Genomic DNA, 123485 nt, shown 5'->3' with positions numbered 1-123485 from the left:
TTTCACTTTCACTGTCAATATACTCGTTTATTTATTTATTCGGTTTTTTTGTAAATCTTTGTTATTTTTTTTTATTTTTTACACTCGTATTTATTATCATTATTAGTAGTCTGCACTGTTATTGTTATTTTTTTTTTATCTCTTCCTTGTATTCCGGCTAATAGTGACACTATATTGTCTGAAATAGTTTTATTTGATTAATCAGTAATAACTGTTTTAAACTAAGTTAAAAATACAAAAAAGAATAACAGTTTATAAAGTCTAGATTTGAGACAACTTACAAAATTTTTTATTCACAATTATCTGTCACAAGTTATTATATTGAACCTTCTTAATACTTATCATTAGTTATTACTTTTTTTATTCACGAAATCGATTGGTACAACAAGTGCCTACAAAGATTATAATATTTTATTACTTCTCATTTTTTTTATCTGATGTAACGTACGATATGCAACAGAAATCATACTGACTCTTCCTGGTAACAGCGAGGCTACTTTAGCTTAATAAAAATAATATGTTATTAACAATTTATTATTAACTATTTTAATGACATGTATCATGAAAAAAAAATAAATAAATAAATAATAACAGTGACTGATGATAAAAAATTATATAACTTATTAAATTTTATTATTTGTCTCAGATCTGGACTTTTATAATTCTTATCATCATTTATTATTTTATTACTCTTTAAAATAAGTTTTGCTTAGGATTATATTAGTTTTGAAGATTAAGCGATACTTTATTACAAGCGATACAGCCACACATACAAATTGCAAAGATATGAAAAAATAGTACTATATATATAAGTTTCAAGTCACAGTAGCGCATACATTAGCTAAGATAACAAATATCGACACATACAAAATCTAACTATGACCTAACTCAAAAGTATTTTTATAATTAAATTTGACTAAAAAATAATGAAACAGAAGTTACTATGACCATATACTATAGACATTGAACATACACATGCAAAAAATGCCGTTTCTTCTACTAATCTCGTAAAGTTTATAATATGGAGTATTCTTGCGATATTCATCAACATTTTTGTATAGTCTTTAAAATTAAAAATCTTCAATATTATAGATAGTAGACCTACGTAGATAAGTGGTCACAGCAAGTTTAGTGGTTAATTGATATTATTGATAAAATTTGCTAAATTTCAGAAAATTCACAAAAATTACAATTTTTTTTGTTAACTTTATAAATCTCTTGATTTTTTTGTGCTAATATACTTAGACCACATCCGCTGGGTAATGTACCTTTAAAAATACTTTGTTTCAACGGAATTTGTCATAAATTATAATTTAATCATTATAGGTAAAAACTGCAGATATACCCAACAATGTATTTTGTAGCTTGTAAAAGAAAATTTCAAGGTTCCCTGTACAGTAGTTTCGATAAAATGTCCTGTAGAAATAATTCGTACATAGAGAATAAAACTTTTAGTACCATAAAAAACATACTAACGTACTGCACTGCATTACATAAAATTCAGTTGATGAATAGGCAATGATTTAAAATAACGTCAATTAAAAATAATGCAGATATTTATCCTTTCTGGTACTTATTAAACGTTGGAATCATCATACTGGTGCTGTAATTGATATAGTAGAACCAAGTTCGATAAGGTTACACTTATTATCTGTAAAAAAATTATTGATGATTATAGTTACTTTTGTAAAAAATATTTTACTTGCATGCATTAATTACTTTATATTTTACAATGCAATACATTTCAGAAAATTAACTAAAACACTCACTGATACGAACAGTGATCTTTTTAATGGAAAAACCTTCAATGCTTGAAATTGAAGAGCTGTAGTCTTGCAATGATGCGAAAATAGTAAGAGCTAAAAAGCAATTTTTGCATTCATTTTTTAAAACTGTCCTACTAGTATCAGTGTTAGTTTTAAATCTTACTTGATATGTAATACTGTTGCTCTTCTCACTATCGTTATGTATCATGCAACGGATCAGTACAGAGTTAACTTTTTGAGCCTGTATCATTAAAAAAAATTTTTAAATAAAGTTTAAAAAACAAAACAAAAATTATAAATAACCTATATATTTTATTACCTGTTTATCTGCTGATCGAACAGAATCAACTAATAATAAAACTATGATTAAGGTATCGATGATTAAAAGTATTAAGGATATAAATCTAGGAAAACTCTTATTTAGAATATTGTCTGTATTCATAACCTTTTGGCAGTATCGCAAAAGAAACGTAAAATACGCAACGATGCAACAAAATATTGTCGAGGAGTAAAAATTTGATATATCTTGAGATATTTCAGTCAATGTCACGAACATTTTCCGCAATTTTACAATGGCCAGTAATTTTTCTTGTACTTTGATACGATCAAAACCAATACACGCCACATTAGAAGATTTTTCGAACGTATGTTTTAAATCATCACAAATTATTTTAAACAAAACTTTAATTAGGATGGTAAAAAATATATATTGAATAACTATGGTATCTGCGATCATTAGCTGAATCAATTTTATTGGATATTTTATTTGCGTCCATGCTTTGTGGTTATATGCAAATACACAAATAAGTGCGACCACATTAAGTATATAATTAAAAAGAATTATAGCGAAATATTTTGTTATTTCTCGAAACATCAATTTATCATGATTTTTATTTTTTTTCCATCTTTCTACTGACTCTTTTACGGAATTAAATTTGTTGAACATAGCTATTGCTGTTTTCTGTTTGACTATAGATTGAATCAAGATAAAATCCACTGCGATAAAAAAAAGTATATTATAAGTATGTGCCAAAGCTTTATAAAGTAGATTTTTAGTAATAATACTTTTTTTTGGAAAATTAAGTTGATAAAAATATTGATTTATAATTAAGATTGTCAATAAACAAATATTGTACGCTATTCCAGTGAATGAATAATCAAATGACCAACGATTTAAATTTATATTTCTCGTTGGGACCTCTTTGAAATTCATAGTAAGGCAACCAAGCACTCGATTGTAGAAGTAAAATAATTTTATAAGTGTTATATTTCTCATTTTGTTACTTGATATCGATTTATCAAACATCTTAGCAACATACGTTTTTTGCTGAAAAATAAAAGAAACCTTTTAGTTTTTTAACTAATATTTGATTAAACTGTTATTTACAGTAATTCATAGAGGAATATAATGTTTATGAAATATAAATATTTTACCAATAATAATAGTGTTCACTCCAACAAAAATTAGCAAACAGTATAATATAAACTTTAAATTTAATATTAAACTATTGTATACTTTTCGTAAACATCCAACTTCCTTGAAGATTCAAAGCTGATTGATCATATGGTAGTAGTACAAAAGAAAGACAACTGTCCACTGTATTTCTTTTTTTTAACAAAGAAATTTATTAACTTGTGGTGCCGATGTGTTTCCATGCATACAATCTTTACCATCATGTCAACAATTAATAATATAAATAATGCACATTTTCATTATTACACAGTATTCAATGTATGAGTTCGTTATGTGCTCCAAAAGCCAAATACAAGACAAATAATAAAAAGGACATATATACATATATAAATATATTTAGGTTCCTTCAGTCAAACTCCGTCAAAGAACTTAGAAGTACAGTTGGAAGTAGAAGATACCGATCTTGTAATCACTTATTGTCACTCACTTGAATTGTATACTAAACTATTTCATGTGTATCTTATTGTCAACGAGAGTAATGAAGGTTTATTGGAAAAAAATTCAAGGATTTCTATTTTTATTTAATCTACTTGTATGTTAGATTCCTTCCATCTGGTCAAATCGTTATTACTATTTTTATGATCATGGACATTTTCATTTTTAACAATATCTATAAAGAATTAATTCAATAAAATAGTTTAAACGTTTATTTTTAAAATAATTTTTTCTCCCACGATAAATATTAAATGTTATTTTTGTTAATTTTATTTACCAGTAGGAGAAAGTGATGAGGAGAAATTCTTGTTCAAACAATTGTTATTTATTTTTTATTCTTCCTTTTTTATAATTATTGTTAATACTCATAATAAAAATCCGTTTTGTTCCCCACTTATTTAATGTTGACAAAATTTTTTACTTATATAATGCACAGAAATCGAAAACATTTAAAGAAAGTAAAGTAACGATAATATGATAATACGAATGTAACATAATATTTTTTTATTCATATTTTTTTCCCTAAAGAGTTAAAAAGGGACTCAATTAACAGTGGACAATATTTCAAAACGAGCCATGCACCCACATACTTTGTACATAAAATTATAATTACACAAAAAGAATTTCTTCAAAATTTTTAGAAAGTACACAAAAAATTTTTTATTTTTCTATACCATATAGATTTATTATTTTGTACGCAAAAATTGTAATGCAATACATTTGTTGATTTTTTTTTTGATTATTAATAATCTATTAAAACACTCATTATTTCGACCTTACACTCATAGCTCCATTAAGCTGACAACACGACCCACTTTATTTTTAATACATTATTATAATTCGCAGAATTTAACTATTTTTAAATTTTGTCTTTTCTTTTTTATTTCTAGATTAAGTTTTTTTTTTTCTTCGTTTACATTTTTAGGTATTTTCGAATTTTTCATCATCCAGTCTAATACTTACCCCTGTACAGATCGGTCTTAACTTGCTACTAATTGAGGTCTAAAGTGCTTGGCTATTTTTCAATTTTCTCGTTCAGATTTTTATTCTTCGTTGCATCACGGTAACCATGCGTTCAGATTTTAAAAGGTTAATAAACTTGCGTACAAATTTAAATTAGTAAGTATTTGTGAAGTTGTAACTAGCATTTAATTTAAATTTACATCACTATCTTGTACCTCATTACAAACGATACGACAAAATACATGAAAATTCAGGAAGGAAATGAAGTAATGTGAGGAAGTTTGTTAAAGCGATCGATTAAAATACGATTAAACTAAAAACGGATAAAAAGTAAGAGGCAATGTTAGTAACCAAGAAAATATTTTTTCATAAATAAATGTAACAATTGTAAAATTGTTTTACTTTATTTTATATTTCATTTTATACAATAAAAATATTAGGAAATCAACATTACATGACACGTGCAAAATTAAAACTCATTTAGTTTTTTTTGGTGAAACACATTTTTCCAAAGTTTAAAAAACCTACATCAGCAACTAGAGGTATTACCATTCGTATAAACCCAAAAAATGCCACTATTTGAATTTAATTTCAAGAAAAAGTAAAAAATTTCAAAAATTGAATTACAAACACTTAAACTCTTTTCGTGACGCACCTCCTTACCAGCTTCTTAATCCTACGTAACACCTTATAATGTTTTTTCGTTATAATACACGCAACACACATACACGATAATGTGCAATTAGAAATACTTTATTTTAACGTAATTTGTTTATTCATTTACATTATATAAAAGCTGCAAGGGAAAAATCACTTAAAATTCATCCCACAAACTTTCTAAAGGATTTTTTAAAAACCGAGAGTCATCCCTAAAATAGTTTCTACATAATATCCTGCAAAATTTTTGAATACATAAAAAAATTAAACTCAACTTTTACAATATGACAATGATACTGACGTACTTCACTTTTTAACTTAAAGTTTAGTTGATAAATTGGCAATTAATTGACACAGCTTCAGTTCTCTGTAATGCAAAAATTAATCCAATCTGGTAATTGTTAGAACGTAGAATTAATGATGATATTTCTGGTATTGTTGCAATACAACCAAGTACGATGCAGTTATACTTATCAACTAGAAAATATAATTCTTGAATTTAGTTGATTTCGTAAAAAATACTTGTCATCAAGAACATACATCTAAGAAAATCCACACAAAAAATTCCGTTACTGTCCCCCATTTTAACAAAAAAATTTTTTTTTGAGGCACACCCTTAAAAAGCTGCTTATTTTACTCGTAATTCCATGTACTTACTATGATAAAAAAATTTTAAACATGGGTTTCATTGAGGGTGACATCCTTTTTCCGCAATTTCCATGTTAAAATTATATCTATACACATCGTCTATATGAAAAATGAGACCAGTTTCAAGGGTGAGCCACAAAAAAAATTTTTTTATTAAAATCGATTAAAACAGGATATTTTTTGTGGATTTTTTAATACATTAATTACTTTTGACTTCACAATGTGATACATTTAAAAAAGTTGACAGATAATACTTACCGATACAAACAATTTTCTTTTCAATGAAAAAACTTTTAAAGCTTGAAATTTAATGTCTGTAGTCTTGCAATGATGTGAAAAAAGCAAGAGCTGAAAAGAAAAATTTTCATTCTAGTTTTAAAATTTCTCATTAGTAAGTATTACTCCTAGCTTAAAATCTTACTTGACATGTTATACTTTTACTCCTCTCACTATCCTTATGTATCATGCAACGAATCAATCTCGAGTTAACTTTTTGAGCCTGTGTAATTAAAAAAATTTTAAATTGAGTTTTATTCACGAAAATACAAGTGTTAAATATGTAACGTTATACCTGTGTAACTGCCGAACGAGCAGAATCAACTAGTAGTAAGACCATTATTAAGGTATTGATTATCAAAATTATTATGTAGATGAATCTTGGAGCACTACTAATTGGAATAATAAACGTATCTACAACTTTTTGACAGTAACGTAAAAGATACGTAAAATACGCAACGATGCAAGAAAATATCAATGTGGAGTAAAAATCTGATATATCTTGAGATATTTCAGTTAATGACATAAACTTTTTTCTTAAATTTAGTATGGCTAATAATTTTTCTTGTTCTCTGATCCGATCGATACCAATACATGACACGCTAGTCGATTCTTCAAAAAAATCATTTAAATAATGACAAATTATTTTGAATAAAACTTTAATAATTACAGTAAAAAATATATATTGCATTACTATGGCATCTACAATCATTAAATGAATCATTTTTATTGCAAATTTGATTCGCTTTCTTGTTTCGCCATGATATGCAAGTATGCAAACAAGTGCCACCATGTTCAATATATACTTAAGAAGAATTATAGCAACGTATTTTTTTATTTCTTTAAGTATCAATTCATCATAATGTGTATTTTTTTTAAATTCTTTTACTGACTCTGTAATAAAATTGCATTTCTTAAAAATTTCTATTGCAGTTTTTTGTTTAGCTATGGTTAGAATTAAGATAAAATTAACTGCCATGAAAAAAATTATGTTATAAATATAAGCCCAAATTTTAATTACAAAATGATTATTTACAACATGTTTTTTTAGAAAATTTTTTAAGTAAAAATTTTGAATTGAAATTAAGATTGCTAATAAACAAATATTGTAGGCTATCCCTGTATATGAATAATTAAATAACCAATGACTCAAATTGCTACTTCTAATTTCTTTAAAATTTATAGTTAGACATCCAAGCACTCGATTATAAAAGTAAAATAATTTAATAAATGTTACTGTTTTTGCTTTATTATTTGATTTTAACTCATCAATCATGATAACAACAGAATTTTCAAGCTGAAAAAAGAGATAATTTTTTTTTTTACCAATTATAATTTTTATAAAATATAAATATTTTACCAATGAGAATAATTACTTCAACAAAGATTGACGGACTGTGTAATAAGAACTGTAATTCAATATTAAAGCATCGTCTGTCCATTGAAGTCCAAACCGCTTGAAGTCACACAGCTGATTGATCATGGAAAAATGGTACCAGAGAAAGATGGAAGTTTTTCGATATCCAAGGGAATTTCCTAAATTAAGGCACAGAAATGGTTCTATAAAAAGAATCTTCACCATTTTTTATTAGTACACAGCAAAAAATTTATAGGCTTGTCATGTGCTCCCAAGAATTGAATATAAAACAAATAATATGAAGCAGATATCTATAGATTCTGTAAATTAAATCCCCTCCAAAGATGAGTTACAAGTAGAAGATACCGATCTCCTCGTCACTTATGGTCACTCCTTTGAATTGTATACTAAACTATTCTACATGTATCTTGTTGTCAACTAGAGTAATGAAGGTTTGTTGGAAATAAATTCAAGGCTCGCTATTTTTATTTTTACCCTACTAGTATGTTATATTATACCACGATAAACTATTGTAAAAACAGTTCAATAGTATATTTTTTTGGCGTTTATTTTACTACATATGTATACATTTTTTTCTTTTGCATGGAGAGAAAATAAAAATTTATTAAAAGAAACGTAATGTAATAATAAAATAACAGCAGTGATGCGATAATATAATATTTTATTTACATTTATTTCAGACCAAAAAAAAAACTTGATATACAATGGACAGTATGTGAACAATGAGCAACGCGTACTCATACAGTGCATATAATAAATAATTTACAAAATCATCTTCCTCTTTTTTCCACATACCAATACACTTTTTAAATGTAAAATTTTGTAGACGCAAACAGTGAATATATTCTTTTCCGCCCTCGGGTCGTTTTGGGAGGCTGGTACTTCCTCGGGCAAAAAAGCAGTTTTCCGATACTCGTTCGAAAAGTCTCCTTTACGAACCTCGTTACGGACCTCGCCTTCGGTTCGGGCCGCAAACCTCTCGATTCGCAAACAAAGACTTTTCAAACTCGTAGGAAAACTACCATTTCTGCCTATTGGGTGCAAAGTGAGGGCCGAAAGTACTTTTCGTGCTTGCGTCATGGACCCAAAGTGGTACTTTTCTGCCCTAGGGCGCAAAGTAATCACAATACTTTGAACGTATAAATTTATTTTTTTGTCATGTAGAAACAGTAAAATAAATAAAATGAGTGTCAATAGCTTTTTTCCTAACAACGTGTAGCCAGTAGGTGTTTTCCGTATTATTTTTTGTGTAGAAACTCGAATTTCCCACATTGAATTTATGACAAGTGTGCGGAAATAGTAGTTTTCCTACGAGTTTGAAAAGTCTTTGTTTGCGAACCGAGAGGTTTGCGGCCCGAGCCGAAGGCGAGGGACGTAACGAGGTTCGTAAAGGAGAATTTTCGAACGAGTTCCGGAAAACTGCTTTTTCGCCCGAGGAAGTACCAGCCTCCTAAAACCACCCGAGGGCGGAAAATATTATTTTCTTACCTCGGGCGTTTTTGAGAGGCTGGTGTGCCCTCGGTAGGAAAAATAGCATTCGCCACATAAGCGCTATCGCTCCGTGGCTACCTTACGTCCCTCGGGCCCTGTCCCTTGGGCCGCAAAATAGCCCCGGAGACGATGGCACTCATCCGACGAAAACTACCATTTTACGAGTGTGACAGAGGATTTAAGATACACCGAAAAAAAAATTTTTTTTTATTATTACAACAATTTTAAACAAGCAATAACCAGTGAATTATTAATACACATGAAAAAAAAAAAAAAAATGAAATCTAATGAAAATAACCTATGTGGTCTGTCTTTTTATTTTTTAAACTGTGGTAATTTAAATCAGTTTATTTTTTATGTAATGTAATCCAACAGCTAAACTAGCAGATTTGCCAACGCATCCAAGTGAAATATACCAGTTTTAGTTATTCAAAACAATATGATAATCGTCTAAAATTTATAATTCGAACTATCTAATAATTTCCAAAAAAAAAAATTTTAATTTTGATCAAATTGGTTTTTATTCATAGTTTTTTAAAAATGAAAGTGTTTTTTTTTTAAGAACGATAATTTCATTTGTTTTGTAGTTGGGGGCTTGTTTAGTAAAAAAATTCCATGATCGAGTACTACCATGCGTGGAAAAGAAAATCTTAAAACAGTTCTTAATAAATAGATTATTAATTTGTAAAAAAATGACAATTTATTTATAATAAGTAAACGCTGCAAGAAAAAGACACTCAATTTATTCAAAAATATCTTTTAAAATCACTAAAAAAATGGAAGGGTTATCTACACTAGTTTCGACAGAATTTCTAACAAAATTTGAAACAACTTTAATTCGAAGTAATGCAGACATGAACTCTATCTTGTAATTGTTATAATGTAGGATTATTGCCACTGCTGTAATTTGATCAGTACAACCAAGTACGATGCAGTAGCACTTATGATCTGCAAATTATGATTGACGATTATAGTTGAATTTGTGAAGAATACTTTCCTTGTATACTTAAATTACTTTGGATTTACGATTTAATACATATTCAAAAATTAAAACAAAAATACTTACCGATACAAATAATGATCTTTTTAATGAAAAAAGTTTTAAAGCTTGAAATTTAAGATCAGTAGTCTTGCAATGATGTGAAAAAAGTAAGAGCTGAAAAGGAAAATATTTATACTAGCTTCAAAATTTTCTTACTGGTGTCTTTCTTAACTTTAAGTCTTACTTGATATGTTATACTTTTGCTCTTCTCACAATCGTTGTGTATCATGCAACGGATCAATACAGAGTTAACTTTTTGAGCCTGTGTAATTTAGAAAAATTTTGAAGTAAAGCTTTCGATATGAAAATAATAGTTTTAAATGAGTAATGTTATACCTGTGAAACTGCCGAACGAGCAGAGTCAACTAATAATAAGGCCATAATCAAGATACTGATTATTGAAAACGTTATAAAAATTAATTTTGTAGCACAACTATTTGTACTATTAAACGTATCTATAACCTTTTGGCAGTATCGCAAAAGAAACGTGAAATACGCAACAATACAATAAAATATTAATGTGGAGTAGAAATTTGATATATCTTGGGATATTGTAGTTAATGACATAAACATTTTCCGCAATTTTACAATGGCCAGTAATTTTTCTTGTACTTTGATACGATCAAAACCAATACACGCCACATAAGAAGATTTTTCGAACATATGTTTTAAATCATCACAAACTATTTTGAATAAAACTTTAATTAATACAGTAAAAAATATATATTGAAGCACTATGGCATCTACGATGATAAAATGAATCATTTTTGTTTGATATTTTATTTGCTGCCTTACGTCGTAATGATGTATAAATCCACCAATAAGTGCAATTTCGTTTATTATATCCTTAAGGAGAATAATAGAAATGTATTTTGTTATTTTTTTAAATATTAATTGATCAAATGAATTTTTTTTTACATTTAATACAGACTTTTTCACGGAACTCAATTTCTTGAAAATATCTATTGCTGTATTTTGTTTGTATATACTTTGAATTAAGATAAAATTGACTACCCCAAAAAGAAGCATATTGTAAAAATAGGCCCAAACTTTAATGAATATATTTAAATTTTTAATCTTTAATTTTTGAGTTAAAAAATTCTGTAGATAAAAATATTGAACTGAAATCAGGATTGCTAATAAACAAATGTTGTAGGCCACTCCCGTGTATGAATAACTATATGACCAGCGATTGAAATTGGTATTTTCTATCGGGATCTCTTTGAAATTCATAGTCAGGCAACCAAGCACTCGATGGTAGAAGTAAAATAATTTTATAAGTGTTAACTTTTTTGTTATATTTCTTGACATTAATTTATCGAACATTGTAACAGTTGAAATTCAAAGCTGAAAAAAAGAAACATTTTTTATTTAAATTAAATATTTGTATAATCCATGGGTAGAAGGTATTCGTAAAAAAATGGTTCTTATAAATCATAAATAGTTTACCGATGAGAATATTTACTGCAATAAAGATTGTCTAACTATGTTATAAGAACTTTAATTTAATGTTAAACTATTACATACTTTCTACAACAGTCCAAACTACTTGAAGTTCCAAAGTCTATTGGTTATGGAAGAAAAATAGTACCAGAGAAAGATAGATATCCATTAATTTTATTTCTTTCTTCAATAAAGAAATGTCCTTAGTAGAGGCGCAAATGTGCTTTTGTAAGAATCATGTCTACCATCAAGTAAGTAGTAACAAAATTTTTTCATATTAGTATAGAGCAATATATGTACAAAATGTATGAGCTTGTCATGTGCTCTCAAGAACCACGTAAAAAACAAATCATATGAAGCAGATATCTATAGATTCTGTAAATTAAATCCCCTCCAAAGATGAGTTACAAGTAGGAGATACCGATCTCCTCGTCACTTATGGTCACTCCTTTGAATTGTATACTAAACTATTCTACATGTATCTTGTTTTCAACTAGAGTAATGAAGGTTTGTTGGAAATAAATTCAAGGCTCGCTATTTTTATTTTTACCCTACTAGTATGTTATATTATACCACGATAAACTATTGTAAAAACAGTTCAATAGTATATTTTTTTGGCGTTTATTTTACTACATATGTATACATTTTTTTCTTTTGCATGGAGAGGAAATAAAAATTTATTAAAAGAAACGTAATGTAATAATAAAATAACAGCAGTGATGCGATAATATAATATTTTATTTACATTTATTTCAGACCAAAAAAAAAACTTGATATACAATGGACAGTATGTGAACAATGAGCAACGCGTACTCATACAGTGCATATAATAAATAATTTACAAAATCATCTTCCCCTTTTTTCCACATACCAATACACTTTTTAAATTTATAATTTCGTAGATGCAAACAGTGATTGTATTTTTTTGTTTTCTGTTTTTTAATATTTTGGAAAAACTCATTACAGTAGCTCAGCTGAGACGACAAGTTTTATTTTGAATACAACATCGAAATTTCTAAGACTCGACTTTTCTTTCAAATTTTTTACATTTTTACGATTTATAAATCATGATTTATATAAACATTCATCAAACACAGTTTAAGTCATTTTTATACCTTTGGTCATGCACAATTATTTACTAAATATTGCGCTACCTATCCTTCATCTGAATTTTCTCATGAATTATTAAAACCCTTTCTTATGAATTGGTAATCAATACATAAAAATAAAAATATATAAAAATTTAAATTTTATTTCAAGAAGAACCTCGAAAAGATCTTGTTGAATCCATCCGTAAGTTTCACTTACATTTCGGGCTTGAAATTAAATGAAATACCGTACTCGTTTAGTATCAAATGGCCATGATCGAGTACTGCCGTGAATGAAAAAGAAAGTCAACTCTCACAGCATGTTTGCACAGTTTTTTTTAAATTTGGGTAACGGTCCAACATTATTGAAGTTTTTAATACTTAAATTACATGCATGCAATTCAACAATACTTAACTGTTCTTAATGAATAGATTACTAATTTGTAATAGAATGACAATTTATTTAAAATAAGTAAACGCTGATAGAAAAAAACACTCAAAATTTATCCAAAAATATCTCTTAAAATCACTAAATAATGAAAGGGTTATCTACACTAGATTCAACAGAATTTCCAGCAAAATTTTTTTATACACAAAGAAATAAATTTTTAAAATTATGAGGAAAATGCTAACAAACTACGCTGTATCAAGTAAAATTTTAATCTTAAGTATACTACTATTTGAAACAACTTTAATTCGAAGTAATGCAGACATGAACTCTACCTTGTAATTATTATAACATAGGATTATTGCCATTGCTGTAATTTGACCAGTACAACCAAGTACGATGCAGTAGCACTTATGATCTGCAAATTATGATTGACGATTATAGTTGAATTTGTGAAGAATACTTTCCTTGTATACTTAAATTACTTTGGATTTACGATTTAATACATATTCAAAAATTAAAACAAAAATACTTACCGATACAAATAATGATCTTTTTAATGAAAAAACTTTTAAAGCTTGAAATTTAAGATCAGTAGTCTTGCAATGATGTGAAAAAAGTAAGAGCTGAAAAGGAAAATATTTATACTAGCTTCAAAATTTTCTTACTGATGTCTTTCTAAACTTTAAATCTTACTTGATATGTTATACTTTTGCTCTTCTCACAATCGTTGTGTATCATGCAACGGATCAATACAGAGTTAACTTTTTGAGCCTGTGTAATTTAGTAAAATTTTGAAGTAAAGCTTTCGATATGAAAATAATAGTTTTAAATGAGTAATGTTATACCTGTGAAACTGCCGAACGAGCAGAGTCAACTAGTACTAAAACCGTAATTAAGGTATTGATAATTGAAAACATTAAAAAGATGAATTTTGCAGCATAACCATTTGTATTAATAAACGTATCTATAACCTTTTGGCAGTATCGCAAAAGAAACGTGAAATACGCAACAATACAATAAAATAATAATGTGGAGTAAAAATTTGATATATCTTGGGATATTGTAGTTAATGACATAAACATTTTCCGCAATTTTACAATGGCCAGTAATTTTTCTTGTACTTTGATACGATCAAAACCAATACACGCCACATTAGAAGATTTTTCGAACAAATGTTTTAAATCATCACAAACTATTTTGAATAAAACTTTAATTAATACAGTAAAAAACATAAATTGAAGCACTATGGCATCTACGATGATTAAATGAATCATTTTTGTTTGATATTTTATTTGATGCTTTACGTCGTAATGATGTATAAATCCACCAATAAGTGCAATTTCGTTTATTATATACTTAAGAAGAATAATGGAAATGTATTTTGTTATTTTTTTAAATATTAATTGATCAAATGAATTTTTTTTTACAATTAATACAGACTTTTTTACGGAACTGAATTTCTTGAAAATATCTATTGCCGTTCTTTGTTTAGACATAGTTTGAACTAAGATAAAATTGACTGCCCCAAAAAAAAGCATATTGTAAATATATGCCCAAACTTGAATAACTATATTTAAATTTTGAGTATTCACTTTTTTAGGCATAAAATTTTGTAGGTAAAAATATTGAATTGAAATTAGGATTGCTAATAAACAAATGTTGTAGGCTACTCCCGTGTATGAATAACTAAATGACCAGCGATTGAAATTGGTATTTTCTATCGGGATCTCTTTGAAATTCATAGTTAGGCAACCAAGCACTCGATTGTAGAAGTAAAATAATTTTATAAGTGTTAACTTTTTCGTTATATTTCTTAACATTAATTTATCGAACATTGTAGCAGTAGAAATTCAAAGCTGAAAAAAAAGAAACATCAAATTAAATATTTGTATAAACTATTAAAAGCAGGGATTCGTAGAAGAGCATAGTTTTTATGAATATATAAATATTTTACCAATGCGAATGTTTGATCCAACAAAGATGGATGGTCTATGTAATAAGAACTTGAATATTAAACTATTGTATACTTTCTATAAAAGTCCAAACTGTTTGAAGTCACAAAGCTGATTGATCATGAAAAAATGGTACCAGAGAAAGATAGATGTATAATGATTTTCTTATTACTTTTTTCAATAAAGAAATGTCCTTAGTTGAGGTGCAAATATGTTTTCGTAAAAATAATGTTTCTCATCAAGTCAGTAGTAATAAAAATGTTTTTTTCTTTTTTATTGTATTAGTACATAGCAGTATATGTACAAAATGTATGAGCTTGTCATGAGCATATTACATAAAGCGCATATTTAGGTTTTATTATTAAAACTTTATCGAAAACAATTTACAATCAAAAGATATTGATCTCGTGATCACTTATTGTCACTCTTGCGAGTTGTATATTAAATTATTTCATGGATCTTGATATCAACGGTCGTAGTAAAAGTTTGTTGAAATTATTGTCCAAATAATTATTTTTTGTTACTTATTCTTTTGTTGTTCTAACTGTTGTATATCATGACATAAAGATTTGTTTGATACCTATCTTATTACATTTTAATAAATTAAAAAATATTGAAAGTATGGTAACTTCAATGTATGGTAACAAATTGACACAGAATTTAACAAGTACAAATGTCATCAAAGGTCCCTAAAAATGGCCAAATTGTTAATACAGGTTTTTCGCGTCTAAAAGAAAACCGAAGAAAGTGTTTTGCCATTTTGAGCCATTTTTTCGAAATTCAATAACTCGTGTTCCGTACAGTATTAAGAGTTGAAATTATAACACAAGGTAGATATTCTGCTTAACATATTTAAACCCAACGTGGCTCATTTGTTTGTATTGAAATTGCACATTTTTTACATACAAAACCTTTTTAAGTGCGATTTTTCAGTTTTCTTCTAGACGCAAAAAACCTGTATTGGCCATTTTTGCAATTTTTTTATTTTTTTTAATCTGTTATATTTTCTATACTTTGTATGTTACATTTCTTACAGTATTATCTTATTTTTATTTTTTAAATACCATTAAAATACTGAAATATTCTCTATTTTATTGCGTCATTTCGTAGATGCTAACAGTAATACTGTTCTCTTGTTTTCATTTTTCAACACATTCAAAATAGTCATTATTTCGAACTTACTAAGTATTGTTGCCTCGCTGAGCTAAAATCACGTCTTATATTTTTTACGCTAATAAGTTTCCAAGACTTAACTTTTTCTTTAGTTTTTCATAGCTCTTCTGTTTTTTAGTTAATCTTATAAGTATATATATACGAATTATACCATATACATGACACTGACTTGTGGTGTGAGTGTTTAGAATAAAAAAAATTGACGTGAGTCGTTGGAAAAAAATTAATTTGTGTCTAAAAACAGAAATCACTAGAATTAATCAAGGGTAATCATGTGATTAATAAATCATCTGACAAAAAAAATTTTTTGAAACAATAGGCGATTCTTTGAAGACGCTTAGTCTTAAACTTAATCAACTTAAATAAAATAAATTTTTTTTCATTTAGCCATGTTACCATGTGAAAGCTCGTTACTGTTTTATTACAGATTTTACTGAGCTTCAATACTCATAAATAAAACTTGATTATTGACAGATTTTGCAAAACAGTGATTTGTATTTCTAAATTAACTTATGTTTGTGAGTAACTAAATAGCATTTGTAAAGATGGTAAAAAAGTAATCTTTTCAACAAGTAAATTATATTTTAATCTTTTTTTTCTTTATTGTATTTTTTTGTATTTCCTTTACATATGATGTGAAAGTCAACGTTCATCAACTTATATAAATCAGACTACTGAATTATTATTCCGAAATAAGCAAAACCAAAATCAGTGGAAACATTCATATACGTCTCACAAAATAGTTTTTTTAATTACAATAAATTAAATTTCCATTTTTCAAAGAAAACAAATTTTTTTATAACATCTAATTGGTTTTGTAATATATGCATAAATAAATAAAATTCAATAGGGCAAAACCGTAATTAAATTTATCCATACTTTTTTCCACTTATTTTTAATCCATTCAAATATTGGCATAAAATGTTAAACAATACCTACTTGAGTATATAAATAACAGGAATAATAATTTTAAAAAACCTTTAAATATCATGAAATTAACACTTCTACGAGAAAAAAAATAACAAACCAACAATTAAAAACATCTCAAAAAATCGAAAAATTAAAAATGAAAAAAAAAATTTTTTTCTTTCATTAACTGTAAAGAAGTAATTTTTAAAGATCTCCAAAAGTTACCATTATTTTAAATCTTAAAAAATTAATGCATAATTTTTCCATAGTTATCTATTAAAAAAAATTCAATCATTAAAAGATAAATAAAATAAATACATAATAATATTATGAAATTAACGTTATTGTCGCATATAATTGACACATTATACATTATTTTCTTATAACTTATACTTGTTTACATAATGATTACATAAAAGGCGGAAAAGTATTTCCAAGGCTCCTAAATCTAAATTGGCAGTGACCCAAGCTGAAATGGTTGTATCTGAAATCGATGAACCTGCAAAAAACAATTAATAAACGCCATTAACTCCTCGACCTTCATTTTCAACTAAAATTACAATTTTTTTACAAGTAGGTTATTGCAAAAATTACCTCTGTGGATTATGTTTGTTCCTTCGATGTTTTCGAACCAACGTAAACGTTTTGATAATCTCCTCTTCGTAAACTGGATTATCCGACGTAAGGATATAGAAAATATCGAATAGAAAGTCATGGGACCAATAGCTAAACGCTTCGTTAAGTGCATGATGTTTTTTTTAACATGAAAAATTCAACGTCGTTAACTGAAACTACTTTTTTAAATTTCGAATAGTCTACTTTCATTAAGTAAAAACATAATTGATATGAAATAAGATGCCAATTAAATCATCACAACCATCGTAAATTATGGTACACTAATTATGGTATACATTGATTTTTACTATTATAATAATGACACTAATATATTGCCGTGTTTTGTATAAAATCCATAATACAAATAGAAAATCATTTAAATGTCAACCGTAATTATTATGAAGTCTTTTATCATATCATCAATGATACAATCTCTGATATTGATAAATTATAACCAAATATGATGCAGTTGCACTTATCATCTGAAAAATATAATACATTAGATTATAATTGATTTTGTAACGAATAATTTTTTTGCACACTTTGATTAATTAGATCTTTACAATGTAATAGATTTTAGAAAATTAAAAAAAAATACTCACTGATACGAATAACGATCTATTTATCGGAAAAACCTTCAACGCTTGAAATTGGAGATCTGTAGTCTTGCAATGATGTGAAAAAAGTAAGAGCTGAAAAGCAATATTTTTATTCTAATTTTACAATTTTCTTACTAGTGTCAGAGTTAGCTTTAAGGTGGTTCTTCACCTAACCCATTTACTTAAACTTACAGGGAAACTTGAAGAGATTGTTATTAAAGTTATAAGGCATCTTCTCTTAAAATTTTAAGTCCCTTTATCAGGCAAATTTTTGAAAACAAGTCAGTCAAAAAATGCACTTTTAACATGTGTTCTTAAGTAGGTTACTTTTCCATACTACGATATCATGTAATATCTCGTAAAGTAGACTTAAGATCGTAATAGAAAAAGTTTGTAGTGAAAGAAGAACTTTTCAGCTTTCTAATAACATAATAAAAGTTTGGGCTGATCAGGGAATTAGTATACGATATTTAATCGTAAACGAAATGTCTGCCGTGTAAACTGCGGCAACGTCTGCTTGAGCAGGAGCGTACATGCCATTTTCAGAACCTTGCATCAAAAAAAAATTTTTTTATAACTCTTACTCTGACTATATTAGCTTGTTTATTTGTACGTAAATGCAATGATATTATAGTCAAGTGCCAGTAAAACATATTTTATGTTGCAAATAATAAGCTAATCGAAAATTAGAAAACCACAGGGTCCCGTGTCGCTTTGATACGGCACCATCGTGAAGAACCACCTTAAACCTTACTTGATATGTTATACTTTCGTTCTTCTCGCGTATGTGAGTATCGTTATGTATCATGCAACGGATTAATCGAGAGTTAACCTTCTGACTCTGAGTAGTTTTAAAAAATGTTGGAATTATGTTTTAGTAATAAAAATATAATTTTTAAATAAGTAATTTATTACCTGTTTAATTGCTGAATAAGCAGAGTCAGTCAATAGTAAGATCATAATTATTATATCAATTATTAAAAACGGTACCGAAATTATAGTTGAAGCATTATTATTCTCATGGAGAAAAATATTAATAAAAACTTGACAATGGCGTAAAAGAGACGCAAGATACGCAAAAATGCAAAAAAATATCGATGTAGAGTACAAATCAGATACATCTTGAGATATCGTAGTCAATGACATGAAAATTTTCCGCAATTTTACTATTGCCAGCAATTTTTCTTGTTCTTTGACACGATCGATACCAATACATGACACGCTAGTCGATTCTTCAAAAAAATTTTTTAAACAATGAAGAATCATTTTAAATAAAATTGCAATCAAGATAGTAAAAAATAAATATTGTATCACTATCGCATCTATTATTATAAGATGAATAAGTTTCGTTGAGAACATTATTCGCGTCATTGAATCGGTATGATACAGGAAAAGATAAATCGCTACGACCATGTATACAATGTACTTGAAAAGTATAAAATAAATATATTTCATAGCATCCTGTGATATCCATTTATCATTGTTTAAGATTTTTTTTAGTTCTCCTACTGACTCCTTTACGGAATTGAATTTTTTGAAGACAGCTACGGCTGTTTTTTGTCTAATTGCAGTTTGAATTAAAATTAAATCGATAGCCACGAAAAAAACTGAATTATAAATGTGTGAAGAACACGTAGTTATGGGATTGTTATTGAAAACAAACGGTTTTGAAAAATTTTGTAAATAAAAAATTTGAATTTGGATTAAGAATGTTAGTAAAAAAATATTATAGACTATTCCAGTGCATGAATAACTAAACGACCAGCGATTAAAACTATTATTTCTTAACGGAATCTCTTTAAAACTCATAGTTATAGATCCAAGCATTCGATTATAAATGTAAAACAGTTTCATTAACGATAATTCATTTGTTTGAATTATCGACAGTAATCCCTCGAACATCTCCACAGTTAAAACTTCGACCTAAAAAAAGATAACTGATAAAATTTACAAAACAAATTTAATATGTTAACTTAAATACGTTGAAAAAAAAAAAATTTTATATACAATATAAATATTCTACCTGAAAAAAAAAATTCCAATAAAAAATTTGAGAAATTATGTACTTTTAAGTTAAAACAAAATTTAAGTATTCAATTGTGGTTAACTATTTTTTGTTACGTTTCTACTCTTTTGAAGTTTTAAGGCTGACTGATTATAAAAAAGGTCTACCCAAGAAAGTCCCTTCATTTTCTAATAACATTAGTTGAAGGCATGACTTGCATCCTGGCCTAGCAATGCCGTATACCCTTTACTATCATGAAAACAGTAAATAGTATTGAAAAATAACCCCTCTTTTTTTCTCTATCTCTGTCTCTGGCAATATATTTCTTAACCCTTTATATGCTCCAGCAACAAGACAATTATATGCACATACACATGCGTACTCTGTACGCTATTCATGTATTAAGCACGTACTTTATAGGCTCTGTTGTAATGGAAAAATGCTTCAGTGAAGAGTCCAACGTAGAAGATACTAATCTTGAGATCTTTCAAGTTGTCACTCCTATGAAATTGTATGCTAAATTGTTTTACGAAATACCTTGCTGCTTCTTAACATTAAAACGATGGGTGACTTTACGGAAAAGTTATTAATATTCTCATTTTTAATTCATTGGTACATTCAACCCGTTTCACGTGATCTCATTTTTTTTACTGTTTTCGTGATTATTGTGATTATTATTATTATTTGATTATTTATATGGAATCAATAAAAAAGTACAATCTTACGTTTAGAGAAATTTAAATGAAGTGAAAATTTTTTCTGGGAAAAAATACCTTGATGTCCAGCTTGATAGCTGAAAGCGCTGGACTAATCCGTATGAAATTAAAAATATAAATAAAAAAAAAAAAATCTTGTCTGTAGTAGAAAATTTTTTCTTCCATAGTCAAAGTTATTTATGTGTTATTTAAATTAATTTAAAGTATTACTTATAGCAAGAGACAACGGAATATCCAAATTTTTTTTTTTTGTATGTTGGCATGACACATAGTTTAGTATTATAGATAACTATAAAATTACTGAAAACAATAATTACATAAGTCATGTCTAATACTTCTAATGTTAAAAATACTTTAGGTATAAATATCACATGTAAAACTTCGAACTCTGTATGTAGAGTGTGTAGAATGTCAATTTTGTGAAAAACATAAATGCCGTGATGACGCAATTGATGGATTCTACTGATTAACTTAAAATTAAACAATAAGTTTTTTTCAACAAACGAATTTTCAAGTTCCAAGAATCAAAAAAAAAGAATGTGTAGTAAAATAAAAATAATTTTTCCATTTCATAGAATTTATTTTATTAAAGACAGAAACATGTATGATTGTAGGTATTTTACAATGTAAAAATCCATATTTAGAGTCGTGATCGATCCATTATAAATTAATCATCTGATTATTATTTTAACATGTCACTATTAAAATATGATTTCTGGAATTGGAATAAAATAATAAAATATGTTGCAGTGAAACTTATTATCTGGAAACGTAAAATGATGATTAATTATTTTAAAAACATTACGTTTATTTTTTGGATGTGATAATTTTTATAAATTCATGAAAATATACTTACAGACACGAATAATGATCTTTTGAGTGGAAAAACATTTAAGGCTTGAAATTGGATATCTGTCGTCTTGCAATGGTGCGAAAATAGTAAGAGCTAAAATGATTTTTTTTTTCTTCATTTTTATTTGACAAGTTTTTAGTAATAAAATTATCAGTTTTGAATCTTACTTGATATGTAATGTTATCGAATTTCATGTTATCGTTATACATCATGCATTGGATCAAGACAGAGTTTGTCTTTTGAGTCTGAATAGAACACAAGTGTTACAAAACTTTAACTATGGATATGAAAATTTTCAATTCATAATGTATTACCTGTTTATTTGCTGATTCAGCGGACTCAGTTAATAATAATATCATGACCAAGATATCAATGATTGCTATTATACCTACTATTGAATTTGAAACCATAGTATAATCATTTTCACGAATAAACAATTGTATAATCTCTTGACAGCTACGTAAAATGGTTGCTACGTACGCAACGATGCACAGAAATATCGACGTAGAGTACAAATCTGATATATCTTTAGATATTTCAATCAATGGTACAAACAATTTTCGTAGTTTTAATGTGATTGCATATTTTTCGCGTTTACTAACGAGGTTGTAATCAATGCTTGCCATATTAATACAATTTTCAAAAACGTTTTTTAAATAATGACAAATAACTTTGAATAGAATTCTTATTGAGATGGACAAAAATATATATTGAAATACTACTGAAGTCATTATCATTAGATGAATTTGTTTACTTAAAATTGGCATTGATTTCTTTATATTACCAGTGTAAAAGATGTATAAAATTGTTAAAACCGTGTTAAAAATATATTTCCAAAACATAAAATAAACATATTTTGTCATTTCTTGGGAACTCGATTTATCATGATATACAATGTTTTTTAATCCTTCCACTGACTCTTTTACGAAATTTAATTTTTTTAAAATAGCTATAAACATTTTTTGTTTAACAGCAGTTTGAATCACGATAAAATTAGTTGCAAAAAAAATTACTGCGTTATAAATGTACGCGTATGATTGGTAAACTGGATTTTTAGTTTCAATGAACAATTCCATAAAATCCCGTATGTAAAAATATTGAAATATAAGTAAAAATACAAGTAAACAAATATTATAGATTATTCCTGTATAAGAATATTTAAAAGTCCGTCGTTTGAAGTTATTATTTCTAATGGAACTCTCTTTAAAATTAAAAGTTACGGATCCAAGCATTCGATTATAGAAGTAAAATAGTTTTATAAACGATAATTTTTTCATGAATGTTAATTTTTTTGATCTCCTTTTCAATAATTTATTGATCATTGTAACTATACAAGCTCCGAGCTAAAGAAAAAAAAATTTTTTTTTTATATAGTAATAAAACTAAATAGAATTTTGAAAATACAAAAAATTTTGTATTAGTATCAATTCGATATGATTTTGCAGAATAAGATAACTTTTTATGAAATATAATTACATAAAAATAATTATTACTCCATTTTACCACGAAAGTTAAACAATTTTGTTAACTTATAAAATGAATGAATGAAATATTACACCAGTGTTTATTTTACGCTGTGGTCTTTCTTTCTCAAAGTTTCAAGGCTGACTGGTTATCAAAAGCATTCCTAAAAATCGACAAGAGTCTATGCATTTTTTCCAGTTATTTGATCCAACAAAGAAATGTACTGGAAGTTTTTGTAGTGGTTTTATACGTATGTACCCTGTGCCATCAAGTAAATAATGAACTGTCCTGAAGTACTGTCCATATCAATTGTTTTACTACACAATTATTTCCTCACATGATACATAAACAAGATACGAAACAAATTAAGTGAACTATGTATTATTTAGACTTCATTGGTAAAACCGAAAGGGGAAACAAGTTACGAGTATAGAAGATACTGATCTTGTAATCCCTCATTATTGTCACATTTGTGAAATGGTGTACCAAATCACTTTTATTGAACCGTACGATAGATGGCTGTAGAAAAAATGATAAGGATTAATATTTTTGTTTTTAATTACTGATACGTTTGACTTATTCAACGTAGTTACATTATTTTTGTTATTTGTATTATGTTCATTATTATATTATTCATGACATCACGCCTCAAGATAGAATGGAAAATGCATTTGGTATGTATTTGAACGAGACGAATTAAATGTAATCATCATAGTTTTTATTATCATTATTGTTATTCTTATTATCATAATTATTGGTTTTCTTGAATTACTATCAATGTACAGTTGATGTTTTTTTGTTGATTATTTCATGACCTACAGTTAAGTGAATTTTCAGTTGGTTTACAATTTTTTTCTCACTGGAATAAAATTGTCAGAATAGCTATTGAGTTGCAGTAAGTGCAAATACGCTTGTACGTACGAAAAAGTTCTTAGTCTTACAATTGACCACACGTGTCTATCGCAGACAGATGAGAACTATCGTTTCAAAGTAAAAAATAGACTAAACAAAAATTAAAAAAAAATTTGATTAGGCATTGACAAGTAAAAAACTAAGTAACTCTACTTTCAATAGCGTCTATCATCAAGTCCAATTCCTCCAAATTGAGTTCTAATCCAAGAACTTGCTCCTTTTGCTTGTCTTTCAAAATCAAATCTAGCTGTAAAAGTGGTTCTCTAATCGATGCCATCTTACTTGATCCCATCACGTACTGTAAAGTAGAACAGAGTACAAGAATACTGTAGTAATGTAATAGTAATCAACGATTAAAGTTCGTAGTTATTCAAAGATATAGAGCCACCTTTAATCTCCAATCAAAATCAGACAATGTTGGCCCTTGTCTACTCAAATAATCATTTAACAATGCATCCGTCAACTGACTTTTTCGAACTCTCAAACAAGCTAAAATTACGTTCTGTACATTTTTTGGAAGTTGAGTGTACTCGGGAGGCATCTATGAGAATGTAGAAAGTTTGTATGAAATTTATTGCAAATGAAAACTAAGAATATTTAACGCACTTTTTCATCTTCAATGTACAAACAGCTTGGGTTGTGAAATAGCTTTAATAAAAGTCTGTAAAGAGTATTAAATTGTTCTTTGGTCCAATCAATACTGGTAAACTGACGAAATTCTGGTCCCTTTAGAGTGCACGATTCATCGATGCATAAATGCACAAACTGGGTGAAAAAAATTTTTTTTAAGTAACAACTGTGCTACTTATGTGCAACTTTTAAGAACTTAATTTTAGCCATACCTTGGTAAGTTCGTCTTGTTTATCTTCGTTAAACAGATTACACGTTACAACTGGATTACTTTCCATTTTGTTAAAATTATTCAGTTATGGTATAGTTATCATAACCTTCTAGATGACAAAAAACATAACTTTACACAATTCCACGTCAAATGATCAAATTAATTAACACATAAGTCTTAACATAAACGTATTTTTTTTAAACTGTCGTTCTACATAATTAACTTATTACTTAAAAATAAGACAAATAAACAAATATAATCAATCAAGTATAGTTTTTGAGTGTTTTTTTATTAGTGAAAAAGTTAACATGAAATGTACCTAATTGTTAAACATAATTTTTTTCCACTATAATTAAGTAAGTTTGAATTTAGACGACGATAGAACAAGAAGTAAACAAAGTTCCATTAATCTCTCTTTCAGCAGCTTATAGGTACTAGCTAGCAGAAGACGCTAAATGAATATAAAGCAAACAAGCATCAGTATAAGATTAAGTTGGGTGTTTTAAAAAATAAGTTAAAATTATTTGAAAATATTATATTTCATTCAAACATTGATCTTGAACGTTGCATCAAAAAAAGTGTAACATTTTTTAATATTTTTCTGACATACTCTTGCATATGCAATACTAATGAAAATATTGTCATGTTTGCTTTTAAAAAATGTTTAAAAACTCTGAACTTAGTTATTAACACGATAAATTATATTTGTGGCATTGATTTACAAACTAATCTAATATTGTAATGAAGAAATTCACTTTTAAGTTAAGAATTGAAACTTTATGCTCGAGACGATAACTTTTTACATATATTTTTCCAAAACAACACCTCTTTTTTAAGAGACTTATTTCTATTCAATAATAACTTGTAGTTTTTAATAAAATCATTCTCATCTACCTGTGTAGAATTATCCACAACAGTGATATATTTAAGTTCGGGAGATTCTTCAGTGAAACAGTTATCTATTGTCTCATCGTGACATAAGTCATTGTCATCTGACACAACAAAACTTAACTCGTCATTTTCACACTCTAGTACCTCGAAGGACATAGAGCTTCCAGTTAAACTATTTTCCCCTGTTTCGGATTTTAAATTATCTCTGTTCATATGTATGCGGTTATGGGACGTTGTGTCAGCAAATTCTTCTTCTTTTTGTTCTTGTATGGGTTCTTCATGAAGATCTTCTGACACGAACACAGGCATAGGTTGAAAAAATAAATTTTTTTCATCCGATTTACTTGATACTTCTTCAAATTCCAAATTATCATCGCTCAAATTCGTACAGTCACTAGACATTTTTTCGTCTATAAGTTTTTTAAACCGATTTCTTAGTTGCAATGGTGTGGATGATGGAAAAGAAGCCTCTGTCAAATACAAAGTCGGTATAGCTAGAAACAAAATTTTTTTTAATTCAAACTGTTATTTACAACTACAGCATTAAACAACATCTCTAGACAAGCCTACCAGTTGGTCTTAAGTGCTTTGTACGAATATAATAGGCGTCCTTTTTGTAATCGTTTTTTGTAAAATGAATTGAACAAACGTGACAGGAATTAGGATTCCATTCCCCACCTCTTCTACACTTCTGGATCCAAATGTTTCTGATATACTGATTTTTAGGAAATTGATGGTACTTCACATCCATTCCCGCCTGTTTTGTTTTTACAAGGCTATTGTTACAAACAGCTACCGCACATCTTGTTCCAGGCATTGCAACAAACACGGCTTTAACAGCTCTTATGTACTGAAAAATATCAATGTTTTACACAATTAAAAAAATGATCATGCGCAATGACATGTAGAAGTGTAAAAATCTATTTACATTAAATTTTAGGACATAAATTGATGTAAACTTGCTCTGTAACAAGTATACGGGATTATCTAGACGAAATTATGTAAAGTGGTATTTTTTGGTTATAATTTGTAGGCTATATAGGTATATATACGTACAAAGGCTCAGTCACTGAGCCTCAGTGTTTATAAACAAACAGTTACACGGTGACAATGTACCTATATGTAGTACACAGACAGGCCTCTGAGCTCGGAGCGCTCCGAAAACTCCGAGGTGGATTGTGGATAAATTAACAAATCTAAGGTAGCCGGTTTTGCACAAACAAACAATTTATTACAATTGTTCTCAACGTGAATGTCACATTGCTCATATTTACCAAATTATATGGTATAAACACCTAAAACACCCGGCACGACGATATCGAGAAGGTGCGTTCGTGTATTCCAATTCCAAATGTTCCGACTGCAAGGTGAAGTAGGTTTGTTCGGGGCGTCCGAGGCTAAGAGATTTTTGGCACCCTTAGTTATTTAGAAATACTCTATGTTCATTTATCGCCTATTTTAGCTTTTTTAAGTTTTATCTTGGAGGTAAGAATCTTGTATCGCTGTAATTTTATTTATTTTAGTGTTTTTTTCCGCTCGGAACCAGCACCGTCTACTTAGCAAACACATTTTTTCAAGATTTCTTGTAGAAGTCTTGTAGACATAGAGGTATAAGAATAGAGGAGAAAAGGGGGCGTGATATGCGACAGCAGAATTCGCTACGTAACGAGGCATCTGTCTTTGTCTGGCAGTTATGTTATTGGTCGAGTCATACATGAGATTGAATCAACTGTAGGATTCAGGACGAAGAAGTAGCCAATGACGTGGCTTTGGTAACAAGGACAGATGCCCCGTTACACTTAGTTATGCTGTCGCTGCCGCTAATGGGCTAGTATAGCGCTTTTCCCCTCTATTCTTATACCTCTATGCTTGTAGACTTCGAATGCATAGACACAAGAAATGTAGACTGCTCGTTTTTATGTTATGTACGGCAAAGCACGAGTAGAAAGAGACACAAAATCGAACGGAGGTATCTGTCTCTCTTGCACATTGCCAAAGGTAGGGGTCAGTAACTCTGTAAACTATACCCTATGAAAAATATCAGCACTGAAATCAGTCGTTCACTATACATCGTTGATTCTGCGTTTATTCCATGTTGAATCAATGCTGAACGTTTGTTGAAAACAATAATAGCAATTAACTTCAAAACAGTGCATTTTTCATGTTAGCGTTGCAGTTTGCAACTAAAATAGATTATTTTGAAGCTTACAACCTGTTACAACAACGTTCCCCAGTTGATAATAAGTCAACGTTGATTCAACGATGAATCAGTATTGATTCAACATGGAATAAACGCAGAATCAAAGAAGTAATTTACGACTGATTTCAGCGTTGATTCATGACTGATATTTTGGATAGGGTGAGGCCAGCTGATGCAACCTCCCCACCGTAGACAACGTGAGAGAGAGAGAGAGAGAGAGAGAGAGAGAGAGACAGATATACACGTTCGATATTGTGTCTCTCTCTACTTGTAATTCAGCGCCGTTCGTAAGAACGAGCAGTATTTTCTTTTTATATGTCTATGTTCGAATTTCCTCCTGGAAGATATCTTTAGGGAATTTTTGGGGTGAAATTCCCCTACGAATATCGATCTGATATAGATAGATATAGATATAGACATTAGAATTTTACAAGATACCTACGAGAAATCTTTCTTGTATAGAATATCCATACTTTTGGTGATCAATTTTTAGATAGAAAATAGATTGTAAACTTGCCGCAACATCATTACTAACGTTAAATTATAGTTATCTATCTGTTTGTTAAGTTGCGGCTGGTTTATAATTTAATTAATGGCTCTACTGTAAGTAGTAATAAATATTTGGATCAGCGCCATCTAGCGTTGCGGATTTCTGAACTAAAAAGTGGCCCTAAACTTTTCAGCCAGAGCTTTAGCGCGTAGAGCCATTTAGTCACTTGTAAACCAGCCGCAACTTATGTTGTAGCTATAAAATAAAAAAATAACAATATATGTGTTTTTGGCGGCAAGTTAACAATATATTTTCTATTAAGAAATTGACCTCCTATGTATTTATACTTTTGAAGATAAATTTTCGAGTAAAAGATAGATTGTTAACTTGCCGCCAAAAACACATATATCGTTATTTTTTCATTTTATAGCTAAAAAATGAGTTGCGGCTGGTTTATAACTGACTAAATGGCTCTACGCGCTAAAGCTCTGGCTGAAAAGTTTAGGGACACTTTTCGGTTCAGAAATCTGAAACGCTAGATGGCGCTGATCCAAATAATTATTACTACTTACAGTAGAGCCATTTATTCAATTATAAACCAGCCGCAACTAAACTGACAGAGAGATATTAATAAGTTTACATGATTGATGCTATTTGCGGTAAGTTTACAATTTATCTTTTACCCGACAAACGAGCACCAAAAGTATAGATAATTTACTTATATATCCTTATATGGTTTAATAAAATTGACCATACTTACTGTACAGTCAAAAACGTCAGAGACTCTCGGAGACACTCGGAGAAGACCACTAAGTTGCAAGAACAGTTCATTCTATTCTCCTACCTCCGAGGGCTCCGAGTTTCACCGAGAATGGGCTTGAAGTGGCCAGTATAGGCAGTATAGCAGTATACCTCTATGGTCGTGACCGGGGCACCGGGCTTTCGTAGTTAGGTTAGTTGGTATGCTGTCACATGCACATTAGGTTAGTCTACTATTTAGTTTTGGTCAGTTTGATGGTGTCATCGATAGCGGAAACTGCGTACAATGTTATGTGCATTTTTTTATAATAAATACTTTAAACTTGTCCATCTAAGTAAACACTCGAAAGATCTATAGAGCAACTTGTTACTACGCGTAGGCAAAGTGCATAGTCAATTTTCCAAACAAAAAAAAAGTATAACTTACGATTTCCTAAGTGATGAGGTTGTAAGTTTTCCTCGAGTAAAAACATCATTTGTACTTTCTGTTTTCAACTAAAATGTAAAAATATACCTAGTGATTTTAAAGCAATGTAACTAAATACAAAAGAAAAAAATTAAGCGGAATAGCAAAAAAATAAGCTTAGATCGTCCGTATCAGTGATATTTCCCTACTTGTTTGCGGGAAATCCTTTTTGTTCCACAACTTCAATTGGTAAGTTGAATCTCGCGAGTTATCGTAAAATAAATCTTACTACCCTAATTTTTGTAAAACAAAAATAAATCACGAAAAAACGATTGTAAAAAATTGAAAAATCCCTCAGGGTTATCATTCATCATGCACTTGGAAGTTCATATTATGATATTAATTGTTGCTACTTCAACTATTATTTTCAGCGAAAGACATTTTTTTATCGTGAACGACAATGTCAAGTGATGATGAAGACGGTCAATTGCTCGAAGAGCTTCAGGCATTGAAGCAAGCAATAGAACACAAAAGAAATCTAAGCAAAACTCAATCTGATGCAAGTAATGTGGTTTCAGATGAAAATCTATCATTCAAAACTGAGACTAATTTTACCAAGAATCAAGAACAAAGTAACTTTGACGACAATGAACATATACTAGAAAAAACGAATGACAATTTGAGTGGAAAAAATTACAATGATTACAGTTGCGAAAATTTACAAGATTTATTGGAACTCAATAAAAAATTGTTGGATGCCGTGTTAAATGCTCGTGAAGAAATGCAGGCAGTGCTCGATGAGTGCATTAGAAAAAAACAGGCGCTTGCTGATGAAATTGCTAAATTGTCATCCTCCAAGAGGACCAAAATTATTAGCTTCAATGCTGGTATGCCCTATTTCAAAGATAAAAATCATTACACAGCCAAAATGAACGAAGACACTGCAACTAAAATAAAAAATGGTGAGCTGCGTTTGGCTCAGCTACAAAGAATCCAACGGTGGAATCAGGATGACAAGAGTAGTTTGTTGAAAGCCATAAGGCACGAGGTTTCATTGACTCTATCGAAAAAAAATGATTCGGATGAGAGTTACATTGATAACGCAATAAAAAAGTCAAGTCAACTACCGCAAGATGTCAAAAAGGCTATTGGACCCCTGGGTGCAATGAAATTCGACTGGCTAAAAATAGCCAACAGCATGCCGGAAAATAAGCACAGCGCAGAGGAGTGCGAAGTCATGTGGAATGTTTTTCTACACCCTGATATCAATAAACAAAAGTGGACCCCTCAGGAGGACAAAAAATTGAATCAAATAGTAGCAAAATTTAATTTTGAAAATTGGAATGCCATTGCCAAATCTTTGAGAACCAAACGTAGTGGTTACCAATGTTTTATTAGGTTTAACACAAACAATTGGAAAAACCTAATGAAGGGTCAGTCGTGGACGCCGTTTGATGATAGAACACTTTGCCATTTAGTATCAAAGTTGAGGGTTGGCGATTACATTCCATGGGGATACATTGCCGGCTGTATGAACAGTTGGACAAAGCAACAGGTAAAGGAATCTATCACGTTGTCATCGATCAAAAGAAGCTTCTGTGTAACGATGTTTTCCTATGTTTTCAGGTCTACTTTCGTTGGACGTACAGCCTAGCGCCGCATCTAAAGAAAGGCAGGTTCTCACCCGCTGAGGACAAAAAACTGCTGGAGGCAGTGGAAAAGTATGGTTTCAACTTCAGTAAAATATCCGGTCTTGTGCTGACCAACAGAACGCATGTTCAGCTGAAGGAGCACTATCAAACGCTGTGCGCAAAATCCAAAACTGACCACGTCAGAAAAGTTTGGACGTACGATGACGACACACAGCTGCTCGATCTTTACGAGAAGCACGGCGCCAAATGGGCAAAGATCGTAGAAGACATTCCAGGCGTCTCTAGAGTCCAGGCAAGACAGCGTTACAATTGTCTCATGCGTTACGTCAAGAAGGGCATTACTCTGAATAACATCGACAGAGGAGCTGTCGCTACCCAGCCGGCCCACACGACCGTCACCTACACTACCAACACACCCTGGTCAAGAGAGAATAAAGAAATCCACGTCAACCACTTGAAAAACGACGATCAGCTAGTCAGATACTTCAAAAGGGAAGCGGCTAACCAGGAGAAGAAGTCAAAAACGTACTTGCCCGAAAAATTGGCGATAGACACCCATCAATTGTACCGCACTCTCGTCAAGTTAAACGTGGACACCAATCTGCCCGAATACATCGAAGACAGCAGCGAGCTCACTGAGAAGTACCTCGAGTTGCTGACATCGCTACAAGATTACACGGATAGTCGTCAAAGGAATCTCGGCGCTGAGATCGAGAGGGTCAGACTGAGGATGTTTGGACCCCAAAAACCACTTAGCGAAAATGAGCGATTCATACCCCCTTTGCCGTTTAACTTTTGCCTCCCCAGGAAGTTTGTTTGGAAAAAAAATGCCAAAGATAACGATCTAACGATCAACAATCAAACCCATCAAATCGAAGTTACCATGGAGTTACATCCAAGTAAAGATGTGTGGGACTATTTGGGAGAAGATCTGGAGATGCAGTTCGAAAAAGTTAAGAAGATGATGGTTGCGCCAATCAAGTCCTCGCCAAAGGTTTATTTGCTGAAGTGCAAGCCCTTTGCGACATCCCACTCTTTCCGTGAAAGCTTCCGAATGAAGTACGATTGGAAGCAAAATAAACTAGTCCCATCTCAGTGGAGTGATTTGATGCCAGACAAAATGCCAGAGCCAGAAATCGTTCCTGAAGACTGTGTTCCTCTGGCGTTGTTAGAACCCAGCCGTCAGACGTTGGAGACATACCAGGAAGTTATATTCGCCTCTTCGCGATTTTCCGCGGTATCAGAGAGCACCAGCGATCCGAGAGTTAGTCTGTCGTCGCGAGGTCAACACGCTCTGATTGTCTTTAAAAGACGTTTTCAGCAGCTGTTTCGTATGCCAATTGGTCTATCGAGAATCATACCACCGGACATCGTGGATGAGAGTTCATTTTTGCCAGCGATAGAGAAACTTAAGAAAAAAAGTGATAAGAAAAAAAGAGTTCCAAAGAAAAGATTAAAGGGTCTTGTGCAGCAGTGTCCGAATGATGAATAACGACCCTACTAGACTGCTGTCAACTTCACAACTTTCTGTCAAAGTAGATATGATTGTCACGAGTTAAATCAAATCATCTACTACATTACTAGTTCAAGTGGGTTGTTTTTTTAATTATTTAGAAATTGTAAAACTAAGTAATATTGATGTTATTATAAGTAAATTACTAATGTAAAAACGTTCTACGCGTCAAGTAAGTTATTAAATTTTTTATATTTTTATAATAAATAAAATCGCAGTTTTATTTACGATAACACCATTACCCACGTTTAATAACTTATGACAAACTATAAGGTTTTTAAAAACTCTAGACTTACTTTTTTTTATCTTTAAGAAATTTATTCAACATGTCTCTAAATGCATTATGTACGATTTGTTGGTATATTGCTTCTTTAAATGAAAGATACATACAAGTGTATAAATCTTGAACATTATATTACAAAAAGAAAACTTACATGTTCAACGCAGTACAATTTGGTCAAGAAGTTTTTTTTCCAAGAAACAATCTAGTCATCAAGTTTGTACTTTATTATGACTTAATTTCTCTTAACATATTACTCAGATATAAGATTCAACTTTGCCTTAGTATATGAATTATTGTGCTTCCTATAATACAACATGAACAGTTTACACTGACAAAATAAATGTTTGTTTTTTTTTTTCGCAAACTAGACTTTCAATAGTTAGAATTCCAAAAGTTTTACGCTGAAAAATGTTTTAAATGCTTGATTTTTGTATAAAAATTCCAACTACTGCACAATTGGGATTAAAAAAAAAAAAAACTTATAAAAATACAACATCATTCAAAGAGAGCACTAACACAAAAAATTATTTATCATAAGAGTACGTTCTACGATATACATATAAATCACACATTGTAATCGAGTCTTTAAATGCATATTATAAACAGATGCTTAAATATATATTTTCTATACACACAAATGCTGAAAAAAAAAGAGTATACAAAACAAAATTTAATTGGTTGAGTAGCAACACTTTGAGTTTTCTTAAAAACAATGCACATTTTTACAGTTTAAATGAATAAAGTTCCTGTTGTTTCTCTATAAACTTGAATAAGTAGTTATTCTTCCTTCAATAATAAAGATTGACTAAGGTTCGTTAATTGCTTCAATCTTTGTTTCCAAAATTAATATCCACTGGCTACACACGACGACTATTAGTGAAGCATCGTGAGACACCCATGACTTTTCTCTCTAGCTCGATCAATCACACCAAATCAAATAGTTTTCTAAAAAAAAAAAAAAAAATCTGACAGGTCGATGTGAGCCAGATCACTTTTCACACGTCTCGACAGTTAGACGGTCATGATGATGGCACAGCCAGCAGTAAACATGCCCCATAGCAGTAGTGTCGCCTCGAACTTGCGTACGACGGACCTTAAAGTGTCAAGGGCATTTTTCAAGACGGTATTTGTTACTTTGGGTGCAGGCTTGTCTTGAATAATCTTCATTTTTTGCAAATACTCGATTAGCGGTGGATGGTCCTTGCTGAATATCGGGAAGTACTCGCTTGCTCGTTCTCTCGTCCACCAAGCTTGCTCGCTTTGCCTGTTAAGACAAAATAGTTGTAAGAAATACAATTTTCGACAAGATATTTCTCAGAAAAATACTAAATGTACTACATTTTGAATGATAGGGCTGAAGTTCAATAAACTACGTTATGTTCTAAGATACTGGATACAATTATTACTCGTGTGTAAACTGTACATAGAATACTCATATGTTACTTTATGTGTCAATGCTATGCAACTTACTTAGCATAATTTTGCAATTAATTACAAGAACTATTTTGAATTTAAATTGTATACCTAAGGCACAGTAGCCACGATATCAAAGAAGTCAGGGCTCTATAACGTTTGTTAAAATATTTTTTAATAAGTCACATTGTGAAGAAAAGAACAAATTTGTTTCTGTCTACATCGACTTTGGAGTAATACTTTTATACGCAAAAAAGTATGAGTGATGTTCAAGGTCGATGTAGACAAAACAAATAAGTATACACACCACAGGAGTAAGTAAAGAAAGTTTTGCTCCTTAGGTGTGTAACCATTATACATACGAATTTGTAAATTAGTTCACTCTATTCAAGACTTACTTGTTTTTCTCTGGAGTGTAGTGGTAGTTGAACAGACTAGCTCTAACATATTTCGGCGGACTGTGTTTAAATGGATTTTCAACCTCGTTGAGTAAAGCCATAACTTCGGGCTGGGCGTTCAAAATCCTATAGGCTAGTGACATTAGCCAAGGATTTTGATGATAATTACCAAGGGCTGCAAACCACATTTGCCAATCGAGACGCGGTTGATGTGGCGCTGAAAAAAAAAAAAAAAAAATGATGGAAAATTTAATAATATTGACTGCGATTTGAAATCAACAAGTATGATAAATGAGACCTACCAACAAAAGGAAGTGAATTATTTCCATTTCCAGGTTTGTACAAGAATTGATACTCTTTCCATGGTCCCTCGATGCTATTGCTACCTTCAATGATTATTTCTGGTCTACCATTAACTCCCGTCATTTTACGGAACAATCCATAACTGTTGACGACATGGAACGGCTCCATTTTTTTGTACTGCGTTTTTAGTTGAATTGGAAGAGTAGAGTTGAGTTTTGGGTATAAAGAAGTCGTGTATGGAACCTAAAAAACAGATTGCAAGTCCTTAGGTAAATTTTTTTTATCAAAATACATGTATAAAAAACTGAATTATCATTTAACTTACAATGCTCAGAGCAAAAATGTAAATGACAACGGCATTGATTATGACAGTTTTTACAAACAGTTTAACTTTCTTGGAAGTATCCTTTACACTAAATAATGAGTTCACTACAGAGTACGATATTGCAATACCAAGAGAAGCGATTGCAACCCAAACAGAGGCGGGAACTACTATGGAAATAGCTTTGTCAAATTCTTTTTGAGTAAATCCTGTTGAGATAAAAAATAGAATTAATAAAGATAGAAGTTCATCTGTATATAATTTTTGTTTAAAGAAAATAGTTACCTATTTTAGATGAAATTGTCCAGTCATCTTTCAACTCGAGATTAAATAGTTTGTAAGTACCAAACAGAATACCACCATAAACGGCTAAACAAATTAAATTTGTCAGATATTTCCAAATTTGAGAACTTTCCGTCTTGGATTTCCTATGATAGAAGAATTGATCATCTAATAATGATATGCTTAAACAGATAGCCAATAAATTGTAAAAGTTGTAGTTTCCAGTGATAATGGTTATAGCTTGAAGGAAGACCTGTAAACATATTTCATTGAATTTTGGTTATTTAAATACAAAAATTAAAGGTTTGGTCATTATGATGTTCAAACTTACATGAAGGTAGAAAGCTATAAATCGAATCCTTCTTATTGGGAAAAAGAATAAGAAAGGTATGACAAGTTCAACAACGTTGGTAAATACAGTGTTCAGACGGAGATACCATGCTGGCAAATGATGAGCATACCAAGCCAAGGGTGTTGGAATAACTTGTGACTCAAAATACACACCCATAGCTGAAAATTCAATTTTTGTAGTAAAATAAAAATTCCAGTTTTTAGTAACAATCGTTCGGTCAATTAACTTTACCATCTAGATTCCACCAGACTGGACATTTTGAAATAAGCTTTACCGCTCCAGTGGAAAACATTACACGGAAAAGAAGCCATCGTACCAGCCAAAGTGACACTGGATCGGTTGGTGTGACTTTTTTCGACCACGACATCGTAAGAACGATGCATAAAATACCAGCTTCTAACAATAATTCATCCCTGAAAAATAAATACGCATACTAATTTTTTTGGTTCCCATGCTTTTACCAATATACTTGGAATTGATGTCGGTTCAATATTTATATAACATATATGACGTAAACTTTTATCAAACGTATTTCCTCATTACCGAATTCGATACTTCATAATGGTTTTGGATATCGATACCTCGTCTTATCAAGTTTCAGTTCAACTTACGCAACGTGTGACTACACGTGCTTTTAGAATAGTTAAAGAAAACGATTAAGTGTTCAAAGAATTAGAAATAAATAAAAATAAAATCATTTCGGGGAAGAAGTTGAGTTTTTTTCTAATTTGTATTGTACATCTGTTTGAATAAAACTTACCACTGGAACCACATGAAAACTTGTCCTACTTGGTAGAGCGAGAGGTATAACGAGTACAGTAAAACAAACATGGGTAATTTGCAAAACTTTTGTTTGACAAACCTGCGGAATAACGACAAAAAATAAGTGAGCAATTCAGTTGCCATTAAAAAAAAAAATTATCGCAAGTAATTCAGTCTTACCCCAAAAATGCTAACAGTGCTCCAGTCAGGGCAAACACGTCCATCATGTATTCGACGTTCAAGCCGAGGTAGGGAGCAAACCATAGCAGAGTTGGTTTTTGCTTAAATTTTAGAAGCAGAGGTGCTGGAGAATTGAGGTCCAATTGCGCCTTTGCCGGTAAAACGCCGTTGTCTCCGTAAAGGCCTGTAAAAAAGGCGGTTGAGCCACGTTTAATGAAATACTCGTTTTTTGACCCGTTTTTTTAGATTTGAAATACCGTTTTAAAATTTTAAAGCATAAATGAGACATTTTCAGCTCAAAATCCAATTTGATCGGCATACATATATCATTACAAAATATAAGCGACTCACAGAGAGTGCAATGATCCTCGCAGTTACATATATACTTACTTCAGACATACTTAGCAAAAAAAAAAACAGGAGAAAAAAAGAAGACACCCGTTTCCTTTTAAACCCGTTTTCCTACGCACTCTTAAACATATAGATATATAGACAATGCATTATACACCCTTTCTTCTTATATCGCCATATATTCCATGTGTGTACTCATAAACGCGAACAATACTACTTTCGCGGTTTTTATTGTCACTTTTCATATTTTATTTTCGTGACGAAAAAGCCATGATCCGGCTCGGCTACACGCCAATTACCACGTGCTTGCTATACATATATAATTGTAAATAAAACTCTTCATCCGTGATACGAAAAAAAAGGTACATATAGTAAAAGGGAAGACCCGTTGGAATTGGAAAAAAGAGTATAGGTATCTGGGCAACACAGATTTATTCGTGTCTTATTTGAGGAGTCGATTTACCGCTTTTTTTTTATTTCTATCCACGCCGCAGTTATGTGACCGGCAACACAGAGAGAAAAATGATCAAGACTAGATGTACTTAGATCATGATTTGGTTTTTTTTTACCAGTAAGAATTTTCACGTTGTACTTAGCTTCGTTTGGCTTGGCTTGGGCTTGAGATTTGTTTTTCTTGTACTACAACAATAGCTAAATAAGATAAACGTATCATATAAATATGTACATGGGAAAACTGTGCAGACAAGAAGTAAAAAATCCTTGTCACGCTTTTTACGATACATTCCACGACTCTGTTTCATGTTAAAGATTATTCTTTTAGTATATCTTTGTTCTAGAATTTAAAAGAGAAATACGGCTAATGAGCAGCTAATGTATTTTAAATCGCTTTAGATAACAGCTTTTTCAAAGAAATCATCAAAGTGAACGTTAACCCACTGCTAGACACAATGTAAATTTGGTTCATTGAAAATATCTATGCCATACACTGTAATGCTTGTAATGCAGCTTGTTGTCCAGCTTAAAACCAAGTACGTATGCTCATTTTCGTTTATTAAGTAAGACATATAATTTCGTTAAAATCGTGAAAAAAAATTCAATGCAGATTTAAAATATTATACAGGCATGTAATGAAATCAGGTCCTACCACTACACCTACACCTTGCGAATTACTTTTAATCAGAGCAAACCATATGCAGTAAACTGCTTTTGCTTGGACAAACAATTGTACGTGTCCACCAACAAACAATACATCAACAATGGAAATACACAAACATTAGCCATTTGTTTCCCTGTACATATTTACCTTACAGGACTTTAAGATCATTTTGAGCTTATACGTTTACCAATCACCACGTAACGTGTAACGCCCGATATAGGTCCACCCGTATACGCTGCCATGTATTATGTATATATAAAATGCGCTACGTCGTAATCTAACCCTATTGTGAAAAACGAGGAGATGCTGAACAACAAATTGCGCCGACATCGCATTTCTAACAGAAACAATAACGGCAAAAGGGAACGATGCACATGTCGTGGAGTAGCGATCTAGAGCATCACGAGTCAGCTATCCCCGGGTTCTCAACATACGCCAAAAAAATACGCAAAACACCGCGAGAGAGCGTATAACCAAACAGGTGTACCTATACACAACAGTGCCATCCACGTATGCGCAATTCATCAGATACACTTACCCGGAATTTGCACGTAGAAGCTGAGGAAGGCAAACATGTAGATGATGCACATGCTCCTGAGGAGGAGGTTGCGCGTGTAGCGCACCGAAGGCAGGCTCACCGTCGACGTCGTCGTCGCCATCGTCTTGCTGGTGATGTTTACAGCCAACGCACACGATTTCTCCTTCTATACGCGATGACTGTAATGGTAACAAATGTTTTTAATGCACGAGTTGATATATCAAGCAGACGGAAGATTATTGTGCTGAGGGATACCTTGATGGAAGAAAACAAATAAAAATAAAAAAAATAACAACCTGACACGGGAGCAGTTATCACTACCTATAAAACTAACTTACGTGGAAGCTTCTGTTGAGAGACCGGCTCTTGTCTGTCGACTGGTCATTGGCGTACGTGGTGGCTTGGCTTGGCGCTAAAGGCTGCGCGGCCTGCGGCGCAGGCGACGGCGATTGAATGTGCGTGGCCGTTCCTCCTCCAAGAGTTAAAGTTATCCTACTTTTTGATTGTTGTCTTTTTTTTTCCGACTTGTTAACGATTAAACAATGCATTCATTCAGAAATGAGAGGTGCACACCATAGTCTAATCGAAAAAGGAAATTCGTATTTTTTGTTTTGTGAATAGGCCTTAAGAAGTACTTGAATTACTCTGTTAAAAAAAAAATTTTTAGCTTTCAATTTTATTTTCGTTGGTGAACGAATCTCATTTTCATCTCATGGTTTGTATTTTACAAAACTTCAAGAAAAATCACATTTTACCTTATCCAATGTATTGTTTTCAGAATTATAATATGCCACGTAAAAAGATTTTTGTTACTGTTGGAACAACCAAGTTCGATGATCTCATCAAAACTATAACTACAGACAAAGTACTACAGGTAAATCACGGAAAACAGACAACGGTCTTTAAAAATAATTTAAGAGTTCTTACATTTTACAGGAACTGAGTAAAAAAGGATACAGTGAAATGATCATGCAAATTGGCAGAAGCCACGTTGAACCAGATTGCACCAAGAGGTGTGGTTTTCATCGTATTGAGGTGTTTAATCTGAAACCATCTCTTCAGGAAGATATGCAAACCGCAGATCTCATTATTAGCCATGCAGGTGCTGGAACTTGCTTGGAAGCGTTAGAGTTATCAAAACCTCTAATTGTAGTGACAAACGACCGTTTAATGGATAATCATCAGTTAGAGCTTGCTGAGCAACTTTACAAAGATGGTCACTTACTTTACACAAACTGTAAGGGCTTGACCGAACTGATTCGTTCTATGAATTTGTCCGAGCTAAAACCATTCACTGGTGACAAGAGCAAGAACATCGCAAATACTATCAATGAAATAATGGGATTTGCATGATATAAAGCTCAGTTTTTTGTAAAGTAATTTAATCAGGTGACGTTCTAAGATGCTAGGTACGTTTTTTTGATTATGTTCCCACAAGTACATCTTCATATGCAAAAATGCACCAGATAGATTCATAGACAACACACTTGAGGTCAATGGTGAGCTCATTTCCTCAAACTTGTTTTGCAGTTAAACTAAGCTAAGACCCTAAGGGACCTAAGACCACCAACAGCACCCGCTAAAAGTTGAAAAAATGTGTATATAAATCCAAAACGGATCATGAGAAATGTATAGCCGCATGTAATTACATATATTTTTTAAATCAATATATTTTTATTAACATGATTTACAGTAAAATTACATACATCACATGCAGACACTTTTTCCTGCAATATTATGTTCAACATTAGTTACGTCGGAGCAGACATTGTAGTTTAGTCTCTTTTGAAAGCTCACAGTGCCATAAGCTATAAAACTTACATCATAGATGAATTTCTATGAATGAACAACAAGATTCGATTTTCTTAAATCTTTGTTAATTACTTATTATGCTGTACAGTAGTGTGAAAAATGAAATAGTGTTTTGCAATATTTTTTTAACAGTGGAAGCCAGTCAACTGCGTAGAAAAAAATAACAACAATTATTTCTTACGTTTTAAATTATCAACACGCAGAGTATTATTACTTGTCAACATTTTTTTATCCGTTTCACGCCATATGTTAGATTTTGTTTAATGAACATTTTTTAGGAAACATGTTAGGTTTTATTTAATGAGTATACATGGACACTGAGACAAACTACAATGGACTTTTTTTTTTAACAGCGTAAAGCTGGTCGTAAAGATTCATTTCAAACCAAGCCTCGGCGAGTCATTTCTTTTAATAGTGTATTGCCCATTTGCGCAGGACTCCGAGTTACAATAACGCCAGCCTAAGAGACGAGCAAAATTTTGTTTTAGTGCATTTGGCTCCACAGGAATTATCGATTTTTCAACTGATTTCGATACGTACCTTTTCAAGAGCATCAATCTTATCCTGAGCCCCGCCCTTTCCTCCCGAAATTATGGCACCTGCATGACCCATTCTTCTACCGGGTGGAGCTGTGATACCGGCAATAAACGATACAACGGGTTTTGGATTTGCTCCCTGGAACGATGAAAGTTAATTAAAATGTTATACTTGTCCCAAGCGTTAAATAATAATAGAAACTTACAGTGTTGTGTTTAGTAAGATATTCTGCTGCTTTCTCCTCAGCGCTGCCGCCAATTTCACCAATCATAATAATACCTTCGCACGCGGGATCTTGAAGGAAGATTTCTAAACAGTCAATAAAATCTGTACCATTGAATGGATCACCTCCGATACCGACGCACAGCGTCTGGCCCAATCCGGTCTAAAAATAGTTTTCACATTGACAAAAAGATTCAAACGATTTACAATCAATTGAAAAAAAATATTTTGCGCGCTTACAAGAGTAGTCTGATTCACAGCCTCATAGGTCAAAGTTCCAGACCTTGAAACAATACCGATTTTTCCCCTCTGATGAATATGACCAGGCATAATGCCAATTTTACACTGAAATCATTATACATGATAGTTATTTTCAAATTACAAACGAGTTAAAATAGAATTCATTTTCATTATGAGATGGTAATAATTATACATTCAATTCACCTGTTCAGGCGCTATGATACCAGGACAATTGGGACCAATGAGTCGTGATTTATTTTGTTCGAGTAATCGTCGCTTTACTTTCACCATGTCGTGTTGAGGAACTCCTTCCGTGATGCAAACAATCAATGGCATTTCAGCATCCATGGCTTCCATTATTGCTGCAGCAGCTGATGGCGGTGGCACGTAAATCACCGTTGCGGAAGCTCCCGTTGCTGCTTTTGCCTTAAAATAATTTTTTCACATCATTTTTTTCACGATCCAATTTATTAATGAATAATGCAGAACTCAGAATGAGTTCAAGACTTATTCGTAATTTCTTATCTTACCCTCCGAGTTCAAGGAGGTCAAACAGATTAGCTTTCATACAAGTTTTACAAATACCGAGTACAATAAAAATGTGAGAGATTCAGGAGAATGATTCCATGTGTTCTAATAAATTGTATTACACTTAACTTTTTTTGGATGACTTTAACATTGATAATTTTGTATCAAAAGTAATAACGATTTGTAGTGCGTATTATATTTCAAGTGTAAAATCGTTACTTTTATATATCTGTCTAAAATTAAATAGCAACTGATGATCCACGATAAGATAACTCTCGTATCAATACCCAGAAACAGATATTCATTACCTCCTGAACATTCTTAAAAACCGGCTTTCCAAGATGTTCAGTTCCAGCTTTCTTTGGATTAACGCCTCCAGCGATTTTCGTGCCATAGTCAATGGCCTGTTGGCAGTGAAAAGTTCCCTGCTTTCCTGTGAAGCCTTGGCAGATAACTTTAGTTTCGCAGTTGATTTTCAGATTTTTTCTCGTCTCTGTGTAATTAAATCTAATCTGAGAACGCATCAATCCACCGCGACTCCCAACTGCAACAGAAAACAATGACCTTCATTAGCACAAAAAATACACACCTTTATCCAATGGGTCCCCCACCACCACATGAATAGCAAAAAAAAGGCTCTATAAATAGAAAAAGCTAAAGATCAGGATTGACAGTGAGCTGTCGATGCAAAAAAGATAGAAAGAAACAGTGTTGCAGAAACGATTCGACAACGTTAAAAAAAAACCTGATAGATTTTGGCTATGATTCGTAATCAACGTGTAAAATGTCAAACCAGGTTAAGGCCATTAATTTACCATGGCAAATAGAGACCAAAGATAGAATCGGAGAGAGAGAGAGAGAGAGAGGTCTCTTGTAAACAAGGGTGACAATATGAGTCAAGTACGTGTTGCCACATATGATAGGCATTACTTAATTAATGTCACTGTAATTTTCAGCAAAATTAATCAGCTGTGCTTAAATGAAAGTACTCAAACCAAGTAAAGTTGTACCAATGTCTCCTAGATCCTTTTGATCCTTACAATTTTGATGTCGTACCTAAAACTGCAATGCATCCCACTGTCAACGAGACAGGGCAGTTGAAGTACTTTTGACATTTCTTACATAATAATTTCACTTAAATTTGTCGAAAAGAACGGTGATAATAGAGGCCTTTTGACCTACATGACTGGGGTGCAAGGTTAACGAGCAGTAGCGTACACATACACACACTTTGAAATACATGTGTAATCCGCAGCAAAGGCGTCAACCAATTAACATGCAAAGCAAATGAATTGGCATCAACGACATTAGAGGGAAAGATGAAGAAATAAAAGGAAAAAAAGGGTGCGGATACACGACTCACCTGACGTGAGCTTGGACAGTGCCCTGGCAGCCACAGCCATTGTGCCCTTGTTTTGGTGTGTGAGGAAGGGTGTTGCGAGCAGCTGCAGCGAGCGAGGGCTAGTATATAAACAGCAGCAGCAGGAACACGATGACGATGGTATACTCTCGCGCGCGAAGTCGGTGTTGAAACAGAAGCTTGTGGCTACTGCTGCTGCGCGACGACGAGCAATTTGGGCACCATCACAGTATCACCACTTGATTCTATATTGTATAAATATCTAACTTAAACTAACACGCTGCAGACAAAGCAAGTGTGTGTGCGGGGGGTAAAGTAAAGAGTAAAGAGCAAAAAAAATATCGGTGTCGTCGGTCCCGGTGCCGTCGGCCGTCGGTGGTTGTGGGGTTTTTGGGGTTCGAAGGCCTCCAGAATTATTATTTTTACCGTTGGTGAAAACAAGTTTGTGCTGACACTTTTTCTTTTGACCGGTCATCAATTCAATATTAAATTTAAACCGAGGCACGTACAAATTTGCAAACTTATTAAATTCGTTTCAATAATCAAGTTAATCTCATAAATTACATATTTCAAATGACGTGACACATCTCTTCGCGAATATCAAGCCTTGATATGAGCCTCTGACATTAGGAACGTTTCCGAAGAAAAGGTGTGCGACGTTGAAAAATCTTAAGATAATCTTAAACCCGAGGAACCCTATATTTGTAATTGTTTGTTATATCGATCTACTATCATAGTCATTTAACGAAACACAAATTCAATAACGCCATTCATTAGTTTAAATTGAATCTCCCGCCAAAAAGTAAACTTGAAAGATCCTTTAATGTAAACGTACCTTCATACCTTAAGACGCGTTTTCATTGGAATGTCGCGAATATGTATATGGATCATTTTACGAAAAAAATATTGTATTGTTATTGGTGCAATACAGGATTCCGGAAACTTTCAGTCCTTTCAGTATAAACGTGGAATTTATAAGTAGTATTTTATTATCATCATCATCATTATTATTTTTTTTTTTTTAACTATTGAGCTGGAAAGTTTTTGGTCCAACTTTGTGGCCATTGTGTTAACTCATATATGCATAAAAATATGCGTTTTATATTAGTGTGCAAGGATATCATGGTGATTTTTGATGGAGAAATTTGTTAAGTTAGTCATTTGTGCACGATATTTGCTAATCGAAGTACCTATAAGTAGGTACCAAAAAGCAATTTAATACTAGTTGCTGTGGTACGTAAAATAATCAAGTTTTCGTAGAACGATCCATGTAGAGAGGGAGGGGAGCAGTGGAGCACCCGTTTTCGTTTCTTTTGTTTTGTCTCACACACGAAGGCAGGGTGGTATCAGTCGTGGGGGTGGTGTGGTGTGCGTAGGAGGAGGAGGAGAGATAAAATTTTGGAGCTCGTTTCGGAGTCAGCCTTTGGCTTCGACGGCGAAAGTCTCCCTCGAGAGAGAGGAACCCGAGCCAAACTGGCTTGACCGCTCGTCATCAATCCCATCACCTTTACAAAGCATGGCTACTACGTCTCTTGCTCACAAGCTATCAGCATCTTCGAGGAAGCCAGTCAAATTAGAATTTCTCCGACCTCCAGGGTATTGAGGCAGTCAACATATAATATATATAACGTACAACAACACTCCACCTAATGTATGTATATTTTATTCTCTGTGCTAATGCACGTAGCTGCGTTTTTATCAAACATACCTACATTTTTTGAGTATAAATACAACATATACTATCAGGAGTTATTGTTTCAGGCCCCTTTGTAGCGGATAAAGAGCACTGGAGAACATACAAAAACAAAGATTAATGATCATGTGCGCGTGTCTTGGAGAAGAAGAACAGAAGGAAGTGCCTAGTGCCTAGGAAATCTAGGATTATCTTTATTTTTAATAACGATACACGCGTGGATTATTAAAAAATTTTAAAAATACATTTGAAACGCCGTTTTGTGTGCACGTATGTATATACCGATATACGTAACATATCTGTACAAAAGACGGAGAACGAAGGGGGATCACGGCGAAGAGAAAATAAAGAAAAACGAGAGCCATGACGCTGCGCTGTTGCTGCTAATGGTGAAGGAAGGTGCCTTACAATAATAAGTTCAAAGAGGACTATTGCCTGAAGTACAACATACATCCGGACGAGAAGGTAAAAGAGGTCATACCTATACTACGTGTTCTCCCAATTGAATTTAATTTGTATTATTTACCTTTATTTTTATTTGCTTAAGCATTGGAAATTTCGTTCGATTGCGAATCATTGACCGCAGACGTAATCCGCTCTCTACCGGAGTTCTTGTTTATTTTCTGCTTTTGCTGCATACCCATATATACATACTGCATACAGCTAGTTTTTTGGAGTTGCATGTTTAACATGTATTACCTAATGTACTCTGCTACTAATATTTATATTTTTGTTGTTCTCTTTTGAACCACTTGAAATGAGATGGTTATTCTTATGAAATGCATACAAAGGATAATACAAGAGAAAGAAAGAAACGGATGTCTATTTTTTTTTTTTTTTTTTTTTTTTTTTTTTTTCATTGCTTGCTCACATGCCATGATTCAGTTATTTATTTCGGGAGGGCAAGGCATCTATTGTGAAATGTGTTCTCTCTTATGATGCTATACTATTGGCTCTGCATGAAATATTGTTTGTTTCAACAGCTCCATGTTGCTTCGTCATTTTTATTATTCTTATCTGATTAAAAAGCGCTCTTGTATCATGTTCCATGTCGTGATATTTTTGATGTGCACTGTTGCTAATAGAAAACAGAAGCCTTAAAAAGTATTAGGTGCAACAGGTACTTTAAGGCTTGTGGTTGTAAGTGATACAGTAATTGTTATTTATTTGATTTCATGTGAAAATGTAGGTGTATGAGCAAACTGTTTACATTAAAAAGAAAGTAAGAAAGAAAACTAACAAAGAAAAAGTACTGCATGATTTCTTCTCTTCGGAGATAACGTTTGAGCAGATGGATTGAGTGGGGGCGTTTCATCAGAAATCAGAACATGGTTTCTCATTAAGATATCATGTCAACAAATGTTTTTCGTTCTTTGAGAATAATTGTGTTGTAAATAAAAGATACGTCAGAGGTAGTAAAGAAACTTCTTTCGTTGTGTTTCAAAATTAATTTCCAAGTATTGTGAAATAAAAAATTTTTGTTGATTGTTTTACTTGTTTTCATGATTTAAACTCTCAGTTCTTAGCATTTCTTATAAACTTTTGCACTTTAGATTTTTTTTTACGATAAGTATCATTGTTATAGAGCGATAATTATTAAACATGTGCATGTGAGTTTAAAATTTTTTGAGACCCATATGATTCTAATGATTGAATGTCTATTGTCTGTTGATTTGAAATTTTGCATTCCGTCTTTGTTGTTTGGAATAAGAATGGATGAGGGTGAAAAGTCAAAGAATGTATGGCCAAAAGAAAAGACTGAGCCTCCCACTGACATTTTCACCAACGAAGCTGCTGCCAGTTCCTTGGATGGAGTCAATGTTACATCACTGGCAGATATCTTTGATACTGCCTTCACGTCAACAGCTGATCCAGCTTCGCATCCCAGATATCCTTCAGGTAATTTTATCCTTGTTTTTTCGAAGAAAAAAAATTTACACTTAAACAGTTTTATTCGTTCATCACACGTACCGTAAAACGAAATATATCTTACATATCCATCAAAACATTAATTTTCAATAGATTTATTCATTTAAATCACGAGTATAATGGATTTTGGCTTACAGGAAACGAGTTAGATTACGAGCACTTGTTTGCCGAGAGCGATATAGAAGAGCCAGACATAGCACCAGTGCCGTATCCGTGTCCACCTCAGCACGGCATCCAAGCTCACAGTCATTACCTGTTCAGTCCATATGTTCCTACGCCAATTGTAAATTCTTCGGAGTACAGCCTGCCAAACTCGTTAAATTGCAACATGTGTCGTACAAGAGAGGAAGATCTTATTATAGCGACGGAAGCGGTTGCCCGTGCAAGGAGAGAAAACAGACAAGCTGGAAACGCGGCGGGTAATTTTCACAAGCACAAACGCTCACGTGATAACACCGCCACCAAGTGCACCAGTGGCTGTATGAAACCAAAGCGCCCGAGAGTACTCAATCAATTGGAGCATAATGCTCTCCCGGCTGCCTTTGTTGCTTCTCGCGGTTGGGTGAGGTCCGATCATGCTGATGGTTGTAGAGCTGGACCCTCCAGATTAGCACCTAATGTGGAACGTCCAGTCGATTACAGGTTTATACGTTTTTTCATGGTACTCACCATCGGTGATGCATATTTCATTTTGAATCTATTGATTAAAAATTATTTTCACCTAATACACTTAGCATAAGCGAAGCAAAGCCACTTTCGGAAGAGCCAGCCCATCCAGAAATCAGCAACAATACTCCTGTAGATAGTAATGTGATTAAGACGAGGTCGCACTCTAACTCGTCTACTCAAACGTCTGTGATGAATCCTCAAGATGTGCAACCTAATCCAATGTCAAGTAAGATTGCCAAGTTGCTTAAATTTGTGACAAGTACGTAAATTAATGATACTTTCTCCGTAGGAGCCAATAATAATAATCCCACATCTCCAGATCTTCAGCTCGACTGTTTTTCTAGTGATTATAGTAGTGATGATGAAGAGAAAGACGGTGCCGTTGAAGTAGTTGGTACAGTCAATCGCACTGACAAGGTGATTATGAAACAGATATATTTATATTTGTACCTGTAGATATCGGTGTGAAAAAACAATTACTGTTTCAGCCAAATCTATCAAGTCAAAATTCGCAAAATCCAGAGCAAAGTCAACCTGTGGCTGTTGTAGATTTAACAACGGAATCGGACGATGAGCATGCAACAAATAACACTAGTAGTGCTACGTTTCCCCAACCCACTACCAGTCCACCTAGGTATTTATTTCTTGTGTACGATTAAAATCACGACATTTAAAACTAGTGCTAATATTTTCTAACATTCCAAGGTTCAAAAGAGCACACTGCGTCCATGTTCCACCTAGGATGGAATCAATTCGGCATACCCATATGCACCATCAAATGCCTGTTCTTCCTCACAGTGCTGATATGAGTAAGAATTTAATATCTAATCATCCCTCGAAAAATAAGCAAGTAGAAAAAAAACAACAGTATTGTACATAATTAATTTTGTAGACCCAAGAGTCAATAGAATGCATCCAAGAATGGAAAGGTTGTGGATGGCACAGAACAGGATACAGGAGCAGCATAGGCTTCACATGCATCTGGATTCTCGAAATCCCAGGAGAATGCCAATGCCCCAAAGGTGTGTTCTATTTGTTTGTTTATCCTGAATTGACCATCATAAATATTGTGAAATTAAGTTATTTGTTAACCAGCTGATCAATCATTGTAGGTTCATGCCACAAGATCCAAACTTGGTTCAACAGTCTTATGTTAATTCAAATGTGATGACTTGCTGGAGTCACTCCCACCCTTCGTACGGACGAAGAGATCCGCCTTATGTTCATCATGGAATACATCAACTCGGTGCAGTATTACCTGCACCGCAACAACCCACAGTCTTTAGTCATCCTGAAAGTGGACCCTATGGAAACTCTCCCAATTTCGTGGTGATGCCTATCGTGGTGAGTTTACAAAGTTTTTTTTGGGTTGATAGCGATAACAATTTATAATAAGGCTAAAATTCATAAATCTATAAAATTATAATTTTAGCCTCCACCGGCGCATCAGTACCCGCCTTATTACACCTTCCACACAATGACACATCCAGTTCCTCCAAGCCAAATGCATCCTCTGTGGGGTGAAGCCCTTGTTCGCATTTCTGACTTCAGACGTTTGGTCAGTGCATTGCGAAGTGGTGCTTCACAGGAAACAATAGAAAGTCATACATTCCCACATAAATACAAGAAGGTAAACTATTGAGTTAATTGTAAAAAAATTTATTCATACAATTTGATCCCATTATTTTTTTATTTAAATTTCAGGTGAGAGAAGTTGAAAACAGAGAAGATGCCATTGAAAAATGTACGATATGCCTTTGCGAGTTTGAAGAAGAAGAGAACGTCAGGTAGGTTTATCACTTGTATTAAAATAAAAGTACCCAAATTATTGTATTTAATTTGCTCTAAAGTTTTATGAGTACACGAATCAACTTAGAGTCTGAATGTAAAATGAAATAAATAATTTTCATTACAGGAGGCTTCCTTGTATGCATTTATTCCATATAGAATGTGTTGATCAATGGTTATGCACCAACAGTTGCTGTCCAATTTGTCGTGTGGACATTGAAACTCGTGTTTACAAGGAACTTTCTCTTCTTACATAGTTGACATCAACTATCGAGGATTTATTTACTTGCGTGTTTTTATTTTTTATTTTTAGTCAAGTGCAAAATCGTTGGATGTTGACTATTACAATGAATTTATTTTAAGGAATGCAAATTTTAATGCTGTTTACTTTTCTATACCTGATGCTTGTTAAAAGGATAGAACTGGATGCGTCAAATCAGTGAGAAACCTTTTTTTAAACCTATGTTTTTCATATTTTTAATTTTTTTTAGAAATTACTGGGTGAATGTATAAGTTTGATCGTTAAAAAATTGTGCGGTTTTTCAAGTGCACTTTATTTCGACTAAATCGTTATGATAAAAGTGTGGTGCTACGCAAAAAGTACGAGAACAAAAAACACCATAGTGACTCCGTTAGTGCCGATCGAGTCGCATTGAACGCTATTTTAAAGAAACAATTTTCTTAAACTGCCGTAAAATTATCGTGAAAGTTTGCCTTTTTGTCTAAATTATCTGCGCGATTTAACGATGAAAGCTCTATTAATACTAAGGATTATACGTAACTGTCGAAGTTGGTAACAGCTGTTTTCTAGTTTTCACAATTATATCAATAAGATAAATTGTTACAAACATCTTACCTAAGAAACCGTAACCAAAATGATAATACCTTTTGTTGCTGCCAAGTGTTATTCAAAACATTTGGTTTTCATGTTTTTATCATTTTTATCATTTGACTGACACAAAGAAGGAAGCTCTCGAGGAGCTCTTGTTGGGTCTGTTTTCTTTTTCTTTTGAAGCTCTGTACACTAACGCGATGAAAATATAATCAGAGTTTGACTATTAAAATGTAATAGTGAAACGAATTTTTTTTTTCTACTAAAAAAGAATCGTCTAAGTGTTTGTGCATGTACGTAGCGATTTATTATGAATTCGCTGCTCCATTTTTGCCAAAACTAAGCTTAAAACCGAGCGAGTTCTTGAAGAGAAACAACTTTTTTTTTATTAAACCAAATTTTTCGATAATTTCTTGAGAACGAAATATATTGTATACCATCTTTGAATATTTTAAGTGTTTTGTGGATGAAAAATTTATATTTAAATTTAATTGTAAAAAAATGGAAAAATAAAATCGACAACCTAGCTTATATCAGTCATTGTTTCAAACCTTATACTCTTGAACCCATATCCTTGTAACTATCCTCTTCTAGTATGATAATTTAGTTTTTTTTTTATCTCTATTAATTTTTCCAAGAAAATTCCTTATCAATAACGTTTATTCGATTTTCAGATGGAACTTTTTTTTTGAAAACTAAAATTATTTTCTCGATTTATTTCAAATTGCAAGTCTTCGTAAATAATCTTAGAATAAACATCAATAAAAACAATAAATACATCCTATTCTATCTAAAATTAATAGAGTTAAGAACTATGGGGGATTTTCAATGTACACCTCATTGTTGTTACATAATTATTAAAAAATTTCAAACAACTAATTGACCTATTTTACAGCCACTCCCTAGGATTTCTTATTGAAAGTTTTCAATTACGTGAGTATATAAATTAAATAAAAAATTATCGATACGTTTTTTTAAGGAGTAAAGGAGTTACACCACACTTTACAGATTAGGACGCTTTAACATTTTGACTTCATAAAAACACACATTTATTCAATATAACTATATTCCTACGAATAAATAAATCCCAATTTTGGTAAGATTGACTGCGAATTCACAGAGAAAAAAAAAAACTACGATGTCCCATGGGTGATGTGCAAAATCACATTATTCCCTTTGAATTCTTCATCAAAACCATTAAATTCGAGTCCAATTTATTCTTCGAAATATTGTATAATATAATATTATAGTTGATAAATATTTTTCGAAAGTCACAACGACCTAGTTGGTAAGGTAGGTTCAATTATTTCCTGATTGTCCTTATAATTATCTGTACATGTTTCAACCGTAAGAATTTTCGTGTGGTACGACTGGTACCAAAAAAAAATAATAAGGGCGAAGCACAATGTAAGTATATCTATTTAGTTGGTTATGGTTATATACATATGGATATTATGTCTAAATTTTCTATATAAATGTGCAAGCCATTTATATTATGATTGACAGACAAAGTTAAGTATTACAAATCTTTGTTATTTTTGACGTGTTAATATAAATATTTTCATTTGTAGTCCGTTTGCATGTAGTCCATCAAGTTTACATGGGTAAATAACGAGGACATTCAAGTCCGGCCCAAAAAGAGACCTAAAATTATATATTACCTACTTTTCATTGTATTTTTGTGAATTGAATTAACTTGATTATTTTTAGTGTTAAAAATTAGTTTGGTTGATAGACATAAAAAATTTAATAAAATTTCAGGTTGAGAGAATTAAATGGACGTTGAGTGATTGGTAATCAAACAGCCACAGGGGGAGATATGGAGAAGCACACAATATAATATCCGAATTAATTTACTAAAAATTGGCAGGTGAGTTCATTTAAATAATCTCGAAAATATGGTTAAATGTAAAATATCACCTATGTAGTTGGACTTGAAAAATAAGTTATATCTCCGGTTCTCGGTTAACATATATCGTGGTCCGATCAAACTTGTCCACTGTCACTGCTCTCATGTAAGAGATTAGTGGGTCACGTGATCCTTTTTAAAAGATGGATGAGTCATGCGATGGTAACAATATTCATTCGAGATGGGATTTGCCTGGGTTGATCACCAAATATGTTAATTTCCTTTTTGAAGGACTATTTGTGTCTGCAGAGACCCACTTCGCGCGATTTTCATTATTTTGATGCTCCTGTTTAATCACTTAGTGTACAAAATTTTACTCAAATTTTTTTCTTATTTTTTTCATCCTTATAAACGACCGTACATCTTCCCCAAATAATTTTAATATAATTATGTTTTTTATGAAACATCTATTTTTATTTTATTTATTTATTTTTTTTTCCATTACATTTTATACAAACAAACACAGGACAATTAAAAAAAAATTTTATATTACGGCCCTTATGAAATTATACAGCTTTGTATGATAAGCATTTTAATTATGTATTAACTTAAAACAAATAAAACTTTTTGTATAATGTTTTCTTAAAAATTATTAATAAATAAAATTAAATAGTATAAATCTGTATTATTTTAATATCATGTTGTAACAGTTAAATGCATTTGATATTTTCGAAACCCCGCCAAATAAATCATGTGGCAAGTTCTAACCAAATAATATACACGCAGCAATTAAAAAGACATTAGCCACGTGACAATCAATCATTTTGAGGTGAAATGAACAGATATACTTTCTAAACGATCGGATCAAAGTAAAAACTTTTGTAACCTTATTCGGTTAAATATAATATGTGCATTGATTTTTTTTAAATACAATGTTCAAGATGATTAAAAAAAATACTTTATTTCATGAAATAATTTTTTTTTTTTTACAATTTGTTTAATAACTTGATAAATTGTTTTTTAAGCTGATTAAATTTTGTTCAATTGAAAAAAAAATACTTTACACAATGAGAAAGAAACAGTAGTTTTCGTCGGATAAGTGTCATCGACTCCGGGGCTATTATGCGGCCCGAGGGACCTGCGAAAAAGGGCCCGAGGGACGTAAGGTATATATAGCCACGGTGCGATGGCTCGTAAGTGGCGAATCCTATTTTTCCCACCGAGGGCACACCAGCCTCTCAAAAACGCCCGAGGTAAGAAAAAAATTTTTTTTCCATTCACAGTATAAGGTACATAACTGCGTTAGACGCATTTCGTGCGATCTAAATTATTATGACTACTTTCACGGTCAGTTATAAATATTTTTTTATTCTTCTAATCAATAAAAGCATGCAAATCGTTCTAGAATTACAAAATATAATTATATACTATGCATAATTCAAGTACATATTATCAACTTTAACGAAATAAATTTGATTGGTTTATTCTTGTTAAAAGATAGCCAAATGAAAAATTATTAGTTTACATTATTTATTTCATATCAATTATTACTACATTTTAATGCAATTTACTAATCATCAAAGTATATTAGAAATTAAAATTAATTGTTAAAACCCTACTAAGAAAAATTTAAGAAAATAAACTTTCGATTTAAATTCTACGATTTAGCCCCTATTTATATATTAACTCAAAAGAAATAAAACATCTAGTATGATTGTCTTTTTTTAAATTATAAATAAACTAATATCTCATGTTGTGATACTTAAATTCATTAGTACACAATGATATCATAAACACATAAAAAAAGTGCAAATTTTTATGAACGACAGTGAGTATTTTGTTAGTAAAATAAACAAATCGCTCGTCACCTTTTTTTTTTTTTTTTTTTTCAATCAAACTTTGCCAAATCAAAACTACTGCAGTTGAATATTGTAAAAAAAATATTAACAGCCAGATTGTTTGTATTAAAATTTCCAGCCCCCAGATCCATAGCCAGCAAATTTCTCCGTTTATCCAAAAAGACGTGCATCGAAAATTCAACGTAAAGGAGTCCCAGCCACAAAAGTCCTTGCACGGAAAAATGCCGGCAAAAGAATGCATCGACAGGCCACGTTCCTTGTGCGAGTACTGCGGTATATTCATCAAGTCGTGCTATTACCTCGCCCAACACGTCAGCAGCGTACACACCAACGACCGGCCCCACAGATGCGCGCACTGCCATAAATCTTTCACCCGAAAGGAGGTCCTTAGGAACCACGTGAACAGCGTACATTCCGCCGAAAAGCCGTACAAGTGCGACATTTGCGGCAAAACGTTTTCGTTGAAGCATACGCTTTACGCGCACGTCAACGCGCACTTCAACAAGCGAGTCTTCAACTGCACCGAATGCAAAAAATCTTTCGTTCAAGAACATACGTTCAACAATCACGTTCGCAGGGCGCACACTGGCAAGCAGTCCTTTAATTGCACCCAGTGCGAAAAATCTTTTTTTCGAAAGCATCATCTTGTCGAGCACCTTCGGATCCACAGTGGCGAAAAGCCGCACCGATGTGAGGTTTGCGAAAAAACGTTTTCTAGATCGTCCAGTTTGAAGTTGCATGCTCGCATGCATACCGGCGAGCGTCCGTTTCAGTGCGACTATTGTGGTTGGTATTTTTCTCTGAAAAATAATTTGAAGGCTCATATTCGCACGCATACGGGCACGCGACCCCTTGACGTGAAGTTTGTCAGAAATCGTAAGTTCAGAAAGGGAATTGCAGCAAATTTTACAGCGAAATTAGAATAAAAATTGTCCTGCAAAAAAAAAAAGAAAAATTACAGGGTATTATACGATGACCAGAAATTAAATTTACCACAGTTTTAAGGTTGCCTTTTTTCATGTATTTTTTTTTTTTTTTTTTAACGTATCTTAACGATCTGTATCGCCTTCACGACACAGTTTCAAACAATGTATTTGGATGATTAACGAACGACCAATGATAGTTTTTAAAAAAAATTTTTCTTTAAACGTAAAATTCTTTAATGTATTTAAAAAAATGTTGAAACTATTTTTAAGAATATTGTAAAAAACTTCGTAATTAAAAATTGTGATTTTAATTTATGACCACTCGTAGTTAAAGATAAAATTCTAATCGTTAATAATCATTCCATGATTACAATTTCATTCGTTCATCCAGCAAAAATACTATTTTAATTAATTATTTGCAACCCTATACTTAACGAACAACCAGCAGCTTTAGCTAGAAATAAGTAGCTTAATCCAAGCCTAAATTTGACAACTTTTTGTGGTGTAAATAGAAAATTTTTTTTTTAATCATTAGATATATCGATCGTATAAGGTATTATACGACTAAAAAGCAATATAATTATAATTGACTTCACACTTAAATATGGCGTACTTTTCTGTTTAAAATTTCTTACAAATAGATACATGAATAAATAAAAAAAACTATTCAGAATTTGAAAGATAAGTTTTATTTCTGTCCTGACCCATCTTTACCACATATTGAATAAAATTTTCATTTTACTTACGTGACGAATTCCTTCGTTACAACGACCATGTGGCCACTACTGTACAGTCAATCGGCTGTGACGATTGTGCTATTTGTTTACAAATATGTTTTGTAAAATGTTTGCATAGCTCATACTTACATATACAAGCATTATAGTTCGTAGTTGTAAGGTTATACCAAGTTAAAGAGACTCAAACCTTATTCTCCAGTTAACTAGTCGAGTATCGTGTCAATACAACCGTGTTTAACTCGCTACTATACCGAAAATTATCAGCGAAATGTTTATAAAAAATTAAAAAATGCATTTTAAAACATTTTGTCCACACCGAACATTTTAATATTGAAAGTGAAATATGTGAATAGATCAAATGATGTACTAAAAATGTACAACGATTCTGTTTTTTTCAATATTAAAATGTTTCCTGACGAGTTACGAATGCGTGAAAAAATGCTTAGATGTACAATTTACCGTACAGAAAATTTATTACAAGCGAATCTTGGAAAAACGTATTATGCCGTTCGGCGTGACCTCGGCGTGATCAAGCAGCAGACGATCCTCTTTCATTTGCATGAAGTTAGTACATAGGCCGATTTAATTTTGTTTTGATGGTCTTTTAATAGGTGACCAATATAGTACGGTGACTTAACGTATTTTGAGGTGCGGATCCGTTTGAATTCACATATGAGCTTTCTTTTGCAACTTTTGTGATTACGTAGCAGTATATTTTTTCTTGACGTATTTTTTTGTTGAAAACAAATACAGAAAGTCAATGTGTGGCGTTTATCAACATTATCGCTTCGCAGATTGAAACGTGACTTTGTAAAAAATATTGAAAAAAAATTATCTCGCCGACGTACCACAGTCTAGTTAATCGTATACCAGAATTTCATGTAACGAGTGATTGGTGACTAAAATTCCGTGAGGCTTCTCATAGGTGTAAAAACTACCATAATTTTCACATGCGTCGTTCATTTGTCATTGGTGTTACATAGGTATTACTTTTATACATCGCCAAAAACATTAACTGCTCAAAAGGACACCTCAAATTGAGTATCAGCCATTACTCGCTGAACTTGTAAGTTGAATAGTAATTTTTATTGTTAAACAATACATTTTGAAGTGAATTTATTTGTTAAAAGATAAAACTTTGACGATATTGCATATGCAGTGAATCGATTTTGTGTTTTAGGTGTGATTTTGTACATGTCACACAAGTGATTACGTAGATAAATAATCGTAGTAACCCCCAATTTGATTCGAAAACGAAGGTGAGTTTTGCTTCAATAATTTTATAAAGATTTTTTATAACCGACTATTACACCTACGCAGTTGGTTTAAGACTTGGATATAAGATACAAGTTTAAAACTAATCAATGATTTCAAACCAAAGGAATGTGGATGATGATAACGTTTTTTTTAGAAAAAAATTGTTGCCTCATATCATCGCTTCTTTTCAAAATATCGGAAGTTAACTTTTTTCAAACAAAACTTTAAATCCAGATACTTAATGATTTTTCATTTTCACCCTCTAGATCCAAAGGAAAGGGGCAAAAAATTTTTCTGTTTCTGGCAAGACATCTATCCACATACATAAAGGAATAAATGTTAACGAGTCAACGTCATCAAATAAAGTCTTTGTAAAGACATGCAGTCGAATAAACGCAACGACGGATCCCATTTTTTGTGCGAATTTTGCGGAATATTCATCAAGTCTTGTAACTTTGACAGGCACATTCGTACTAGACATGCCAAAAACAAACCCCACAAATGTACACTCTGTGATGAATCTTTTGGTGAAAAAAATCTCCTGATAAATCACATCAATAGCGTACACTTTGACGAAAACCCACACGAATGTAAAATTTGCGGCACAGAATTTTATCGACAAGACCAACTCATGGAACATGTCCGTAGCGTACACATTGGCGATCGACCCCACAAATGTACCGAGTGTGAAAAATCTTTTTCTCGAAAGTATGATCTGGTCCAGCACATGCGTCGTGTACACTGGGGCGAGCGACCCCACAATTGTACTGATTGTAAAAAATCTTTTTTTCGAAAACATCGTCTTATCGAGCACTTGAATATCGTACACTCTACAGACAAGCGACTCCACGATTACAACTGCACCCAATGTAAACATACTTTTTCTCGAAAGTATGATCTTGTCCAACACGTTCGTAGCATACACTGTGGCGAGCGACCCCACAAATGCAATCAATGTCAAAAAAGTTTTCCTAGACATCATCATCTTACCAGACACGTTCGTGGCGCACACTCCGGCGAGAGACCCTACACGTGTTCTCATTGTCAAAAATCTTTTTTTAGAAAGTATCATCTTATAAAACACCTTCGTATTCATAGCACTGAGAAGCCATACGAATGTGATATTTGCGACAAATCCTTTAGATTAAAATCTAATCTAAAAGCACATTCTCGTAAACATACTGACTTGCGTCTGGTTCAGTGCGATTATTGTAGTGGTTGTTTTACTCACAAAGATGATTTGGAAAAGCATATTCGCTTGCATACCGGTAAGGAATCATTTTTCTGAAAGTTTGTAATATGTTTTGATCCCAGGAAGGCTTAATTTAATTATTAAAATGTGGACAGTTGTAATGCAAAGCCTTAACATTGCAACATCATGTTCATGTAAAAAAAGAGCACTTGTTCAAATTTCATCGATGTTCAGATAATTTTAACAGTAAGTGTTTCAATTTTTGCTGAGATTTCGCAATTACTAATAAATATAATTAGTAGGAAAAAAAACTAAAAAATTGAGTGGAATTGTTAATGTGGAATGACATTTAAGTGTAATTAAAAGTAACATATAATTGTAATTCAAAATAAATTTGAAACATGTACTTTTTTTTATTTTGTTTTACGTGACGCAAAAAGTTTTTAGTCTCGCCATAATTAGTTTTTTTTTGCATCATACATTTTTGTCTAGGATATGTGTACATTGACAGAAAAAAATAATAATTATAGAGAAATTCCAGTATAAATTACCATTCTTCCCAGTAAATCAGATGCAAGCTAGCAAAAAAGGAAACAATTATTATTTTTAATAGTAACGATTGTTGTTTTAACAGTAAAAATTATGGTTTGAATATTTTGAATCATAGTCAGAATAGTAAAAATCACCATGCTGGAACAGTAAACCTTAAAAGGATTGGTGAATAAATTTTAATTTCCTGCATAGTAATTTTTACTGTTCTAACCATAATTTTTACTTTTCGAACTTTAATTTTAATTGTTGAAACAATAATTTTTGCCATTAAATTTTTTTTTCTTTTTTGCCAGTTTGCATTCGATTTACTGTGCATAATGGTAATTTTTGTGGAAATTCTCAATAATTTTTATTATTTTGTTCTCTAAGTGTATAATCGTGAAGTCAGAAGTACGAGTATTTATAAACCAACTTAATATATATAACGCATAATAAATATGCATAGTCATTATTTTCCAAAATTAAAAAACTGATATAAAATTTTAGATTACTTATGGTTCGCAAAAAAAATTTTTACGGCCTAGAGGCAAAGCTCTTGGTATGGGAGTAGGGGAGTAAAGCCCCTCGATTGAAAAAAATTAAATAATCGTTTCTTTGAAAAAGAAACACACCAACTTTCCTTAAAAAACTTAAAAATAAATTTAGTTTTATAAGTTGAATATAATTTAAAAAATTTTTTTTAAAGAATCATACGAAATACATAACATTCCACGCAATTATTCAGGTTTGAAAAGAAAACTGTTAAATTTTACTTACATGAGCTTACAAAACTTGTTTTTGAATTGTATGGATACAATAAATTGAAAATAATTCATTTCAAGTAAAATTTAAATTGCTTTTTAACAACAGTGAACATTGTTTTAAAGATGGTGGAGAATTTTTCAGCAAGCTATTTAAAATAGTTTTATACAGAAAAATTAACCACAAAGCGATAAAACTATTATCGTACACCGGAAAATAAAAAAATCGTTTCTCGTACTTTCTTTTGAACAGAGAGAAAAATTAGATTTCTCACATCAAAAACAGAGTAGTAAACACTTATTTTCCACACAGTACTACAAATAAAAATTGCAACAAAATTTTTACATTCTTCAACAAAGTTGTGAATGCAAAAGTTGTAACATTAAAAAAAAATTATTTTGATGATTATGTTATAAAATAAAGTAATTGATAACCAAGGATAGCTATTAAAATATGTATCTCCTACGTATTAGTAAATGTTGTTATTTAATACTATATTTACAAGTACACGTTCATTACTACCTACTGTATTTAAATAAATGTCACCTATGTGAATCCAGAATTTTTTTTGGAAACTGACACATTAGTTTAAGTTTACTTTATTTCACCCACTTCTTGATATTATTTTAAATGTACATTTATAAATACCATGTAATAATTCTTGATGTTCAAAAGTTTGGAGCTCTAACTGCTGTTATTATAAATATTTAATATATACATGAAACAACTAAACATTAATCATAATAAGTACAAAAAATTTGACAAAACATACAAAAACACATGATGTATGATAAACATAGCAGTTAACTACGAAGTTTACAAAGGCTCATTTATATGTTATAAAGCTTACTACATTTGTTAAAAAATAATTTCAACAAACGTTATTAGTATTTTGGTCGAATTTCTTTTGTAGATTTTTAAAGTTCAAACGTATTAAAGAAGTCGGCTGTTGTAAATGAAATGTAAACTATTTTAATAAGTGTGTTAATTATTAAAGTCATGGTACATATTTTTTGGATATATTTTAACAATTTTTATTTGTTGAAGAATTTATAAAATAATTTTTTTTGTTTATATTTAAGGTTACTGAAAATGTGTAGGCATTTTTTATTCACTTAAATTGGAAGTAAAAATATTTTTAAAAATTTAACCAGGAGAAATTTAAAATAATATATTTTTAATATTTCTTATACATCATATTATTACCATGAATAATCTCAAAAGTGTCACTTTTAAAGCAAATTTTTTTAAGGTTTTAAGAAAATTTTAACTGCTTGAAAAACAATATCAACTTATTTAAACGTATTCACATAATACGACTGTTTAGTAGTGGTTTAATTCGATTATCGTAACACTAGCCAACTTCTTTAACTCATAGAAGAGCAAAAAATAAAAATACAACGCGATAAAATTTTCAAACTCTTAGTGCTTTTTTCAATAAAAAATATTTATTAGTAACTCTAAGATTATTTAATTACTCTAACGATAATCTTATTAACTCGTGTAAGGAAACAAACTATTTTTATGAAATTGAAACGTAAACCAATTTTTTAATTATTCTTTGGAATATATGTAATAATTCATAACAGTAAGATAAGCTGCCTTGAACTTTTCGATGTCCAGAGAACCTTGAAGTATTGAGCACAGTAATGATATGATAAAATTAACGATGTGAAAGAATATCTTTCATCAACAAAATTTATGGTAAACTGGAGAATTCTTTTATCGAAAATAAAGTTAAACATATCGAGGGTATCCATTATTCAGTGCGCTTGTAAATAGCGCATGTATCACTCATTTATTCAAACGCTTATAATTTATTGTTCATAAGTGAGCGCAGATTAAATTATAAATGAGTGAAGCCTACAATAAAGCATGAAGCTGCACACATGAAATACTTGAAAAAAAAGTACACACTTTAATTGTGTGAGCGCCGAGGTCAAAAATTGCGTGTGAGTGTGCCAGGTGGGATTCTCTTGCGTTACATTGAATTTTCCGTCTTACCAAACGATGACTCAAGTTGATCGAGATTTCACGTGCTCACACGTACACATGCACTTACTCTAGTGCAGTCAACAATGGCCAAATTATGTCAATGGCAACATCACGAAGGCATACTAAATACAAAACCAAATGTACCAGGAGAGTCTTTTTTTTTTAATCCAACTGTACTATCGTGTGTAGTGATTGTACTTACTGTGAATTTTACCAGTAAAACTGACTCAAGCTCATCTGATTTCACTGCATATTTTAGCCAATTTTGTAATTGGATTCAACTTTTATTAAAAGAGCTGTATCTTTTAGTCGTTATCATTTTTTATTAAAGGATGTTATCCACAAGAAAATTGATCATCTAAAAAATATCATTTTCTAATTAATCTATCAAGGTAATATTTAACTAGCTAATGAAATAACACCCTTTTTCATAGAAAATGTTCAAATATAATTTGATTTTGATAAAGCAAGGTTTAGTTTTTCTCCAACTACAATAAGTCAAATACTATAACCTTTAATTTGTCTGAAAAATTTAACACGTTATAAGAGATGCGGTTGTGTATAAAATTTTTTTTTTTTTAATTTTTAATTTTACGATATACTTAACTTCCTTGAAGCTTACAAAAACCAAATTTTTTTCAAAATATTTGTACCTACGTTTTATAATCATTTTGGACTATTAATTTATTATTAATCTATTATTTACTGACCAACATTTATTGATCTGATACAATTTGAATATTAAAAAGATACTCGACATTCAAAATGTTACATGCCAGAAAAACCTCAAAAAACCCATTAAAATTTATTTTAAAATTTCAATGTTTAAGACAAAAAATTATCTCACGGACAATATTTTAAATTTATAAAATTTAAATAATTTAATCTAAGTACGATAGTGTAAATATTTTCATTTATAGATGATTATAAAGATACAAGTATTATGTTAATTATACAAAAAAAGTTTGCGTTTTGTATTTAAGCGTAAACTAGAAAAAGTATTATAACGTATTTCGATGAGCAACTATCATTTCTGATAAAATTTTCCTATCCCTAGATGGAATTCAAGTCATGGGTTTTTCTAATTTGAACGTCCCTGGCACGCCTTCTTGCTTATACTATTAGGTATCTACAATAAAATTAAATACTAGTAGTGTCATATAATTTTTGTTAAAAGTCAAAAATGAAATAAAAAAAAAAAATAAATACATTTCATTACTAGATTGTGTCTATAAATAATGTTTCGTAATTTTAAGCGATTAAGTAAATCTGATTTCTCTTTTTTTTAACCGTTATACAGTTTTTGTAACAATATTATTTGACTAATTTTAAATTTTTACTGCAGGAACTATATGTTCTATAAATTTATTTACAGTAAAAAGATAAGGTAAGCGATACTACCAATTTTTTAAAAAACCTATAATTTTTTTATCCAACAAAAAATCTCTAATTTTCAATGAGAATTATTTGTGATGATTGGAGTATATAACCAAATAATAACAAAATAATGAAAATAAATTTTTCTCTCATTTACGGAGATCTATTTAAGAAATAAATTCGTGACGTACATAATTCGGGTAAAAAAATGACACGAAATAAATTGATTATTGTTTTGATTAGGTTAGACTCTTGAATACAAAAATTTTTGACGTTTTTTCCTCTAAAAAAAAGAAAAAAAATTTTAACTTATAACTTTCAGATTCAAGTTGGCGTAATCCTTCACGAAATAGATTTCTTTTAATATTAAATAATACCTATTATCATTTTTTTAATTACATCGTTTATTATGTTTCTCCTTGGTAATTTCAGTCAATCGTAAAGATATTGGAGAAAAAAATATGATTTAACTGCTGGTGAAAATAGTATACTTTTGACGTGTGTTGATTGTAAATCATGTCAAATGAGGTTGACTGCTTTTTTTTTATTTTTTCTTTATTTCATCTTCAATAGTATAATTTTGAATTCGTTAACTTCATAAGTAATATAATTTAATAAGAGTTGAAATAACTATTGTTATAACGTGTAAAATTTTGGTGAAGGGCGTATTTGTAAAAAGCGCTTCTGCTTGTTACGATGATAATTAATTTATTATCATGTCTAAAGTATAAAATAATACTATACAAAGCTATTGGAACTATTGTGGTAATATAAAAAAAATGTTAAATATGAAGTGGATGTCTTCGATTGAAAGTACTCTTAAAACGTCAAATTTCAAACAGGCGTCATGGTATTTTGAAGAAACACAAAAATTTCATCGAAAAATTTTTTTAGTAATTCGTTCAAATATAGTGGCATTGACCAAATTTCTATACTCAACGAGACTTTCTACGTATATTATTTGGTTGTAGTATACAAACTTTACGCTACACTGCCTGTACATTCATTTGAAATTTTCATAGACGTGTGAATAGGTCTGATTTTTTTGATTAGAAAAAATTGTCGCCCTATGACATTATTTTCACCGTATTGTATTTTTTTTTTTTTTTAATCAACACACAAATTTGGACTTACGAAACGTAAAAATAATTACTTCGTAAAGTAAAATTCTATTAAAATATTCAGTACGTAAATTTTACGTACATCTATCTATCTTACGTACATCGTAACCATTAAATGAGATTGCTGGAACAAAGAGTAATTTATATGCGTGTATCAAAATATCACCATGTGACAAACAATTACCAAAGAGCACTTTTAATAATCTTTTCTTTTTTTTTTTTTTCGCAGCGTATTAGCCAAAAATCCTTACCGAATGTACAATGTATATTCATGAATCAGTCCTACCATTACACCGTGAGCTGAAGGTCTATTGGTACCAGTTCAGCGTCTAGCCCTGCAGTAATTTTAACACTTTCCACGAAACATCCTCGATCCTGAAACTTCCAAAAATCCACCTGTGACGAAAAAAAAAAAAAAAAAAAAAAGAAGGAAGAGTTAACGCGTCACGAGCGCCGGCGCGTAAAAATCAGCCGACCATATAATATAAAGAGATCGGCCAGTACGTCGGAGTCTCAGTATTACGTCGCTGCGCGACAACCGGAGATCGGTTTTTCGATTTTTTTCCTTCCTTGTGCGCGTCCTGACTTAAGCTTGAATTTCAACGCTTACGCGCGTGTGTGTTTCCACGTGCTTTTTTTTTTGAGAACTTGGAGCACAGAAGGCCAACCTGTAGAGGTGAGTATAATCACATTTTTTTAGCGATTCCATGCCGATCAAAGGATGCATGCATGTGTTTACAATACACGTTTAATCACGCATGTGTCGAATCTAAACTTCCGTCTTTATATGGTAAAAAAATTTTAGTTGTGGTATTGCAAGGTTTTAGGTGCTTTTCAAATCAATTAGTTGCGAGTACATTTATGTATTTTAAATTAACGTTTCACAGCAAAAGGGCTGGATTATTTGTTTAAACGATGGTGCACATATGATAGTAAAGATATCATTTATGTATTCGAAAAAAGTACAATAGATGCTCTTCCTAAGGTATATGGTAGCTCTGAATCGTTCTATTTTTAAGTAATTTTAACATTTAACACTGTTAACGTTAAAACTAATAACGCAAGTTATTATGAAAATAATAATTACTGATGTTTTTGTCAGTTATCGCCTTTTTGGAACTCTTTTTCTTAGCTTTTATTGTGTAACTGCATATGAGTCAATTTGTTAATTTTTTTTTTAATAATTAGATAAAACAATTTTTTTTTCATTTAATTACATGATTTTTCGAATGTCAACGCCAAGTAAGCAGTTTCTAGTATTACGTGCAATGAATTTCAAATGAAGACTGCAAAAAGTGAAAAAATGTTAAATGATTTTTTTCTAAATAGGGTATTCGTGGAGATAACAATTCAGTCACTTTTCAAGTTTTTTTTACTTTTTTTCTCTATTGTTTACGTTTTACGATACATCTCTGCAGGTATTTTACGTGCGATTCCTTCATTCATGCAACTTAGCGCTTTAAAATTCATGCATGTAACTTAGCACTTTGGTAGTACAGCATTTTTGATGGACGTCTTCGCACGAAAAGAAATAAAATTCAAGCGTCATTGTCTATAATAATTACCTACTCCATAGTTTAACGATGTTTTTGTAAAAGTATGGAGTAAAAATACAATGTTTTATTTGAAACCTGTATGATTAAACGTGAAGCAAAAAAGCAAGTCAGCTTGGATTTTCAAATATTTTTCCGCCTTGCCTTTTGAAGTATTTGTTGTTCTAACGCAGTTGTAATTGAATCGCATGACACAATACGTGCACAGTTGGAAAAAAAAGAAGAAAAAAAAATCGTGCACAGGCGGAAAAATTATTGTTTGATAGTTACATTAAAGGAGTCGGGAAGATCTTGTGCCGATCTCGTGTTTGCGTGCGCAAAGTAATTGATCGTGCTGCAGGTGTGTAAGTATACTCGAAGCAAATAACGAGAGGTGGGATGACGGTCCGATGCAATATTGACGTCACGCGGTGAAGATTGTCCGATGTGCGTATAGACGGTTGCTTTTGAGTGACTTGATTGATCCGAGCAGTGAACAAGTTTTCGTAACAAAGAGGATCATTAAAATTGTATGGATGTTTAAAAAATCTAAATCAAAATAATTTTTAATAAACTGTAATTCTTTTTTTTTTTTTTTTATTTTTACTAAAACGAATAGTTTGAAATGACTGGTAATGGATGAAATAAAGCCAGTATTTAAAACTTTTATCCTTGGATCCCAGAAGAGACACTTTTGACGGTTGCGCAATTATCTCTTGATATACGAGACGGGTAACCGGTCTGTTAAACTTGTTTGGTACATATTTAATTAATACAAAGTTTTTTAGACACCATAGATTGCTGGTAAACAACGTTTGATACGGTGTACGAAAAAAAATATATGACGTTATCGTATACATATTATGAGACTTTACTTTATTATCCATCTGCAACGATATGATTTAATCCTATACGAACTAGAAAAATAAAGTATCTCCGAAATTTTCTACTTTGTAGATGAAAAATATAACTTTGACACCACGAATCTTCATTTTTAAAACCAATATAGTAATAATAATAATAATAATAATAATAATAATAATAATAATAATAATAATGATAGCAATACGAGATCCATGAATTGAAAAAAAAATCGAGTGCGATAACTTGCCATTTAAATCTTGCATTTTTAATTTGATATTTTAATAATCATTGTTTGATATTCCATTAGTCTTTATTAGCATGTTTCAATAACACAACAAGACTACATGTGAAAACTCGTCTATTAGATAACAATCGGTAAATTTAGTGCTTACGGATACATAACATAAAATTTGATGTCTTTATACTCCTAGCGATTAAGTACAATCTGCTGCTGACAGATACAGAACATTAAACTTGACGTCTCCATTCGTAGTAACAAATGCTAAAACCGCAATTACTGAAAAAAAGACCAGGGAATCACGCTAATAGTATCTACGTTTTGATTAAAAATAAAACACATTCCTATCATGTTACTCACGTCAGAGGCGAGATCGGCAAAACAAGGATACACTGTATAGGTTGACTATAGAGAACGGTTCTCGCGACTGGCCGTGAACTACACTCGAATTGCGCGTGAATCGGGGGAATCCCCCAAAAGGTTATGAAATATATGTGCTATAAGTACGCTGTGAAGCACCGTAGAGCGTGACAATAATTTCTGCTTTTACATAATATATTTAGACGGTACTGACATCCCAACATTTATTAACATGATATTCTGAATTACTACCAGAAAGAGATCCACATGGAAAGGAGGCTATAGAGTGCATTACATGTAGGCCTTTTAATAAATTATTTAGTGCTTCTACTAGGATGCAATTTAGATGAAACTAACAATAGTATAAGATGACCCAAGATAAAAGGACAAATGAGTTTTTTTTTCGTAATTAAAGAGGATAATTTTATACAATAAAGGACAATTTTCAATTTGGAGAAAGGTTAGAAAATTAAAGTTAGATATTTAAAAAAGTACATTGGTAATCAAATTTGTAAGTTGGTCAAAAGTTTTGTTTGGAAACTATTCAAATGTTAAATAAATTTTAGAAGAAAATTACAAATAATAAAGTTTTTAGTTATAGTTATACTCTGCCTTTAAGTATGTACCAAATTATTATTATTTACAGAATTACGGAACCTGACATCATGGGAAGCAATTTAAATCACGTACTGTTTGCTGCTCTGACCGTACTTCTGCAAATTCTGAGTCAACACAAGGCTTGGGCTATAAGTTAGTATTTTTTGAAGTTTAATATTTGAAAAAGCATAGAAAAGTTTGATGAAAATTATATATTTTTTTTTCTTTTTACTGTATGATAATTTTGTTACCACGATTAAACTCGAGGTCTTGGTGATGAATGAAAAAAAATTAATAAGTAAAAAAGTTTTACTTTTATTAGAGTGTTACTACCCACTTTTACAAACAGTTAATGGTAAACTAAATTCTATTTTTAACTTGTTGTCAAAAGTCATGTTTGGTTATAATGTTAAAAACCAGCTTAGACTACATGTGTCTTCATTGGAAAAATAAAATCTGAAAGTTCTTTATTTTTCATTTAGCTGATTTTAAGAAAAATATTAGTCATAACCGATACTTTTCTTTCATCACGAGTTTTCTTAAAAAACCTTATATTTGAAAACGGTCAATTGTAAATGCGATGAAAATGGCTCTACTGTGAAAAAATCCGGCCAAGGTTGATGCAAAAGTATTTAAAATGGACAGGCTTAAGCATCTCGAGAAGGTCATGCACGTGTGCATTTTTATTATACATTGGTTTACGTACATTCGATGGAAAACAAGCTATAGTGTAATATTTGAACTTCATACTTTCTTAACATATATTATGTGCATTTACCGCCACTGCAATAATAACGTATGAGGTTATATCAAATTTTCCTATCAAAAATGTCAGTATCAATTTACTTATTCCGTGAACTAATTTTTAGCTTTTTTTTTACGGTATTAGTGTAAAAATTTCAAACAAATAATACCTTAAAATTGTTTTACATTAAAAATTAATGGCACTTAATTTCATTGAGAAATTTTAAAATGCGTTTTTGTATTTTTGATGACAAAAGTACTTAAATTTATAGCAACAAGGATTTATTTTATACAAAATTTACATTAAAAATAATCATAATTCATGTAATAGTTCAGTTGATAAAGTAATATTAGTTTTGAAATAAATACATCGTGATAAATGTTAGTGTAGTATAAAAGAAATATAAAAAATGTGATACACAAACAAATGATTTTGAGTAAAAAACAATGTATACCATAACATAAAAAATCAAATTATTCGTTTACTTCATTTGATTTAATTGATAAAATCTATTTTTCCATGGCACGTCGCGTTCATTTTTCTTATTTACTGCATAGCATGAAAACGTAGCTGAACCAATAAACATTATCAACTCATAAATACATTTGATGCGGACGTTTCGCAGCTGAACGAATTATTAATTAATCGCTAGTTGGATGCAATATTGATTATATATATGTTTTACAATGTGACATATAATGTATTGTTTTTACGTTTTGAATAATTATGAATAAAATATTCCTGACAAGTGGTTTCTGCGTTTATAGCAAACTAAGTCTTAATGGTATATTAAATATTTATGCTCGTGATGCATTACGTAACGCGCACTAAAGCATTTACGCTAACATGATAATTTATTTCAAAAAAAAAAAAAAAAAAATGATTTCCCTTCCTAATAAAATTTTTCTCTTTGTGCCTTTTTCATTAAAATGCCATTATTGTATAATAATGGATTAAAAGTGCAAATATTGCCTTGTTCGATTTGGAAAAACCAGAGATATTTTTGACTTAAAGTTAAAATCCTTTATCGACGGATACATTAACTAAAAAATTTTGATAAATATTATAAGGAAACGACAAATTTTTCTGTAAATTTAAACAATTGTCTTAATTGGAAAACCTTTGGTTTCTGGATTCTATGTGCATATGTAAATTAAAGAATTTTGATTTAACAGTGAGTAGTGTCTTCGTTATATATGTCGAGATCGTCAACGATTTGCTTATACATTTTCTGATTCATTTAATTATTAAGTATTCATTTTACGACTAGAAACTTAATCTTTGAATGAGACATGTGCAATCAATGTCATCTTATGATGTACATGATGTAATAAATTAATGTTTTCTTTTTTAACTTACCAAAATGTCCATAAATTACCAAAATTTTAAATCTGAATTTCACTTTTACGTATTGTAGTATACGTAAAAAAAATATTAATTAAAAAATCCATTTCAGCCCTAACTTAATCGACTACTTAACCCAAAATACTATTTAGTCCATTAAATAATTTAGACCTACACGAAATTAATTGAAATCATTCTAAAATTTAAACTGAAATACACAGTAAGCTAATAAATCCTTTAATTTTTATTTGTAAAAAAAAGGTAATTTTGGTATGAATACTGAACATAATGTACCAGTGGAATAAAAAACTTATGCGTATACTTAGCTGTACAAAAAAAAATTATGCACTTTTTAAAAAGGGTTTACAAGTGGTTTTTGTTTAGTACAACTGTGATACAAAAAATATCACTAACGTTAGATTAAATTATTGATATTTTTGATGTTTATTTTATAAAATATTTTATGAAATGATTCAAGTATTTCTTGTATTATTTTTCGTTTCAAATAATGTAAAAATCAGTATTAAAATCATCGATAAATCCTTTGAAATCATAAAAAAAAAAAAAAAAAAAAAAAAAAAAATTGGAATCTAAAATCATTTGGAACCCTCACGTGGGAGCTTCTTGATTCAAGATTTACTAATTTTCAGACGAGAGGTGTCGAATAACGGCCAGAAACGAGCTCGGCAGGTGCATTAGGCTAGCGGAATGCGAGGTGTACGTAAATTTGCTGCAAACGCAAGGCGAAGCTGCTGGTCAGTTCTTACGCAGCACTGTCTGTTACTTTGACAACGGGAACGTACCGGTGGTCTGTTGTCCGGACAATGGCTTCACGACTGCACCACCACCGACGACGACGACGACGACGTCGTTACCCATTTGGACGCCTACCCAGCCACCGGTGCCAACAACACAGGCGATTACCGCCAATTCGAGTTATTGGCCGCTCTACCCGCCAGTTTGTGGCCGTAGCCCTAATGATTTCGACAGAGTCGTTGGTGGAAAACCCGCTAAGCTCGGTAAGGGACAGCTCTTTTTTTTTATTACTTGCATTGTTTCCATCAAATCAAGGTTTTAAATATTCAAAGTATAGTGCACAACACCTATATTTAAGTGTAAACTATTTTTTTATTTTTTCACTTTTAAATAATTCATTGTACTTTCTATTTTCGTGTACTTCAGTGTAAGTCAAGTAAGGAGAACTTTACAAGTTCTGTAGACTCAGTATAAATATCAAATTATGACGGATTGTATCAATTTTCACGTGATCCAGTGGAGTACAGTAATATAAATTTTCATTTTCAATATTTAAACAGCTGCGACAATTATTTTCTTACAATACATTAAAATACTTTACTAAAAGTTGAAAAATTCGTTACCGAGTTTTATTTTTAAAAAATTTACTGTTTTTAAGTAAAAAAATTAGTAAAAATACAATGTAAGAATAAAATTGAGCAAAGAAAAATTATTTTTTTCATTGTAGGATCATGGCCGTGGATGACAGTGCTAGGGTACTACAACAAATCGAAAAAAGTCCTAAAATGGCTCTGTGGTGGAAGTCTCATTTCGAGAAAGCACGTACTCACGGCTGCCCACTGCGTGCACGGTCGCACCGACTTGAGAATCGCCCGTCTCGGTGAACACGATCTCCGCACCAACACTGAAGGAGCACATCCGATCGACGTCCATATTAAACGAGGTACCATTCATCCCAATTACAATCCGGTCACAGTCGAAAACGACATAGCCGTGTTGAAGCTGAGAGACGAAGTCACGTTTACAGGTGTGCATAGGTTTTTTTTTTCTTTTTATTGTGCTGGTGGGTGTAACCATTTAGGGTATGCAATCGATTCGTCTTGAAATCTTATTTTGCAGAAGCCATTCGCCCAATTTGCTTGCCATTGCTGGAGCCTCTGAGAAATCTTGATATCACTGGAAGAAATCCGTTTATCGCCGGCTGGGGTGCACTTGATTTCCGTGAGTTAAAATTTATAATCTCCACATAAATAATAGTACAGATCACATATGTGATGTCATTCATATGAATCGTTATTTTTATGATTATTTTTATTGCTCTATGTGTATATGTATAACTTAATTGAATATACATGGAAGCTTAACTTGGTCCTTTTTTAAAATTTAATAACAAAGGGATGACTGATGTGATCCAAAAGAGGGATGTTTTGTGTTTAAATTTTCTTGTAATTTTTCAAACTACATGCCCGAATATGAATAAATTAAGTAAGGAATTTAATCGAATGCCTTAAACATTTTTAGTTTTTATTATGGTCAGGAATTTTATTTAATAAAACTGTAGGGAATATTTTTTAAAGTCAAAATATGAAGAAAAAAAAGCTACAGCACTAGAATTGAACGCTATTTTATTCCAGACCTCGACCACATAATATATTTAATATTCTAAGTATGTTTCTTTGTCTTAATTTTGGAATCATAAAATATTATTTATAGTTCCTGGGGTTTCACTTTAGCTTTTATTAGTAAGATGTGTATAAAATTATATAATTCCGTGTAGTCAACGTTAGAAATTCATTCAATGGTTGGCTATAACTGTGGAAGAACAGTGGGTTCAAATCTACGACTGTGTCCTTTTTTTATGTTAGAATATCGAATTTACAAAAGCATCATAGATTTATACGTGGATTTATACGTTAAAATTCGCGTTAATTCCATAAAGAATACGTGAAATCCATACAGAATCTATACGTAAAAATCTAAAAGGATAACGTAAGTTTGGTAATGGTTATTTTAAAGTTTCATACAAATCTCATTCATATCTGAAACGTTCTCCTAATTAGTTTACACGTACAACGAGATTAAAATTAATCTGACTAAAACAGACATAAAAAAACTTCATCTTTTAACAATGAAGCAATACGTTGATCTGTATGTATACAGTAAAGTTTTCATAATCAGTTTTATCAACAATTTCAAGATGTGGCCTTTATTCCCCTCACTAGGCCTTTTATAGCCTTACAACATTTGATCGTCGTGAAATAATAAATCCATCACAAATTGCTTTCCCATCTGTTCTCTTCATAAATTAAATTTACTAAATTGCAGGTGGAAAACAATCTAGTGGAGTTCTACTTGAGGCACAAATACCCGTGGCAGATGAAGCGTCATGCCGGCAAGCTTACTCAAGAATCCCTCAAGAACTTCACATTGACGAAAGGACGTTATGTGCTGGCCACCCTCTAGGAGGGAAGGACGCCTGTCAGGTGGGATATCGTAAATTTTTACCAATGCTTTTTTTTTATATTGTATGCATTAAAAAATTAAATTAATTAAAGAATTTAAATTCCAAGTAATGATGTCATTATTTAAAAAAATTAATTTGCCATTTTTAACGAGAAAATTTTTATTTCAGGGTGACAGTGGTGGACCTCTCATGTATCCGCATCAAAAAACATTCTACGCTTTTGGAATAGTCTCGTATGGCTTCAAATGTGCTGAACCAACCTTCCCAGGAGTCTACACTAAAGTTTCGTACTTCCTTGACTTTATCTTGGCAAATTTGACGTAGAAGAAGAATATTAAAATAGTATGTGGCGCAATTAAGGAAAAAAGTCATGAATACCCAGCTCGCACGATCGGAAGGATTTTTTATTCACACAGAAGTCATACACTCATCACTGATTAAAAAAAAAAAAAAAAGTCGTGAGTGGGCTATATTATTAGCATGTGATCTGAGGCATTATTTACTTTTCCTCTCTAAATACGGAATGTACTATTTTTTACCATTATGTATAGTGACTAAATGTTAAGTGTTGATGTACTTTTAAAATAATTGTTTTACACAACTAATAATAACTAGAAGTGAGCAGGTACTCACATTACATAGCCATTACACTCTCGACACCTAAATTTCGAGTACCTTAAAGTTTAAGTGTTCGATACTATTTGAGTATGTATTTGGGTTCGACTGGAACTCAATATTTCTCGAATTGACATTTTGAGTACTCGCATTCCCTGAACATTAAAAACTATGTAGGGAGGAATGCGGGAGAATGTAGGATATCGATTTCAAGTTTTTTGTCCTTTTTGCATTTTAGTTTTAAGTTTAAGTATTAGTGTAAGCCATATTTTGTATATTTTCATACTTTTTAATAGTACTCGGGAGTTGAATAAAAATGCGGACGACCACTCCCAGTCTTTCTCACTCACTTAATACCTCTTTAAAAGCCAAAAGGTCAAGAATATATTTAATTAAAACTGAAAATGTTTTCACTTACTGCATTATATGCCAGATGAATTTTAAGAGTAATTATTATTCCACATTTAGGATATACTGAACATGTTATATTATATTGTGTTGAATTTATGATTACTAAAAATAAATAGTATCAAAGAAGAAATAAAAAAAACTACTGTATGAATTTTTTAATAATACAATCTTGTTTGTCCAAGCGAGAATCTTTTGTAAAAATTTTATTGATAATGCGCACACTTTATAAATATGCTCATTGAACAGATTACGAAGTTATTGTTTTCACACGAGTAAAATAAGTTTCAAGACCAGTTTGTTTCATAATTACCACTGATAATCATATCGTACAATTACAACGTCATATATAGGGAACTTATAACAGTTTTTTAATCATCGTAGGAAAAAAAGTTGATTTATTATTATAAAATGAAAAAAAAAAAATATTTTTGAAAAAGTAATCAGTAAATTGTTGAGAAATCAAACATCCATCTATCACGTGATTAATTTAACGTTGGTACATATTTTTTGTCGAATAAAATACACAAATACAAAACATACAACACTCATGAGTAATTTATCAATCGAAAATCCATTTACCACTTTCGTCAATGCACATTGGTATCGGGTAACAAGGAGCAACAAAACATTGAACCTGATGTAAAACACATTTGCTAGAAGGTGGACATGGAGGATTAATATCTGCACATGTACGGCGAGTCATTTGTGGCGATCGCTTTGTTATGACGAGGTTGTTATCCCTGCACTGATCTGTATCTGTTAAAAGAAAAAAAAATACATACTTTTTCCACCTTGGGCTTGTTTTTATGTTGGACGTTTGTTGCACCCTAGGCAGGAAAAATAATATTAACTAAGGGCCCAGCAATCGCCCTGGAGAAGATATATAAACCCGTGATGAAATTTACTTGGCATCTTAATTAAAAATATTTACCTGGAACACAGACACCTTCCAAGCAGCATTTACTACAACATTGGACATTGGTATAGCACTGCTAACATTTTTAATGCACAATTTTAATTAGTATGAAAAAATCGGTAGATTATTTTAAGAATATTAGGTTATCGAATTTTTTTAAATCTATAACTGTAATGTTGAACCGTAAGAACTCAAAAACATTAGTATTTAAAATCACCTCATAATTATCAGTAGTACAATTTTTAATACTAGCTGCTTGAGTTGATACTAAAATAAGTAAGAAATATGAACAAATTACTCCTGACCATTGATACATTTTATTGTTGGCAACTTGGAGTACGTCTAAAAATTTGGTAATATTCTGCAAGCACGACGTGGACACTGCTACTGGATTACGGTGAGTTTTGTTTTTCTTTATATTGAAAGCAAAAGCAACTATCTATATCTCATTATCTACACTGTTTTTTATACAATGAAAATGCAGTTTTCCTCGTAAAAGAGGAAGCCCCTGATTATCAACACAGAAGCTTCGATTCTGCAGATACAACAAAGTGTTACGAAATGTAAAATGTCAACAAACAAAAATAATACGAATTTTTAATTATTAAACTATAAGAAATCTTTAAATAACTTGCATATTTTCCAATTGATATTTTTTACTGTTAGACTTGAAAAAACATTCCATGTAATATTAAAATGTAATGAAAAATGATTATTTTAATGATGGATGTTAATAGTACTGTTTATAACTGGTTTCAATTTATTTGTTGATTTTATTTGTTATTGACAGATGCTTGCCAGGTAATTTAAAGTACAAAATACTATTTAATTAAAAATAAATTAATTCTTAAAAATTTTTAAAAGTATAGAATTGATTAATTTCGTTGGGTGACAGTGGTGGACCGCTGATGATTCCTGATCGACATTTGAATTGGTATCTAATTGGAATTGTATCCAGTGGTTTACGCTGTGCTACACCAGATGATCTAGGGATATAATATATACATGTGTTGTAAAATTTCTGACAATTATTTTACCCAATTTGGTGTAACTTTCTAATTTCTGAGGATATATGGGGTCTGAGGCAGGTATAATAATAGGAATACTAGTACAGGATGTGTAAGGTAGCGCAACCAATATTGACTGCATGTGCTTCAGAAAACAGCAAGTTTTTAATTTTCATTAAAAAAAAATAATGAATTTCAACTTTACAACTGTTGATGTATACTCGATTGCCATCTCTGCAATCACCACGTATCAGGTTTCAATCAAACTTTCGAAGTAGCAATATCAGTGTCAATGTACTTCTTCAACCGATATTTTCGACCATATTTTAAATATCATTTTTACAGAATTAAGGAAAACACGTTATATTTAATAATTTGTTTAAGTAAAAATTTATTATTTTTAATTTCATTGATAAATCATGCTTTTAAACTTTTGTGTTTCTAAGAAAAAAAGTACTTAAATTTGTAGTAAAAAATTTAATTTGTTTCTTACTTTGAGCGTTTTTTTACGTTTGGATGTTGACCAAAGCAAGGACAAAGAGTCCCTCAGGTCTTGATTCACAGTTTTTTCGGACCCGGTACTTGCCCTGGCGACATCCATTATTTTTTTTGTACACGGTCGCTTATTTGCAATGATATAATGATATTTCTGATATTAAGGTGTATTTTAGATGAAATTTGCATTAAAAATAATGATAGCTAACTTAATAGTTTAATTAATAAAGTAATATGAAATAAATGTATTGTAATGAATAGCTGCTGCTCTAAGGCAAATTTAGAAATGTACATAATAAAGTTTGACAATATATGTACACGTGTTATATGTGTGCCTGAAAAAAACAAATTTTCTTACACTTTACCTTATTTTACTGATAAAATTAATTTTTTCTCCTGCTCTTCGCATTAATTTTTCTTATTTACAGCGTAGCATAAGAATGTGTACTTGAACCAATAAATATTATCAACTCACAAGTATATTCAAGACATACGTTTCACACGTCTTAACGAGTTTTTAACTAACCGATGACTAGATACGACTACCATTATACTTTTCAGTTTGGCTTATTATGCAAACGTCGGCACGTTTCAAATGACCATTAACAAATATTCCTGACAAGCACAGTACTGTAGTATATAAGTTGAAAAGATAGTTATTTTCATTGTTAAAATATATACTTTCAAGTTTGTTTATTTGTTAGAAGTTAATAGTTTAAAAATATTGCATTTATAGTGAATTGATTATAAGTGTTTTATTAGTGATATTCTACATGCCACACAAGTTGTTGTGCAGACACGTGTAATAATCTTTAACTATATTGGTTCAAAGAAGAAGGTGAGTTTTACTCGAATAATTTTAAAGAGATTGTTTAACTTTACAATTTCGTCTATATAGCTGTATAACTTAATTTTATACAACGATTTGTTTTAAACGAAAACAAAGAATAATATTAAATGAGATAAGAGAGATTCAAGACATGACCAACAATTTTTTCAAGATTTCGTTACATACTTATGCTAAAATTATGAAAGCTCAGTAGAATAAATAATAGGAATAATGTAATAAATAAAGAAAAAAAAGGAAAAAAAAACTTCTTTAACTTATACTAAAAAAAACTTATAGCTGCGTAATATATTGTTTTCTTAAATAAAAGTAATTTGCTATCTCAATACACACAACGAATAAGCCATGGATATTTAAGTACAAACACATGTTGACGTTGCTAATAATATTTCTCTTTCGCAATCTCTACTGATACATTTATCAGTGGAGTACCCCGTTATTATAATAGCACTGATACACGTGGTACACGTGGTAGTCCACGTTATAGTCCACCATAAGCCGGGTAAATTAGTCAGCGATGCGACTGAAAAAATTAAAACAGATATACATTTTTTGCCATCTTACGTAAAGTGTGATTTTCAATAAAAAAGTATACTTTGCCAAGCTCAAACTTAGTCAAACCTGTAATACTCCATGTAGGACTGTAATAAGGTTATTTCTGTCCCAAAATCGAAGCAGAATGCAGAAAATGTAGAGGGAGGTGTATTGAAAAATTGTAAGTTTGCGGTGCAAAATAAAAGTTAATGCACCGCAACAGTACTTAGAGTTGGTGTGCAAATCTACTAATTAATATGATTAATTTTGCAATAAACATTCCGTTTACATAACATTGATATAGACATGTATATAAAAATAACAAATATTTCGTTAAAACGTGTATGACATCAGCTCTCTATGAAATTTGAAGTCGTTTAGAGAAATTCTTTAAAGGTAATAAGGCAGTAAAAAAACTTTAAAGGCAGCGTAATTTAAGTATTTCTGATACTTTCTTTTTTTCTTGTATTTTTGTATAAAATAGTGGAAGCTACATGGCACTATTTTGGAACTTTTGACCTACAATATTACCTACAGAGTTTATCTTCACTTTGAGACCGAGAAGAGAATAATTATTTAATCCTATATTTGGCGAATCTTCACATGTTAAAAATGTTGTACAGTTGCTCAAAATAAGGCTTCGTAAATATTGTAAAATGTACATGTTTTTACTATTTCATAAAATAACACATAAGTATGTTCAAATATTAATGAATTAAAAAATTTTTAGTCTATAACGGTAACAGTATAGTACAAAAAATAAATGTCTTTAATCATTGGTTTTTTTTTTAATTTTTGGAACTTAAAATTTTTACGAACGAAATTTTAAATATATAATGATTTTTAATTTTCAGCCACCAGAACACAAATTAAAGGACACCGAACTTTTTCTGTTTCTGGCAAGACATCTATCCACATACATAAAGGAATAAATGTTAACGAGTCAACGTCATCAAATAAAGTCTTTGTAAAGACATGCAGGCGAATAAACGCAACGACGGATCCCATTTTTTGTGCGAATTTTGCGGAATATTCATCAAGTCTTGTAACTTTGACAGGCACATTCGTACTAGACATGCCAAAAACAAACCCCACAAATGTACACTCTGTGATGAATCTTTTGGTGAAAAAAATCTCCTAATAAATCACATCAATAGCGTACACTTTGACGAAAACCCACACGAATGTAAAATTTGCGGCACAGAATTTTATCGACAAGACCAACTCATGGAACATGTCCGTAGCGTACACATTGGCGATCGACCCCACAAATGTACCGAGTGTGAAAAATCTTTTTCTCGAAAGTATGATCTGGTCCAGCACATGCGTCGTGTACACTGGGGCGAGCGACCCCACAATTGTACTGATTGTAAAAAATCTTTTTTTCGAAAACATCGTCTTATCGAGCACTTGAATATCGTACACTCTACAGACAAGCGACTCCACGATTACAACTGCACCCAATGTAAACATACTTTTTCTCGAAAGTATGATCTTGTCCAACACGTTCGTAGCATACACTGTGGCGAGCGACCCCACAAATGCAATCAATGTCAAAAAAGTTTTCCTAGACATCATCATCTTACCAGACACGTTCGTGGCGCACACTCCGGCGAGCGACCCTACACGTGTTCTCATTGTCAAAAATCTTTTTTTAGAAAATATCATCTTATCAAACACCTTCGTATTCATAGCACTGAGAAGCCATACGAATGTGATATTTGCGACAAATCCTTTAGATTAAAATCTAATCTTAAAGCACATTCTCGTAAACATACTGACTTGCGTCTGGTTCAGTGCGATTATTGTAGTGGTTGTTTTACTTACAAAGATGATTTGGAAAAGCATATTCACTTGCATACTGATGAGGAACCTTTTTCCTGAAAATTTGTACAAGATTGTTTGGTAATTTACCAGTAAATTTATGAATAAACAATCTATTTTTTTTTTTTAATTGGACAATTTCTAATGTAATTAAAATAACTAGTGTCAATTTATTGGCTGAAAGCTTCTGCATTTTTTTTCCTTTCTAACTACATCTACTATAATATCATTTATTAATTAAATCATGAAATTTTTTATTCTGCAACAATTAATTCATAATATTGGGTACATTCTACTCTGATTATGTTTTTTTTTCTTTTTTAATATCAATTTTCAAAAATTGAAATAATCTTAATTAAAAAAAAAAAAAAAAAAAATGTCTGTGGGATATTCACAGTCTAAAAGCATTCAGAAACGAGCTTCAAAACTTACATCATAATAGTTGCATTTCCTTTGCCTTTACAACTGTGTTATTTTTATAGTAATTAAATTTTTAAACTTTAATATTGTTATGTTTTTTTTTTTTATTAAATTTGATTCTAAAACATTTTTGTTATTGTTTGATTTTTCTCAACTGTATGCATTCGTCATGAATTATGATCAACTTATGTTCCAAATTTTATTTCCTTGCTACATTTACTACTTAATCTGAAAATTTATTTTGTGTAAACATTTACATAAATAACTTTTTGTAAAACTACTTTTTAATTATTAAATTTAACTCGTATAGTAATCCTGGGGCTACCGAAGGATACGGATTTTTGACTTTTTCTTAAATGTGCTCCTTTTTTATAATAACATATGTTACTGAGTGATTGCCCCGTGAATTGAATAAAATAATGCAAAATAAAATGAAATAATGTAAGACAAAATAATACAATAAAATAAGAAAAATAATACCATTTAAAATGAAGTGTAATAAAATATAAAACAAAAAAAATGCAATCAAAAACACTAAAACAATATAGAAAACAAGAAAATAAAATAATAATATACAAAATAAAATAGTATAAAACAACGAAACAAAATAATATAACGTTAAATACAGTAAAATAACTTTACAACAACAAAAATAATAATAATAATAATATGAATCAATATAAAAAAAAAGGAAAAAGAATAATACAAAATAAAAAAACATAAAACAAGAAAAAATTATGTACAAATAAAATGAAATAAATTGAAATAAAACAGAATAAAATGATGCTGTACATAAATTAGATAGGAATAGAAAAAATGATATTTAAATAATTAAAATTATAGAAAACAAAATAAAATAATACTGTACATCATATAATACAGTGAAATAAAAAAATACAGCATTAATTAAAATATAATAAAAAGAACAAAACAAATTAGAACCCAATAGGAAAAAACGATGTTATAATAAAATAAAGTACATACAATAAAAATCATAAATAAAAAAGAAAAGTAATAATACAAAAAAAATACAATAAACTTTGAAAAATTAAATAATTTGAAATAAAGTATAATAAAATATTTAACAGACTAATTACATTGGAATACAATAAAGCAAAACAGAAAATAAAAAAAAAAAATTAAAATGAAATAAATAAAATAAAATACAAAAAAATAATATTTAAATAAAATAAAACAATAGAAAACAAAACAAAATAAAATAATATCGTACATCATAAAATGTACCAAAATAAAAAAATACAGCATTTAATAAAATAAAATAAAAAGACCAAAACAAATTAGTACGTAATAGGAAAAAATGATGTTAATATAAAATAAAATAATATAAAATAAAAATGATAAAAAAATAAAATGTCCTAATACAGAATACAAACTATTTTAATAAAGTATGATGAAATATTAAACAAAATAAATTGCATTAGAATACAATAAAGCAAAATAGAAAACAAAACAAAAAATTTTAATGAAATAATTAAAAATGAAACAAATGAAATAAAATACAAAAAAATAATATTTAAATAAAATAAAGTAACATAAAACAAAACATAATAAAATAAAGTCGTATATAATAAAATATCCTAAAATAACATAACGCAACATAAAATAAAATAAAATAAAACAGAATAAAACAAATTAGGATAAAATAGGATAAAAAAATAAAATAAAACAATGAAAAAAAAATTAGGATATAAAATAAACTGTAAAAATACAGAAAAAATACAATAATGTAAAAGAAAAGAAAAACAACAATTTGACATAAAGTGTAATAAAATACAAAAGAAATTCGAATGTACTGAAGTACAATAAAATAAAATAGAAAACCAGAAAATGAAATACTAATAAATAAAATAAAATGATATAAAACAAAACAAATAAAGTACAATAAAATAATTTTTGATCAAACGTAAGTAAAATAAAACAAATTAAAATAATATGAATCAAGACAAAAAAATAGAATAATATAAAATAAAGTAATGAAAACAAAAAAAAAAGTCAAATGAAATAAAATAAAATACATCATAATATAACGTATTATCTTAAAAAAAAATAAAAAATAAAAAAATAAATAAATAAAAAATTGGGAAATTAAGTACAATAAAAAATTTAATCAAATAAAAAGCTATAAAATACATTAATACAAAATAGAAAATAAAAAAATCAAATAAAATTAAATAAATTCAAATAAAACAAATTAAATTAATATATAAAAAATTGATATTTAAATACAACAAAATAATATGGAACAATACTAAACAAAACGAAAGTACTTGTCATAAAATATAACAATGTAAAAGAATACAACATAAAATAAAATAAAATAATAAAAAACAAAATAAAATAATATAGAATAATATTAAATATAATAAATTTCTGTGAAACAAAAATCGAAAAAATAGAGTAACATAAATTTTTAAAAAAGTGAAAAAAATAGTATCAAAATAGAATAAAGTACCAAAATACAAAATGAAATAAAAAAAAAAATACGGCATTAAATGTGATAAAATAATATTAAATAAAGCAAAAACAATAGAGTATAAAACAAATCAAAACAAAAAAATTTTTAAAAATCGAATAAAATAATTTAGAAAAAATAGAAAAATATAATATTAAAATAAAATGAAATAAAAAAACACAAACAAAATTAAATAAAAAAATACGACATAAAATATAATAAAATAATATTGAATAGAGCAAAAAATAGAGTATTAAACAAAATAAACCAAAACACAATACATCCAAACAAAATATAATATCACACGCGAAATACACTAAAATATTATAGAACAAAATAAATGAAAATAGTATAATCCATAAAGAGTAAAATGAATTAATAAATTGAATAAAATAGAATAAAATAATATTAACCAAAACAAAAATTGAAATATTATTCTATTCAATAATACAAAATAAAATGATAACAGTGAATTTTCTTCTACGATTATGAGATTTTTAGATTGCTATTTGATAAATAAACAGAAAAAAGTGGTTTTGCTTACAAGCCATGGCTAGTGTTCACTAGAGTTAGTTTGATTCGTGAACCGCAGAATTATTGCATAAAATCACAAACCTTAGTTTTTATAACAAAGTGAAATAATAACATAAACAGTTATAATACAAACAGTCGCTTAACAAATATAATAAAAGTTTATTTCAATTTTATGGTAATTATTTCTAATAAAATAGTTAATGCATTTAAATTACCGTAAGATTTACTTAGTTTACTTTACTTACTGTTGATACGTAGGTTACGATTGTTACCTTTTATCACGCAAGCGGGCAAGCGGCTTACGAATACTATCCGAAATCCGAACCCCGAACCCGATTGTGTTGACAACGGGATCTACCAGGTGGCGGTAAAACTACGCCATTTTAACGGACAAATGGACTAAAGTTAAGGGGCATGACCGCAGATAGTTGACGTTTTCTATCTTATTCATAAGATCAAAATAATATAGTAGTTCTATAACAGTATTTATTAAAAAATTAGCTATTTTAACGAAAAAATAAGAGAAGAAGCTCATTCTTGACACTTAAAAGATTAAAGCCCAAATTCGGCAAAATTGATTGAAAATCTGAGACATGAAATAAACAATCAGATGTTGAATTAATAAAGTGTGGTCTGATTTTTCACTTTTCTTTTTCATATTTAATGAATCTTGCCAATATTAAATTTCATTTATTTTTTGAAAGTAAAAATTGAGAGTCTACTCTTTTTCTGGTGTACAAATTTCCAAATCAATCGGTTCCCCATATAACTAATATTTTGAGAATCAATGTAAATCAGAATGATAAGCATAGAAATTTCTGAATTTCGCGGGAAACGAATCAAGATACAGTGTGTGTACATATACATTCCGTTGAGGGGTATTATTAGTGCCAATAACTTTTTTCTACACAATTTAAAAAAAAAAAAGAAGAGTTGTTGTACATTTTTGAATCCACAAAGAATAAATACAGCTTGATTTCAGCAAAATTCATTGAAACGTAAAAAAAAGTGAAAAATTAAATTGCTCATTATTAGCCAGACATTCGATTTTTCACTTTTCGCCTTGAAGTCTAAACCAACTTGCCAAGTTCGGGCTTGATTTATTCTTTGAAGTGTCAAGAGTGTGCGTATACTCCTTTTTATTTTTGATAAAATAGCTAGCTGTTGAATAAATAATGTTATAAAACTATAAAGGGTGTTTTCCGCAATCGTCACCAGCAAGTAATTTAAGGTTGCGCTCTACGCTACCATCAGGTCGGTAAGTCAACTACCTTGAATTAACTGGCGCTCTGTTCCGTAATCTGGCCAGTTAAAATAGCAGACGACAGTCAACAGCGATGAAATCTTCACTTTTTCCTCGACTTTCACGTCGTCTGCTGTTTTAACTGCGCAGTTAAGGCCATGGCCAGATTACGGAATATATTACAGCGCCATAGTTTAATTCAAGGTAGTTGACTTACTGAACTGACGGTAACGTAGAGCGCAAATTTAAATTACTTGCTGCATTGCGGGAAACACCCCAAGCGGCGTTACCACCACGACCTACGTAACTTTACAGCCTCTGATTTTATCATTCTGGTAAAGAGAGCACGGTGTAAGATGTACGTGAAGTTATGTGTAGCAATTACAGAAATTACTACTAAGTAATGCCATATGGTCGATTTTATTAAACCATATGAACATCTATATTTTTAGAGGTAGACGTTTGGGTAAAAAATAGATTGTAAACTTGCCGCAAACAGCACAAACTACGTCAACTTTTTATTATCTATCTGTAAGATTAGTTGCGGCTGGTTTGTAATTATCAAAGTGACTTTGCTGTAAATAGCAATAGTTGTTTAGATCAGCGCCATCTAGCGGTCTTAATTTTTTGGCCAAAAGTGGCTCCTAAAATTCTCAATCAGAGCATTCAGGATTAGAGCCATTTAGTCAACTATAAACCAGCCGCAACTCATGATAAAGCTATAAAATGAAAAAATAACGATACATGTGTTTTTGGCGGCAAGTTAACAATCTATTTTATACCAAAAATTCGACCTGCTATGTGTTTGTACTTTTGAAGATAAATTTTCAAGCATAAGATGGATTGTTAACTTGCCGCCAAAAACACACGTATCGTTATTTTTTCATTTTATAGCTTTATCATGAGTTGCGGCTGGTTTATAGTTGACTAAATGGCTCTAATCCTGAATGCTCTGATTGAGAATTTTAGGAGCCTGGCCAAAAAATAAAGACCGCTAGATGGCGCTGATCCAAAATAATTATTGCCACTTACAGTAAAGTCACTTTATTAGTTATAAACCAGCCGCAACTAATCTTATAGATAGATAATAAAAAGTTGACGTGGTTCGTTTTGTTTGCGGCAAGTTTACAATATGTCTTTTACCTGTAAATGGACCCTGAAAAGTATAAATATTCCACTTTTCTTATACGGCTTATAAAATCTACCATATTTACAAAATTAAAATACTTTAGACCTTTTATCATTAACTCGCGGAAGCACAGCCCTTTAACTTTCTAGTTTAAATAAACAGCTAACTTATATAATATGTACATGCCAAGATTTGTGTTACAGAAATCTTGAACAATGATTAAATAGATACGTAAAGTAATAAGTCCAAAAGAGACAACTAAAGAAAAAAAGTTTAAAAAAGAAGTTCAGTTACACAGGAAGAGTCTCCTAAAAATGGAGCATTGGATCTCACTTAATTTGAATTACTTTACAATTTATCTTTTACCTAAAAATCGACCTCCAAAACTATCAATATTCTACTTATCTTATATGGCTCATAAAATCGACAATATTTATAAAATTACAATACTCTTGACTTTTTACCATTAACTAATGAAAGAACAGCCCTTCAACTTTAGATTTCCAATAAACAGTTAACTTATATAATATGAACATAGCAAAAAAAATCATAAATCACGATCAAATATACACGTAAATTAATCAGTCGAAAAGAGACAACTGAAGAAAAAAGGTCTTAAAAAGAAGCAGCCACACGAAGAGTCTCCTAGGAATGGAGTATCGGATCTCACTAATTGAAAAATACATTTTTCACAGAGATGTAAATTTTAAGTGTTATAAGTAAACAAAGAACCCAACCTTCTCTGATCAAGTGAGATCCAATGCTCCATTCTTGTATGAGACTTTTCGTGTGACTGTGCTTCTTTTTCAGGCCTTTTTTCTTCGGTTGTCTCTTTAATGGACTGATTAATTTGTGCTTACATGAGTTAATGGTAAAAGGTTAAGAGTATTGTAATTTTGTAAATATTGTCGATTTTATGAGCCATATAAGATATGTAGAATATTGATGTAGAAACTTGCCGCAAGTAGCATAAAAAATGTCAACTGTTTATCGTCTATTGATAAGATTATTTGTGGCTGGTTTATAACTAATAAAGTGACTTTACTGTAAGTATCAATAATTATTTTGGATTAGTGCCATCTAGCGGTCTTTATTTTTTGGTCAAAAGTGGCTCCTAAAATTCTCAATCAGAGCATTCAGGATTAGAGCCATTTAGTCAATAATAAACCAGCCGCAACTCATGACGAAGCTATAAAATAAAAAAATAACGATACATGTGTTTTTGGCGGCAAGTTAACAATCTTTTTTATGCTTGAAAGTTTATCTTCAAAAGTACAAATACATAGGAGGTCGATTTTTTGGTATAAAATAAATTGTTAACTTGCCGCCAAAAACACATGTATCGTTATTTTTTCATTTTATAGCTTTATCATGAGTTGCGGCTGGTTTATAGTTGACTAAATGACTCTAATCCTGAATGCTCTGATTGAGAATTTTAGGAGCCACTTTTGGCCAAAAAATTAAGACCGCTAGATGGCGCTGATCTAAACAACTATTGCTATTTACAGCAAAGTCACTTTGATAATTACAAACCAGCCGCAACTAATCTTACAGATAGATAATAAAAAGTTGACGTAGTTTGTGCTGTTTGCGGCAAGTTTACAATCTATTTTTTATTTAAAAGTCGACCTCTAAAAATAGAGATATTTATACGGTTTAATGAAATCGACCATATGGCATTACTTAGTAGTAATTTCTTTAATTACTACACATAACTTCACGTACATCTTACACCGTGCTCTCTTTACCAGAATGATAAAATACTTGCTGGTTACGATTGCGGAAAACACCCAAAATCTTAGTAACCTTATTGATAAAGTAGAAAACTTTAATTATCTCTGGACTTTCCTTAAGAGGATGAGAGTGCATGCAAGTAAAAAGGGAGCCTAGCGAACGTTAAGCTCGAAGCGTTAAAGAAGAGAAGGGAGAGAAGAAGGCACGAGGGCTCTGAGCTCCGAAGAGAGACTTGTATATAGGTACCCATTGTATACCTATCAGAGAATTTTGAGCGAGAGAATGGTGTGGTGGAGGGGGGAGAGAAGGAAGAGAAAACATACACAGAAAACTCTTGGGTTGGCTGATGCTTGTTGGCACAAGCAGAGAGAAGAGAGTGCGACTTAACTCATCTGATCTGGTCCGCAGGTCGATCTCTTTCCGCCAACAACATAGATACAGACAGTGTGAGCGGGAGAGAGAGAGAGGCCGCAAGTCTCTCTCTTTCTCTCTCTCTCTCTCTCTTTCCTAGATCAGTAGTACAGTGAGTATTTTTTTTTTTTTTTGAGTGTTCTTCCTCGTGTTGAGTATAGTGGTGAAAATAGTGTGCTATTGTTGTGCGCGAACGAGTCGTTGTTAATATATAAAGTGTACCTGCATCGTCGACGAAGACGACGATGGCGACGAAGAAGACGTAAGAAGTAGCATCGGCCTCCATAAATGTGTAAGTACTCAAATTTCCTCTTACCGAGCATGGCTCGTTCACATACAATAGAAATACATTTTCTCGTGCCCTGGTGTCTTGTTAGTACGGATTTCACACTTTTTCTTCTGCGTGATCATGTATTTTTTTAATTTTATGTCGAATAAATAACGAGAGATCGGATGAGAGCAGTAGCGGCAGCAGAGCAGCCCTCTTGCATGCTCAGCTCCCGTTAATCCCGTTTTTTCTCCCGTTATAACCACGCTACACCAAAGTATACGCGCGGCTGGCTCGTCTCTTTATCTCTTCCTGCTCGCTTTATACAATTTCTCTCTTCTATCATATACACAAGCTAGCGAATCGTGGAATTGAGATGGAAAGGGAGAGAGATACATGATCATTCCAACATGGTCACCGATTATACCCATGCTATAATACAACATACATGCATACGCATACACGTACTTATATCTTTTTATATATTTTCCGTTCTTTTTGTATTTCTGATCTATATAGTTCTTTCAATGAATATAGTACAGTAAGATGCGCGCGCTGCTGTTGTATTTCTCTCTCGCTCTCTTTCCTACATATATGGGTATGTATAAGCGATGGCGGTAGCAGGGATACCGGGCTCCCCAGGCTCCCCTCAACTGTTCTCAGCCTTCAGTTCTGTAATGTTAATGTATATTATATACGTACGCAAAATAATTGTATATGTATACATACAACATAAGCATGTACGGAGTACGAGAGTGACTCTCTCCCCCCTCTCTTCGGCATCTCTCTTTCTGTAGGGTTCGCGCGCGCGTGAGTATGTATGCACACAGCATTATACATATGTACATGCAGATGGATAAAAGCAAGCAAGAGAGGAGAGGAGAGAAAAGAGGAGAGGGTCTCGTGCTTGGGGAAGAGTAAAAGAGAGAGAGAGAGAGAGAGTGAGAGAAAATGTATGAGAGAGTATCGGAGAGAGAAAGGAGAGGAGAGAATGAGTCTCTCGGAGAGAGAGAGAGTCGAGAGAGAGAGGCCGTAAGAGGAACACGCACGTTCGCGCTCTTGCTTCTCGTTGTCGTGTCGGATATAGTGTTTTAACTCAACTGTTACAAAGTTACTGGCAATCACAATCCTTGTATTGCTAATTAACGAGTTGCAATTATATCCTACAGCGTGTCCTTCGCCGCAAAACATTAGTGCGACGACGTCCAAGTGTCCAACTGGCATCAGCCTACTCTTCTAAAGACGTGGTACACGGCGCGCAATCTGGATTAGCTGCGATATGACGCTCTCTTTTTGACTACTCACGTAGACTTTCACTGGGAGCGCGCGCGTAGTGTGGTAAAAGAAAGAGACAGAGTGCACCGAGGGTGAGGAGGAGGCGCAAGAGAGTGCATCGGTTGAGAAGAGGTGAGTGGCGTAGCCACGGGAGAGCCTGTGTGTATGTATAAACTATTGCGTACGCTCCGTCTGTTGAGGCTGATGTTAAGAGAGTGATCGCTCGATATGTTATACCTACTTTTGTATGCGAGTGTGTTTATGTATGCGCACAAGAGGGAGAGTGTATACGGAGGAGTGAGTGTCGTATGTACTGTATGCATGGATTAGGGTTTCTATACTCTTGCGCGCGCGATAATGCATGCGTTACCTTACCACGACTTCGACGGGAAAGAGCAGAATGAGTGCGTGTATGTGCATGTTATACGTAGTTGCATACAGAAAAGTACAGTGTCGCTGCTGTCGCTTTGGTGACCAGCTCGACTATAGCTATGGCTACCCCCAACGCCACCACAGTAGAACGAGTAAAGTAGTTAAAGTTTGAGTGTTGTTTCACGCGACGCGTCGCCACTGTACTTGTTTCTGTATGAATCGTCATGAAACGAGAGTGCGTGAGTGAGTGGTGTACACGTTTGGGAATAGAATTGGCTTTTCGATACTCGCGGAGTGATATATCCCTACAGAGAAGATAATGCGTGCAAAATAGCAAATACATTGACCAATTTCCTTGCATCACCGGTCTACCTTGAATTCTGTTTTCATAAACATGTGTAAGTCATAAATACTTTTTTTGAGTTAAGTTTTGGAGTGCTGAGTTTGTTTCGTGTGCACAAATTTTGATGTGGTACATTATGCTACTTCTCGTTTGATCTAATTAAATAAAAGTATGGTCTAAATGAATGTGGGTGTGTGTTTACGCGCGTGCGTATCACAGACGGATAATGTGTTGCTCCGAAATATGCAGTATGGATGAAAATTTCTACATTTAGAGGTCGAGGTAGTGCTTACGTTACACTAAACAAAATTTTGCCATTGATCGTTGTATCATAGAAGGCTTTGGTCAATGCAGAAATAAATCCAAGAGTAAAAGATGGCAAATGTTGTGGAGGAGAAAAGAATTTAATACGCGAGTGTGTGCGTGTGCGCGCGCAAATTTGCACGTATGTTTATATGGGGATGAGTGAGAGAGCGGGAGAGATATATAACGCTTGCTCAACTCGACGTCTTCGGCGTTCGGTGGATTTGCTGACCGTCCGAGTTCTACATAACGGCACTCTCTCTTCTCGCTCTTTCTCTCATAAGTTCTCTTACTCGATCTGGAGTATCTTCTTTTTCATGACAATTTTTTGATGGCAAAAATTTCTCTCTTCGCTGCTTACCAACTCTCTTTTTTCATACGTTAACACGAAAACAAACGTGTATGCGAGTCAGTTCCCTCTTTCTATATACTTCTGTTCTCTTATCTTACATGCCGGTTTTTGCTGCTCTCCTCTCTCATTCAAACTTGTTAAGGTTAATGCCCTTAGGCGGCCCGGGGGTCACATATACGTTAAGGCGTTGCACATGGCGTCTTTTAGAGCAAATCCTTTTCGCATGTTCACTACATACAGCTGCTCTAATTTTTAGTATCAGTTTAATAGATACCATTGATTGCCTAATATTTTGTTCAATGTGTACGTTTTTTGACGTATAGACATTGTCATTTGTAATAGAAAATATTAAGTATATTCTCATAACTGTTTTTTATTTTTTGCAGATGGGTAGCGCTAGTCAACAGTTTTACAGTTTATCTTGGGGTGAATTTGGCTCGTCGTTAACGTCTGCAGTGCAGTTACTTCGTGGACACGGTGATCTTGTTGACGTTACTTTAGCAGCTGGTGGACGTAGTTTCTCGGCTCATAAGATTGTCCTTTCTGCAGCAAGTCCATTTCTTCTGGACATATTAAAGGTAGGATTATATCTAAGTGCAAACCTTTTTTTAATACCTATTAATTTTATCGTTTATTACAGTGGAGAAAGATGTAGTATTTGCAGATAAAAAAAGTTACAAACAATATCAAGTGCCCTACAAAAATTAATTAAGTCCTAAATGATGTACAATAATCAAAATTAAATTAAGTTACGAAACAATGATTGTTTGTCTAAAACAACTATAACCTGAAAATTAAAAAGTTTTAAGCCAATACAGTAATAATTTAGTAATTGTCTATGATTAAGAGCATTCAGTATCATAGTGGAAACTTCTACCTTACCCACAGCTTTAATACTATTCATTTTCATAATAAATAACATACCTACATCGAAACAAAACAATGGAAAGTCGTACAAAGCTGGTATGTTATGGCAAAATTTAAGCCTAAGTTTTTCACAATCTATTGAAAATTATGGCAAAAAGTTGTAATGCGTAATCATAAAAGATTACTGAGGTGCTTGTAGATGGACATGCCACTTCATCGATCATGCGTTGCAACTTTTCTGTCTCGATTCTCAATTGATCTTTGGCTTAAATTATTTCTCAACGTACCAGCTTTTTACCTCAATTCATTATTTTGCCTAAATGTAGCCGTCATTAACTTATGATAATGGGTTAAAATAAAGTTATAATTAAGGTACACACTTCTGCTGATGTACTGTATAGTCTTACTGTACAAATGTACTTGTTTTTCAGAGCTAAAAAGTTAACAAAAAAGTAACATTTTCTAGTCAAATATAATGTAGTCATTGTAAATTTAAGGGAATTTATGCTTAAATAAAAAAATGATCAAGCCAAGTGAATTTCGAAAAGATTATTTAGAAAGTTGTTACTATCAGTAAGAAAAATTTTAGATTAATTTGCCGATAAAAATCACGGTAACAAACCATTGAGGATTGTTTAACATATGCTGCTCTTATGGTTGCACATAGTTTTGGCACTTGAAGCCATAGGATAACTTTTTTGTAGAAATAAATAATCATGAAAAATTAAGGTATTTAATTTGAAATCGTTAACTTATTAATGTTGTGCTAAACATTGTAACGCAGGAAAAAATATAAAGAAATTTATTAACAAAGTGTGCTCAGTACAAGGTATGGATGTCCGTAAATATTTTGCTGAAATGTTGTGAAATTTAAACATATGTATAATCCTCTTATGTAACATAGGGTGATAAGTACTGCTTTTATCCCTTTTTTTTATTTTTTTTTTCCATCTTTTTCCTTTTTGTAGAGGCATGGTACCATAATTTTTACTTACCTCCATAGTCAACATAAATTAATTACTACCGTAAATAGCACCAAAAACTTGTTTCTTTGCATCATCAGCACAATTGTATTGATGCAGTTGATTAGGTTAGATTAGTATACAGATATTACAAAATAACACAAGTCTGAGTAAAACGTGACTTACTGAATAAACTATTGTTTAATACTTATAGATGTATAAAAATTGATTGTTTTATTAGTTTGAGTATGTTCAACTTTGGTCATGTTGATCGTGGAATCACGTATTAATTTCGATGATATAATTCTATTATATTTAGCAAGTATCTCGTAAATTAAAAAAATGTTTTTCTGATTCACCCATTAATGTATCATGTACAGAAAAATGTCACTCTTTGTATCAGAAAAACTATTAATTATAACATAATGTTCATAAATCAAGCCTATTTTTATCTTAAATTAAATACCTATAAATTCACATCCTTTTATTTGCCAAAAATAGTCGCATTCATTCCAAAGGGTCAATTTGTTTATGAAAAATTTCGGAATCCTTAAAAATAAATACATTTTTAATTATGAATAAGACTTTTTTAGCAAATTAAAAATGGTGAATTCTAAGCTATATAATTGGTATAAGAAAAAATTAGCCTTAGTTTATTAACATCGCATTATAATAAATAATATTTAGGTACTGAGTGACATTTTTTTTATATGAATGATATGATGATCGGTAAATTATGAAAAACTAGAAAAAATAACTGATAAATTCTTTTTATAAATACCTATAAAGATAAGATGCAGCAAAATAATAATGGTTGCATTATATTTGACTAAATGATATATTTTAGACAATCCTTAAATTCTGACTTCCTTAAAAAACGTTAAACACTGATGACATGCCAATCATTGAGAAAAGGATCAACTTTAAAAACATATGATAGTAAGATTTAAATCTACTCCTACTGAGTTTAATGAATGGTACATGTCAAAACACAAGTTCTGTTGAGAGCATTTTGTGAAGTTTTCGCCGTAAAATCTTTAAATTACGTAAATTAAAACAAAAACAATCGTAAAGAAAAAATTGGAATTGTTTTATCTTCAACTACTTGTATTGGAATTTATAATCGAAAGTACAATTTTAAATTGTAAACATACATACTCTAAAGAAATATATTAGGCTATAAGTTTCAAGCTTCTTTTATTTTTTCTTGTTGAGCTTTATAGCCGGTCTAAAGATACTAACACACTCGACAAAAACTTATTTGCATCAAACTAGATTCTGTTGTGTACTTTTGATAAATGTGAGTGTTTGATAAATAGCGAGTACTTCATACAAAGAAAATAACTTTTTACTATTGTATGTTTCTGTATTATGCAAGATTACAAAAATAGTACAGTATTTCTAAAACATGGAAGAAATGATTTAATGTAGGATATTGGTAGGCAAGTTTTATCTTCATTAATGAAAATTATATTTTCGCAGCTTGTCATTTAGGAGAGCATTATTTTCAACGCAATTCTACGTATTCTTACTAAAAGGATTACCCATTGTTTTGTTTTATTATCTGTAAACGTTTAATTGAATAAGATAATTCAAAGCAAATATGCTGTGAAATCGCGTTACATGATAAAGTTATCAAAGAAAACAGAAAAATTTAATCACACAGAAATTATTTTAAACCTGAGATTTATTCCAAAGTTATGAAACAAAGTGTCAAACAACCTAATAACTAGAGCTACTGCAAGTTGTAATAAAATATTATCCATGTCTTATCCATGTTTTATGAAGGTATCAAAGCCTCAAAATCGAAAAAAATTTCGAATTTACTGTTTTGGATGTCTTTTTGAGGAAATTGTATTAAAAATCCATTTCAAGATAGTAGACGTACAATTATTGTACTGTTTGAATAACGTGAACGGATACTAAAACAAAACTGGGAAAATCAAGAGTCAAAAGAATGAGTGCTGCAACCTTTGATATCATAATATTATAAAGATAACTAAGTACTTGAGATTCTATTTGGCTGTAAGTGGAATTTTGGTTAAAAAAACTGTTGATGTTTTTCATTCGTGAAACTCTGTTGTAGCAAAAACGTCAAAAATTAATATTTGCCATATTTGCGTTGATTGGGGTAGTGCGAAGCATTTGTTGAAACAAAAATTATTTTACACAAAAAAAAATTTAAAAGTATTTTTAGTGGCTTTTAATTATAACACAGTTTAAGAAAAGATCAATGTTAATTCATGATAATATTGTTGCAAAAACTTTCACTTCGTTAGCCAAAAAACCCCCAAATAGGTACCACTCAGTTCTTTCATTAAAACGAATTTTCACTTTGTGGATGAAAAAGTACTATAAAAAAATGTTTTTTTGTCAAACTTAAGGTCTCAATATCACTCTTAGTAAGTGTGATCAGATAAAACGGGTTTTTCTATTTGTTTTTCCTCAGCTAAGTAAACAAAAAATCTGAAAAAATGTATTTGCATGGACTTGTTACGTGGGCATGAAAATGGAAAGAATGGGAACGCATATCGTATGTAAAATAATTTTAGACAAAAAATATACAGAAATTTTTTTCAATTTTTTTATAAATTCAAATTTCTCAAAAGATGAGAAATTCAAAAATCCAAAAGATATTCAAAATTTTTTAGGAAATCTAGAAAAAACCTTAATAAAGTGGCATGACCAAAAAACACTTTTTTTTAACATACTTTTTTACTATAATTGTAAATTTTTTTGAAAGTGGTGAAACATAGATTCAAAAAATTAAAAACTATGGTTTAAAGGCATTTTTCCCCATTTTTCCTACGACAAATAAATGAATAAAAAAGCCCCACAAAACAGAAAATAGGTTTTTAATTATGATTTTGTATTTACTTGTCCTAGTGATGATGCACACATATGCCAAAAATCGCAGTTTTTTATTTTTTTGGACCTGTTTTATTACTTTGAGTTTTTTTCTATATTTTTTAAAAATTTCGAACGTCTCTAAAATTTTAAATTTGGTGCCAACGATTTTCAAAAAACTTCTGTATATTTTTTATTTAAAAATACATTTTTTTTTTATTTTGTCAGATTTTTAAAGTGATGAAATGTATCTAAACTATAATAAAAACTGCAGATTCCCGTATATTTCTACATTATTACTACAAAAAAGTAATGCAAAAATTACTTCGTAAAACCGTTATCAAAAATTTATTTTCAGTACAGGTTTTACGGAGTCTTTTTCGCTTTGATTGGTCAAAGTGAAAATGCAAAAAAATATCTGAAATTACAGTTTTTAATTTTTTGGGGATGATTCATCACTTTTAAAAAGCTGAAAAATTAACGGTAATATAAAAAAAAGTTTTTTTTGTGATAACACAATTTTTATTGCACCATTCGACAAAGGGATTTTTCTAGAATTATTTAATAAATTTTAATATTTTTAAAAAATATGAATTTAGCGCCAAAAAATTTTAAAAAATGTTTACAAACTTTTTATCTAAAAGTGCATTTATTTAAATTTTTTTCGAATTTTTTTTTTATTTTTTAAGTAAAGAAAATTGAAAAAAAAAAAAAAAAAAACTAAAAAATACATTCTGACCGATCACACCTACGGAAAGTGATCTAGAGACCTGAATGTTTTCAAATATATATTTGGATGCATAAAGCTTATTCTCATCTAAAAAAAAATTGCTTGAGGCACTTTTACCTCCCTTGCCCGGCTAGACTCCTTTAGCCCATATATTTGTAAAATGTATGAAATTATAAATGTTATTAACTTTTAGAAGTTGTAATATTTCCGTTTAATTTGTTTTTCAGAGTACACCATGTCAGCATCCGGTTATTATGCTAGCAGGTATTTCTGCGAGTGATTTAGAATCTATATTGGAATTCATTTACAGAGGCGAAATAAGCGTGGAGCAGTCACAGTTGCCTTCGCTGCTACAGGCAGCTCAGTGTCTCAGCATTCACGGTCTTCCCCCGTCAGTCGTTATGTCACAGGTAGGTTATCAAAAAATTTTATAAATGTAAAATAATTTTTCATAACTTGAAGAATTACCTTTCCCTTTCAGAAAGGAGAAGAAATTCCGATTTCGTCTATACCTGGTTGTAACGATCCCAGTGTTGCGAGAGACACAATGAATTCTTATCTTGCCCAGCGCAGACGTAAGAAGAAAAGGAAGCAGGAGGGTGGTGGTGGTAAATGGCCAAGAGCTTATTCCATTGATTCGAGGTCATTAGATGATCATTCGGAGGACAATAGATCCTTGGATTACGGACACAAGGAGCACGACGATAGCAGTGAAGGTAAGACCTTCCTTGATCATTCATTAGGAATAGCCAGAAAAAATTGTGTTTTGTGTCCGCAATACTTTTGACGTTTTGTACAAGTGGTAATGATTATTACACGATGGAAAAAAAAAAAGATGAAAAGTAACAATGTGAAAAAACTCTCGAAAGTGAGACAATTACTTTGTCTTGACTTGTAAACGAGCACGGACACAAGCACAACCATCGATTGGGTTGAACTGCGTAACCAATTGGATCGCAGAGTATAGATTGTGAACAAACAACGAACAAAAAAAAAAAAAAAAAAAAAAAAAACCACGATTGGCTCGACTAAACATTACATAAAAAAAAAAAAAACTGATGACCAGTCAGTTCAGCCCTCAGCGCATGGTAACGTTGTGTTTGTGTCTGTTAACAGCGAAAAGGCGTGCGGAGCATCACGCGAACCATCACATCGGCTCGCCGTTGCCACAACACCAGCTAGTCCATCCTGTGGTCGAGCACAACGCAGGCACGGCCCTAATCACCGACTCTGAGAGCGAGCCCCACCTGCACAACCTGATGCCCATGCAGCCGTACTCGCCTCTCCACATACCCCAATTCCCGGGGGCCATTCAAACGATGAGTTACCCAGCCTCGGCCGTAGCCGCCGCTGCCACGGTCGGCGTAGCGGCGGTCGCGGTTGGCGTGTCGACGCCGAGCGGCACCTCGACGCCCCACAGCAACTCGTCCTCGACGACACCCAGCCAATCGTCCACGGGTGCCAAGATACGCGGCGCCTCCGACTGCCCCGGGGTTTGTCCGCTCTGTGGGGCCACCCTCCGGCAAGCGAGGAACTTGCGCCGGCACCTGCTCTCCTCGTGCAAGTATCGCTTCACGGCTAACCCGAACCAGCAGCAACAGCAGCACCAGATGATGCCGGCCGACTCGATGTCCATCGAGGTCAAGCCAGACGTCAGCGTGTCCGGTTACGGCAGCGGCGGGGCTGGCTCCCAAGGTAGTGCCGAGAGCGCGTCGAGCAGCTGCGAGCAGATCGTCTGCAATCCGAGCCCGCTGCCGTCGCCCTCGCCTCAAGGTTCGTCGAACGTCGTATCGCCGCACAGCAGCATATCGTCGCCCACGGTGGCCAGATGAAAAAAGGAGAAAACCAAGCTTAAGATTAAGTCGAAGATCATTCAGTAACAGCTCTATCCTCTGTTCTCCGTCTGTCTGTGTCGCTCTAGTGTGTCACCACGCGCTCTCTCTCTCTCTCTCTCTCTTTTTACACTATTCATCTTTCTCTCTCTCTCTCTCGCTCTTTCTCTCTCTTCATTTGTCTCTGTGTGTGTGGCCGACGACTGTGTTGTTGTCGCGTGACGAAGAAACGACGATTACTCTGTTTGAAAATATAACAAACAAACAAAAAACATTTATATATACATATATAAATATACCTATAGACTGACCGTTAACTTGATTCGATTTTTTATTTCATGTAGCTCCAGTACTTATACCTCTACGCATATTTATATTTGATACTTGATAATACATGAAAGAAAGGAAAAAAGTAGAAAAAAGGAAAAAAAAAAAAAAAAAGAAAAATATACACAAGCCCGTGTCTTGAGAATATATATATATATATATATATTAGTGCACATTTTCGGGCAATATTTGTGTTGAGACTGGCGCTTTGGAAGGATAAATGCTCTCCTAAAGTCCTTCCGAGGCAAAAACAAACTGTGTAAACGATCGTTCGAGCAAGGACACTTTTGAATACTCAGCTAATCCTAGATTGTAATTTTCTTTTTTTTTTCAAATATTTCTCAATTAGTCTTCTAGAGAGCAGTGAAACAAATATTTTACGTTAAGCACACGTATTTTCTATCATCAACTATTAAAAGAAAGAAAATGAAAAATTAATCTTCCAGCCTAGCTTTTAAGAGGAAACAATAAAAAAACAAAAACAAAAAAAAAAAAAAAAAAAAAGAAGACATTAGACTTTGCTAATAGATTGTAAGAATTAATTTTGAACATAGTATAAAGTAGAGGGTGGTTTCGAGCCGCAAGGAATTACAAAAGAAAAAGAAAATATCTTTATTATTTATATAAGGCTTTTAACTTCTATTCATCATAACGCTATATGGTTTCTTGTATACCACACATGTTGAGTTTCCAAGTTTTTTCACATTTCACCATTTGTTATTATTATGATTATTATCATAATTTGCTTACATCTTAATGAAAAAATTCATAAAGAAACGAGTTAGTTGCAAGGACCTTTGTAACTTTCACGACTTTTAGTGTTACTGTATCAATCCAATGACTTATTTAATTATTATCATAAGTGCAAACTGTAAATTCAATCAGTTGTATTCATAATTATTTTAAAGTGTAAATAAAAACGAACAAATAATTTTTGAGATCATAAAACGAATTGTTTTTTTTTTAATAATGTCAATCTGTCAATATTGGAAATTATATTTTCTTTTTGAAAACAATCGAAAAAAAAAAAAAAAGAAAAACAAAAAAAAAACGAAAAAAAAAAACGAACGACTAATAGTTAAGTTTCGCTTTTAGCTAAAATACATAAATCTGGCAAAATGGAATTTTCCAAGGTAGATTACGTCTGTTTTCAAATTTTAGGCGAGTGGAACTCTAAGTCGAGAACATTGTCGGATCAGCCGGCCACTTGTCCGCTGTGCGGCGCCGTGATCCGGCAATCGAGGAACTTGCGCCGACACTTGGAGCTATTACACTTCGGAGCTGGTGCTGGTAAATCGGGCACGAAGAGTAAAAAAGACAAGTCGGACAAGAGCTTCGCGCCAAGGTCCTCGCCCGCCTATTCAAAAGCTTCTCTTACGGCTTTGAGGGAGAGCATGCACGCTAAGGCGAGCACTGCTAGTCACTCGTCGATGCCTTCGTTGAACTTGAGCACCAGCTCCAGTGCGTCGAGCATCAACGTTCCAAGTAATTTGTCTTTTCTTAAACATTTTTACTCTACAGTAGGCGTATTTAGAAATTACGCGCAACCGGGTGCGAACTCTGTTTTTCCAACTAATGGCACAGTAAATGTTCAAAAATGAAAAAAAATACGCCCACAGTAGGAAAATACCCACTTTCCACACGACAGTACAAAAAAAGTCCAACTTGGCACACTGATGGTCAAAAAAATGTTGATTCATGCACCAAATGTGTAAAAAAGCTTCTTTTTGGACTGAACACACCAACAAAAAACCGTATTTGATGCACATAAGTTAATTTGTAACTTATGATGGCGACCAAGTACTTAATTTCACGCACACTCTTTGAATGTAAGCTTTTGGTACTTTTTCGGAATTCCCCCCCTCCAAAAAAAATTTATGTTTTTTTTTGCATGAATCTCTTTAGTATCAGCAGTGAATGAACCTCTAAGATGAATTATGATATAGAAATTAACCGAAAATGGTAAAAACTCATTATACACCTACCCGTACCACACTATATTTTGGAACGCCATGTAATGCTTGTTTTCATTCAACCAATACTTTACTTGAAAAAGGCCAAAGAGAAAGAAAAAAAAAAAAAAAAAAAAAACACCCGAGTCCCAAAAAATGCCGGTGATCTCAAAATTCCCCAAAATAATAACTTGACATTAAATCCATTGGGTTTTCTCATGCCATCAGGGTCGAGCGCGCTGGGCTCGAGCAGTCACCACCTTCACCACCACCACGCTCATGCCCACGGCCACGGGGGACACCACACTCCCAACACGAATCCGGCCCACACGATACCAGCAGTAACTCACCCGCCGTCGTCGATAGCGCCGCCAAACAATGGCATTTACTCGGCGGAGGGGGCGAGCATGCTGAGTACTCTGTTCCCGAGTCTTCCGACGTTACCAACGCTATCCTCCCCGCACGACGTGTTCCGGCACTCCGAGTTCCTTCGGGCGAACATGGGCTACTCGCCGGAAGCGGCGAGGCAACAGCACGCCAACCGGCACTTGCAACGCGCGGACGTCACTTGAGTGCACGCGTACACTTGAGATTACGCTGGATTTGCCACTGATTATTCAGACTCGCGTCTCAGAAGATGAGTAACAGCGTGGGCTTGTGTGAAGGACAACTGGTGGAAGAAATTTCCAAGGGACTTGCGTACCCGTTGTTGACTTGTTGTGGCTGCACGTGGACACAAGTGTACAGTGTAAATAGTGTTGATGTAGGATTTTTACATCTGTGTAAAGGAATTTTATATTTGTACATTGAACATATTGTATGAATGAGCGTGTAAGTAAAGATGACGATGGTTTCGTAAACCGTGGCTGGTTTGAATGCAGATACTCGGCTTATCAAGTTTATATCCTCGGATTGAGAGACTTTTTTTTATAAAAGCAGGATGTTTTATTACAAAAATACGCGGTACATTACGAACAATTATTAAATAATATCCTAAGGAACAATAAAGTTAAAGTTTTGCATCGAAGTGAAATACGTACAAAACAATATGACTCGCGCGTGGAGGTATAAATTGTAATTTTCGTAAACTAAAGTTGGGGGTTTGTTTGTCGGCGAGAATCAAACAATGAGATTTATTTCTTCAGTTCCGCGTTTTGCGTGTCTGACGCTGAAGGGCCAAATTTGGTCGGAAACCCTTTCGAGCTCGCCCCTCAGGAGCTTGAGAAGATCGTCCAGGTACCTCAGCTCATGAACTTCAGTTTGAAGTTTGCCTATGTCTTCTGACAAATGGTTGACTCTACACTCGTCCATCTGTCGAAAAAAGAAATTTTATTTTATTACTATAAAATTATTGTTTTCGCTGACCAACAGTCGAATTGTAATATTTTTTTACGTACTGTACTTGTTAAGTTTTATCATGAATTATGTTATACATTTTTTTTTTTTTTTTTTTTTATAAACTGTAGATTGTTATTCAAACCAACCAATTATGTTTTATTATACTCATTTATTTAATTTTGTATCAATTATGATAAGTAATAAACTTCACATGAACAAACGTAAGTCTTTTTATTGATGTAAGTTATATGGTGTGTTGGATATTTATGGTTTGAGATTATTTGTAGTATTCGGTACCTATTAGTTGATTTAGTCTTACTCATAAACGACAATAGAATAGAATTACACCTGAGCTGGGCGTAAAATATCTTTTGTCTGCTATGCCGAGCGAAAAAACTAAGCTTCGCGCCTGAGTGCCGAATTTTTTGTAGTATTATACACGAGTGCGAGTATTACACACGAATGCAATGTAAAATAATTTTATTTTCATGTGTTTTACGTCGTTTTTTCCTTTTTTTTCATCATTTTTAGTTCATTTTCATAAAATTTTGAAAAATTCCATTTGCAGTAGGTTGTTGTTTTGTTTAATTATTAGAGAAAAAATTTTTCATTATACCATGTGGCATGCTTTCATCATAAAAAATTTCCAACGGTGTTTTACGATGTGAAAAAATATGATTGACCCAAATTTGAAGAGCTTTTTACAATTTTCCGGTGTACTTCAATACAATAAAATACCATTCAATTGACGTTATACAGTTGACACGAGATTTACTTATACTAATAACACAAAGTTGTCAATAACTTTAAAAGATCTTCTTATTGATATGTGTCTGCGAGGGCCGTTCGTAACGAGTTTCAAAAATCGAAAGTTTTCGCTCCACAATAACGACCATTTAAAAGAAAGAATTTCAAGGCGAATATTCAAACAGATATTATTTCAAAATAACGATATAATTAATTAACAAATAAAAAATTTATTCAAACAATTAGGAAACAAAATGAGCGGATATAATTTTAGTTCATTACACACTGCATAGATGCATAGAAGACCATGAAATAATTGCTGGAAAACGATATCAATTCGTGAACCATAAAGTTTAAATTTTATACAATTAAAAATAAGTAATCACCCGAATTATATATGAAATTGACTTACTTTTTTCAGAAGTTGTTTCTGTCATAGTGGTTATTATTGTCAATTTACTTGATTGTCATAATTATTACTTGAGTTTTATTGTTGTATTTCAATTTTCTATGTAAATCCACACAAAGCCACATATTAATGGAAAGGTCTTAGTCATCTACAAATTTATATTCTTAGTATAAGAAAATTTTACATCAGTTGTACAGCATCAATCAATTTGAATTTTGTTTTATTACAAAATACTGGAAAGTTTTACAAAAAGCTCTTCAAATTTGGGCCCATTATATTTTTTTACGTTATAAAAAACCATCTGGAATTCTTTTCGTAAAAATAGTAGATAATACAATAAATTAAACTTTTTCCACATGATTAAAATTTTTCGTAAATAAAATTTTTTAAACTTGAAAAGAGCCTTAAAATATTGATTCTCTAAGTAATTTGATCTAGTACATTTTTTTAAATTCGTAAAAATTTTCAAACAAAATAAAAAGCAGGTTTAGGCAACTTGAGGAGATATGTGACCTTATCTCTGACTGCGTCCAGTTTTCGCGTACCTTCAAGTTACTTATGTATAATAATAAACTATTATACTAAACCGTCTGTTGTAGGTATCAATAAATGATTTTTGAATATCGCCTTAAACGAACCCTAACATACGTGTCAGTAGATATGGTTTGTAAATCTTTTTTTTTAATTGTGAAAAAGTAAAAATATTTTTTCAACAAGGGAGGTAAAAAGCATTGTGGACAACTGAAATTGGTCAAACACTTTTTGCAAAAAAAAAAAAAAAAAAACTAAAAATTGTAAAATACTTATGGCCGTCTTGGACATTTAGTCACACCATGGGTTGTAATTTACTGTCAGAGAAATTTGTTTCAGAATTCAGACTGTAGCTTTTATTGTTACCAATTTACAATGAAATTCCATGTAAAAATACACTCATATATATGTTTGTTTTCAATTCCCAACACATACGAGTAGAAAAGAAAGACGGAGAAAATTGATGTGCAAAAAGACCATTTTTAAAAATGGTGCAGAGTGAGATGAATTATCCTATTGCTGGCTAATTTCACAGGCTTTTATCAAAAGCCCGTTATGAATATTAAAAAAAAATAGAAAACTGCCCACAAAGACACGACAGTTTGCAAATCTCGTTTTCTCATTGAATCCCAAGTTCATGTATTCAAAGTTTGCCATTCAAGCAAACCCACTGCATATAATCAAAACTAACTCCAAAAGCCTTTACGTATATATATACTGACCGCAAAGTCCCTCTTGAGCAGCGATATCTCTTCGTAGAGCATCTTACTATTTCCCTGGAGTCGGTCCACCTTGTCCCTCAGCCGTTCGATTTGTACTTCCGTGTCAGTGGAAATGATCCTTATGGTAGGTCTGACTTTGGGTTCCACGGCCAAAGCCAGCCTTGCCAGGTACTCGGGATCAGTACTTGGTAGACGCAAGAGGCTGTGGAAGTTATGGGCCGTTGTGCGCTCCACTTCGAGGACTGTAATTAATCCACTCGCATCTGATGGTCCTTGGGCGTTCTGTTTGTAATATAATACGAGTTAATACGTTACTCGTTTGTGAATTTTTTAACATTTACGGAATTTCGTTTGAAACGCACCGATTGAACGTTTTTTCAACGTATCGTTTGAAAAATTAAAAATAAAAGAATAAAAGTGTTGTTTAGGGTTCGAAATGCAGGCAACATATACATTGCTTTCACTACACGCTCACAATCTACGGACTAATTCGTGGTCGAAGTTTCGGGGCTTGAATCTAATTTGGCCGACCGTAAGTATGTTTAGTTTGGAATTTCATTTTGACGCCGCGTTCAAAACTTTGACGTAACATTGTTTACCCTAACTAAAACTAGTACACCGAAACCTATGAGTAATGCGTTATCGAATAAATTTAATTTAACGCTGGTAGGTAGATATTGTGTGAAAATTATATCCTATTGATTAAAACTGTAATTAAAAGTTTGCACAAAACAAGCATTTCAAGTTTAATTGTGTAGGTATGCATATATACCAACTAAATTTTATTTCATCGAAAACTTTACCGACATCCTACACATGAGGGATTTATCGAATTTTTAATACCATATTATAAATCCTTCAATGCTCACTTTATAATTAAAGCTGTGAATTTTCGTACTCGTCGATAACCATGCATCATTAAAATTCAGAGAGTTCGGTGTACGATAAAATTCATGAAAAATCGAGTTTGAGAAAAATTCTTTTCATACCATACCTTAAGATTGAAAACTTCCTAAAGTATATCAATTATACTGAGTAGGAAAAAATTGTAAAAAATAATATATTTACTTGATGCAAAATACTTTTCATTATCTCTATAAAAAAAAAAGCTTGATTATTTTTTCTATACGCTATTTATGAGAAATATCATACTTTTGCCCTTAAAATAAATGTGACTAATTATAGTTACAAGCTTGTACTAATACTTCAAAGTTGAATTTGTGCAGTGATCTAATTTATACGTATGCAATCCAGTGATTGTAATTTCGAATCACTATTCTTCGACACATTAAAGTCAAGAAAGTAAATATATTTTTGAAAAAAACTTAAGGAAAGAAAAAAAAAAAAAAAATCCAAACCACCTGTTCGTCAAACTCAAGCGAGACGTAGGCAAGCTCGCTGGAGACCCGTCGGGAAGTCAATATGCTGTGTGTATCTGCATTGTCATCCAGTACTTCGCTACCGCAACAGCTCCAGTCGTCACCACCACGCGTCCCCGTCAGCCCGTCCACCGACGACACCCCGCTACTGTCGTCAGCAATTTTCTGCCCTGTCGCGTCTTTTGCCTTTGGGCTGTCCTCCTCCGTTTGTCTCTTCGTGCAGGACGTGTAGTCGGGTTCTACTGCGTCCGATCGAAGGGAGGAAGTAATTGGTGTAATTATTCGAGCTAACGTTTTTCTCTATTATCATAAGTGAAAGTTATTATTTTTTTTTTTTTGGTAATGATCTTTACAGAGTTTCGCTAAATTTCAAGCTTGTACGATGTTACAGGTAAAACGAGATGTTTAATTTAGGCGTTAGGGTGTAAAACATCACTTCTCTCACAGAGCTTGAATCGAACAGTCACAAGAAGTTCAACTTCACGTGCTAAATGTAGTAAAATATAAAATGGTTTCCATTGACACTCAGAATGTAAAGATTCTAACACAGAGTAGTCTTATTTGTATAACTGTTTGTAAAGTAAGGACTTAGAGCACTAGGATCTGTAGAGGCGTATGAAGTTGAACTTTGCACCCTCAGTGTCAAATATAAAATATCTAAAATATTTATTGGTAACTACGAAAATGATCGCTTGTTTTGTTCTTTTTACTACAAACCTGAGCAACTCTGTGACTGCAAGTCAGCTGGCGTTCGATTCTCCGTGTCACGGGGACAGTGTTTGGTGTGAAGTACAACTTCACCGTTACCATACCTCACCGGGCAGCACCGCTTGAAACTTGACGGCTTTAATAAAGATGAGGTGTCACTACTGTAACGCTGCGGGCTCTGTAGTAATCTGGCCAACTGCGTTGCTCCTGCATAAATTCCGTTCCCCTTATTTCGTAACCATACATTTTTATGGAAACACATAAGCCAATAATAGCCATGGTTGCAAAAATCGTACAAAAAAAGCCGAGTGCCGTTGCATCGGTCGTCACCCAAGACCAGCTCACCGTTCATCTCTTCCCCGCCAACGTCAGAAGCGAGTCTCGCCTCGGCAGTCTCGAGCCCTTCGAAATCCGGACGGAACCTGGGCGAGGGCGCCAGTACGCGGAACTCGCCGCACTTGACCAGCCTCTCGGGTGTGTAGCAAAAAGCGCTGCGCCCGTAGTCGAATGATTTCTCGTCCTCCTCGTCGTTGGCTCCCAGCAGCTGGAGCTCGATGTACTCGGTCGTCTCCTCGTCCTCTTCCTTCTCCTCCGAGTCCGAGGAGTTATCTTGGATCGGAGACGCCGGGCTTTGGACGGGGGCAAAGTTACCACTCGACGTTCCGGAGTCAACGGACGATACGGATTGGGGTTGTTGGCGCGGCGAGTTGGTCGGTTCGTCTGGATTTACGGTGGATGTATCTTCGGTTATTTGGTACTGCATGTGTTGATTTTTAAAGGGGCCAACAAAAAATTTAACATTAGTGGACCTTTGTAGGGAGGTTTCTATTTTTTTTTTTTTTTTTTTTTTTAATAAACATGATTCTGAAGCTATTGTCTATTACGTATGGGATCAGAAGAATAGGTGATTTAAAAATTGTTCAAAAATAATCATTTGTAAGAATTATTTCACGAGGTCATTTATTTTTAGTAATTTATGATCACTATGTTTATAGTAATAATATTAGAGCTATTTTACGTTGTATGTTATGAAATATTTGCACAAACGACAGGAATACTGTCAACATTAAAAAGGAGTATATACGTTCCCTTTGACAAATAAAGTTCAAAATATTTGTTTATTTACAATGTATCCACACTTTAATTCCAGAATTACATTAGTATTTCATTGCTTTCATGGACTTCGTAATATTATTAATTCATTATTTCACTACTCGTTCAATTGTAATTTTTTTATGACTAAAGGAATATTCTATTTCATCCATTGTTATTTAACTTGCAGTCCTTACAGTCTTGCAGTATTGGATTAGATAGAAGATTAAAGTTTCACGTAACATTACTGCTTTAAAGGTAGAACTGATCGCATTAACGTGTATACTTTTCATTAATGCTATACGAAATAAATTGCAGTGTCTCAAATGGATGATAAATTATTGGTTTAGAGACACTTCTAACCATGTCAGTCAGTGTGACTTAGTAAGCATCGATCATTATTAATTCTCAAATTTCTTTGTTTAAAAAAAAAATAAATAACAATAATAATAATAATAAAATAATCATGAAAAATAAAGTCAGTGGATCTGCATTAAAAGGTTTTTGTAAGAATGAAAGAAAAGAGATTGATGACTAAAACATTACATGTGGTTCGGTGCCGATCCGCCATCCGAAAGATTCATCGTCGGTCCTCGATGACCAAGTGCTCGATGAGTCGCGCAGAGGAAACATTTTTTGAAAGCTTTGAAATTCTCGACTGCTTGCTGTAAAAAAAGAGTAAACTATAAAACAAAAATTTTCGTAAATTACTTCGAACGAATAAAATTTTCATAATAGAGAAAAAAGTCATTATATAGACTCCTTATTTCATTTTAAATGGCACAAGGAGTAAAATGTGACATAAAATAAGATGATGGTGAAAAAATTATTAAACTTTCAATTACGTTTTAAACTTTCAATTTTGAAAAAATTACTATCATTTATTTTTCATTAAATGGTATTTTTGATACTTTAATGTAGATGATAAGCCCATAATTGAAAGTGAGTGTATCGTGGCAGTAATTTAAGAAGAAAAAAAAATAATATGATCGGCTTAATATTAAAAAAAATAGTATAATCTCGTTCGTTATTGGAAATTGTTACGTAGAATGTAGTAGATGTAATAAATGTTCAAGGTAAAATTTTTTTTTCTTTCTTCATATTCCTGTTTCAATTAGCTAGAATTTTTAACATCAGAGCCGCATACTTTTGTTGATATACTATCATAAAAAGCGTGATAAGTTCAACACGGACGAATTTTCTTACTTTATTTTTTTCCAATATTTATTCGGAGGAAATCATATTTTTTATTTTTCATCTACTCGAGCTTCAGCAAGAAAGTGTGTTCAGTAGCCAAATTTATTCGATCTATAAAATTTTTTCCACGAAATCAGAAAATATTTTGACAGCACACAACATCAAATTGAATTTACCTAGAAACTTTACTCGCCTTTTTGATGGCTTTGTCAGAAAAAAACTAAAAAAAAAAAATACGAAAAATGTATAATCAAACAACAAACCAATTAGATATAAAAAATGTACATTGCAAATTTTACCAGTGGTCTAGAATATTTTTGTACTAAAAAAGGAGGTAAATATATAGTCAATAAATGTATAGTTTTCAACAAATATAGTTTTCATAAGCAATAAAAATAATAAGAAAATAAATTGATGATAATGAAAATGCTGATGGAAAAAAAGTCATAATAATATTAGTAGTTATAATTACAATAGTGGTTGTAATAAAAATGGTAACAGTAATAATAATCATTCAAATTATTATAATAATACATATAAGAAGCATCTTGGGTTTCGTTTAATTTGATACTGTATATATAGCAAAAGGAAACGGCTACTTGTCTGAATTTACTAGGATTAAACTCATAAACTTATATCTTACTTTTCAAGGTGACAATTTATTATATTTCGCACGAATTTTCTCGCGTCAACGTCTACTTAAATACTCTTCAGTACCTATGAATTTCAAAAAATGTTTTCCATCATTGGCTCCGTTAAAAACCTTACTTTAAAATTATCTTTTCTCGTAAACAATTATATTAAAACAATTTGTGGAAAAGTATTTTAATGTATAAATAATTTTAAATTTCTCTTGCATAACTATTGTACATATTAACAGACTCCAATTCAGGTGAAACATTCAAATACTGAGTATTTATATTTTATATTATTGACATATGGTGTGATTTCAAGTTGCAACTTGCTTTTCTCCAAACAGTTTTTAAAACTCCGAAAACTGATTGAAATACTTGCTCATTTCTTGTATCGCTCTCTCTCTCTTTTTTTTTATCTTTCAGGCGTATCATTTGAATTCATTCTTCTTTCACATTATTTTTTTTCCCCCCTCTTCATTGGTAACCGTGATTACACTTAACCCTTGACTTGACCTTTCCCTCCTCCACGATACAAATATCCTCCGTTTTATAAATTGGCAACACCGTTTATAACTTGTATTTATCATCATTATGAACGCCAATTGCCAATACGAATTGCCAATTGCCAGCACGGAAGATAATCCAAGTACCACATCATCCCACTGTAAGCCGCACCAACAATAATCCAACTCCCATCCATTATCCATCATGGATATCCGGTTACAGCGAGCATAGAACAATCCCTTCGTGACACACTCCGTACCCCTCCCTCGCACCACAATAGTCACAGGCACACAGGTATAATCATCATATAATGATAATAACAACAATGAGAGACATCGGGGGGGTCGAGGGGGTTTGAGACCTGATAAAAGCCGTCCACGTCGCTTCACCCGCTTGACCCGCTTCTCTCCACTGCAATGCTTGTAACCCACGTGTGCGCCTTACCTCCACCGTTGATGTTCACTTGCGCGGCTTCCACTCCAATGCCGACTCGCGAACTGTCATCGCGTTCGCTCGATCTTTCCCGTGTTCCAGAGCTTATGCGAGAAATAAAGAGGAATGGCCCTTTGGTCTTTTTCTCCTACGAATCTGTATACTCTGTAATACACCGATTGCTAATTTGGTCGGAGTGTATACCGGTGGATCGCAATTATCGCACGCGCACCCGATGTTAACTGGGTCGGGTGTTGTTGAGGGGCCACCGCGGCTTCTCCCCGACTGATTGGAAACGAGTTTTGTGAAATTCAATTGTAAGAGCGCGCTGGCGCTCGTTATCATCGGCTCTGAGCTGTGGACTGAGGATACGTCGAAACGCAGTTTCGGCTGTGATTTGATTTTTTTTTTTTTTTTTTTATTTTCTCAATGGATAGAGATTTTTTTGCGTTTTGATTGTACAATGCTTTTTTTGTGCGCGTTAGGTATACATTTTCAACTTTTGGGGGAGACAGCCTTACTCAGTACATAAAAATGTGCATTTGAAAAACTAAAACTGATATCAAAGAACAACTGAAAATTAACTTTTGTCAAGTCTTTCGATAAAAAGCTCAAAGTTTCTAATGCTCAGCGTCTGAAAAAGATACAAAGTAATGCGGTGTTGCTTTATAAAACTGCGAGAAGATATGAAATTTCGATCCAAAGATTATTACTTTTTTTTTTTAATTAAAGAAGATTATCGAATAGTTGGTGGCTATAAAAAAAAAAGACAAAAATTGGAATAACTTTAAATTTGTTAAACACATGGAATCGTACACAATTTTGTTGAATAAAGCAATTGTCGTCACATCTCACAGTTCGAGTACTCCGCACTAATGTGTCAGGCTCCAAGTGATCCGAGCCCTTATCATCTTCCGATGTATTTCTTCAAAGATGACTCTAAAAAGTGCCATTGTAGCGTACACGTGATTTGCACGAAAAACTGTCAACTTGCGCACTCACAAATGGCCCTTTTCCCACGAAAAAAGCACGTGACGATACTCCCGTCCCTCGTACTCAATCCACATGGCAAACGTGGTTTTCTTAATCTCGCGCAGCCTGCATCGACTGGTCATCGCGCCCGAGACACTGATAAAACACTCGTCGGTGGGGTCTACCAAACACACCTGGCCTTTGACGCGCGGTGCAGCGCTCCCTTTTCTTTATCCAGCGCATCGCCATGGCTACGCTAATTTAATATTCACGCGTCTCTTGATTCTTCCCTCTTTATACGTATCGCACGGGGGGTGATGGGCGCTACCTGTCTCCGACGAGAGTGAGAGGGAGAGCACGTGCAAGTAATTGTATATAGTTGTATGACGCGTTGTGGTGTATAAAGCACATCACCAAACGAAATCAAACGAGTGATTTTTGTTTTTTGTTTTGCACGGAGTAAGTTTGCTATAGTAAACAGTAAAAAAAGGCTGGACGACATTTAGGTATAGCGTTACAATAACTTTTTCAACAACTGTTTTTTTTTTATTGCAAGTATCAATGAACAACTTACGATCAATCAATTGTTAGTTTGGCAGTGTTTGCCGATAACAAAATTCATGTTACGGTTCGACCTGTCGGTTGCAAGTGTTAATCCTATAGCTCACGAGGATTGAGTATACATTAAAGATTCATCATAGCGATATTTCCTCTCTGAGCAAGTTATACAACCCAATACATGACCAGCCAATGTGGTGTACGAAGCTGACGTTTGCGTTCATTATGCATCCGAGCTCGCGAGTACATATCGCGCAATTAAATTTTAATACGCGTATCCCCACACGGTACTTTTTGTTGTTTTCGCTTTTTGGCACGCTTGTATAAATATGTCGACAGAGGCTCGACTGGCTTCTTTCGGACTTGTTGACTGATTTAATTTTTATATGTTTAAGTTCCGAACAAATAATTAATTTTGGAAATTCGTGCTGTAATACTCGTTTTTACCTGCTTTAATGATAATAAAGGACAGTGACCACTTTTAGAATATTTTTCGCAATGTGTGGATGAATTTTCGTAAAACGCATTAATTATGGACAATATACAGTATTAGGTATAATTCATAAGAAATGCATGTAAAAATTTTCTGTTAAATTGTTACAACTTACATATGTATTATAAATATGTAAAAAAAAGTTGTTTCAATTTTTGATGATTTCACAAAGAAGCAACGACTCTTGTACCCACATTTACGTACTTTGACGAACTCGGGGAATCCCATGACAACCCTAGAATGGCCAATTCCCATCCCAAAGAGCGATCGCATGAAATATCAAGGTAAATACATCACCGAGGTATAAGTTATTCAAATAACCCAACAATCTTACAATTGTTATTAACAAATAACTCGTCAGACTCGAAAGTACCCCCAGTGCTCAGGTGCACCAACTTTATAAACGATTATGAAGTAGACCAACAAGAGAAGCAAAAAAACAGCTACAGGAGCACCAGCAACAACCCATACAACGTTAGCATATCAAAGACGCAAAACAGCATTTTAATAATAGTATGCAACCCACCTTCACACGTTGCCGCAGATTCTCGCATCTCCGTACGTATAACTATATCCTCTGTTTGCGGTCGACGACAACAACGCGGCGTGCACATCACATAACACAATCGTACACACTGGAAATGCAGTTTCGAAAACAAAACCACTTACGTAAAGTAGGTAGGTACACACGCTCAAACGTACATAAGAAATATACGTGTATGTATATATAGCCACGTCCCAACGTAAACTACATCAACTGCACTTTTTTTTTTTTTTTTTTGTCACTTTTTCATCCCTTCTCTATCGAATAAAATGCACGCATCGCCCTATCTTTGCCTCTAGAAGCGCGTACCCATACGCGTATACACACACCGTTGCTTATCGGCACACTAATTTTCCGATTTCAAAAGCGCGCTGATAAGCTCACCTATATAATAATCAAGAGTCTCTCGTGACCTTCGCGATGTGATTCACTTATCCCTCCGATAACGAGAACACGCGTACACGAATCGCTCGCTCTGCTATTTTCTTCGCCGTATAACTCGGGAAAAAGGGAGCTTTCTTCCGTTAAAACGGCAAGTGTGGCCCCGTGCGATATTATTTATGTACATTTAAAAATATGTCACACGCGGGCGAAACTTTGCTGCAGCAGCTGCGGTCCGAGCGCGATAACTGGGATGACCCGAGCACGCGGTGCGCTAATAACGCGTCCCCCCCACCCTCCCCTGCCGGTAGGGTATCCTCTACGTACCCGCTTGCGCGTAAAATACACACGTAACGCCGCTTAAAGTTTGCCCGAGTATCGCGTGTCGGGAAATTTAATCGCTCCGCATCGAGACGGCGCGAGCTCTCTTTCCCGATTGAATGTGCGCCCAAGTGACGTATATTGACTTGGGACTACTACATTGTTTTGTTGATTTTTCCTGTAAATTTCTATTTTTTTTTTTTTTTTTTTTTTTTTAGCACCGAATTGCGAGTAGAAACAAAAAAGTGCCATTTTAGGTGTGCGCGCATCGTTGACGATCGACATTATTCTCCAAACTCGTTCGCGATCGCTATCTTTTCCCTTTTTTTTTTTTTTTTTTTTTTCTTCGACACGTGTGTGGAAGCGACGATTTATTTATCGCGTTTTTTTCCCCCGACGGCCTAAATCTGTTCGTCCGTGGAGCCGAAAATCAACGACACCCAACACGCTGTGCTTCCAGTTTTGGCGGTCGGTCGATCGCTGACACCCGTCCGCTCCGAGGTTGCGTGATTTACGCGCGTCGGGGTGATTTAAAAAAATGTTTTTTCTTTCGCTATCTCCGCCGATATAATTGCTGAAAACTGGGCAGTGTTTTTTTTTTTTGCGATTACTTCACGGCCCGCTTTCTTCGGCATGACTCCACTGTAATGACGATAAACTGCGAAATTAATTGTTATCCGTTGCTCGAGGCTTTATCATGTTTTTTAGTGATTGCGAGAGGCGCTGCTGCAGGTCGGAGGGAGAGACCGTCCGAGTTATGAAATTGATATCGTGCGAATATGGATGTTAATGAGTGTGGCTGTTTTTTTCAGACTCTATTCAACCTCGTTCTCAGCGAATTATGAATTTTTCCACGAAGCCTTGTGATACGAAGGATGGAAGTAATTAATTAATGATGAGCTGCAATTCGGAAAACTCCTTGGACTTATATAATACAAGCTTCGATTTTTCCATGTTTCGTATAATTTTGTTAATTGTGATGAAAGTATTGCTGACGTTGATAAATACAAGGATCATGAAGTGCAATCATCTCTCAAAATCTGTAACGCTTTTGAAACTATACTTTTATTTTGTTTATACTCTTATATGATAAATTAGAAAAATTGTGTTAACAGATTTTTCCGGACCACCTTGAGTTTGTCAAAACAAAACCTGAAAAAATGAAGATTTTTTTTACTTAATCACAAACAAAATAATTCTAGTTAAAGAGCACACAATAAACATTCTATCTATTATTTCAAACCTATAGATGTAAGTAACAATTTTTTGTGCTCATGTAGAAGTAACCTTTTTTACGAGACAATATGCTTGGCTGCTATAATCATCATAGATTGAAAAATTTACTAAGTACATCTTGCAAACTATACTTGTTTGTTAATTATTATTAATTTATCGATGAATTGTAACTATTGTAAGCAATTGTTTTTCAAGCTTTCACAGAACGTATATACACTCAAGATCGAAATATAAATTTAAAAACACAAAATTGTATCCTAAAAATAGAAGAATATCTACTAAAATCAAGAAAATAAACAAAAAATTGAAAATTTTGTTGTAGTCTACGGAATAGTTTTTTATCTTGGCCATTGCTAATTACTTATTTTTTATTACACAAAAAACGATAATTTGTAGTTTTAATAAATGTGCAGATATTACGAGAACGAAATGTTTGAAAGTTAAGGATCAACTCCACACAATAAAATATGAAACACCGAATGCCACTCAAACGTGAGATAAACAGTGCACCCCATCGAATTGGCATTCCATCACCATCGACCAATCAAAACTCGTACATAATCGACAATACCGTTACGAGCGAAAAAATTACTTATTCCCCCCAAAAGGAGAGTTCATCGCGCATCCCTACACACACTCGTGCAAATGCCAACGAATGATCAAGCGGAATATTCGCCGCGCAGAATCCAAACGAAATATCGCGAGTTTATGTCATCGCAAACGCATCATGCATTGCAAGTGCATTTTTCACCACTTAATCAAACGCGATCGTCCATACAGTAGGCGGCGAAAATACACTCTAGGAACGCATAACTGGTATTGGCAGAGCGAAAAGTGCGAGTATAATGAAGCGCCGATATTTCGTTGTCCCGATTTCGCACGTGTGGAGTAATTCGATAGTCGGTGTCGAGTTTGCTCATTGCGATTATCCGATCGCTGGCGTTGGCTATGCTCGTTTTGCCACCGATCGGTGCGAATTTGTACCCCCCCCCCCACCTTTTTTTCCGCGCACTTGGGTTTTATAAATCTGCTGGGACAATATTTTTTGTTCAGTACAAAATTTTAAGCACATTTTTTTCACGTAATTCCTCAACAACTTGCAGTAGGATTCCATACATAAACGCCTCACGTGCCGATGTCTTACGTAAAGGAACCGGACTCAAGGACAGTCCAACCGTATCATTAGAAACAAAGTATATTTTTTTTTTTTTAATTTTCCACAAACATTTAGTTAATCAACCTCACGTAAAAAAGTATAAACCAACCGTAAAATTTTCACGCTTGTTACAATTTACCAACGAAAAAAATGTTGCTCCATCACAATTACGCTAGCTCTCTACTATGCCTCGAAGTTCTCATTTTTTTCACGGAGTATAAAGAACGTCTAGCGACAGAGCCACACGAGCTGTAATTTGCGCGAGATAATTAAATATGATATTTTACGCTGGTTCTCTTATTTAGGCGGGATTTAAAGGACTTTTTTCCACGCCCAACCGTGTTACAGAAGAGCCTCTGTTTTCACGAGAGAGTGCAGTGGCTTTGTTTAATATTTGCCGGATGCACGAGTTTTAGAAAAATTAGGACACTTTGACGAATTGATTCAAATGTCGAAGAAATTTTAATTAATTTGCACATAAATCGATAATGTTTTTGGCCAGAGAAGCAATTTTGATTAAAATTATTTTGCGTGGATTGAATATAGTGCTTACTGGTAATTAATAAAAAAAATAATACAACAATTTATCATAGAGGATAATTTACATGAAAAAATATTTTAATCATGACGCCAATGTTGTTAATAATACGAGCTACGTTCAATCGACCTTTGTAATTATTTTCTCACAAAGACGCGGTGCAAAATGGATCATCGGCTGATAAAGATTGACGCCAGTGCAGCAAAGCACCTGGTCGGTAAAATACATCATCGTGTATATGTATATGTCATACGTCGACGCAGCGATGCTCGGATTATCAAGCCAACTGAACAATTTTCTATCAGTCAGCCTGTGGTCTAGGGGTACCTTGTCTCCAACCGCAGATGCAATAGCCGTGCTTGCGCGCATACTGCCTGTATTCGAGACTACACGCTGACTTTCATTTTTTCGTGATTTTATTTTTAGGTCAAAGGTCGGATTATTTACGAAATTTACGTCGAAATTGCCGAATTTTTCCAACAATTTTCTACCAATGATCGTGACGTCAGCGAGATCGTTTATCGAGTATCTTTATCGCGAGCCGGTGAGTATCGCAGCAATACAGATCGTCTTAGCCACGTTATCTGTATCGTAAGTTTACCACTGCTTAGTTTGCCGTGTCGTTCTTGGTAATTTCAATTCTTTTTTTGTATTTCTTCTTTATTGCAGCAGTATTGAAAAATGCTAAAATTAGTGACTTTGATTCAGCTCGTCAAAAAGGCTGGCAAATGAAAAACTCCCGAAGGTTGTATTGGTACAGCATTTTACAAGTAACCCCTACATATAAACCCTGTAAAATCAGTCCGGACCTTCATTTCGGACGAAATGAGGAGATTTCGTGGTGGGTAAGCTTCCGCATGAAGTACAAAATTTCCCGTGAAATTCATCAAGCTAATAATTTTGTGTGCGGGCGAGCAAACGGGAAATTGCGCGCCTGCATGCGTGCACGCCCGAGCGCATGCATGAAAACGCGGTCGGCCAAGCCACAAGCCGAAAGCGCGAAAAACATATACATCTCCTCGTATATATATTTCGAAGGTATAGTTGCACTCGGCCTTATATACACGTAAGTGCACGTACTTCTCTCCTCTTTTAATCTGCAAGCTGCTGCCCCCCTCCCCTTGCGGCCAGGATACCATTGTGCGTTGTAACCCCCTGCTTGGTCCACGTTATTAAAATTATTAATACATGCCTTGTCGCGGTTACTTGGAAAAAAGTTTAGGACTCGTGCAGTGGGACGAAATTTCATAGCGGCAGCCTACAAGTGGAGGTCTTTCGATTTGTTTGTTTACTGAAAGTATCCTGAAAATTTACGAGCTGTTTGCTTCGAAATTGCATTTTGGAAGGGGTAGGAAAACCTCGTCAGCCTAACGAAATAAATATACTTTTCGAAGCATACAAACAAAAAGGCTATACTTCATAATATAAGACAAGAAGATCACTTTTCAGACTCTGAGGAGAAAAGGTTAATTTTCAAAATGATTTTTTTTTTTGTAGTTTAAGAAAGGTACGCTAAGCACAAAATATTCCACAATAACAATGTTCAAATAACATTTGTATAGCATCATGCCAATATTATTTAGTATTTTTGTGGATTGTATTTAATCAAACACTTGAAGTTTATGTACGGAGTCAGTAGGATAGTATTATTTAATAATTATAAAAATAAATTTTTTTAAATTAATTATAAAAGTAGTATTACAGTTACTACTATAATAATAATAATAATAATAATAATTTTTTTTTTAAATTACCTATGAGGCCTATGACATTAAAAACAGTTATCTTGATGCAAAAATAAAAATGATAAATTCATAAAAATTTAAGGTGATAAAAATTATGAAATAGAAAAATTAATTTTTTAAACATTAATACAGAATTTATTAAACATACTATTTAATAATGATACTCATCCTATCAAAAATTACTGTTGACTAGTATAAAGTTCCTAAATGAAACTTAAAAAAAAAACTAATACTTTAAAAGTAAACGTAAAAATCGTTATTGAACAGTTTAATTTCATTGTATAGCGATGTATTAAAGTTAAAAAAATTTACATAAAATAAAAACTAACAAGTTTAATTAAAATAAATTTGAATCACGTTAACCTACGTTCAATATCAGTTAAATTAATTGAAAATAGACATCATAGGCATTAATTCATTTTTTTTATTAATCAATATAATTTAATTTATTTGTTTTCATTAATTAATATTAACTTTTTTAAATACAAGTTATCGTGTTCTACTCTGAAAAAACAAAATTCGACTCATTCAAATAAATTTTTTTTCATCATACAAATTATTTTTATAGATACGCCTAGACAAACACTCAAATATTATTTTTCTATAAACTAAGCATATACATATTGATGTTTGAATAAAATTAAAATTCAGTCTACTTTTTAAAAATTTATTTTGTTGATTTTAAAACTTTTATTTATTGGCCATAAATATAAGTTTTGTGACAAATGAATGTAAATTAAAATCTGAAATGCTTTAAAAGGAAATTTGGTGAGATATACATTTTTTGTATTATAATGCAAGAGTTGTTATGTATCAATAAATTTTTATCAATTTTGCATAAATACTTATTGATATTTATAAGTTTATGATTTTTTTGGAATTAAAAAAAACTTTATTTGTTTCATATTAATGTATATTAAGCCCAATACAGTTTTTTTTTTTTTTTCAAAAATAAGTGAAAATTGATCAAGAAAATTTTTCTTGAATTTAAAAGAATATCTACTAAAACAGAAACCAAAATAATACTATGAAATGTTGAATTTATTTTACAATAAAATCATCTGAAACTAGACGCTTTTTAGTAGATGTTATATTTATTATTAGTATAGAGTATTTTAATACGTACTTACTTTTTTTATATTAGCTTACTATTAATTGTAATTAGCTTATAATTAAAATTGTTATTAATAATATTAATTGATCTGATGATGGTTGGGATTAAAGAATTAAGTTCCATTGACTGACCAGCTGTTACCTCACTGTTTGATTATTTCCGAAACTGACGAATACACGAATAAAAAAACTGCTAAAATACATGATAGTTTTTTAAGTCAGACAAAAAACAAAAACCCTAATATTAACCAAATCCAATATTCAGGCGTTTCCATTGAAGTTCCACTGTGAAAACTATATTGAATAGATACATTTTGTTTAGTTACGACAGCGTAAGCAATAAATGCAAAAGACAATCACTTATTTGTTTCCGAGATGGTCAGTTGTAATGTTTTCCATATCGTGCGTGTAATGGTTCTTGAATACTTATTTAGCTCTAGCCAGCTCACACAAATATTTATGCTTACGATACCCCACATTGTCCGTACCCATAAATTATGCAGCGCGTTGACAAATATTGATTTATGTCATCATAACGCGGCATTTCTACGTTCTCGTGCTTAACTGGTCGATTTTCAGGTCAAACGAGGATATTCGGAGAAAGAGGCTCAGTTGTTTTCGTCACTTTAGCGTACAATTTATCGTGTTGTGCGTATACGCGTCGGGTAAAAACGAGTGATTTACTTGCTTTGCAATTCCGCTTGAAACGCATGCTACGTGATTTGTGAAACTTTGAGTTGTCGATTATAATTTGTTACCTACAACGTTATTTGAAAAATTACCGGAGTAACAAATTTGCTCACTATACTGCTGTTTGTCAACTATTCTGTAAAAACACATGCTGTAATGTGTCTCGGTACAAAGGTTTCACTGGGTTCCACATAGAAATATATCAAATTAAAAAAAAAAAATTTGATTAAAATTTACATGTATTCTTGTTTAGTCTAAGTTTTTTATATTGCATCTTTATTGAATCTTGGTAAAATTAGTACAATTTCTGGCTTGCCGTCTTGTGTGAGCGCGATACCTTTACATCTTATTGATTCCTTGAAAAATATAAGAAACACTCGGAGAGTTTTATAAAAATTGTACTTACTATTACCAAAAGTTATGATTAAACTATAAATGCAACAACTGTAAAAATTATTGTTTTTTGTAAAAAGAGACGGAAGTAAGATTATCTAATGAGCAGATCACTCCTTCACTCTAACATTGTAAAACACGGTGCAAGAGAAAGAGGCAATTCTGGTCAAGTAAAGTAAAATCAAAAAATCATAAAAATACGAATTTCTTTTTTTCACAAGTAAATAAAATATTTAGAAATAACAGTTTCGAAAGCATAAAAGAAAATAACTTACTATATTTAAATAATTTAATTTATATACATCAGAAATTCAATCATTAGTACCAAGTCCTAAGAATAAGAACAATTAATATATGTAAACTGAAATAGTTAGAATATAAATACAAACAAATACAGAAGTAAAAACAAATACAAATAAATGAAAATATTAAGGTAGCTTATCACGATTAACTAGAGGCATATTAAATACTAAAAAACAAAAACAAATAAACTGTGAGGGGCTTTAAAAACAATGTGGGGGTCTGTAGAGGATTGTAAGGGGGTTGAATAAAAATTCCATTGGGTTAAAATAATGGTAAAATTAAATGCGTTTTCCCTGATTTTCTCAAGGTTACTTGATGGCCTGGGGAAGGAGCTTATCGCTAGCCCCAACAAAATAATTATATAATTATAAGAAGACATATATACAAAGTGGTGTAAAAAGAATTCTGTGACTATACTCTATTCCATTTTTTCTTTTTAATAGATGAACTTATTTGCTAAAATCGATCGGACCATGCAATTTCAAAAATTAGGGAATACTAATTTGAAAACCGACAGGAATTCCCCCCATCCCCAATTAGCTAAAAGACAGCCCACGTCAGCCTCATCCTCTATAAGTAAGCTGCATCAACGCTATGTTATCTTGACACTTCTTGTTTTTTTTTCTCCCTCTCTCTTGATCCAACCCTTCCTCCTCTCTTCCATACGTCTGAACCTTTGTTAGCTGACTAAAGGGTGTCAGAGTCGTAAAAATGTACACACGGGTCATTTCACAAAAAAATGCATGCTTTGGTCCATGAAACTGAATTTTCAAATTCTTATTTAAATAAGTGTGTGTGTGTTTTTTAAAGTTCCAGAATAGCATTATCGGTAATGAAATCGCGATTCTGAAGCCGTAAATGAGAGTTTTACAACGGAGTTTAATTTTCAGCACATGTACTCATTAAACAATTTAATACTCAATGGTCATCCAAACAAGAATGTAAAACGGCACCAAGATGAAAGCCATTACGGTTCATTCTACAGTATAGTTTACAACGATACTGCAACCATCCACATTCGAATTTGGGGCATATTGTACTCGTTTACTTCAAAATACGAAATGGTCCAAAAGTTGACCGCTTCGTCTTATTCATAACGAATAAATACTGCTCGATTGTGCAAAAAAAAAAAAAAAAAAAAAAACCACGATCCGTCGTATTTAAATGTCAGGTACACGGAATAATTAACGCGGGGTTTTGTAAAATGACCCATATATGTACGTACCTATATTATATCCATCGAGCGAGCGAAAACTTTGACCTATACCTACCGTCGTACACCTATCGTGCATCATATACAGTCGTGGTGGTTAAAAAGCCCGCGCGCACGGGAAGGGTTGCCCCCTGAATAGTGTTGTTCCCCTCCCCCTCCTCCCTTCATCCCTCGCCCTCGTATTTTCAACGAAAAGCAGCAGGGGCGACGACTCCACCGTTGGCACACATATATATACATACACCAAACCATAACCGTAGTACTACGAAGAACAGCGGGTGGCACGAGAGGGTGGCCCTCGCCGTGATCGATAGGAAGTCGGGATGCTTCGTGGGGTTGCGCGCGGCATACAGTGTACACATCTATACGTAACGTACACGTCACACACACAAATGCCCACACGTACATGTAGGTAGGGTGCACTCGCGGCATCTCAGGCTCGAGTGAATCGGCCCCGCTCCCACAACCCCCCGCTTAAACCCTGCACCCTCTCGGAGCCGGCGCTGTTCGTTCGACGCCCTCCTCCCCGCTCAACGAGCGCACCTGTGTATACCTACCCGTGTATACCCGCTGGCCAGCGTTAATAGCGTACGCGCGGCCGGAGCGAGCGTTTGTACCACCGTATACCGCGTATACACACACATATAGCCGATGTGCATCTCCTACCTATATCATACATACATACATATATATACACGTACTCGCGTATAGTATACAGGGGTGGTCGGACGAATGGTTCACCCCCCCCCCGCAGGTAGGGATACTAATATTGTACGCGGGTTGAATTAACAACGGAGACGTCGCGGTTATTGGACAAAAAAAGAAAAAAAATAAAAAAAATAAACAAATAATCCCTCCGCGCGTTGTTGTTCGAGTGTGCGTATTGTGCGGGAAAACGATGAAGCCGACGGCGATCGCGGGGGTGGAGAGTGAATAGTGCGAGGAGGTTATGTCGTCGGCGTCCGAGGGTAAGCCCGAGGTGGCTCGTCGTTGCGAGAACGACGACGAGGATGGTGATGGTATGAGGGGGGCCAAAGGTGACGTCGGTGAGTTTGTTGGTAATGGTCGTGCGGGGTCGGGTTCGACTCGGCTGAATTGATGGGACTGCGGGAGCCGGGGCCCGTATCAGGGCCCGGCGGCCGATTGTCGGCGCGCCGCGACACTTGGGAGGTACGGGACGCCCGTGGGTGTACGGCTGCTGTGTGGCTCCTCGTGGGAGCGCTCCTCGCTGCCGCGCTGCCTTGCCTGGTCAACGCGGACAAGAACAAAGAGTGTGAGTATATGACTTTTGCTTTGCTTGGGCTTTCATAGAGTTAGGGCTTGTTTTTGTATATTGAAGTTTTATACGAAGGCTCGCCCGAGGGGGGTGAATAAATCATACGGCCGTACGATCGTTCGTTTGAATATGTGCACGGCGTTCGAATGAATTTAAATTCAAATTTTTCGCTCGAACGAAGCGCTGGTGGACGGGGGAGGGAATGAAAAGTAATTAGTTTGTAAATTTATGATCATCTTACAGTAGTCTAAGGTTTGACGCTTCAGTAGATTAATGCATGTCGTAGTATTGGGGGGTGGTCATGAACAAAATGAAACGTGCTTCATGCCAGCTCCTCCTTTTTTTTTTTTTGGATTTCCAAGTTGTTGTTTTTAAAGAAAAACGTTAGTTTATTTTTTATGGGTGAAGTAAGATTTT

General features: G+C 32.4%; 13 protein-coding genes and 1 long non-coding RNA gene across 26 annotated transcripts; 8 read left to right on the top strand and 6 right to left on the bottom strand.

The window, feature by feature from the left end:
- Positions 1-23967: 23967 nt before the first annotated feature.
- LOC106640584 (COMM domain-containing protein 8) lies at positions 23968-25285 on the bottom strand. The gene is made up of 4 exons (XM_014354662.2): positions 25093-25285; positions 24857-25015; positions 24639-24791; positions 23968-24548 (listed from the first exon to the last, which is right to left on the bottom strand). Exons 1-4 carry the CDS (start codon positions 25156-25158, stop codon positions 24390-24392), a joined length of 537 nt encoding a protein of 178 aa, XP_014210148.2. The 5' UTR covers positions 25159-25285; the 3' UTR covers positions 23968-24389.
- Positions 25286-25776: 491 nt separating this feature from the next.
- On the bottom strand, positions 25777-29486 carry LOC106640553 (uncharacterized). Of its 6 annotated transcripts, none has more exons than XM_089598475.1 (4): positions 27039-27302; positions 26911-26969; positions 26553-26832; positions 25777-26476 (listed from the first exon to the last, which is right to left on the bottom strand). In XM_089598475.1, exons 3-4 carry the CDS (start codon positions 26797-26799, stop codon positions 25869-25871), a joined length of 855 nt encoding a protein of 284 aa, XP_089454601.1. In that variant the 5' UTR covers positions 26800-26832; positions 26911-26969; positions 27039-27302; the 3' UTR covers positions 25777-25868. The 6 variants fall into 6 exon arrangements, with proteins under 6 accessions (XP_089454601.1, XP_089454605.1, XP_089454616.1 ...); XM_089598479.1 differs by having other exon boundaries at positions 26911-26946; XM_089598490.1 differs by lacking the exons at positions 26911-26969; positions 27039-27302 and adding an exon at positions 29433-29486.
- Positions 29487-29662: 176 nt separating this feature from the next.
- Pbp95 (proximal sequence element A Pbp95) lies at positions 29663-33124 on the top strand. Its single transcript, XM_014354660.2, has 3 exons — positions 29663-30086; positions 30269-31392; positions 31464-33124. The coding sequence occupies exons 2-3, from the start codon at positions 30298-30300 to the stop codon at positions 32979-32981; spliced, it is 2613 nt and encodes an 870-aa protein (XP_014210146.2). The 5' UTR covers positions 29663-30086; positions 30269-30297; the 3' UTR covers positions 32982-33124.
- A 504-nt stretch (positions 33125-33628) lies between these two features.
- On the bottom strand, positions 33629-39728 carry LOC106640576 (lipase maturation factor 2). Its single transcript, XM_014354652.2, has 11 exons — positions 39642-39728; positions 39304-39482; positions 37298-37481; positions 37116-37217; positions 36587-36768; positions 36335-36513; positions 36007-36256; positions 35725-35930; positions 35399-35642; positions 35097-35313; positions 33629-34549 (listed from the first exon to the last, which is right to left on the bottom strand). Exons 2-11 carry the CDS (start codon positions 39422-39424, stop codon positions 34297-34299), a joined length of 1938 nt encoding a protein of 645 aa, XP_014210138.2. The 5' UTR covers positions 39425-39482; positions 39642-39728; the 3' UTR covers positions 33629-34296.
- Alg13 (Alg13 UDP-N-acetylglucosaminyltransferase subunit) lies at positions 39489-40936 on the top strand. The gene is made up of 3 exons (XM_014354648.2): positions 39489-40018; positions 40082-40177; positions 40240-40936. The coding sequence occupies exons 1-3, from the start codon at positions 40016-40018 to the stop codon at positions 40654-40656; spliced, it is 516 nt and encodes a 171-aa protein (XP_014210134.2). The 5' UTR covers positions 39489-40015; the 3' UTR covers positions 40657-40936.
- A 19-nt stretch (positions 40937-40955) lies between these two features.
- Positions 40956-44325, bottom strand: Scsalpha1 (Succinyl-coenzyme A synthetase alpha subunit 1). 2 transcript variants are annotated; one of them, XM_023392739.2, is made up of 7 exons: positions 44002-44325; positions 42951-43179; positions 42319-42540; positions 42115-42219; positions 41858-42037; positions 41656-41790; positions 40956-41575 (listed from the first exon to the last, which is right to left on the bottom strand). In XM_023392739.2, the coding sequence occupies exons 1-7, from the start codon at positions 44043-44045 to the stop codon at positions 41495-41497; spliced, it is 996 nt and encodes a 331-aa protein (XP_023248507.2). In that variant the 5' UTR covers positions 44046-44325; the 3' UTR covers positions 40956-41494. The 2 variants fall into 2 exon arrangements, with proteins under 2 accessions (XP_023248507.2, XP_014210135.2); XM_014354649.3 differs by having other exon boundaries at positions 42951-43186; positions 44006-44323.
- A 1000-nt stretch (positions 44326-45325) lies between these two features.
- LOC106640572 (uncharacterized) lies at positions 45326-51444 on the top strand. Of its 2 annotated transcripts, none has more exons than XM_014354646.2 (13): positions 45326-45653; positions 45764-46160; positions 47407-47594; positions 47762-48266; positions 48359-48519; positions 48583-48710; positions 48782-48927; positions 48999-49102; positions 49186-49315; positions 49406-49637; positions 49726-49923; positions 49998-50080; positions 50209-51444. In XM_014354646.2, the coding sequence occupies exons 3-13, from the start codon at positions 47408-47410 to the stop codon at positions 50336-50338; spliced, it is 2004 nt and encodes a 667-aa protein (XP_014210132.2). In that variant the 5' UTR covers positions 45326-45653; positions 45764-46160; position 47407; the 3' UTR covers positions 50339-51444. The 2 variants fall into 2 exon arrangements, with proteins under 2 accessions (XP_014210132.2, XP_014210133.2); XM_014354647.2 differs by having other exon boundaries at positions 45749-46160.
- Positions 51445-52680: 1236 nt separating this feature from the next.
- Positions 52681-55594, top strand: LOC149376044 (uncharacterized). Of its 3 annotated transcripts, none has more exons than XM_089595419.1 (2): positions 52681-52783; positions 54740-55594. In XM_089595419.1, the coding sequence occupies exon 2, from the start codon at positions 54843-54845 to the stop codon at positions 55545-55547; it is 705 nt and encodes a 234-aa protein (XP_089451545.1). In that variant the 5' UTR covers positions 52681-52783; positions 54740-54842; the 3' UTR covers positions 55548-55594. The 3 variants fall into 3 exon arrangements, with proteins under 3 accessions (XP_089451545.1, XP_089451590.1, XP_089451635.1); XM_089595464.1 differs by lacking the exon at positions 52681-52783 and adding an exon at positions 53951-54015; XM_089595509.1 differs by lacking the exon at positions 52681-52783 and adding an exon at positions 54069-54109.
- A 2326-nt stretch (positions 55595-57920) lies between these two features.
- On the top strand, positions 57921-58829 carry LOC111644092 (uncharacterized). The gene has a single exon (XM_089589849.1). It carries the CDS (start codon positions 57921-57923, stop codon positions 58827-58829), a length of 909 nt encoding a protein of 302 aa, XP_089445975.1.
- A 6218-nt stretch (positions 58830-65047) lies between these two features.
- On the top strand, positions 65048-74363 carry LOC106640554 (venom protease). The gene is made up of 7 exons (XM_089595359.1): positions 65048-65195; positions 68160-68263; positions 70850-71218; positions 71683-71982; positions 72075-72176; positions 73281-73438; positions 73588-74363. Exons 2-7 carry the CDS (start codon positions 68179-68181, stop codon positions 73741-73743), a joined length of 1170 nt encoding a protein of 389 aa, XP_089451485.1. The 5' UTR covers positions 65048-65195; positions 68160-68178; the 3' UTR covers positions 73744-74363.
- Positions 74364-75055: 692 nt separating this feature from the next.
- On the bottom strand, positions 75056-75655 carry LOC111644093 (uncharacterized). Of its 2 annotated transcripts, none has more exons than XR_016293279.1 (3): positions 75579-75655; positions 75377-75437; positions 75056-75201 (listed from the first exon to the last, which is right to left on the bottom strand). It is a non-coding gene; the product is annotated as an uncharacterized LOC111644093 (long non-coding RNA). The 2 variants fall into 2 exon arrangements; XR_016293282.1 differs by having other exon boundaries at positions 75377-75434; positions 75579-75606.
- A 3564-nt stretch (positions 75656-79219) lies between these two features.
- On the top strand, positions 79220-80128 carry LOC149376043 (uncharacterized). The gene has a single exon (XM_089589842.1). It carries the CDS (start codon positions 79220-79222, stop codon positions 80126-80128), a length of 909 nt encoding a protein of 302 aa, XP_089445968.1.
- A 7658-nt stretch (positions 80129-87786) lies between these two features.
- LOC106640596 (uncharacterized) lies at positions 87787-101994 on the top strand. 3 transcript variants are annotated; one of them, XM_014354675.2, is made up of 7 exons: positions 87787-88304; positions 91312-91503; positions 96559-96741; positions 96813-97047; positions 97448-98104; positions 99652-99975; positions 100671-101994. In XM_014354675.2, exons 2-7 carry the CDS (start codon positions 91312-91314, stop codon positions 101012-101014), a joined length of 1935 nt encoding a protein of 644 aa, XP_014210161.2. In that variant the 5' UTR covers positions 87787-88304; the 3' UTR covers positions 101015-101994. The 3 variants fall into 3 exon arrangements, with proteins under 3 accessions (XP_014210161.2, XP_014210163.2, XP_014210162.2); XM_014354677.2 differs by lacking the exon at positions 87787-88304 and adding an exon at positions 89316-89687; XM_014354676.2 differs by lacking the exon at positions 87787-88304 and adding an exon at positions 90124-90325.
- On the bottom strand, positions 101428-113299 carry LOC106640598 (uncharacterized). The gene is made up of 7 exons (XM_089589840.1): positions 112686-113299; positions 107915-108033; positions 106622-107033; positions 106286-106483; positions 105551-105810; positions 104190-104471; positions 101428-101753 (listed from the first exon to the last, which is right to left on the bottom strand). Exons 1-7 carry the CDS (start codon positions 112771-112773, stop codon positions 101562-101564), a joined length of 1551 nt encoding a protein of 516 aa, XP_089445966.1. The 5' UTR covers positions 112774-113299; the 3' UTR covers positions 101428-101561.
- Between the last annotated feature and the right edge of the window lie 10186 nt (positions 113300-123485).

The sequence above is a fragment of the Copidosoma floridanum genome, unplaced genomic scaffold (assembly GCF_036245765.1).
Source record: "Copidosoma floridanum isolate Cflo_tuat_1 unplaced genomic scaffold, Cflo_Japanese_pri ptg000001l, whole genome shotgun sequence".
NCBI classification, from domain to species: Eukaryota; Metazoa; Arthropoda; class Insecta; order Hymenoptera; family Encyrtidae; genus Copidosoma; species Copidosoma floridanum.
The sequence above is the reverse complement of the archived record's forward strand: the minus strand, read 5'-3'. Positions and strand labels throughout refer to the sequence as shown.

Excerpts from the sequence above, each read along its gene's own strand:
- LOC106640584 (XM_014354662.2), bottom strand. The coding sequence starts at position 25,158 with ATGGAAAGTAATCCAGTTGTAACGTGTAATCTGTTTAACGAAGATAAA. Across the intron at positions 24,792-24,856 it reads TGTACATTGAAGATGAAAAA|ATGCCTCCCGAGTACACTCA; the intron begins GTGCGTTAAATA and ends ACATTCTCATAG. Across the intron at positions 24,549-24,638 it reads ATTTTGATTGGAGATTAAAG|TACGTGATGGGATCAAGTAA; the intron begins GTGGCTCTATAT and ends TCTACTTTACAG.
- LOC106640554 (XM_089595359.1), top strand. The coding sequence starts at position 68,179 with ATGGGAAGCAATTTAAATCACGTACTGTTTGCTGCTCTGACCGTACTT. Across the intron at positions 71,219-71,682 it reads TGGAAAACCCGCTAAGCTCG|GATCATGGCCGTGGATGACA; the intron begins GTAAGGGACAGC and ends TTTTCATTGTAG. Across the intron at positions 73,439-73,587 it reads GAGGGAAGGACGCCTGTCAG|GGTGACAGTGGTGGACCTCT; the intron begins GTGGGATATCGT and ends TTTTTATTTCAG.
- LOC106640576 (XM_014354652.2), bottom strand. The coding sequence starts at position 39,424 with ATGGCGACGACGACGTCGACGGTGAGCCTGCCTTCGGTGCGCTACACG. Across the intron at positions 35,931-36,006 it reads GACAATTTCATCTAAAATAG|GATTTACTCAAAAAGAATTT; the intron begins GTAACTATTTTC and ends TTATCTCAACAG. Across the intron at positions 35,314-35,398 it reads TAATTCACTTCCTTTTGTTG|CGCCACATCAACCGCGTCTC; the intron begins GTAGGTCTCATT and ends TTTTTTTTTCAG.
- LOC111644092 (XM_089589849.1), top strand. The coding sequence starts at position 57,921 with ATGCAGTCGAATAAACGCAACGACGGATCCCATTTTTTGTGCGAATTT.
- Pbp95 (XM_014354660.2), top strand. The coding sequence starts at position 30,298 with ATGTCAAGTGATGATGAAGACGGTCAATTGCTCGAAGAGCTTCAGGCA. Across the intron at positions 31,393-31,463 it reads ACAGTTGGACAAAGCAACAG|GTCTACTTTCGTTGGACGTA; the intron begins GTAAAGGAATCT and ends CTATGTTTTCAG.
- LOC106640572 (XM_014354646.2), top strand. The coding sequence starts at position 47,408 with ATGGATGAGGGTGAAAAGTCAAAGAATGTATGGCCAAAAGAAAAGACT. Across the intron at positions 48,267-48,358 it reads GAACGTCCAGTCGATTACAG|CATAAGCGAAGCAAAGCCAC; the intron begins GTTTATACGTTT and ends TAATACACTTAG. Across the intron at positions 49,316-49,405 it reads AGAATGCCAATGCCCCAAAG|GTTCATGCCACAAGATCCAA; the intron begins GTGTGTTCTATT and ends CAATCATTGTAG.
- LOC106640598 (XM_089589840.1), bottom strand. The coding sequence starts at position 112,773 with ATGTGCACGCCGCGTTGTTGTCGTCGACCGCAAACAGAGGATATAGTT. Across the intron at positions 108,034-112,685 it reads ATCTGCGGCAACGTGTGAAG|CAAGCAGTCGAGAATTTCAA; the intron begins GTGGGTTGCATA and ends CTTTTTTTACAG. Across the intron at positions 107,034-107,914 it reads GGATCGGCACCGAACCACAT|TACCAAATAACCGAAGATAC; the intron begins GTAATGTTTTAG and ends CAACACATGCAG.
- LOC106640553 (XM_089598490.1), bottom strand. The coding sequence starts at position 26,799 with ATGCCTGGAACAAGATGTGCGGTAGCTGTTTGTAACAATAGCCTTGTA. Across the intron at positions 26,477-26,552 it reads AAAGCACTTAAGACCAACTG|CTATACCGACTTTGTATTTG; the intron begins GTAGGCTTGTCT and ends TTTTGTTTCTAG.
- LOC149376043 (XM_089589842.1), top strand. The coding sequence starts at position 79,220 with ATGCAGGCGAATAAACGCAACGACGGATCCCATTTTTTGTGCGAATTT.
- LOC149376044 (XM_089595419.1), top strand. The coding sequence starts at position 54,843 with ATGCCGGCAAAAGAATGCATCGACAGGCCACGTTCCTTGTGCGAGTAC.
- Alg13 (XM_014354648.2), top strand. Across the intron at positions 40,178-40,239 it reads CTACAGACAAAGTACTACAG|GAACTGAGTAAAAAAGGATA; the intron begins GTAAATCACGGA and ends TACATTTTACAG.
- Scsalpha1 (XM_014354649.3), bottom strand. The coding sequence starts at position 44,045 with ATGGCTGTGGCTGCCAGGGCACTGTCCAAGCTCACGTCAG. Across the intron at positions 42,541-42,950 it reads TTTTTAAGAATGTTCAGGAG|GCAAAAGCAGCAACGGGAGC; the intron begins GTAATGAATATC and ends AATTATTTTAAG. Across the intron at positions 42,038-42,114 it reads CTGTGAATCAGACTACTCTT|ACCGGATTGGGCCAGACGCT; the intron begins GTAAGCGCGCAA and ends AACTATTTTTAG.
- LOC106640596 (XM_014354675.2), top strand. The coding sequence starts at position 91,312 with ATGGGTAGCGCTAGTCAACAGTTTTACAGTTTATCTTGGGGTGAATTT. Across the intron at positions 91,504-96,558 it reads TTCTTCTGGACATATTAAAG|AGTACACCATGTCAGCATCC; the intron begins GTAGGATTATAT and ends TTTGTTTTTCAG. Across the intron at positions 97,048-97,447 it reads GCACGACGATAGCAGTGAAG|CGAAAAGGCGTGCGGAGCAT; the intron begins GTAAGACCTTCC and ends GTCTGTTAACAG.